We start from the raw sequence: 109,464 nt of genomic DNA on the forward strand, positions 1-109,464 counted from the left end.
TTTGGTTGCCTAGCAGTCAGGAGCTGCTCAGAGCTCTGTTCCTGGAGACTGGATTCACTCCCTGTCCTTTCCAGACTCCCACCAGCCACTCTGGGTCTCCGTTTATTCACCTGTAAAAAAATCTAGCTAGAGCAGGAGCAGACAAACAGACCCATGGGCAGAAACAACGCTGCAGAGATGGGCCCCAGCACATAGTGGACTTAAGCATGTGACTCGGGTGGTGTTTCAAACCTGCCTTTGTTCAAAGCCACTTACTGGACAGTGTGGGGGCAACTGGCCAGATCTTGGAAAACAAATCCGAACCCGTTTCATGCACCTTCCATTGGTATACTTCTGAAGGAATCAAGACTTTTTTTTTTTTAAGATCAAGACTTTAACAATAAAAAAGAAATCTTCAATGAATACCTTTTCTAAATCATCTCAGAGCAGAACAAGCCTTTCTAAGGGTGGCAAAAACAAAACAAAAGAAGCCAGCCAGAAACAAAAAATAAAAGTCAGGGGCACCTGGCTGGCTCAGTCAGAAGAGACCGTGGCTCTTGACTGGGGAGGGGTTGGGAGTGGGTGCTGAGTTCAGGCCCACTTTGGGTGTTGAGATTACAAAATAAACAAACTAACTAAAAAAAAAAGTCAAAAAGAAAAGGAGTGATAAATATAACGGCATAAAAATTTTAAACTTCTGCAAGAAAAAATATACGACAGAGTGAAAAGACAACAAACTTGGGTCCAGGGCACGGAGGGCAGGACAAATGAGGCTAAGTGCCTTTTGAATAAAAACTCACCCGGCAGTAGGAAAAATGTCATTAACCCAACAGCAAAGCAGACATGAAGAGGCAATTCACAGGAAAGATGAAAGTGACAGGTTTGAGATGATCAGCCTCCCTTGTAATCCCAGCAATGCGGTTTAAAACAAGCGCGTGTTGCTCGCAATTTTCTTTTGCATTAGGCTAGGAAATAAATGCAAGCTACCAACTTTTTTTTCTTTTTAAGTTTACTTGTTTAAATAATCTCTATATCCCACGAGGGGTCTGAATTTACAACTCCAAGATCAAGAGCCACAGGCTCCACCCACTGAGCCCGCCAGGGGCCCCTGCAGGCTACCAGTTTCTTATCCAATTCTTAGACTGTTACCCATAGAAATGAACAAAATTAGTCTGACCACGGCCCAAACTGCACATGCTCAGTGTCTTTACTAACGCTGATGAAAGCCTCGAGATTTTTTTCTTTCAGGTACTACATTTAGATGTTAAAATGTTGACTCCAGACAATAGGAACGTGGTACAAATAACCCAGAAGGCCCAAACTGGCAGAAGCTGTTATCGGTAAAATTTGATTTAGCCAAAAGCTGATCTGTGAATTAAATATTTGTTACAAAAACTTATGAAAAAGGGGAGTGAGTGTTTAGTGGGCACAGGCTAAATTTATATGTGCTCCACAGGGGCCAGTCCCTGAACCCGTTACAGGGACTCCAGCGCCTCCTCAGCCCCTCTTCCCACCAGACTTTGCAATCATTCGAGAAAGCGGTAAATGGGGGAAGGGACCAGCGCCTGCGGGGACGGCGCAGGGCGCGGCGGAAGGACTACAACTCCCAGCAGGCACCGCGCCGCCCAGCCTTGCATTCCCAGAAGGCCGCGGGCGGCGCGCTCAGGGACCGTGCGTTCCCGACATGCCCCGCGACGGCCGCCAACCTCCGGATTTGAATCGAGTCAGCGCTCGGCGGTTGCGGTGTCGGGATGGGCGCTTCGTCGTTGCCCCCGGCCTGGCAGCTCTACCTCAAGGACCACCGCATCTCTACGTTCAAGAACTGGCCGTTCTTGGAGGGCTGCGCCTGCACCCCGGAGCGGGTGAGACCGCACGGGCCCCCGCCGGTTCCAGGCCCGCCCCTCCCCAGGGCCCCGACGCGGTCCCCGGGCGACCCCTGCCTCTGCGGGCTCCCGAATCCCGGGCGACCCCTGCCTCTGCGGGCTTCCGGTCCCAGGCGACCCCTCCCTCTGTGGCCTTCCGGGTCCCGGGCAGACCCTCCCTCTATGGGCTCCCGAATCCCGGGCGACCTCTACCTCCGTGGACTCCCGGGCCCCCGGGGCGACCTCTCCCTCTGTGGCCTTCCGGTCCCAGGCGACCCCTCCCTCTATGGGCTCCTGAATCCCGGGCGACCCCTCCCACTGTGGGCTCCTGGGAGCCTGGAGCGCCCCCGCCAGCGCCTGAGCCTCAGCTCTCCCCTGCAGATGGCCGAGGCCGGCTTCATCCACTGTCCCACTGAGAACGAGCCCGATTTGGCTCAGTGTTTCTTCTGCTTCAAGGAGCTGGAAGGCTGGGAGCCAGACGATGACCCCATGTAAGTCCCCCGGGCCGGCCTCGCTGCCGCTTCCAGGGAGCCCCGGCTCCACCCCCGGCTTTTGTTGTGGGCGGGGCCTGCAAAAACTTAGCGATGGGGCCCTGGCTTTGCAATTTCATTTTGTGCCCTAAACAGTTACCGCTGATGGCTGAGTCTGTGTGTCGGTGCCCCGGTGGTGCTTTCAACCTAATCAAACCTGATGTGGCCAAACGGCCCTCAGAGTGGATGCCGAAGAAAGGCTCGCTCTTAGGGTTCTGTACCTGATGCCTTTCAGGTTTGACAGAATACAGGAGCGGATCCTGTTGTGACCTGCGGGCTTCCCTGGTTACAGAGTTTTTTCAAGGTTTATTGAGGGGCACCTGGGTGGCTCAGGTCATGATCTCGCCGTTCATGGGTTCGAGGACACCCCACCCCCTCCCCATCGGAGCCTGGAGCCTGCTTCGGATTCTGCGTCTCCCTTGCTCTCTGCCCCTCCCCTGCTCACATTCTGTCTCTATCAAATATAAACATTACAATTTTTTAGTTAAATAAAACTTTATTGGACTGTAATTCATGTACCACAGAAACCACCCTTTTAAATGTTTTTATTGTTTTTTTTTTTAGAGAGAGTGACAGAGCATGCGCAAGCAGGGGAGGGTCATAGAGAGAGGGGGACAGAGGGGGCTCTGCTGACAACCGGCAGCCCAACACAGGACTCGAACTCATGACCTGAGCTGAAGTCGGACACTTAACCTACTGAGCCGCCCAGGCGCCCAGAAAGACAGAGCACAAGTGGGGGAGGGGCAGAGAGAGAGAGGGAGACACAGAATCTGAAACAGGCTCCAGGCTCTGAGCTGTCAGCACAGAGCCCGACGCGGGGCTCGAACTCATGAACTGTGAGATCATGACCTGAGCTGAGTCGGACCTCCAACCGCCTGAGCCACCCAGGCGCCCCTACGTGGTGTGTGTTCTGTTCTGTGGGTAATGATTTGTTTTGCATCCAGAACTTGCTTTAGAGCCTGTTTCAGATTCTGTGTCTCCCTCTCTCTGCCCCTCCCCTGTTCATGCTCTGTCTCTCCCTGTCTCAAAAATAAATAAAATGTTAAAAGTAAATAAATAAATAAATAAAATTCTGTGTATATGTTCAGATAGACAGTGACAGCTGACTTTCTGTATGTGACGCTGATGCCACGTTCTTTTCTCACCTTTTTTTCCCTGCCGGGACCGATCGCTTCCATAAATTTAATATTTTCCTCTAGAGAATCACCCGAGTTGTCTCTCCTTGGCCAGAAGAGAGTTGCTGTCTTCACGAATGTGTTTGCTCTCATGACCCATTGTTGACTGGGATGGCGTGGTGATCATACCAGGGATCACTGGCAAAGTGCTGGCTGTATTCTTGCCAGTGAAATTTTTTTTTTAAGTTTATTCATTTATTTTGAGACAGCACGTGAGCGAGCGTGCTTGTGCGAGTGGGGGAGGGGCAGAGAGAGAGTCCCAAGCAGGCTCCCAGGCAGAGCCCAACATGGGGCTTGATCCCACGACCGAGAGATCATGACTTGAGCCAAGGTCCAGAGTCGGCCACTTAACGGACTGAGCCACCCAGACACCCCGGGAGTGAATTTCCCAGTGCTAGAATATTTTCAGAGGCTAGTTTCTGCGGGCTGTCCTTTGGGTCTTTGTGTGGCTGTGCGTTCATTCCGGTACTGTTGTGGTCACTGCTGTCCACTGTGTAGGGAAAAGTCCCAGCGCAGAGAGTGAAGCCGGGGAGTCCCCTGGAGAAGCCCGGCCGATGGTGCCCTTATTCGGGACCAGCAGATTATGTAGCAATTCCAGGGAAATGACATTACTTCAAAGGGTTCCTTCCTTGAGGATTTTAGAGGGATTTGGCGTGTGCTACCTCTGCGCTCACACCGTGTCACGCTTCCTATTCGTCGAAATGCCTATTCATTTATACGGGACTCCGTATAAAACCCATCCGCCCCAAGCGTGGTGGCGAGACGTCCACGGGGGTGGGGGGCGGGGGGTGGTGGAGGGCAGAGACGGCCTGTGCGGCAGGGTGCACCGGGACCTCCCGCTGGCCCTGTGCACTTCGCACTGCGCTCGGAAGCCGAGGGAGGCGTGTCCGTGAGGCGGGGTGGTGGGTGTTGGTGACAGACGGTTGCTCTTCTCCCTCTCTCTCCCTGACTCTTCTCTCTTGACGTGCTCCTGTATTGATTTTTCTAGAGAGGAACATAAGAAGCATTCATCTGGTTGTGCCTTTCTTTCTGTCAAGAAGCAGTTTGAAGAATTAACCCTCAGTGAATTTTTGAAACTGGACAAAGAGAGAGCCAAGAACAAAATTGTATGTATTATCGGGAATAAGAACCAAGGGCAAGCTGTTGAGCACCTGTACCACTGAGCTCCCCGGCCCTCATTTTGGAGGGGCTCTTCTCCTCAGTTAACATTTGAAGCCCCTCGGATGCACATGTGAGGATACAAAGGACAGGAAAGCATCTGTCCTGGAATGTGGCCTTGGGGTCGTGCAGTCAGATGGGAGAGAAACGTGCTCCCTCCTGTGTTTAGCGTGAGGTGCCTTTGGTGGTGGGACGGCGGTGGTTAGACTGGCGCTCCTGCCTTCGGCGACGGTCTGTGGGAGGCCGTTCATGTGTGTGAGCGTGGTGGAGACAGAGGGTTTGGGAGCACATAGCTCCATTTCAGGGAAGGAGCATTGTGGGTGTTGGGGGAAAGGACCTTGGGTTTCTGCAAGGGAACTTTCACCTGGGGACAGGCATCCTAGGGTATCCGGAGAGAAGAGGGGTGAACCTGCGGACCCACTAAGGCGTGGGAACCCAGCAGCCCAGACCGTAGAGAAAATCGGGGCTCCCTGTTAAATCTGAATCTCAGGTACACAGGGAATAGTTTCTTAGTAGAGCTCATGTTTTGTATGGATGTATACAAAAAAATTACTTGGGTTTGTTTTTTTTTTTTTTTTTCCCCAGAGTTTTATTTGCTAAGTATGGCCGTGTTACAGAGCACAGACGTTCGGGGGTTGATACCGTAGCGAAGCACTGGGCTGGCGGTCAGTGTCCTGGTTCTGTCCCTGCCACTCGTGGGCTTTGCGGGTTGAGACCAGCCTTGGCCACACTTTCCCTGCTGCAAAATGGAAGGCTGATCTGCCCCGCCCTCCCGGTTTCTGAGGTCCTTTTTTGATTGAAAATGACCTTCCCTTTTAGAGATGGTTACGAAATAGTTCCAGTAGGGTAGGTTTTAAATGCTGAGGGCCAGTTATGTTTTGTTAGGAAGGGGGAAGAAATTGGTGGTCAGTATAGCAAAAGGTGTGGAAGAGGTGTTGACTCGTGGGGGCCTTGGGAGCCGCGGTGTTGGAATCGGGAAGTGGGCTGGGGAGAGCCTTCTAGGCTGGGGGCCCGCACACCTGTGAAGTGCCGAGGTATTTTAGCCTTCGCGGGCCTTCGAGGGCCGCCTGGTTTCTGTTAGGTAGTATTTCTGTTCTGCTTCTCGCAACCGTTTAAAAACGTGAAAACCATCCTTCGCCTAATGACTGTATGAGAAACAAGCCATGGGTCCCGCAGACCACAGCTGGCCGACCCCATTCTAGGTGACAGAGCAGCCTGTATACTTAGGGGACAGTCGTGAGAAAGCCGTCCTCCGGCAAGCAGGAGGGAGACTGATGTGTGGCCCGGGGCGGCTGAAACCGAACTGTGCGGCACTGAAACAGACAAAACGATGTCAAGTGGGGGGCTCTTGGGTGAGGGCAGTCAGTCCGTGGGGAGGGGGGCTCATTGGAGCGGGAAGCCCACCGAGAGACGCTCGGTCACCAGCATCTGCGTGCACAGTGGTGGGGCGGAACCGGACCAGGTGAACATCTAGGGGACCGAAGTGCGGGGGTGGGAAGAAAATGCTTTGCTTTCCCCCAAGGGCTGCTTTTGTTCTCCTCAAGTCAGGATAAGCAAATACTTTAACATGATGTGTTTATTTTTATTACTTTAATTATAAAATAAATAATATAAATTCCTGTAAGGAAGAATCAAAAGCCCTACCTACCTCTATACTTAGGGTGCCCACCATTAACGGATGTGTTTCCTTCCAGATCATTTTTAAATGTATGTATTTTAAAGAAGAATGCAAAGCGTAAGCTTTCAGACTTTCCTTATTTGGTGTATACTACTTCCACAACAGGAAAGTTTCTGTCGGCCCGTGGCACTCAACTATACCACTGTGACGTTCTAGAGCAGTGCTGCCCAGCACTGTGGCCATCGGCCACACTTGGCTTTTATGATGAAGATCCTGTAAAATGCAGAATTTGGTGCTCCGGTCATACAAACAGCATCTCACCTGTCCAACGGCTGCATGCGGCCAGTCGCTGCTGCGCTGCATGGTGTTTTTGTCATTGCGAGAGGTTTTGCTGGACGTGGTGTTGTAGAGTGTCAGCCAGTTGTGATTTGCTGTGAATAATTTCTAAGTTTATTCGCTTATTTTGAGAGAGAGAGAGCACACACGCATGCGCGCATGAGCAGGGGAGGGGGAGAGAGAGAATCCCAAGCAGGGCGCGAACCCACAAACCGCAAGACCGTGACCTGAGCCAAAATCAAGAGTTGGATGCTCAACCAACTGAGCCATCCAGACGCCCCTGCTGCAAATAATTTATCGCTAGTATAAAATACAACTCGGGTCCCCTCGGGTCCCCATGCACGTTTCCATGTGAATGGATGGTCACGTCGAGTCAGAGCCAAGTGCAGGGGACCGGCATCACCAGAGGCCTGTCTGCTTCGCCCTGGAGCACCCAGGTGGGCACTCTAGGGTACCGCCCTCCTGGAGGCGGGCTGGCACGCAAACCTCGTGTTTTGTAGGGGTAAATAAGGTTGGAGGCTGAAACCTTGAATGATTTATTAAATCGGTTATGTGATTGCAGTATGTAGTTTAAGATAATCGTTTGCCAGACGTTCTGGCAAAAGAACACGATGGAATAATCGTTTTGGGTTACACGGATACCGAAGGGACAAATGTTTGCTGTGAGGCTGTGGATTTCTGAGGCCCCAGATTTAAATGTGAGGCGCTAAACAGCGTGACGGGATCACCGACGAGCAGCCCACCCGGGTCCTGACGCACAGAAGGCCTGCTGCATCGGTAGACGGCCGGGGCTGTCGGGGGTCTAACTTGGGAGCACGCCGCACGCCCTGTGACTCGTTTTCTGCTGCCGCATGGCCACCTCTGCATTTAGAGAAAAATGAAATAAAGTGGAACCAATTAGAAAATAAATCCGTTCAGGGGACGAACTTCATACGGGAGCAGCAGAGAAGGGCCAGGCTAGAGTTTGTGGGCACCCACAGTGAGGATGAAGTGAGGCACGAGAGGAAGGAAAAAGGGGTCCTAAGCTCCAGATAGCGCATGTGTGCTCAGTGAGTGTTAATGTGTTTTTTTTTTAACTTACTTATTTTTTTAATAAATTTTTTTTTTTTTAACGTTTATTTTTGAGAGAGACAGAGCACAAGTTGGGGAGGGGCAGAGCGAGAGGGAGACAGAATCCGAAGCAGGCTCCAGGTTCTGAGCTGTCAGCACAGAGTCTGACGAGGGGCTCAAACTCAGGAACTGCGAGATCATGACCTGAGCCGAAGTTGGACGCTTCACCGACTGAGCCAGCCTGGTGCCCCTTACTGTGTTTTTCATAGTGAGTTTCTGAATTTTGCTTTGATCCACCTTTATTAAGAATATAGATAAAATGGAGATGTTGACCTCCGTGTTGTGGTGGTTAAATTACAGACTGTGTACATAGGGGCTTAATTAATTTTAGGCTTTTTTGAAAGAGAAGAAGAAAGTAAATACAAAATATATTTTGCAAGGCCATGGGCCAGGCGCCTGGCTGGCTCAGTGGGGACAGTGTGCAACTCTTGATGTGTATAGGTCATGAGTTTGAGCCTCCTATTGGGTGTAGAGATTACTTTAAAAACAAAAAAAAGCCATTGTCATCTTTCCATTGTCAGTAAAGACGAGGCTCCGTTACTAGGCACACTGTTTCTTGTCATGTGCTGTTTTCCCTTTTTCATGTTAAATTTTATTTTTTATTTTTATTTTTTAATTTTTTTTTTTCAACGTTTATTTATTTTTGGGACAGAGAGAGACAGAGCACGAACGGGGGAGGGGCAGAGAGAGAGGGAGACACAGAATCAGAAACAGGCTCCAGGCTCTGAGCCATCGGCCCAGAGCCTGACGCGGGGCTCGAACTCCCGGACCGCGAGATCGTGACCTGGCTGAAGTCGGACGCTTAACCGACTGCGCCACCCAGGCGCCCCTAAATTTTATTTTTTAAAGGCATTTTTTAATTAGTAATTTTAGCCTTATACATGCAGCAAAAGTAAGATATCCAAAAAAGTACATATTGAAAAGTAATTCTTTTTAATTCTTATTTATATTTGAGAGAGAGACAGAGTGTGAGCAGGGGAGGGGCAGAGAGAGAGGAAGACTCAGAATCAGAGGCAGGCTCCAGACTTGGAGCTGTCAGCACAGAGCCTGACGTGGGGCTTGAACCCATGAACGCAAGATCGTGACCTGAGCCTAAGTCAGAGGCTTAACCGACTGAGCCACCCAGGCGCCCCTTGAAAAGTGATTTTTTTGTTTTAAGTTAGCCTCTAATTAGACAACTATATATTTATATATAATATGTATGAGATCATGCGTGCAAGTGGAGGAGAGGGGCAGAAGGGGAGAGAGGGAGAGAGAATCTTAAGCAGGCTCCACGCTCTACACAGAGTACTCCCATGGTCGTGGGATCATACCTGAGCTGAAATCAAGAGGCAGTTGCCCCTAGAAAACAAATTCAACCCAATAAAGGTCTGTTCGTTTTTAATGTGTCAGAGAAGCCAAGGAGAACACAGATCAGGGTAGGGGAAAAGGTCCCTGGATCTGCTAATGAGGTCGGCATTTGTTCTCCTGGACACAACGCTTAGGGGAATGACAAGGTCGGAAGGCAGGTTCCGGGAGCCCCTGGCGGCAAAAGAAGTTCTTCTGTTTTAGGAGAAAGCTGATGTTCAGCAGTGTCTCTGAGTGGACAAGGAGAGGGCTCTGGACTTCACCTGGGGGAGCTTCGGAAGCCGTGCAGGGTGCTGGTCGAGAGCAGGGCCCTTCCACAGACAGTTGGACACGTCGCTGGCCCTCGGTTTCCTCATCTGTACGATGGAAATAATGATACGCCTGCCTCACAGGGACGCTGAACAATAAAGCAGTTCATGGGTGTGAAGCAGGTGGAATGGCGTTTGCGCAAATGTCGTCTGTTATAATTATTGGGGTGCAGTTTAAACGACAGGCCCTTGAGTTGAATCAGCACGTTCACCCCGTATGGCTGGGTGTCCCCCCCCGGCACAGCACCCGATTTACTTAGGTGCTCAGTAAATGCTTCCTTATTTTCCCCTTTTTTTTTTTTTTTAAAGTGATTTTTTTTTTCAATGTTTATTTATTTTTGGGACAGAGAGAGACAGAGCATGAACGGGGGAGGGGCAGAGAGAGAGGGAGACACAGAATCGGAAACAGGCTCCAGGCTCCGAGCCATCAGCCCAGAGCCCGACGTGGGGCTCGAACTCCCGGACCGCGAGATCGTGACCTGGCTGAAGTCGGACGCTTAACCGACTGCGCCACCCAGGCGCCCCTCCCCTTTTGATCTTGCCTGCAGGGTGTGATCAGGAAGCACAGTTCGGGTTCACGTGGCCTTTTTGTTTTTCTTTCCAGGCAAAGGAAACCAGCCATAAACAGAAAGAATTTGAAGAGACTGCAAAGAGAGTGCGCTGTGCCATTGAGCAGCTGGCGGCCCTGGAGTGACCCCCGGCCACCACGCTGGGCCCGGAGCGGAGCGCGGCTGCCCACGCACGCGCCCCAGAGTGACCGGCTCTTCTGGGGCCCTTTCCCCGCGCCTTAGGAAAGGACGTCCACGTTTTGAAATTAGAATATTTAAGCTATGCTTTTGGTTTTTTCTTGCAAGTGGTGCCGGGGGCTCCCTTCTGCACAGCCGGTGCTGCTGAGCACAGTGACCGAGTCTCTCTCTCTCTCTCTTTTCTTCGGTAGTTTCTGGGCCGTTGGTTCCTGGACTTTCCAGGGTGACCAGGTGACAAGAGTGTTCTCGTGGGCAGAGCCCTTTCACAGGGAAACATCTGGGCTTCAGGCTGACGAGCCGTGGAGCCTGAGATTCGATGCCCGAATGCTTCTGTGGGTCTGCTGTGACTGGACAGACAGAGAGTGAAGGAGACCATTTTAGATGTTATTTGTGTAATAGTCTAAGTTTCTAGCGCGCGTGTCTCGTGTGGTCAGCACCCCGTGTCACCTCACCTGGACGCGACAAGTCGTGCGGCCATCCTTTTCCCCCGTCAGGTCTGTGGTACTGCGCGGGCCTCCCTCACTCCAGAGCGGATTATACAAAATCCCTCCCCTGCCGAAGCTCTGGAGGTGCCGTGTGTGGGAAGGGGCTTCCTCGCCTGTCTCGTCACTTTGTGATCTTCAAGTTCGTACCGGGGGAGCTGGCGGAAGTCAGCCCCAGACTGCCTCGGGCCTCGAGGCGTGACAGAAGCCCAGCCGGCGGGAGTGCGGCGGGGGAGGGCAGAGGTCTTGACAGTGAAGCCAAGGTGTCTCTTCACCTCCAGCGGGCACCACAGGCACACCACGAGGCTGTGACATTTCTCTAAAACGGGTGGGGAAGAGGTCCTTGACGCGAGACAGTGCGTTTTCTAGAGGCCTGGCTCCCTGCCCTGGAGGAGCCGTCACACGGCTGGGGACAGGCAGGCTGGGACGAGAAACCCGCGGAAGGAGTTTCCTGGTCTTTCTGTTCCCGGGCCTCTGCAAACAGCTGCTTCCTGTTCGTGACGTGGCTCAGGTGGCTGGCAGGGCACCTGTGTCTTTCTAATGTGGACCCTCCTCAAGGAAGGCAGTGGAGTCGATGGATCTAAAAGGTGGATCGGGACTCTCTTTGGGGGGAAACTGGGTTTTATGGGGAACTTGTTTATATTGTTTGCCATCTTTTACAAGATCATCGATTGCGTGACGTCCAAGTTGGAGCAGTGGTGACGGGCATGGCAGCTGGGCTGCTCCCTCGGGCCCGGCCACGGTGCCCTCGCACAGGCTGCCCTCCGGGGGGTCCGGCCCCTGCACTTGTTGAACCTGAGCTGTGGCTTCCTCGTCTAACGTGGCGTCGTGAAACCTGCGCTGCCTCGGCTGGCTTTCTCGTGTCACGGTGTCTGTGTGAGACGCATCCTCAGCTTCTGAGGTTCTGCAATGTCCTTTTCTTACTTTGTTTGCATTATTACTTCGCAGAACATCACAAACTGCAGTTAAGTGAGCACAAAGCCATCCCAAGTCATTGGGCAAACAGGGTGACCCTTAGGTGGATTTGGAGACAGAGCAAGGTAGCGGGAAGTGGGTAGCAGAAATTGTCGTTGATGAAATTGCTTCGCCACTAGACAGCCCGACTGAGTCGTCAGCCGCACGCCGGCTCTCCCTCCCCGAGCACAGTGCAGTGGCTCAGGAACTCGCCTCAGACGTGTGGGGACTCGGAGGCCACTGCGGGTGATCCGCCGGCCCTGGTTGGCCGAGTCTCCGTTGCCGCTGCTCGCTCCCGCACACCCGTGCCCCGTCCACGTCGTCGTCTCCACACCGGTCCTCCCTGCTGTCCTCCCAGAGGCTCACACAGCAGTTACGGTGACAGATTTTGTTTCTCCCTCCGTGAAATCGAGCTGCAGGGTGGATTGTTTCGGCCCGGTTGGAGGTCATCCCGCCATTTCTGAAAAATAAAAACGACTTCATTTCAAACACTTCATTTCAGGGTCTCCTCCTGGGTTTTTAAAGTCTTGTTGGGTTTTTGTCGTGGTTCCCTAGCCTGCCAACTGCTGCTTCCCGCCCACACGGGTGTGGGGAAGGGCTGAGCCTTGGCAGACACAAAGCCGGCCCTGGGCCACGAGGCCCACTTGTGCGTGTCGTCTGGGCCCGTTCCAGGTGTGAACCAGCTATGCAAGATGCATCTCCGGCTTCTTTTTCTTCTTAAAATTTTGTTTAGTGTTTACTTTTTATTCTTGAGAGAGAGAGAGCATGAGCAGGGGAGGGGCAGAGAGAGGGAGACACGGAATCCGAAGCAGCCTCCAGGCTCCAAGCTGTCGGCACAGAGCCCGACGCGGGGCTCGAACTCACAAACCGTGAGGTCATGAGCTGAGCTGAAGTCGGCTGCTTAACCACCCGAGCCCCCCAGGCGCCCCACATCTCAGGCTTCTATTTTTCTGCCACATCTCAGTCGTTGAGTAAAGTGTGCTTTTCCCTTCAATGTTGGAGAATATTTATTGCAGTAGTTTAGTTGGGGGAGAAAGCATTCTAGCCTCTATACTCCTCGAAGTTGCTTATTTTTGGTTATTTGTGCCAGTCGGTACGTGGATACTTCACCTTAATAACTGGTCCTTACAGGTCGGCTTTGTAGAGAAGCTGGCCCTTTGCACAGCGGGCAGTGATGCAGTTCTTGGCTTTGTCGGGCTGTGCTGTGGAACGGGACCGTGCTGGAGCTTGACCCTCAGTCCCTCCCGCGTTTGCACGTCTACAAATGTATTTTCTGTCTTTCGTTTTTGTTTTTAATCTTTCTTTAGAGAGCGCAAGTGGGGAGAGGGACAGAGAGAGAATCTTAGGCAGGCTCCACACTCAGCGCGGATGGTGGGTTGTCAGGTAGATAGGGTGATTGAGAGGTTAGAGCCCTGCGGTCTGCCTCGGGAATCGAATCGTCCACCTGCCCCAGCACTGTGAAGAGGACCGGCCTGACCAAAAGTGACCCGCCAAGTACGGAGCCACTTGCCACTGTCTGCAGGTCGGCACCCCTTTGGGGTGCTGACCATTCTTTGCAGACTGCCCTTGAAAATAACTCAAAATCGTCTCTGAAGCCTCCTGTAATCTTACCTGCGTTTTGTGTGTGTGTGTGTGTGTGTGTGTGTGTGTGTGTGTAGACTTGCAAAGAGGCAAAGCTTGGCCAAGATGGTACAACTAGTAAGTATTAGGGGTAAGGCTTGAACCCAGGCATCCTGGCCTCAGAGGTGGGCCCTCCCTGATTCGTGATGCCGCCCGGCCTTTCAGGGGTGGCCGGGGTCAACTGCCTGACTCTGGGGGCTGAGGCCTGTCTTGAAATCCGTTTTTCAGATTTTGTCGAAAAGGCCTTCGTTCTACGGAACTGAAACCTGCCTCCCCAGGGTTTCCGTTGATCAGCACAACATTTTTAAAAATTTGAACTAAGATTCATGGGAGCTTGAGAAGATAGCACGAAGGGGCCCCATGTACCCTTCACCCACTTTGTCCTGTTGTAACTACAGTAAGATGTCTGTACTTGCTTTCAGCATCTTTACTGTTGGGACGCCTGGGTGGTTCAGTCAAGCTTCCGACTCTTGGTTTCCGGCTCAGTTCGTGATCTCACAGTTCAGGCCCTGCACCCGGCTCCGCACTCACCCACCCACCGTGGGGATCCCGCTTGGGATTCTCTCTCTCTGCCCCTCCCCCGGCTCTCGCGTGTGTTCTCTCTTTGTCTCGATAAAAATTGGAAAGGAAAGAAGGTTCTGTTGTGCAGCTCAGCTTGCTGTGAACCAGTGTTGCCGGCACAAAGCGTTTTCTTGTCTGGGCCCAGCCAGGGTGAGTCTAGCCCTTAGAGCAGAGCAGCTGAGCCAGAGCTTTCCTCACCCCTGGGCTCAGCCTACAGGATTTGAGCCCGTTTTCAGCTGACCAGCCAAACTGGGGCCTTGACTTCTCTGTGGTTATTTTCCACCTGATCTCACGGTGGTCCCATCTACCCACTCATTCACTCAGATGCTTGTGCATCTGCTGTGTGCGCATGCTACGTCCAGGAACTGAACCAAGGCCAGAGAGGACTCGTCTCCTGCAGGGAACTCGGGAAGACCAAGGCCAACAAACGGCCGTATGGTGTGGAGGCTGAGAAGACCATGAACTCTGCATTGGGTGGAACTGAGCTGTCTGTCCAGGAGCAAGGAGGAGGCTGCCAGACGACCAAAGAGGGGAAAGGTGTGCCAGGCAGAGGGAACAGAAGCGTACGTTCCGGAGACTGCAGGTGCATCCCGTGATGGGGCATCAGTGGCACCTTCCTGTTACCCTGTTAGCAAAGCTCCATCAGAGGTGACCAGGCTCACAGATGGACAGATGTTGTCAAGCCCAGCTGGTTGTGAGGAGCCCTTCACAGGTCTGTCGGTCCCCGGGGATGAGACTGACTAGGTATGTGGCCGGCTGCCTCCCAGTTAGGGCCAGGTCCCTCCTGTCCCTGATTTTGGTGGCGATGTCCTGGAGATGGGCGTGGTGCCTGCCAGGTGGCCACCGACAGCTCTAATCATGAGTTAAGAGTTGATGGAAGACGGATGAACGGTGAAAACGGGGGGGGGGGGGGGGGGGGGGTGTGTCACTCTGAAAAGTGGCACTTTTCCAGAGCCAGGCTAGGGTATAATTTGGGTCCATCCCAAGGACAGAGACTGGGGGAATTCATCAAAGTAGCCCCTCGAGGGCCAGTGCTTACTGCCTGGGGGACAATCCAGTCAGCGGCTCCAACTTCACATTGGGTTTAAAAACACTGAACTTTAAAGCAGTGAGGCGTAGACTGCTAGCCTGGCCGTCTGCACTGGGGTGTGGGGGGAACACTTGTCTATTCTGCACAGAGCTGCATGGCCCTGTGGGAACAGTGGCCTCAAGCAGTGCTGGCCCTGGCCCTGACAGCAGAATCCTGTTTAAGTTTTATGGGGGTGCAAAGAAGACCCTTCGAAACCAGCTCTGGCTGAACAGCGGGCGTCACTGGGAGGGAACGTGTACAGCACACAGCCAGAGAGGGGCTCCTCGGTTCTCCCCGGCTCTAGATTCATCCTTCAAGCCCACAGGAAGGCTTTGAGCCAACTAAAGCAATCTTGGTCCTTGTCACCTTATAGGTAAACGTTAGGGTCGCTAGTCACCCTTTTGCCCTGCAAGCCCCACCTCCATGCTCCCTGCCCTTCTCACCTCCTGCTTTGTAGATGCCTGTCTCGCCCAGAACACCTGCTTTGTGTTTGCTGAATTCTTTCACCTGCCAGGCCCAATGCCCCCTGAGAGAGAAGCCCCCCGCCCCAGGCACTCCCCAGCTTCAGAGCAGGGCAGGGGGCACCCACAATGCCACAGCTGGGAAGCCCCTAGGCCTGCTCTGTGCCCCAACCCAGCCTTGGAAAGGTGCACAGCCTGCAGGAACCCCAAATGATTCCATGGGCTCTGAATGCTGCTTGAGGTAGTGTCTCAATGACTGCTTCCTGACTGTATTCCTCAACCCTAGTGGAGGAAAAAGGGCTGGAACATTCAGAAACGAGAGCCTGGGTGACCCTGGGTCATGAAGCTACTTGGTCCGAGAAGGGCCACCTTCAGTGACGATGTGGACATCAGCCTCGGACCCTGTCTCTGCAGGCTCTGCCCGGCGCTGTGGGGCAGCCACCCACCATCCAGGGGCCCAGAGAGAAGGCCCCCCCCCCCATCACCCACAATTGCACCCAAGAGAGCCCCCTCCCTACCATGCAAGTCATTGCCTGCTCCTGGGTGGGGGCCCTTTGAGACTCCCCTGCTTCCCACCCACGGCGTCTGACCGTGTCCTAGAAGGCGCCTCGTCCATGTTTGCTGAGTGAGTGAGGGACAGGCAGAGCCGGGCCCTGCCCCCTGTGACATTTGTAATTAGAAGCTAACTGGAAGCAAGCCTTCACCCTCCTGCGGCCCCCTCGCCAGCCTGCCTAGGCCCTTTGCCCACCCACCCCACTTCACCGGATCCCTCTGGTTAGTCGGAGACCGATTAAGACCAGGACCGCAGGGCCAGCCAGCGGCCAAGTGCCCCAGCCAGGGGCGGCTGCCTCCCACCATTCAGGCTGTCAGCTGCCTGCTGAGCCCCCTCCTGGGACGACACAGGCCCCACCCTTCCTCCTCCTCGGCCCGGCCGTTTGGAGGCTGAAAACTCAAAGGTTTAGAGCGATTAAGACATTTGTCCCGGGATCCAGTCCAGCGGCCGGCCCCTCGGTTCGCTGGGATTTGAACCCAGGTCTACAGCGGCGCTACCTGCCGCTCTGAGACTTCGTTCTGTCCCCTGGGGCCCAGCTCTGCGATCGCCATCGCCGAGAGGTGGGACCGATCTTCCTGCGAACCTGGGGGGGGGGGGGGGGGGCGTATCGCGAGGCCAGCGCGCAAGCAGAAAAGGGGGCGCCGCGTCCCGAAGAGGCTCAGAACGGACGCACCGGCTTGCGCGCCCCGGCTCCCCGCGCCCAACCCTGACCCGGCCCGCTCCCCAAATCTCAGGCGCTCCTCCCCGCCCTGGCTCCCCGCGTCCCCCTAACCCTGCCCCCCTACTCCCCGGCCCGGCTCACCAAATCCCGGGTGCCCCATGCCCGGCCGGGCTCCCCCACTCCCCATCGCCCCCCGCGCTCTCCCACTCCCGCGGCCCTCCCCGCTCCCCGGGACCCTGCACCCCGAGCCCCGCATGGCCCGGCTGGGCGCGCTGCTCAGCTTCGCGCTGCTGGCGGCCGCCGTGGCCAGCGACTACCGGTACGTCCTGGAGGTGGCGGACGCGGGCAACCGCACGGGGCGCGCCGCGCGGCGGTCCTGGCACTCGGGCTCTGGCGCGTCTGCGAAGGTACGGCGGGGCGGCGGGCCCGGGGCGCAGAGGGCGCGGCCAGGGTGGCGCCCCCGCACGCCCCCACCTCCGTCCCCTCCCAGAACCGGCTGGGTGGTGACAGTCGGGCTACCAGTGCAGGCGCGGGAAATGAATGTGTTCGGGGGGTGGGGGTGTTGCGGGACCCCTTAAGGACCCAAGAGCCTGGGGAGCAGGAGCCGTGGCCAGTCCCCTGCCCGCCCTGGTGTGTGTGTCGGGGGTGGGGGCGGGGTGTCTTGTGTTAGTTAGGAGCTGCGGCACGTACTTGACAGATGACCGGTCAGCCCCAGGCTCTCAGTGAGCTCTGCTGCTGGCTGATGCCTGACCTTGTCCTTGCTCAGCCTGCAAGTCGTTGCCGGAGAGGGAGAGAATGATGCTTCTCAGGATGCAAGCTGGGGGGGGGGGGGGGGGGCGGTGGCAGGAAGGAGGGGGCAGAGGCAGGGACAGGGGGCACCCAGGGGCCACTCTGCGGTTCCTCCTCACCAAGGGGTATGGGGCCCTTGGGAAGGCACCCTGGGAAGGTGACCACCAGCTGTGTCTTGATTGCTGGCCCCAGGGTTGAGCCTGGCACAGCCAGGGCTCTGGGCTGAGACCCCCCCCCCCCATCTCTCTACACACACACACCGCTGCCCCCACCTGATCGTCTGACATGCACACGGGCACAAAACAGGAGTGCCACGTGCATTTCAGACCTGTATAGATGCTGCCAGGTCCAGAGAGAGGAAGGCATTCCCCACCCCCCACCCCGGGGGGCTTCCCCTGCACAGAACCAGCCCTGGGGGTCAGCAGGCTCTGTGAGAGGGTGTGAACGTGTGTGCATACGTCAGTGTGAGTGCAGGCGTGTGTGCACGGAAATGTGTGTGGTGAGCTTGTGTCCCTGTGTGTATGAATCAACGTGTGAGCATCTCTGTGTGTGTGACTGTGTGCGCGTGCGTGTGCCCGTGTGTTTCCAAACGTGGGCGCGTGTGCACGTGTGTGCAGGAGTCAGACACCCCATGACCTGCACCTTTTCCTGTCCAGACAAAGCCACATGTGAGCACGCACACGGCCCCGGGCTTAAGGTTGAGGGCGGCGTGAAACTGTAGACAGGCATCCGTGTCGGTATCGTGTGTATGTTGTAGAAACAAAACACGAGGTCTGAAACCCTCCAAACCCATTTGGAGCCGCGGCTCTGGGGTCCAGGAGAGAATCTGACGGGGCTCCGGGGCCACTGGTCAGCCCACTGGGTTCTGGCAGGAACCTCGCCGCGTGCCCACAGGCCCACCCATCTCAGAGGAACACAGGGTGGGTGGTGGCCAGGCAGCTGTCCAGCCCACCAGGTTTCGCGTCCTTTCTGCTTTGCAGGGCAAAACAGCTGCGTCCCCCTGAGCGACCCCTTTGCCGGCGAGAGCCTGGATGCCTCCACCTCGGTGCAGCGCCTCGTCTGTGAGTCCTGGGCCCGAGTCACGCCCGTCCCTTCCCCAGTCTCCAGGTGAGACTGTCCTGTGAAGGCGGACCTCCAGGCAGACAGGACTCTGAAGCGCTCACCTGGATCTGCCTTGGGGGGGTCGGTCCGCGTCCCCGCCCGCACCCTGAGCCCCCGCTCCTGGCAGCCCTCCACCGAGCTGTCATGGTGGTCTTGCCCCTGAGCCTCGTCCTTGTCGTGTGCGGCTGGATCTGCGGCCTCTTCGGTTCCCTGGCACAGAGCGTCCTGCTGCTGCTCTCCGCCGGCTGCTACTTCTTGCTGGGAGGTGAGTCCTGGGGGCCTTGGGTCCTGGGAGGGCGTGCCTCCTCTCCTGCCACCCTTTCCCCGCTCCCATCGGTTGTGCTGAGCCTGGGCCCACCCTGGGGATCCAGCAGCAGCAGCCAAAGGCACCTTGGGTGGCAGCAGCCTTGACAGGGGCAGGGGCAGGGGCAGGGGCAGGGGTAGAGGCCTTTATAGTAGGGACAGGGGCAGGGGTTCTGGCTGTGGGCCTAGATCGAGGGATGGAGGAGCCCTGAGGTTGAGCTTCTAGGCATGGGAGGCATGAGACTCCCCGAGGCGACCCCAGGACCTGCCCTACTAGACCCGCAGGAAGGGCATGGGCTGACCCCTACCTGTTCTCCTTCCCAGGCTGGCCTGGTAGGAGGAGGAAGAGTGGGCAGGGCCAGGCATTAAGACAGGTGAAAAGGGGCCTCACAGTCCTTGGCAGTGACCCCAGCCTAGCCCAGACGATGACTGGTGACAGTTCATCAGCTGACATTCATCTAGACTCTGCCGGGCACCGGGCCAGGCACTCCCGCAGGGGTGCAGCCGAGGCCTCTCTGGGTCCCAGCCTCCAGCTGAGACGGTCAAGGATTCCCCAAGGTCAGCAGGAAGCTTCACTGCTTTTTGGTGCCGTCTGCCCCTGGCAGCCAGCCGGTGCCCCCAGAAGCCCAAGGCTGGAGGTCACTGATGGTGGGCTGGGGCTCCTCGGGGTCAGTCCTCAGTGGCCTGTGCTGTCGGGGGTGAGGTCTGAGCCGAGTCTGGCATCCGGGCCAGCTCTACTCTCAGGGCCATGGCACTTGAGACCCAGACCATGTGGGCCTGGGGCTCCCTCTCGGGCAGGCCCGCCTCCTCCCCAGGGGATGCTGTGCCCTGTGGGAGGCCTTGGTCAAGACGGACTCGGCGGGCTTGCCTGGAGCCAAGAGACTGGGGGACCAGGAACCTGGGCATGCATGTGCTTTAGAGAATGAAAGCGGGAGAAATCAGCTGTGGCCTGACCCCAGAGACAGGCTGTGTGGGCCCAGATCCAATCAAGAGGACCTTGGGAAGCCAGTAAGAGAGTGGAACTGTATCCGGGAAACCTTGGCGTCAGGCTCTCAGAACCAGGGCGCTGGCCAGTGGGTGGAGGGAGAACCTGGTTCAAAGAACAACGCCTCACGTGCTCCCCTCGCCCAGGGTCCAGTCTGGCTGCACCACTGCTCTCCTTGCAGGGGGGAGGGGGGGGGACTCCTTGGAAACAGGTCAGCTGACATCATTGACAGGAGCCCGTCCACGTGGCAGACACACTAGCTGTAGGGGCTCAGGGACAGGAATGTCACCCCAAGGGGACCTGTCTGAGGCCAGTTTGCCCCACGCCTACCCCCACCATCAGCGCCGTAAGAGGAGGAGGGACAGAGGGGTCGGGGGCGAACACCCAGCCGGACGGGGTGCCCCCCCACCCCTGAGACAGGAGCATGAGTTCCCCTGCCCCTGCCCAGCTTGAGGCTCCGTTGCCAGCCAGGGGTGGAGGTCAGCGGCTCAGAGAGTGGTCTGGCAGGAGCTGGAGCTGCTGTCCCCGTCCCCGGGCCGGGGGACGGGGTGGGGGGGTTGTTCCAGGCGGGGAGTCAGGCTCCAGAGCTTACACCGCGTCCCCTCCTCTGCCGGGCTGGACGGAGGCAGCCAGTGGGCAGCCTGGGTGGCCTGGTCGGGAGCTCTGAGCGCCACAGGCTGAGACAGACACCTCTGTTTTGGGGACTCCCGCTGCGTGAGAGCTCCCGCGGGAGCCTGAGAGCGGCCGTTCGTCAGCCCTGCTGCGGGGTGGTGACCCCAGTTCCAGGGCCCCCTCCAGGGGGCTTCACGTCCTTCCCCAAATTGAATCCAAAACTTGTGCTGCGGCTCTGCCCAGCCCTAGTCTGGTGGCCGTGAGTCCTGCCTTTCTCCTTCCCATCTTTGGTCAAGTGAGGGATCACAGAGGGCTGGGACAGAGTCAGGCAATATGGGGACCCCAGGACTACGCCCCTTCTCTGAGCCCCAGTGACATCCAGATCAGCTCTGGTCAGCCTCCTGCCCTTGGCTGGGCAGAGTCCAGAGGGAACCCTGTGCCAGGAAGTGCCTGTGGAGGGCATCAGCACCGACCCCCCCCCCCCCACCCCACCAGCTTTCCCTACAGTTGGCACAAAGGGTAGGCTCAGCCTGCAGCTGTGGGACACGGAGTGCTTCTCTGGGGTGGTCCTTCTGACTCGGGGTGAACAGGAAAATGTCCCAGTGCCCAACTCTTAGCTTGCCCCAGAACCTCTGGGCACAGGGTCACTGCACCCAGCACCCTGTGCAAAGTCGGAGTGTCAGAGGGAGGAGGGTGTTCGCTTCAGGGGAAGACGGGGTGATGGGATCAGGCAGGCAGGGCCTGGATCGGAGACCTTGGGGGCGGGGAGAGGGACTGCAGAGGCCGGACACTTAGGCTAGGGCCAGAAGGAGAGGAGGGGGTAACCCAATGAAGCGGGGGGGATGTGCAAAGAAGAGGGAGCCTGGTCAGAGCTCTGGAGCCCCCGACTCCCAGTAGAGGTCACTAGCTGTGTGTGTGTGTGTGTGTGTGTGTGTGTGTGTGTGTGTGTGTGTTGGGGACTCCGGGGAATACAGGAGGGTGCTGGGATACAGAGATGGTTTATGTGAGTCGGGACCGTTGCTGGGGTGTAGGTGGTGCTGTTTGTAAGGGGTTTTGTGGGGTGAGTTTGGGGACTGGATAGGAGTCTCCGCTTCCCCCAAAGGCCAGTGGACAGGGGCTCCGAGGCCGTGTCTGCAGGACCGCCTTGGCCAGGACCTGGTTAGGCAGCTGCCCCCAGCGGGCAGCCCCACGGAGTGGTCCCCCTGCCCCCTCCCCCAGGTGCCCTGACCCTGGTGGGTCACCAGCTACTCGCACCTGGCCTTCCCTGAGACTGCCCACCAATACGGCCCCCCGGACGTCCGCATCAGCTTCGGCTGGTCCGCAGCCCCGGCCTGGGGCTGTTGCGCCTCGGAGGCACTCAGCGGCCTCCCCCTGCTCACAGCGGCCCGAGCCCTCAGCCTGAGCCGGCAGCCGGGTGTCCCCCGCCCCGTGGTCATCTGAGTCTCAGAGGGGCGAGCGGCGGCGGGGAGAGGGGCTCAGTTTGCCCTCGCATGCCTAGGCCTGGCTGGAGCTCTGGCTGGGAGGGCACCCCTGGGGGTGGGGCAGGGGGCTGGGGGCAGAGCCAAGGATCCGGTCTCCTCTTGCTTGGCAAAGCCAGATGTTTGGGGGGCCTCCCGTGCCCGGTTTGTGCCCTTTAAGGACTAACTGGTTTGGCCTCCTCTTAGGCATGAGATGAAGGGCTCCCAGCAAGAGACAGCAAGTGGCCCGAGATCGTCAGTGGGGCCGGGGCGGGGGTGCTCAGCGGGCCCCCTGGCGTCTCGCGGGCAGGGCCTGCGGTGGCCCTCCTCCACCAGTCCTGGTGAGCCATCTGTCCTCGTTCCCAGGGCCCTGGCTCAGGCGCAGAAACTACCCTTTGACCTGCCCTTACAGGCAGGTGGACCCCTAGGCTCAGTTCTGTCCGCTGGTCTTCGAGGGCAGGCGTTGGCGGGGAGGATGCTGAAGAGGGGTGCCTGGGAGCCCCCCGGGATTTGCAGAGGGCTCTGAGTGGGCTGGCTGGATGCATCTGTGCCCCCTTGTTCTCGGGCCTGGTGGGGCTGCCGCTTCCGACGGGCTGGTACTCCGGGACCCCACTCCTCCCATCTGCAGCTCCCTGCGGGATGTCTGGGGGTCCCAAACAAGCAGGTGCCGAAGTCCCGGTGGGGGCGGGGGAGCCATGGCAGGTGGCGAGGTGACCCAGAGCGGCAGAAACCAGGGCCCAGAGTTTTCCGCGTCTCCCGTTTCCTGAAAGGAGGTGGGTGGGGCTCAGCACGCAGACCCTGGGTCATCGGGAGACACGAGACACGCTCACTCTCCTGTAGGTAGAGAAGCCGGGAGACCCCAAGGAGAAGGGTCCCTGAAGCCCCAGACAGCCCCATTTGGGATTCAGGACCTTCCAGAGTCTGGGATGTGTGTGGGGGTGGGGGAGGGGGATGGTGGCCTCTCTGGTCTCGGTCTTCCCCTCCCCCAGCCTCCCTTTATCGCTCCAAAGGTTACAGGAAGCTCCTTGGGGCCTTCGGGGGCTGCACCGCTGGGGGCCCCCACTGAGGGCTTCCCTTCCTATGTGTGCGTTAGCATTTACCGTTCCAGGTAGCAACGGTGTGCCCCCTTGCCCTTAAATAAATCAGTTCATGCTACGTGCGGATGAGCCTTGTTTTCCTCTCTGAAAATTTTTTGCAGAATAAATAACACACGCGTGTGGCTTATGAAGAGTGTGAGGGCAATAACCTTGTTACCAGCTGTGTGTTTGTGTGTGTCTGTCCATCCAGAGATGCCTTCTGCAAACCCAGCAAAGCTCCTTCCCTTCAGGTCAGCACAGGCGGGAGAGGACCCCCGCCTCACGCCAGATCCTGGATGGGGGCGGGGCGGGGGGGGTGGGGCTTTGCCGGCAGGTCTTCTCGGCTTGTGAGGCTCTAACGTGACCTCTCCTGCGGTTCCCTGGGGAGCGGGGGGGTGCAAGGGTTTGCCTCCCTGTCTGTAGCTGGGCCTAAATTACCCCCGGAGGGGCGCCTGGGTGGCGCAGTCGGTTAAGCGTCCGACTTCAGCCAGGTCACGATCTCGCGGTCCGTGAGTTCGAGCCCCGCGTCAGGCTCTGGGCTGATGGCTCGGAGCCTGGAGCCTGTTTCCGATTCTGTGTCTCCCTCTCTCTCTGCCCCTCCCCCGTTCATGCTTTGTCTCTCTCTGTCCCAAAAATAAAAATAAACGTTGAAAAAAATTTTTAAATTACCCCCGGAGTTGCTAAAAAACAAGACCCAATCCCAAATTCTTTACAGTAAAGACATATTCTTTTGTAAGCAGGAGATTTGATTTATCTTATTTTTTTAATGTTTATTTTTGAGAGAGAGAGAGAGAGAGAGAGAGAGGCAGAGCATGAGCAGGGGACGGGCACAGAGAGAGACAGAATCGGAAGCAGGCTCCAGGCTCCGAGCCGTCAACACAGAGCACGACGTGGGGCTCGAACTCACAAACCGTGAGATCGTGACCCGAGCAGAAGTCTGATGCTCAACCGACTGAGGCACCCAGGCGCCCCAGAAGTTTTATTTTTAAAAAAGGAAAATGCATAGAGATGAATACAGGCTGAAGCCCAGCCCCCCGACACGGGAGTTACTGCTCTTTGCCATCCAGCGCCCCGCTGTCCCTTTCTGATTTTCCTATCCCCTTTCCCCGCTGTGTCCCCGAATAGGAGCACAGGACACGCTCATTTGCTGCGTGACTCTGAGCAGATGGCTCAGGGCCGCTTCCCCTTCCGTGCACTGGGAGCAGAGGCCCTGCCCTGGCTGCTTCCTGGGCTCTGGTGAGGGGCATTTGTGGCACCCCGTCCCTGTCCCCGTTCCCGACACAGGAGGCGCTCCGGGCTTGCTGAATGAGTTCCAGAGGAGGGTTTCGCCCCGGGCGTGGGAAGTCCAGGGGTCCAAGGAGACAAGGGGGACACGGGGTGTCCTTTTACTGCCTCTCCTGCCTCCCGCTCCCTCGGGACACCTCCACTCCCCGCCTGGAGCCCGGCTGGGGCCCAGGGGCCGGTCACCCCGTCCTCAGGGCCCCCAGCTGCTTCAGCACGAACCCCCACTTCCTCAGCGCCAGCTCGGTGTCCCGTGCGGAGACGTCGCGGTGCCACACGGCGCGCACTGACCGCCCGGTCCAGGGGAACAGCAGCACGCGCACCGCGCGGCCGGTCTGCGCCACCTCGTCAGCGCTCACGGCCTGCAGACGCCGGCAGAGCTCCTGGGGCGGCAGCCCGTCCACTGTCACCATCACCATGTTCGTCTCCACGGCGGCGAGATCCACGGAGCAGATAGGGGACGCCAGCTCCTGGAGCCCTGGGCCCAGGTCCCGTGGTGAGTGGAGCCCGACCCCAGGACCCCACCACCGCCTCCACCGTCCGGCCCTGTCGCCCCCGGGAAAGGCAGAGGCCAGCCCGACGGGAGTGCGGCAAAGAGAGACCCTGAACCCTGACACGGACTTCAGAGTCCCACAGACTTGGCTGCACTAGCTGCGTGACCTTGGACGGATCAGTTAATCTTTCTGGGCCTCAGTTTACTCCTCTTTCAAGTGGGGACACGAAGGGGCTGTTTCGAGGACTCAATTAGGAAACGTAAGGCCCAAGTTAGAGGCTCCACTCTGCCGGACCCCGCAGGAAATGAGAATTCCTGACCCCCGTGGAGGGTTTAGTGGTACGGGCCCCGCATCACCGTGGTCTGGGAGACCACCCTCGCCCCCCGGGGCCCGACCCGTCATGGCTCGGTGGCTTAACCCTCGTGTTCCAGAATCAGAAGGATGTGGCCCTGCTGGGGATTTGGGTCCCGCTGCAGGGGACCCCCAAGGCACTCTTCCGGGAGCGAAAGGAGGTGAGGGAGGGGGCATGAGGTCCGGGCACCTTGGGCAAATCTCCGAGCGTTCTGGTGGTCCCTCAGCAGCACCTCCTCCACGTCTGCCAGCCCTACCAGGGCAGCTGCGGCCAGCACCCCCGCCTGGCGCATCCCCCCGCCCAGGGCTTTCCGGAGGCGCCAGGCTCCTTCGATGAAGTCCTTGGGCCCCCCAACCAGGGCTCCCACCGGTGCGCCCAGGCCCTGGGAGGAAGAGAGGAGAGAGTCCCGCGTGCCTGCGCCCCCAGGTGTGCATCTCTGTCCTCTCACCCCGGGGGGAGGGGGATGTGAAGGGGACAGGGAAGGGCAGACACCGTGGCCGGCCCCATCTGGGGTTGGGGCTCGAGGGGCCCGGGGCCAGCAGCGGCCCTCATAGGAGCTCAGGCACCCGGCTCCGACGCCTCTTGTGGGCACCCCCATCACCCTGTGTCTGGGAGGCAGCCGGTGGCTTCCCCACCTTGGAGAAACAGAGGGACACAGAGTCACAGTGCTCCACGATGCGGGCGGGGGGCACGTGCAGAGCCACCGCAGCGTTCATCAGCCGGGCCCCGTCCAGGTGGACCCGGACCCCGCAGCTCTGGGCCAGGAGGCGCACCTGGGGGCCAAGTGCAGGCCACAGTCAGAGGGGCTGGGCTTGGGGCAGGAGCCGAGGGAGGATGGGTCTCCAGAAGGTCATGGGGTTTGGTTCCTGGAGGAGCCACGGCGGGGGTGGGGGGTGGGGGGGTACGGAGTGAAGAGAGCTGGGTTGGTGACCAGCTTGGCCGCCTGGGACCTGAGCAGGCACATCTTCTGCCTGGACCTGGGTGCCGTCCTCTAGGAAAGGGGGTTGACGGTGAGCGTTTCATCTCACGCCTACGGTGGCTGTGGCCAGAGCGGTAGATGCCCCTCCTACCCAGGCCGCACCCCTGCTCCGTGAAGGAGATGCTCTCAGCCCTTCTCACAGCCCTTCTCAGCCCTTCTCACGGGCAAAGGGCAGGTCTGGAGACTTAGCACTCAGGTTCTCACACCGGGGAGTGGGACGGTTCCTGCACAAGCTGGTGCTACTCTGGGCTCCCTGGGAGGGAGGGGTGGGGGACGGGTCTCTGTTCTGGGGCCTAAAGTGGGGCAGTAGTGCACATCTGCAGCCTGGGACCACATGTCTTCCCACAACACTTCTGGCTGCGATGGGCACCCACGGCCCGTGTCAGAGACCTAATCCCCGGAGAGGGGCCCCATGGGACAGGAAGCCAGGAGCTGGCTGGTGGGCTGGGGGGCACAGACGTGGGGTAGGGCCTACCTGGCGTAGGTAGTCGATGGGGAGAACCCGGCCCCCTGAGCTGCTGTGGGTGTTTTCCAGGCAGATGAGCTCACAGACCGGGTGGTAGGGGCTCCCGAGGCCCCGTGTGACCATCCTCTCCAGCTCAGCCAGGTCCAGGGTCCCACGGGGCAGGTCTGGGAGGGGGTGGGAGTGCACCCCAGCAATCTGCAGGTATTGGGGTGGGGATTCAGGATCAGGTCCAGGGGCTCAGGGTCACCTCCTACCTCTGTCCCGTCTGCTTGTCCCCAGCTCTGGACCATGGAGCCTTGCCCCTGTGCTGCAGCCCGAGGGTTAGGGTGCTCCCCCCACCCCCCCGCCCCAGCAATCAAGGGCCGCGTGCTCTGGGTACCCACTAGGGGGCAGCAGGACACCAAGCACAGCCGGTGTCCCCGTGGCGGCCTGAGCCGCGGCTGCCCCCACGTGGTCAGTCTGGGGATGGCTCTCCTTCCCGCCTCCTTAGAGACGCCACCACCCGGCCATTTCTTCCCTCTGCAGGTCCCATCGCGGTGCCTGGAAAGCAGGTTCCCACCAGAAATGCTGAGCAGCTCGTGCTGGCCCCAGATGAGGGGTGACGGGTCCTTACCTGAGCCACCCCGCCCTGCTCATAGACGTGGAGGTGGCTCTCCTGCCCGAGGAGGAGCTGGGAGCCCCTGCGCTGGCAGTGACACATCACTGAGATAGATGGGGGAGGGCAGTGTCGGCTCCGAGTGCCACGGGGCCCACAGGCACAGCGTCTCCTGCACTGGAAGCCCACCACGGTGCTGCCCCTTGGGGCCAAGCGGCTCCGGGCACGAGCCTCAGTCGGGCCCAGCAGGAAACCGAGGGCGCACGCGCACTGGGGAGCCAGAGAGTTTAACAAAGGGACAACTTCTAAAGGTGTGGCAGCATGTAGGGAAGTCAGAAGGGACAGTGCAAGACCCCCCAGGCCTTAAGGGGCAAGAGAAGGCTGTGGTTACCAGAACCTGGAGACAGGGCAGTGTGGAGAGGGCTGGCCCAGGGAGAGCCTCTGGGGAGGGAGCTGGGGGAGGAGCGCAGACACGCTGGCCTCACTCTCCTCCCCCCCCATCCCCTCCTGCTAGGGGCCCTCCCGACTGAGCCCAGCAGAAATCCAGATGGCTCAGGACCCCACTGATGTTGTCCCAGCCCCGCCTCCAGCACCAAGGAGAGAGACACGGAGGGAGGGGCTGGAGGGCAGAGTCACCCCACGCCGCTCACCAGAGATAAGGTTGGCCATGGTGTTGGTGGGCACGAACAAGGTCCGGTCCACCCCCAGCAGCGTGGCTGCCTTTTCCTGCAGCTCTGAGGAGGAGAGGGATGGGGTGCAAGGAGAACTCATCAACAGTGGCAGTCTCCTTGCATCACTCATAACCGTGAGCCCATGTCGTGATGAGGTGAGTGGCCAAGCCAGACAAGAGCCCTGGTCTGCCAGCTGCACAGTCTGTGGTCTTGGTGACCGCATATCTGGGTCCAGAGGCCCCTCACTGAACCCTCTACACCCAGCCTCCTCCTGGGCCACGGTCTCTCCCCCCCACCCCAATTGAAACTGTGGTTTGAACCCCCCTGTCCCATCCAGACCTCACACCTGTCTCACTTCCTTTCCCATCAGCCCCTTGCAGGTGGGGCCCTGCGGTTTCTCTGCTGACTTCCTCTCCCAGAACAGGACAGGAGCTCTCAGAGGGGGGACTCGGGGAGGGGGTGAGCGGGGCTTCTGGCTCCTGCTTTGGAGCCTGCTGTGGCTCCCCTCTGCCTGTGGCATCAAGTCCAAAGTCTTCAGCATGACATTCAAGGGCAGTGGGATTTGCCTTCTGCCTCCACTTCCGGGGACAGGGGTGGCCCCGGCACCCCACGCTCCAGCCACATTCCCTTATCCATATCCTAAACACTTTTCTCACCTCCCAGTGAGCTGGCTCCCTTCCTTGCCTGGGGGCTCCCCTCACCCTTCAGGAGGCTACTCTGCAAAGTCCCCCTTCCCTGTGAGTTCCACGCCTCCGCTCACCCCCAGTTCTCAAGGCCCTCTCTGTGGACACATGTCAACCCCAGCACTTCCCCCACCCCATGGTGGTATGCCTACTAAGCAGTGGGCTCAGCATTTTTGAAGTTCCAGGCAACAGTAGGTGTCTGCAAAATTCATGATCACCAGACGCCATCTGGCCCCACAGACAGGCCCTGGGGGCTCAAGTGGCAACCTGTAGCTTGTCCCCGGCACCGGAGAGGGTTGTACGCACCCCAGCAATAGCAGTGGTCCGCAACTGTCAACCCAGGGTGGGAGTGCTGTCACTGTGTCACTTGAAAACGCTCCCTAGCTTATTGGAGCCCGCCCTTTGAGAGGTGCAGGCTGCGAAAAACCCCTTATCTAGAGTGGCTTTCTGTTTATCTTCACGTGGAAAGACAGTGGATCCAGGACAAGAGCTACAGGTTTTAGAGAAAAGACCTGGGCTCACATACTGCCTTGCCGTTTACTGGGTATGAGACCTTGTGTGCCACACTCACTGCGATGCTGATCTCAGAGCCCTCCTGTGCAAGGTGAGACCACACCCATCTCTTCCAGCAGTGGCACGACACTTCAGTGTGCACACGCATCACCTGGGCACCCTGTTAGCGTGCCGATTCTGGCTCAGCAGGTGGAAGGGTGGGACCTGGGGCTCTGCATCCCTAACAGACTGAGCAGCTAGGCCCGCAGAGCTTCACGCCCGGCCTGCAGCTGAGCCGCCACCCGCGCGCCCGGGGCCGCCTCTCCCGCCAGCACCACGGACAGCGCCCCGGGGTCTCGGCGACGACCCCAGGCCCCGGCCTGCACACCCGGCTCACCGAGGACGGTGGGGTCCTCGCCGTAGTCGTCGTCCCCCACGACCGCCTCGGCCATGGCGCGCCTCATGGCCGGCCCGGGCTTGGTCACCGTGTCGCTGCGCAGGTCCACCACGTGCACCGGGACCCCCGCCCCGCCCCCAGACCCCCGCGTCCGGAGGGCCCCCTGCCGCTGGACCGCGGCCCGAGCCAGTCCACGAAGCATGGCGGGGGCAGCTCCCGACCCCACCCCGACCCTCCCGGGCGAGCGCTACCCGGAGCGGCGAGGGTCGGCACGGCTTCCCCGACCTCGACCTCGGCCGCTGACCAGGGCCTGCGGGAGCGCCCGCGGCATGCTGGAAGTTGTAGTTCGGACTTCGTCCCGGCGGGCAATGCGCAGGCTCGGGCAGGAGGGTGCCGAGGCACGCTGGGAGTTGTAGTTCGGGCTTCGCGGGGTGGACACGGCGCGAGATGGGCCTGGTGGGGAGGGAGTCACAGACGGGGAAACTGAGCCGTGCACCAGCTAATGCCTACAGTCACGTGTGGCGGAGGTGGCCCGGCCGGCTGTCCCCGGAGTCCCCAGGGTCCCGTTCTGAACCACTACTTTCCGTCGTCCCTAAAAAACAGCATCCCGCCATGTGCTTTTTTCGATATGGATTTTTTTGAGGACCTCCTGCGTGTCAGGCATGGCCTAAATGCCAGGCAGAGGGATAGAGGATGGCACAAGCGGTCTGAGCGTCCCACTTCATGGGGTATAATGGGAGGCAGAATTAGAGGGGTGCGCAGGGAGCCCCCTCCTCCATACCCCCTGCCCTGGAGGGGTGGGCTACCTCCAACTGAGGTACAGCGCAGGGTAATAGTGAAGGGGACCGACTGACTCAGTCCTCACTTACGAGCTGTGCGGCTTTGGACAAGCCTTTCAGCCTCCCCGTGCCTCAGTCTCCTCCACTGCAGAATGGGCTGCTTTGAGGAGTCCCTGACCTGATGTGTTCAGTGCTGACCCTGGTGCCTGGCTGTGGGTAAGTGCTACGTGTGAGTGCTTACTTCTTGCTGCTGCTATTATCATTGTTACTGGCCACAGCCCAGGGCCCTGGGGCTTGGTGGTGCTGCTGTGGGGCGCACGGTGACTCAGCCCAGACTGGACCTTCTGCAGCGTGACCCTTCCTCACACGGATGGACGGGCCTCCCTCTGAGTGCCCAGCCCCACTCGGCTGCTCCCCTTCCTGGAGTACGGCCACAGATGTGTGTCCCCCATGGGAGGAAGTTGGTCCCGAAGGGCCCAAGTTCACCAGAAGAGGCACCCACGGCTCTGGTCAGGGCACCCCTGATCAAAGAGGACACCGACGCCTTCATCGGAGGTCTGCCATGTGCCTGCTCCAAATTGGGTCTGGGGGTGAGGGAGAGTAAGGCCAGGCTGCCTTCGGAGCTCGGGTCCTCAGGGTGGGGACAGGATGCTGCCCAAGAGAGGAGCACTGGGAAGAGGGGGGATGTCAGCACCACCGGGGGGGGGGGGGGTGCTGCAGCAGGCTTGGCTGAGGCATCAGGGTGGGCTTCCCGGAGGAAGCAGTGACTGGGCTGGCTTTTGAAGACAGAGCAGGTCGCTAACCAGACAAAGGGAGAACTCGAGGCAGAGGCTTGGGGTAGGTCTCAAAGGAAGGCCAGCCTGGCGGGAGAATCGAGCAGGGGTGGAGAGGCAGCTATATCGAAGGTCGGGGCAACTTCCCCGGGGCTCTCCCCCTCCCCCCCAAGCCTAGCGCAGGCATCCTGAAGGGGCAGAAATCTCAAGTCCCCGTGGGATCAGTGGCCGCAAGGACCCCCGTCTAAAGGAAAGGCTCATCGTGCCCTCCCCCACCCCACTGCCCCTCTGGCCTTGACCCACAATCTGCACTGAGTTCCGGGCCCTTGGAAAACAAGCCCCTTATCTCGGAGTCTGGCTCCAGCCCTTCTGCTGGGAAGTGGGGTGGGGAGCAGAGGCCTCTGTGGGCAGGAAGGGAGGGGTTGGGGCCTCAATGGTGGCTCTCAGGAGAGCAGGGAGTAAGGGGCAAAGAGCTGGGTCCCCAGACAGGCGGCCTCTTCCTGGGGGAAGCTGGGGCCTAACAGGGCTCATCACCCAGTCCAAGCCTCCCCTCCGCCCCCCTCCCGGGGCCAGTCCCGCCAGTCCTGCCACACCTTGGTGGTGGAGGGGGCCGGCGGGGTGGGGGCCTGGAGCAAAGAGGCCCTGGTTTCTGGGACCCTGTCGTGGGGGGGAGGCCCTCTGACCAAGGCTGGGTCTTAGGGGGCCTGTCTACGCTCGTGTGTGTCTGTGTGTATGTGTGTGCACACACGTGTACAGGTATCGGCGTGTCCGTGCGCGCGCGTGTGAGCATGTGTTTGCAGGTGCACACGTGTGTGTACACGCACGTGTGAATGTGTCTGTGTAGGTGTGTGTATGTGCGTGTACAAATGTGCGGGGTGCCTGTGCACGTGTGTGTATACACGCGTGTCCGTGCGCGTGTGCCTGCGTGTGTCTGTCCCTGGCTGCGGCTGATATCGGAGTCATCCTGTTGGTAAGCTGGGAACACTTCACAGCCCCCAGGCTGGAAGGAGAAAGCAGAAGGCCCGTGAGCACCCCCTCCCTCTACCCCAGGTCACTGAGCAGACCCCTTAAGTCTTTCCCCTCAGAGGAGAGCCCAGCCCCCTAACCAGCTGCCATCCCTGGAGGTCAAAGGCCTAAGGTCGTGGGATAGTCTCCTGCACACACAGACCCGCCTCACCCCACACATCAGCTGCCTCCTCCCCCAAGGCCACAGCCCTAGGCTAGGCCACCTCCGGGTCTGCCCCGCCCCCGCAGCCCTGGCTCTGGGCCTAGCCCCTCCCTCTCACCGCAGGGCAGCCAGATGGCAACACCTCTGTTCCCCGAATGCGCTGTGCACCGGCCTCGCTCTCACCCCCAGGTTTTGCACCTGTGTCCTTTCTACCCGGAAACCATCGGCACGTGTCCTTGGTTATCGCCTTCTGAGTCTTCGGGTCTCAGCTGAGAGGTCCCTTCTTCCAGGAAGCCCCTCTGACCCCAGCGCCAGCAGGGCAGGGAGATGGCCTGCCTTCCGGGGTGTCAGTATCGTCCCTTCCCATCGCCCGCAAGTTATGGGAAAGGGCCGAGATGCCCTTGGCCTTTGGAGTGTCCTGTATGCCCAGGCTGGCCCTGGCCCACAGTAATCCCAGCTGAATGAGAGACAAAAGGGGACACACAGATTGACTCCCCCCAACACCCCTTCCCTGGGGAAGCGTGGAGTCCAGGAGCCGTGTCAGGAGCTCTGGCCATGGAGGGCCCTGGGTCCCCGTGCAAGAGGAGGCCAGGAATGGCTGAGGAACACACACTCGTCCTGCCTTGGTCTGTCCACGGAGGACTCTCCAGGGAGGCCCCCAAGACAGCCCCTTCCCTGGCCTTCTGGAGATGTCTACTTGCCACTCCCCTGTGCATTGGGAGGACACTGGGCAGGCTTGCGGGGGGGAGGGGCAAGACATGAGTTCAGAGTGGCTGCTTTCGTGGCACCCCGGGCTCGCTGGCACCCCTCCAGGTGCAGGCTCTGGGGTGTGGGCGCAGGGCGCACACACACACACACACACACACACACGCACTAGCCGAGTTCAGCGTGCGTATTCCTGTAACGCTGGGCCGCTGGCAGGAAGTGAGTGGCGGGAGGCCGCTGCTGGGAACCAGGGGCTGGCCCCACGGAGATAAAGGGAGGCAGCAGATTGGAACTGGAGATAGCGGCCTTGGGTCCCGGTAAACAGGTTGGGGGAAACGTCCTTCCCATCCCAGCCTCTTGGCCCTGAGCCCGCAGGATCCATAGGGCGCTGGCCTGCGTCCAGGCCCGGCAGCCTGGGAGTCAAGGGAGAGCTGTTTGCACCATAATCTTCCCAGACTGGGTGGGGGTGGGGGCAAAGGAGAGAGGGCTGGGCACCCCCCCACCCCCCCCCCCGTCAAGGCCACACGTGCTGGTGTGAGAGGGAAGGGGACAGGAGGACCCCTCCGAGCCGCTGCACCTCCTCCACTGCAGAGGGAGATGTCAGAGTACAACAGAGGAGTCACCTTCAGAGCCCTCTCGGCACATGCTTGGGAGACCAAGAGAGAATGGAGGCAGTGAGGGGGGCAGGGGCTGCACCCCCACTGCCCAGCGGGCAGGCTCTGCGGCAACAACCCACAGTGGGCTTGACATGCTGGCAGCCAGGAGGCCCCTCGCTGTCCAGGCAGAGGGGAAGCTCACACCTTCACTGGAACTCAATCAGGGGCCGGCTGGGTGGGGTCTGCACGGCCGATGCCCAGGACCTGGCACAGTGGGGGCTCACGTACACGTGTACTTCTAAAAGAGTTACAATGGGGCACCTGGGTGACTCAGTCACTTAAGCGCTTGACTTCCGTTCGGGTCATGATCTCACGGTTCGTGAGTTCGAGCCCTGCGTTGGGCTCTCTGCTGACCGCTCAGAGCCCGGAGCCTGCTTCGGATTCTGTGTCTCTCTCTCTCTCTCTCTCTCTGCCCCACCCCTGCTAGCTCTCTCTCTCTCTCTCTCTCTCTCTCAAAAATAAAATAAACTTTAAAAATATGAATTAAAAAAAAAAAAAGAAATAGAACATGACCAGGATTCCAGAAGGTTCCTTGTCACTCACAAACCCTCCCTCTGCCAGCAGTTCCTGCTGCTGTCTGACTTTTATGATCGTTACCTGCCACTCTTCATGGTTTTGCCACCATGGATGGGTCCCTTAGTAACAGCTGACTGCCGCTAGTTTCTGAACTCGCCATAATAAGTCGAGTCACTGTGCACGCTGGTAGCCTGGCTGCTTTTGGTCAACATCATGCCCGCAACGTTCATCCGTGTTGGAGCCGCGGTTCATTCTTTGCCATGGCTGTAGTTTTTCCACCGTGTGCCTGGGCCACGGTTTGTCTCTCGGTTCTGCCTGTTTCGAGACCGCCTTACGGTCAGGGTTGGGTGCCGCTGTGCGCGTGCGCATTCGCATTCATGTTTCCTGGGGCGAGCCCCCCACCCCCACCCCGCCAGACCTGCTGGGGCAGCCGACGCTTCTCTGCGGCTCCAGGGGGCGATGCGGAACCCCCCTCCCAGAGTGGCTGAAATGCAGGATCACGCTTCCTGACTTGTGCCATTCCGGCGCGTGCGCGGGCAGTGGCGTGTTTTGATTCTTATCTACTCTTTCGCCTGCATAATGGAGTTGAACGCCTCTTCTCCACGTGGTAGCCGGTTTGGATTCCTCCTCGGTGCAGAGCCTCAGTCTTTTCTCACCGGTTTGGGTTTGGCACTCCCTCACATATGCCGTGTACCAACTCTTCTTGGTTGCACGTCGTGCCAAAAAATAGTTCCCTTTTCTGTGCCCTGTCTCTGCACTTCTATGGAATACTTGATGGATTCCAAGTTCCTCCTTTTATGTCCTTGAATTCATTGCGCACCCCGCACCCCCCCCCCCCTTAATAATTAGTGTCTTGCTTAAGAGCTCCCTATGCCCACTGAGGTGGAAAGTGCAAATCCAAGGGAGGACCCCAGACACAGAGGTCATGTTCCCTCCACCAGATCCTCCCTTTGCTGTGCTCCCGGATGGCCGCCATGCCCTGGGCCAGGCCGGCGGGGCTGGTTGCCTCTGTCAGGGTGGCAATCAGGAGGGAGAAGTGGTGGTGGAACCGGGGAGGGTCCTGGTCAGAAGTGCCAGGGAGGCCTCGAGTCAAGTGCCACCATAGTTTGGTCCCGCGAACCTCAGAGTACCTGGTGCATAATAGGCACTGCCCCATCCCGCCTCCGCCCAGCACAGCCCTCCATCCCTGAGGCCCGGAGTGGGCAGACAGGAAGCCTTTAATGCCTTTCAGGGCCCCTCCCCAGCCTGTGCAAGGCTGGGGGCTCGGCCTGACAAGATGGGAAGTGTTGGGTCAGGATCCAACCCCTCCCACGGAGGCACCCTCACCTTGGGCCGCAGCGGGCAGGCCCTTGACGAGCTCCAGGTCCTAAGAGCGTCTCTGGGGGCCCGGAGGGGACAGAGTGAAGACCTGGAAGCTGGGTGGGTGGGGCGGCTGGAATCCTGGGAAATCCTCTGGGACGGTAGCCCCAGGGCTCCCTCTGCTCTGCTGGGAAGCAGCCAGGCTTCCAGGAATCAGCTGGGGGGGAGGGGGGGGGCGGGGGCAGGGAGGCCTGTGGGGGGAGCCAAGCAAGCCCAGGGCTGGGTCCCCACTTCAACGACCTCCCTGGGGGGGTGGGGGCTGGGGGACGCACGGCAGTGGAGCAGGAGGCGTGGGGACGGCGCCCAAGGGACCTTCTGCAGAGCTCTGAAGATCCCTTGCGTTTCAGGCCCTGCCCGGGGACACTGGACACCGAACACTCCATCCCTGCCTTCCAGGGCCCCCAGCTCAGGCTGCAAGCAAAGCATACCTTGCACCTCCTGCCCTCCCCCCTCCCCCCTTCCTGGGGCCCCTGCGCTGCACTCAGGCTGGGCTCCCGTCAGCTAGAGGCAAGTGTTTGGGGTCTGGCCTTATTTATTGCTGCAGCTTCCTCCTCCTTCCAGTAATCTGTCCTCCGACTCCAGGCTGCTTCTGATCAGGCAGCAGACCTCTGATCCCTGAATCTCCGTTGCTTACCGGCATCGGCCTCTGGCTTCCTGTTACCCGGCCCGGGCTGAGGCTCGAGGTCAGCTTCGTGCAGGCTGGGCCCTCGTCTGTTCCCGGGGGCCTCTGCCCTGGCGGCCGGGGCCCAGCAGGCAGGGAGGACAGAGGGCTCAGGCTCCAGGCCTGGGCGCGGCGGCCCGTGTGGAGGTGGGTCCAGTTCCACAGATGCTGACCCCCTGTCAGGTGCGGAGGACTCAAGAATGAGGGCCCCCCAGGCTCCGGGTCCTGCCTGGTGGGAAGCCACGGCTCCCACCATTGCCCCCCAGTTTGTTAGGGTGCCCTTCCCCGAGACCCTCCCCTGCCTCCCATCGCCTGCTTCTGCAGCCGGTGGGGGATAGACGCTGTGTGGGAAGGAAGAGCAAAGAAGGTTCTGGAGGGTGGCCATGGACAGAAGGGGTCCGGGCTTTGGGGTCCACTGCCCTAGAGACTCCCTTTGGCCCTTATCCCTAGGAGGCGAGGATGGGGAAGGGCTTCTGTTGTAGAACTCCAGGCTAGCCCACGTCGTCCGCCCTGCCCAGGTGAGCCCCAAATAGCCCAGAGGAGCCGCAGGTCATAAGGGACACGGACGAGAACGGCTGCCCAGCATCTGCCAGGGTCTGGATCCAGGGACAGACGTCCAGGGCCCTGAGGGCAGGTCCCGCCTCGTTTATGGACAACATTGTGCTCCATACAGCGTCTTGGGTTTGCAGCCAGTTATCAGTCACCGAAGAGTGCCCTCTTGTTCCCCAACTGCAGGAAGTTTCTCTGCTTAGGATCCCCAGGCTCTCTGTTATTGCGTTCCTGGTGGGCCTGTTTCTGTCCTCTGTGTCATATACGAGTCGAATTTCCTTCCCCGCTGGCAGCGCTGAGCACCCCAAGCTTGGCTCCCCAGCTGCTGACCGAATGGCTGGGACCAGGAACAGCGTGGTCTTCGTAGTGGCAGAGTGGTTTTGGGGGGGAGGTGGTCTTTGGGAAGAAGAAAGGTTGGAACTTGAAGTTGGAGAATGAATCAAAGTAAGGGAGGCACCAGGGAGACCCCATCACAGCTGGGGATCCAAAGAGCCCCCCCCCCCCCCACCTTGGTCTCCAAAGTGAGCTACACAGGATGATCCCCTGGGCTGGGGAGGAGAATTTTATGCTTAAGTGTTTAAATTTGATCCTTTTAAGATAGCTACCTTCGGTGGATATTGGATAATGCAAATAATACAGTCATACAGTCATGGGCACTGGTAATCTATAAATAACTATACATATACAGCTATGAGCTCCAACATTTTGTATTAGAGGGGGCACGATCCAAACAGAACGAAGGCTTGAAAATCACTCTCGGATCTTGGAATTTCTCATCCTGCACACCTGCCTAGTGAGTTCAAAGTCCAAGATGGGAGAATGACAAAAGAGCCCGTACTCAGGGGTCTGGAGTGCCGGCTTCAGTGAATAGTCCTGAGCTGCTTGACGGGAGTCACAGTGGGATCTGACGACCAGGAGATGTCGGGGCGCCTGGCTGGCTCAGTGGGTAGAACACGCGACTCTTGATCTCAAGCCCCACGTTGGACATAGAGATTCCTTAAAAAAAAAAAAAAAAAAAAAAAAAGCTAAGACCAAGAGTGTCATGGGCACAGATGGGGCTCAGGCCTCTCTCTGGTTCCCATTGGGTGCAAAGACAAGACTGAGCTCACCCTAGCCCCTGGGTGTGAGAGAGGGGCAGAGGTAGCTGGGTCTTTGATCAGGAACCCCAGAATCCCTTCCTGGGAATAGACGACAACACACAGACTGGCACCTGCAGAGGCACAACCCCTGCCCACTTGTCTCTCCAGCCCCGGATCTCTGGGAGGAGCTTCCTTCCACAAACAAATATTTGCCATGCCCCTGCAGGGCCCGGGTCAAGGGCAGGACATAGCTTGCACCCTCACGCGTCGCTGGTCAGGCGGGCGGTTGACCGGACGAGATGCCGGAGATCCTGAGTGTAAGGTGCGTTCCCAGAGTCCTGGGTGAGTAGAGGTCAGCGCTGTCTGCTGGGATTTGTTGCCACTGAAGAAGGAAGATCAGGGGAGAGCTCCAAGGTCCTCAATCCATCCACCAGTCAGTAGCTGTGGGCACCTATTAGATTTGCCAACGTGTGCTGGGGGCCGGGGTAGGGGGCTTTGCCTCCTGAGACCAGAGGACGAAGGATGGATGGTCGGGAGCTCTGCGTGTAGAGCCAGCAGGGGGCAGCGCTGGGAGAACTGGGGTGGGGGGGGTGGGGGGGGGGCATGGTCAACCCTTCCTTCTTCCCTTCTGTACCTGGAAGAATCCCACTTGGCTCCCAGACTCCGGTCGGCTGGTCTCCTCCTCCAGGATGTCTTCCATAACAGCCCCTCGGCCCTCTCCCACAACACACGCCCTTTTCTCTCTGTTTCCTCTGCACCTGGCTTACCTTAGAGCAGAACCTTGTCATCGGTCACTTGCTGTGGAGGGCAAGACCTGTGTCTTTTATTCTCGGGACCCCCAGCACGGGGCTTGGAACACAGAGGAAATAAATACCTGAAATGATGTGGATGAGAAAACAGAGTAGGGGGGGAGAGGGGCTTCCTTTGGAAGAGGGGAGATGAACCCAGAGTGAACAACACGATTTACAGGAGTCAGGGGGAGAGGGGCAGGCCACCAGGGGACAGGCCCCGGCAAAGGCCTGCAGCAAGGTGTCTGCAGTTGTCCTGCCTGAGCGGGCACATGGCCTGGTGGGACAGGGGACCTTGAGAGCCAGCCGGAAGGACCAGAGCAGACACTGCTGTGAAGAGGGAACCCTACAGGTCCTGGAGCAGAGGCAGGGCAGGGCCAGCCCAGGGCAATCCATGGTGACCCCTCTGGCAGAGGAGGCAGGGGAGAGGGGCGGCTCCACCCGGCCAGGCCTGGGGCCTGACTCCCTCTGGAAGTTCTTCTAGCCTCTTACCTGAGGCCCTCAAGCCGCACCTGGAACTGGAAAAGGTGTCTGCAGGCACCTGGAGTGGGGGTGGGGGGCGGGGAGAGGGGGGAGTGCTGTCTGTCCTCCGCCAGAGCTCAGGACAGACCCTCCCCTGGAACCCAGGAGCCCTCAGTCATTGGCTCATTCATTCATTTATCCAGTAAATGTTTATTGGGTACCAAGTGGGTCCCTAGACCCCACCTGGCCTTGGGGTTGGGGGACCCTGCCTGGAGGCTTGGCCTCTGGGGATGCATGAGGCCACCCCCACGGTGGCGCTAGTCTCCCCCTACCCCACCCCTGGGCCCCGCGGGGAGACAGCCCCCGCGTCGCGCTGGGGCTGGGGGCGGGGCTTGCCGGAGGAGGAGTCCCGGCTGACCCTCCCCAGAGGAGCGGGTGGGGTGGAGGTGGGCCTCAGCAGCCCCGCCCCGGGCCCCACACAGCAGCTGTTCCCGGAATGGGGGTTTTAAACTTTTTTTTTTCTGTTGGCGAATATGCATGTGGTCTTAATTATTTATACGCAGCACTTATCTCCCCCAAATGTTTTATCGGGATTCGGCAGACCCGAGAGCTCGAGGTGGAAGCCCTGGGCGGCATGGGGGAGGGGAGGGGGGCTGCAGGGGGAGCAGCGGAAGAGGGGGGTGGGGTGGGGTGGGGTGGGGGTGGGGGTGGGGGCGGCGGAGCCGACCTGGGTGGCCCCGAAGTCGGCCCCGGCGGACGGCCGCGACTCGCGACTCGGGGGTGAGGGAGGATACGACCCCATCCGCGGTCCATTTAACTCTTTCGGGTCACCGCGGGGCGTTGGGAAACCGTAGGTGCGTGGCGGGCCTGCGGGAGACGACACCTGGGGCGGGTTGACCCGGGCTCCGGCCTGCGCGGACCCGGCCGGCAGGGGGCGCTCACAGAGGCCAGTTCGCCGGGGTGCTTCCCCGGTGGTCGCAAACGACGGTGGGGAGCCACAGCCCTCGGCAAAACCCAGGATGCCTCAGGGAGGGGCCCAGCTCTTTTCTGGTGGGGGGTGGGAAGAGGAGAGAACCGGGCGGGATCTAGGAATCCCGCACCTATTAACACTCTGGGGCATTAGTGGTCTCATTCGGCGCTCACCACCCCGTGGAGACCTGAGTGGTCTTATCCTGCCCATTTTGCAGATGAGGAAACTGAGGTTCAGAGGAACCACACGTCTAAGGACCTCCAGCAGATCGGTGCCCACGTGGACTCAGGCGGGTGGTCCTCCCTTTAGCTGGGGGAGGGTAGTGGGTGGAGCACCCCCCCCCCCCCCCCCCCCCCCCCGTCTCATTTGGTCCCCTAGGGCCCCGCCAGCTGCAGATGCCCTCTTCCTGGCCGTTTGGGCAGCGCCACTGGAGATTCCTGGAAGCGCCTCCCGGGCACACCCCTCCCCCTCGCACCCGCCCACCCAGTGACTGAAGGATTTGCTGGGGGGGGGGGCAGGGGGCGAGGAGGGGGGAACTTAGAGGCTAACCCTCCCCCCCCCCCCCCCCCCGCAGCCCCTGGTGGGGGGTGGCTAGGAACCCGAGCCCGGAGGGCCTGGGAGCTCCCGACCCTCCCTCCAGCAGTGCCCAGCACTCCCTGGCCTGAAGTCCTGCGGGGCACTGGGGTCTTGCCGACACCCAGGAGGCCCTCGGGGGCCGGGGGCTCGATCTTTTGCAGGACAGGGCGAAGCAGACGGCTGGACGGGAGGGCAGGCCTGGGGCTCCCGGAATCCCACTGGGACGGGAGCGGCAGGGGTCTTCAGGATTTAGGGGTGCACCTTCTGTGCCTCGGGACTTCCGCCCCCAACCCGGGTCTCAGGCTTGCGGAGTCCCCGTGTCCCTCGCCCGGGGTGGGGGTGGGGGAGGGAGGATTTCCTCGAACTTCCCAGTCGGGACCAGTGGGAGTGGGGGCTCGGTCCCCTGCAATCCTAGGCTCCCTCCGTGGGGCAGGGCCGGTGGGGCAGGGCCTGGGAGAGGAAGCCTCGAGATTCATGGCATTCCCTGAATTTCAGTCCCGGCCACGGAGTCGGCCTCTCCCAACGCAAAGCTTTAAGAGGGAGGTTCCCGCGAGCTCCCCGGCGGCCGCTTGGTAATTGGTTCATCGATTAACAGTTGGGTGTGGGGGGCGCTTCAACAAGGGTGGGGGGTGGGCGGCTGATGAGGGACCAGGCCCTGGGGAGAGGTTGGAGGGAGGCGGGGAAGTCGGTAATTCCAGGTTGGGGAGGGTCTTTGTGCCTCCCCAAGGAGGCGAGGACCCCCGCGAGGCAGCCCTGCCCCCCCCCCCCACCCTACCCCCGGGTGCCAAGCGCCAGACGGGCCCCCTGGGCCCCTGGAAGAATTGGTTCCCAACAGCCAACCTGTTCCCATAGCCAGAAGTTGCCATGGTGACCCCCTCCCACCTTCAGCTACAGCTTTTCCAGTAAAACCACTGCAGAAATCCATACTTCCCGACAGGCACGCCCCCCGGCCCCCCACCCCCCACTCCGCGCGGTCTGGGAGCTCCCGGGAGTTAACCCTCAGCTTGCCGGCGATGCTGTTTGGGGGAGTCCGGGGACTGAGGGCCGACCACGAGGGGCCTGGAGAAGGTAGACAGGGGGGATAGGCCCGCTGCCCTCTCCCTCAAGGCCGCCTCCAGCCACTGGAGCAAGTCCGGGCCGCTGGAAAGGAGAAGGGAACCGGGCTCTCAGCTGAAGGCCCCGCCTTGGAGCAGCATGGCTGGGGCACCCAGGCGGCTTTAGCGCCACCAGAGTGCAAGCCGAGCGCCTCGGGGACTCCAGCCCAACAAGGGTGACTGGGTATCAGATCTACCCGGCCTGGCCTGCAGTTTCTGGCGGCCTCAGCTCGCCCCTCCCTGGCGTCTGCCCCTCCTCCCCCCACAATGCTTTCCTAGAGGCAGAGAGGCTCCGCTCAGGTCCAGCAGGGTCACCTGCTGCCCCTCCGGCGAGGCCGCACGCCCACAGCCTGGCTTGGTGTCCACAAGTCCGCTCTGATGGGCTGTTGGTGTTGGACGAAAGTCACTGACAGCTTAGGGTCTCCGCTTCCTCCCCTGAGGAATGAGGCTAAAGATCCCAGCTCCTTGCCAGTTTGGGGGAGAAGAGGGGTTCCTTTCCCCGCTGGGCCCCCGGGACAAGGCCTGCCTGCCTCTGTTGGGGGAGGGGGCCCCTGGGGACGGCCAGGCTGTGCAGCCCAGGGGTTGAGCTCTGTGGCTCAGCCTAGCCTCTGCTTCCAGAGCCTTGAGCGTGGAGGTGCTCTAATTGTTCTCTCTGCAGCCCTAGATGAATAATTGAGAGGTCTTTGAAGAGAATTAATTAGCCCGTTTATTGACTGTAAATGCTTTGCTGCAGATGATAAAGGGAAGGCTCACCGCCTGTGCGGGCTGCCTGCCGACTAGGGCCCACAACTAGACATTTAATTTGCACCCAGGGTTCCCTCAGCATGACCAGGGCTCAGCCTTTGCCTGGGAGAGCTGGCCCCTTTCCCCCCCCCCCCCAGAAAGGAGCTGGTGGCTGAACCCCGGCTTCCGGGCACCCCTGGCATCCTGCTGCAAGGTTCTGTGCCCCAGCCCTAGCTCTGCTCCGTTTATCTCCCAAGAGGCAAGGGAGGGCTGCCCTCCCTGCAAGGAGCACGGATGGGGTCTGTCCACTGTTGGGAGTGCTTTCCCTAGCACGTTGGACTCCTGTCCTGGGGCCAGGCTCTGGGCAGGGCCCAGGACCCCCAAGGGGAGAGGCACCCCACCACGGGGGACCTGTCCCGGGGCTGGTTCTGGACTCTGTGGACCTCTCTCCATGCAGCGATCCTGTGGTGCCCGGGCCCCAGGCCGGGGTCAGGTCAGACGGTGGGACCCAGGCAGGCAGAGGTCCGCTAGCCTGGACAGGGTTGGCTTGCTAGGTGGGTGCTAGTGATTCATAAGGACAGCAAACATTTCTATACCTTTCATTCCGGGCCAGGCCCTGGCACATATATGGATTCACTTGGTCCTCCTGACAAGCCTGTGTAGACCGTGCGAGGGTGGGGGGTGTACTTGTTCTCTGGTGGGTCCACAGGGCCTCAGTGCAGAACCTGATATAGCCAAGGGCTTATGGAAGGAAGGAAGGAAAGGAGGGAGGAGGGAGGGAAGGGGGGAGGCCTGCCCAAGGGTCAGCCCCTGCCTGCGTGGCCGCTGGGCACCAGTGGACGCAAAGAGACACCAGGAGAGCTGCCTTAGGAGCCCCAGCCCCGCAGCTGTGGGCATGGCCTGGGGATCAGAGACGTCCTGCTGTGTGAGTAGGAGCCATGGCTCTTGGTTCAGCTGAGCCATGGCGGAGCCTGGGCTGAACCACAGCAATGGCGGGCGGGGAGACTGTGGCAGCTGCCACAGGTGGAGAGGAGGGAGGGGCGATGGAGCGGAGTGACTCATGGACCTGGGGACAGGGGGCAGAGGAGTGGACAGGACCCCAGACCTGGGTGAGTTTGTTTGGGAAGCGCAGTGAGCTGGCTCTCGCCCAGGCAGCCCCCCGGGGGCACTTGGATGGCCCCCTTCCAGATGTCTCATTGTCCTTCTGTGCCGGGACAGGCTGCCCTGTGGGGGCCACGTCAACGGACTCCCTCTTCCTGTGCCTCCGGTTGGGTTTCACAAGCAGGAGGCGCGGGCGGAGGTTGTGGGGGCGGGCGATACAGAGCCCAGTGCCGCTGGCTCTGTGTGCGTCCCTGTGCTCACACCCGCGGCTCCTACTGGGCAGCCCTCGCCGTCCCTTCAGCTTTCTTTCGAGGGCCGCTGTCCGCATCGCTGTTTGTTTTTCTTGAACATTTACTACGGTGCCGTGGACTCTGATACATCCGGGCAGTCCCAGAAGACGGAACATTTGCACAGCTGACTTACTTAGGCAACTATCCCAAGTCACCAAGTTGGTGAATGTTGGTGCTGAGGCTTGAACCCACACCTACCAGACTCCGCTTTGCGGTGTTGTCTGTAGTGCTGTCTCCTGCCTCCTGCTCCTCCTGGCCTCTGGGGGCTGCCCCTCCCTGCCCTCCACCTGGCGGTTACGGTGGAAGCCTGTGGCCACCTCATCAAGGGCTTCGGCAGCTGGGGAAGAGAAGCTGGCCTTCCTCGAGGTGCTGAAGCTAGGCGCGTAGGGCCCCGGGGACAGGCGGCACGTGGCCCGGGAGGAGAGGAGGAACCCTGTCCGGAATGCTCTGGGTCTAAGGGATCTTGGGAGTTTGGAGGCAAGATGCCAAGGGGAAGAGTGGTTTAGGATCGTTCTCCATCCGACAGCGTGTGGGTCAGATAGAAGGCAGTGCTAGACTCTTCAGGCCGTTCTGTGCTCACCAACACCCCGTCAACTCCTTTTCTGCTTAGCTTCACCAGGGAGCACCTCTGTCGGTCCCAATACTGACTAGTGGCTTCGCTTGGGTTCCGGGAGAAACTCCCTGTATCAACCAGCCATTGTCATCATTGGGCCACATAACGGTCTCTAAATCTGAATGGCCTTTAGCGGTAAGAATTGAGTTTGGCTCTCATCTCCGTGGGTTTGCTGGGGTTCAGCAGATCCAGCCTGGGCTGTGGGCTGGGTCCGGGTTTGCTTCATATGTTTTATTAGCCTCCTTGGACCAGCGGGCTACCCATCGTGTCCCCGGTGTGTGCTTCTTCCGGACCATCTCAGCAGTACGTGGGAGCTCATTGGGTTGTACTAGCATGTTTCAGCCTCTACTCAGTGCACATCCCCGGTCAAAGCAAGTCACATGGTGCCGTGACCCCAGTGTCTGTGTCTCCCCCAAACCCGATCTTGATGGCACCTCAGTCTTGGACTTCCAGCCTCCAAAACCGAGAAACGCCGTCCCGCTGTTTATAAGCCACCCAGTCTCTGGTGGGTGTTCTGTGACAGCCGCCTGGACAGACAGCCCAAAATCAAGGCTATGGATGCATAAATCTGTTAGAAGGGAGTGAGGGGGCTGGATGGAGAACTCAATCCCTCTTTCAAATTTTTATTTATTGTTTAATTTTTAAAGTGTGTTTATTTGGGGCACCTGGATGGCTCAGTCGGTTGAGTGTCTGACTTTGGCCATGGCGCAGGTCATGGCGCAGGTCATGATCCTGCGCTTTGTGGGTTCGAGCCCCGCGTCGGGCTCTGTGCCGACAGCTCGGAGCCTGGAGCCTGCTTGGGATTCTGTGTCTCCCTCTCTCTCTCTGCCCCTCCCCCATTCTGTCTCTCTATCTCCAAAGATAAGTAAACGTTTAAAAAAATTATAAAAATAAATAAAGTGCATTTATAAATAAAGTGTGTTTATTTATTTTGAGAGAGAGAAAGGCTCAGAGAGAGAGAGAGAATCCCAAGCAGGCTCCATGCTGTCAGTGCAGACGGACGTGGGGCTCGATCCCATGAACCCTGAGACCTGAGTCGAAATCAAGAGTCAGAAACTTAACTGACTGAGCCACCCAGGCACCCCTAATTTTTAAAATAATCGTCATCATGGGGGGGGGCGCCTGGGGGGCTCACTGGGTGACGCGTCCGACTTCGGCTCAGGTCACGGTCTCACGGTCCGTGAGTTCGAGCCCTGCGTCGGGCTCTGTGCTGATGGCTCAGAGCCTGGAGCCTGCTTCCCATTCTGCGTCTCCCTCTCTCTCTGCCCCTCCCCTGCTCGCGCTCTCCCTCCCTCTCCTCTCTCAAAAATAAACATTAAAAAAATTACAAAAATAATAGTCGTCAAGATGAGTGTGATGTGGTTTGTTGTCTCACAGTGGCTTTGATGTGCCTTTCAATCTCCTTTTGACCTAAGCCGGTTTGAGATGGGTTTCTGTTTCTTGTCACCAGTCCTAGGCAGGGCGGGTTCAGTGGCTGTAATGAGGAATCAGCCAGCAGTGCTGTGGCTTGTGGAGAAGTTCACTTCTCTTCTCTCACGTGACGGCCCAGGTGGGTGCTCCCAGTGGCGGGAAGCGCTCCTCCCTTCGGGGACCCAGGCAGGTGGTGGCGGCCCTGTCAGCTCAAGGTGGAGCTTGTGAGGTGGCTCTGCTTGGAATTTCGTCCCAGAGCCACACCTGCTGCTGGAAGGGCTGGGCCCAGAGGAGAGAGCGGACTTCGGAACAGTGCCAGCTGCTGAACGCTCTGTACCCAGCCCCGCTCCGTCCTGCTGGACGAACCAGCCGGACCCCAGGCCGAGACCCCAGGCGCTTGGCAGAAGGACCCTGCGGGCACGTGCGTGGAGGGAATCCCAAAAGGCCACCATGGGAACCCCCGAGTGAATGGTGGCCTCCAAAAGATAGGACCACCTCTTTTAAAAAAAAGTTTTGGGGCGCCTGGGTGGCACAGTCGGTTAAGCGTCCGACTTCAGCCAGGTCACGATCTCGCGGTCCGCGTCAGGCTCTGGGCTGATGGCTCAGAGCCTGGAGCCTGTTTCCGATTCTGTGTCTCCCTCTCTCTCTGCCCCTCCCCTGTTCATACTCTGTCTCTCTCTGTCTCAAAAATAAATAAAACGTTGAAAAAAAAATTAAAAAAAAAAGTTTTTTTTTTAAATTGTTTTTTGATGTTTTTATTTATTTTTGAGACAGAGAGAGAGTATGAGCAGGGGAGGGGCAGAGAGAGAGGGAGACACAGAATCGGAAGCAGGCTCCAGGCTCTGAGTTGTTGGCACAGAGCCCGATGCGGGGCTCGAACTCACGAGCTGTGAGATCATGACCTGAGCTGAAGTCGGATGCCCAACCGCCTGAGCCACCCAGGCGCCCCTAAAAAAAAGTTTTTTAATGTTTATTTTTGAGATAGAGACAGAGCACGAGCAGGGGAGGGGCAGAGAGAGGGAGACACAGAATCCGAAGTGGGCTCCAGGCTCTGAGCCGTCAGTACAGAGCCCGACGCGGGGCTCGAACTCACGAACTGCGAGATCATGACCTGAGCCGAAGCTGGACGCTTAACCCACTGAGCCCCCCCAGGCGCCCCAGGACCGTCTCTTAAACCCCAGAACCTGTGACTGAGGCCTTGTTTGGAAACAGAGTCTTTGCCGGTGTAATTAAGCTAAGGATCTCACGGGAGTCATCCGGGACTCTCCAGTGGTGTCCCCTGTAAGAGAAAGGAGGGGGAGATCTGAGGCACAGACCCAGAGGAGGAGCCACGTGAGGGTGGAGACTTTCAGGGACAAGGCCACAAGCCCAGGGACAGACTGATGCTCCAGGACCTGGAAGGAGCTGGAAGGGGCAAGGAGGGAGCCCGGCCCCGCCCACACCTTCACTTCGGATCCCTGGCCTCCAGAACCGGGACAGAATAAATTTCTCTTGTTGTCAGCCCCCCGGCTCGCGGCAGTCTGTTATAGCGACCTCAGCACACCCTTCCGCTGGGACGCCCGGACTCGCTCCTACAGCTGGACAGCCGAGCCCAGAACTGGCCGCTGGGTCCCCGGGTCCCTGCCGGGGTCGGCCTGCCCTCTCCATTAGCCCGACATCGGGAGCTGGTGTGGGGAGGGGACCCCAAGACCTGGCTGGGGGAGGAGGGGCCTGAGGCCCGCTTCTGTCCCAGGATGAGGTGTTTGGAGGCTGATGGCAACTTGGAAAGGAGAGCTCGTTGCCAAGGGGGGGGCTGTGGCATCTAACATACGCGCTTCCTTCCCCCCGGGGAAGGAGGGTTGAGAAGGAAGCCTCTGTACCCCTGCTCTCTGCTGAGCTGATTTCCGTGAAAACTCTGCTTCTCGGCCTGGCCCAAGCGCCCGGGACACGGTATTGAACCTTTCTTGAGGTGCTCAGAGACTTCAGATCTGTGGTCAGATGGAAACAGATTTCCTGCCTGCTCAGTGCCCCGCGCCCCAGCCCCCCTCCCCCAACAGGGGTCTGTGTTTCTCCCCCCGTGGCCCTTAGCACCGGGGCACGGAGGAGGCCCCCAGAAGAGGGCAGAGCCAGTGGGGCGTGGATGCCCACCCCACCCACCCCTGTGGCACAGAGGCCACCTGTACCAGGAGCTGGGGATGGGGCCCCGGTGGTGGGCAGGGCACAGCGGGCCTGTGGGAGGTGGAGGGGCCACTGGGGAAGGGACTTACCAGCAGGCAGCGCCGCTGAGACCCCAGGAGGCCCTCGTCCCTTCCCGTAATGACAGAGGTAATGACGGAATGGGGTGGGGTGCCAGCTTCTGCCTCCAGGGCCCAGCCCCTCCCCTCAGCTGTCTCCCACCTGCTCCCCACCCCCACTCCTCTCTGCTGGCCCTCTGCCAACTGAAGAGCTGGGCCAGCGCACCTGTCCAGGTACAGCAGGGCCGCTCGCAGGCGGGGGCTCCTGCCCCGGTTGGTTCACCCTGCCGAGGATTTGGGGGACACCCAATGCCCCCCTTCCCTAGCCCGGCCCCCACCCAGACACCTTCCCAGCCAGGCTTGGAGCGAACAGGTGCCTGCCCGCAGCCCCACACTTGCCGGGTGGCTCTGGGGAAAAGTGTTCCCCACCCGCTTTGGGTGGGGCGGGGGGCCCCCAAGGAGGCCTCCCTCCAAGGGCCTGCCAGGCATGAAGGGAGACAGAATTTCCCCGGGGCAGGTGGACAGGATCTCCTCCAAAGCTTCCTGGGACACTGCTCACCTCCACTCTGTAGCCGGCACTGGGCGGTGGGGGGGGGGGGGGGGGGGGCAGGGCTGAGGTTGCCGGCTGAGGCTGAACGGACACTTCCTCCCTGCATCCCTTCCCCTCCCCCAGCTTTCCTGGGATCTGGGGCTCCTTGCCCTTGCCCAGTCACTCAGGTGCAGGGAGGGGGGTGTGGAGGACTTTGGGCAGGTTCCCAGGGCCTACAGGGCGGCCCGCTCTGCTCTTTTCCCAGAAAGAGGAAGGAAGGCCCGGTATCTGGGGCCTCCATCACCACCCTCTCTGTGGCCAGAAGCTCCACCCTGCGACCTGGCCTCCTGGAGACCGGCCTTGGGGGGCGGGGGGGGGTGGAGATGATCCCCCCAGGAGCACCCCCCACCCCAGGGCGGACGTCTGCCCTCTGTGCTTCAGGGCCAGCCCTGCGGGGTCTCAGGGGCCAGTCCCCTCTGTGCCCACTCTCCCAGGCCCAGTGTGGCCAGGGACAGGGGCCAGGCTCTTCCGCTTCTCCAGGGGCCCCAGAGTGGCCCCTTTGCCCTCTGGCTGGCCTTGCAAGCCCTGCCCAGCCCCAGGAGCTGCTGTGAGCACCCTCGTCTTGGCTGTGGACCCACCCTGCCCCTGCCCAGGTGCGGGGGGCGGGGGGTGATGTAAGAAAGGCCTTCTCTGATTCCCCTGCGCGCCAAGCTCCAGGAGCCAGAAGGGAGGGCAGGGCTGCAAACTGTGGTCTCTGAACTCCCGCTGGGAAAGGCGGTTACACAGAGCATCGCGCAGACACATGTAGATGAGCGCCCCCCCCCCCCCCCCCGCAGGCGGTCACCCCCTCTCCAGGTGAGAAGCCCTGTCCCTGTTGGAGAACCTGTTGTCCTTCAGCAGCGGGAGGGACCCCGGGGCACCCACTGCACGCAGGGTCTCCGGCCCACCGGCTCTGCGAGGGGGATGCTGCTTTCAGAGGATTTAATCCCGATGGGAAGACAGGAACAGGCAAAGGGGTGCACGGGTCAATGATGACGGCCCCGCGCTGCAGAATAAAGGGTGACGTCCAGGCGCCACGTCCAGAGGTCGCTACTGTAAAGCAAACTGGGTCCTTCCCTCCTTCATTCACTGTTTGTTTGTTTGTTTTGCAGCAACGCTTTGCTCCGTGCCCATCAAGAGTGGGCGCTGTTCTGCCCCCCCCTCAATCCAGCAGGGAAACAGCCGCACGACAGGGGGTGTCAGGTTGACGGTGTTTTGAAGGAATGTGGCGAGCCGGGTTAGGCGAGGGGCGGGTGGATTACAGAATTCAAAAGATGGTCCTCGTGAAGGCAGTGAAGCCAGGCAGCGAGGCGGGAGCCACGAAGAAAACCTGGGGGACAACGGTCCTGGGTGATGCTCTGGGAACTGCGAGGGGGCCTGAGGCTCCAGCGAGGTGAGAGGCAGGCAGGGAGGGCCTGGGGGGCACCCCACGGTCGGCTGGGCTCACAGGTCACCCCGGAGCCCATGAGGCGGAGCTGGGGACCACGTGGCCGGGAGATGCAGGGACCCCCCCCCCCCCCCCCCCCCCCCGTCCTCGGAAGCCTGCCGTGAAGCGGCTGCTTCTTCGTGTATTTGGGGAACACAATTACATTTTCACCCTATTTGCATTAAGAAAAAACAAAAAGCAGAAACGAAGACCCGCGTGTCCTGTGGGCACCACCTGACATGGGAAGTGGGAAGGGTGGGAGGTCCCAGGGGACACCGGGCTCTTGGCCCCGCTCAGCAGACCCCAGGGGTCTCCAGGGCACCTGTGCGCACCCACGGCCGCTGCCCAAACTCTGCCAAAACCCCAGGTCGGGCAGTAGCAGGGAAGAAGGCTATTTAAACTGTTGCCTGGGGGCTCATCCCGAGAGCCCCCTTGGGGTGGAGGCTACTCCAGGGGTCCCTGGGGCTCCCCTCGGCCAACTTCCTCCTGTTGGAAGGCAGAGGAACAGAGCTGCCTCGGAAGGTGGATTTCTTCGCAGCCAAAAAAAAGTCCCTTTGCTACAGGCTCGGGAAGCAAGGCCGATCCGAGAGAACGGTGCAACTTTTTTTTTGTTGCTAAGATTTTATTTTTAAGTCATCTCTACACCCAAGGTGGGGCTCCGAGTCACAACCCCGAGATCAGGAGTCGCGTGCTCCGCTGACCCAGCCGGCCAGGCACCCCCCACCCGCCCCCACGATGGTGCAGCTTTAGAACCAAAGCAAGCCCTAGCTCTCAGAGTTGGGGGGCTGATTTCCCCCCAGGGGTGCGGGTGGGGGGCTCAGAGGCTGGTTCTAAGCCGGGCTTTCTGCAAAGCTTTTAAGGACTGGAGGTGTAGCCTCCTGAGTTAGCAAACTCTGCAGAGCGGAGAGAAGCGCCCTTGCAAGCACTCTGTGACCTTGCCCGCTCCGTGACCTTGCCCCGCAGAGGAAGGGGAAGGACCGGGTTCTGCCCATGGCCCGGATTCCTATTTAGCTGTGTGACTATGTCCCAGCTACTTCAGCTCCCCGTTCGTTCGTAAAACAGCAATTAGCATACCCCCCACTTCCCTCCAGAGTCCCCGAGGCCTCACCGAAATGCGCACGTAAAACCCCTATCGCCCCCAAAAAACCAAAACCCAAAAAAACACCAAACAAAACAAAGAAGTCACGCCTATTCTCTTCTCCTTCACCTTTGTACCTGAACAGTCAACGTCAAGGCTACGTGAACACTCTCTAAGCACCCCTCACCTCTCCTCACTCCAAGCAGGGGGCGGGGGGGGGGGAGGCATGGTTTAGTATAGTATATAGTATAGTATAGTATACTATAAGTATAGTATAAGTTTATCCATGCTATCCGTTTAGTATAAGTATATCCATGCTACAGGTGGGGTATACTTATCCTGAAAATTATTCCTTATTCATCAGACATTCAAAATAACGGAGCCTCTCGCATCGCATCTGACACCCCTAGTCCCATCCATCCCAGAGACTTCCTGCAATTCAAGCTGTATGTTTTTATCATTCCATCTTTCCCGGAGCTGAGACGGTTTCTTCTTGTTGCATCTTATAGGTTTACGGTCGCAATAAAAAATTCTGGTCAGCCCGCTGATTGAAAACGTAACTACAAAGGGAATCATCTGTTTTATTTGTGTGTTATCAGAAGGGGTAGACTGGATTCCCAACAACCCCACACAGCTTGTGAATAGTACCCGAGTGTCATGCTTGAGGATTGCCTAACTCACGAGTGTGAGACCCCTTTGCAGCCAGCGTGGAATTTGTTGTCTGTGTTTGGGGCCCCACAGTGACATTTATTCCCAATAATGTTGCTGCACGGGTTCTTGGTATTTGACAGTTATGATGGCAGCAAAATTTATATCCCACAGAATTATGGCAATATTCAGCTACTAATGGGCTGATTATTTTTGTTTGTTTGTGTTTGAGAGCCATGAAAATAAAATTTACTCCCAACAATTCAGCTGCAAGTTTATGTCCCTAAAGCTGACCGTAAATAATAAGCATAATAACAGAATGCCTGTAAAACACATCAAACACTCTTCTCGGAAAAAGTGGGCTCTCTGCGCCGCTCCCCTGCTGGGGGGGGGGGGGTTGGTGAGGAGCCCGGCCCAGAAGTCAAGGTCACTGGGACTCAGCTGCCTGGGGAGCTAGTTGGTTCCCAGGTCAGAGCCTACTAGTCTGGGAAATGGGAAGAGAAAATGGCTGAGAAGGGTTGGCCATGAGTGCGTGCAGTGACCTCTCTCTGGATGGTCCTCGTGTTGTTTTCCTGGGGCCGCGGGGACAAACCACCAACAGAAGTTGATTCTCTCACGGTTTTGGAGGCCAGAAGTCAGAAACCATGGTGTGGGCAGGACCGTGCTCCCTCCCAAGTCTCTAGGGGAGAATCCTTCCTGCCTCTTCCAGCATCTGGTGGCCCACGCACTCCTTGGCGTGGAGCTCCACGGCTCCAAGCCCTGACTCTGTGGTTTCAGGTCTCTCTCTGTGTCTCCGCGGTGGTCACTTCCCCATCCCTCATAAGGACACCGGTCATTGGATTTAGGGCGCATCCCAATCCAGGATAATCTCCTTAAAGATCCTTAACTGAATTGCATCCCCCGCAGACCCTGTTCTCAAACGCGATCACTTTCGTAGGTTGTGGGTGGGCCTATTTGGGGGGAGGGTCAATTCAACCCACTATAGTAGCATATCCTCGTCATTCTTATTATGGTCTGTTGCTGTTGCCAGTTGGGAGTGAAGACGGGAAAGCCCGAGAGGAACCAGCCCTGAGGATAGAATCAGGTAGGAGGTGCCCCTGGGGCATCATGAGGTCCGTGCACACAACGGAATAGCACCGGGTCTTAAGGAGAATGGAAATCCTGACACCTGTGGATGAATCCCGAGGACCAGGCGCTCAGTGACAGAAGCCAGTCGCGAAAGGGCAAATACCAAATACCGCAGGGTTCCACTTACTGAGGTGTCTGGAGGGGTGCCGTTCGGAGGGACGGGGCGCCAGGGGCTGGGGGAAGGGCGAGGGGGCGTGGGTGTTTAGTGGCGACAGAGACTGAGTTCGGGAAGATGCCGAAGTTCTGGGAACGGGTGACGGTCACGGTTGCACAACAGCATGAGTGTGCTTAATGCTACCGAATCGAGACACTCAAAAATGGCTCAAATGGCAAGCGGTGCAGTATGTGTGTTCTACCACAATTAAAAAAAAAAAAAAAAAAAAAAAAAAAAGAAGAAGAGGGAGAAGAGAAGAGAAAGCCACAAGGAACCCGTGGGCTTTCTCGGTCCCATTTGGCTGTGGGGAAACCTGGCCTCAGAGAGGCGAAGGGAAGCACGCGGGACCCGTGGCCGTGAAGTGGGTTCCCAGCCCTGGGGGAGGCCTCACTTCCGCGCTTTCCCAGCAGGCTGGGAACAGACTGCCTCGTCTCCTAGGTGGGACCAGGAGCCCGGACAGCGTGGGACTCACGGAGGTCGGATAGTTCCCTCCCAACTCCGCTAGCCTCGGGTGCCCCCCGAGGCCCCTGCCCCGCAGTCTGCTGTATCTCGCAATGCACCAGCACCTCCCGACCCGGAATCCGGGGTGCCCGGCTCACTCCAGACACCCCCACCCACCCAGCTCAGAGTCTCCAGCCTGCAACCTGCCCTGGCAATTAGATGATGCCACAGGGAGCCCCGGAAGTGGCCGGTCGTGATCTCAGCATTAACTGGACTGCTTGGGTTTTTTTTCTTTTTTCTTTAAAAAAACATTTTTTTTAATGTTTACTTATTTTGGGGAGACAGAGAGACAGAGTGCCAGCGGGGGAGGGACAGCGAGAGAGGGAGACACGGAATCCGAAGCGGGCTCTGAGCTGTCCGCCCAGAGCCCTTCGCGGGGCTCGAACCTACAAAGCGCAGGATCGTGACCTGGGCTGGAGTCAGGTGCTTAGCCGGCTGAGCCACCCAGGCGCCCCTGGACTGCATGTGATCATCCGGGTTCTCTGGCCTCTTTCCCGCCGAGTCCAGAGCCGCAGGCGGGGGAACCGTTCCTTGGAATCGGTCATTGCGGAGGGCCACGGGCACTCTCGCGAGACAACAGGGGCAAAGCCGTCGCCCGCTCATCGCACGCCCACTCCACGTGGTGGTAGCTCACCCCTCCAGCGTGCTCTCTTTCTGCCCTGCCCCCACTCCCCTACCTTTCAGCAAAGCCCCACTGCCCAGGGTTCCAAACCCTGCTCACAGCTTCCTGCTTCTGGGCCTTTCCTGCACCTTCCCTTCCTCCTGGGCTGCCTTTCTCCTCTCCTGCCTGGACATCGAGAGCTGCGGGACCCCTTGCCCGCCGTGCCCACCGCCCCCTCTGCCAGCTCTGTGAGTGGTCCGAGCCCTGGGGCGGCACTCAGCACCTGCGGGGGGGGCTGGTTTTACTCCTCCCAGCCTGGGACCCCGCTGCCTTGAGATCCTCAACCTTGTCATCCCGCCCTGAGATTCGAGCCTCTGGCTTGGGCGGCCGCAGGCAAGAGCTCGGTTCCCGCCGCTCACATGTGAATGAACAGAAGGCAGGTGTCCGGGCCTGGCTGGGAGTGGGGGGCCCCTTAGGATTCTGCTGTCGCTCAGCACAGGAGCAAGGTCAGAAACCATGGCAGCAGCCATTGTTTCTGGGGCCACTAGAGGGAGACCTTCGCAGCCCGGCTTCCCACTTGGCCAAAGCCGCCCCAATGCACAGTGAGAGTGAGCAGAGAAAATGTGTGTGTGTATGTGTGTGTGTGTGTGTGTGTGTGTGTGTGTGTGTGACCTGGGCCGCAGCGACCGTGGGCCGTGGAGTCCTGCACGCGCTGCCTGGTGGCCTGGCTTCCTGCAGGTGGACAAGGTCTGCTTCCGGGGTGGTGGGCAAGACTTAGAACCGGAGGGGCGGGGGCGGGGTGGGGAGGTGGGTGGCACTGGGGCAGGGAGGGCAGCAAGTAAGAGCCAAGATGCGTTGATGGAGGACACGTATCTGGGGCTTTTCCGGGTCCCGTGCCGTTCTCGGCATTCTGTGTATATTGTGAGAAATAATCCTGTAGAGGGTGAAGGCCTATTAACACAATATCCATTTTGCGGAGGAAGAAGCCGAAGGCCGGAGAGTAACTGGCCGGAGCTTTAAGTAGGGCCAGAGCTGGGATTTGAACCCATGGAGGGGGAGCCAGGATTTGGGCCCCATGGCACTGAGAGGGGAGCCACGTCAGGGCACGGCCAGGGTGGTCTGAGATAGCCCTTGGGCTTGGCTTTGGATTCCAATGTCTGCCAGCCGAGTGTCCTTGGGCAGGACCCCCCACTTCTCTGAACCCCACTTCTTTAAGCTGGGGCTATTGGCATCTATCTCATGGGGTTATTTAGAGGTTTAACTGAGACCCAGGATGTAAAGGGAGGTAGACTCCAGGGCTCTCGCTATAGCCCTTGGCGTGTGGCCACAGGGCCTTTGCATGTACCATGTGTGCACCTAAGATGCCCATTATAACATCCTTGCTCCCCTCACCGCGGACTTTTCTTCGCTTCCTCCCTCTGCTGCAGGGCTGGCTTCAGAGGATATGACCCACGTAGGTGCCCCACGCTCAGAAGCACCCTGCGCTGGGCTTAATGCTCGGCAGTCCTCATCTGAGAAGTCTCAGTACTTTCTGAAGCAGGGACCCAGCATTTTCATTCGGCACCGAGCCCCGCCCTAGTTACGGCCCAGTCAGCTCTCCTGGTCCTCTGCTGTATCCCTGCATCCGCCCTGGGTAGGTGGGAGCCTCCAAGGCCAACATGTGGGACCCTCCGCCTGAGTGTGCACGAGCTGGGAAGAGAAGCTCTCACGCTTCGGGGCGAAGCCCCTGTCCCAGCCCCGTGCACTCACCCACCTTCAGGCCCACGTCTCAGAGCACCCACGGCCTCGGGCCTCAGGCAGCCCGAGCGAGCGGAGGCACGAACAGGGCCTTCCCGCTGGCATCTCTCACCCCTCGCCGCTGGCTCCTGGGCTGGGGACCTGCCCCCTGGCCCGGCCTGACCGTCCGGGGTGAACGGCCTTTGGGGCAGGCAGTGTTCTGGGAACAAGTAGTCCCCTGGCCAGCCTAGCCGGAGGCCTCTCCAAGGTCCGCCTGGGCCCGAGGGCTTTCCCCAGGTGCCGTGGGCCCTCCGGGTACAGACCATCCGAAGGTGACCTGAGGTGACTCGGGGACTGGTCTTTCCCACCCGGTCTCCCCCTCACCAAAGCCTGGTCCGGTTTGTCCCTCACACTGGCTTGCTGTCCCTGATTTGGGAATTCACCTCCTGGTCTGCCAAATTTGGCAAGGTGAAGCTTAGAGGAGGCCCATTCCCCCGTGGGATCCGCACCCAGAGACATGCGGCCCAGCAACCGCTCCGGGGCCCCTGTGCCGAGAGCCTGCTGGGGGCGCCTCCCGTTGGCTGCTCCTCTGGAAGGATGAGACTTTCCGGAACCCTGGCTAGTCAGTTACCTGAGCTGATCAACGCCCCTCCCCTCTGCGCTTCAGCACCCCTGCAGAAGTTGTCTGCATTCCTGAGAGGAGCCCCCAGCCACAGGGGCCCAGTACTGGGTGAGGAAGCCCACTCGATTTCTGGAACATTCTGCCACAGGAGAGTACTGATATTGGGCCCACATCCTCCATCTTACTTTCCTGACCTTTCTGCCCTCGGTCTTGGGTCTGTTATTCCCACACCCAGCGTGCACGAAGTGCCGACCCTCGGAATCCTCTGCTGTCCCTGCCCAGGGACACCAGCTCGGAACCCTGGCTGTGGGCCACCCACCCGGTCCTGCATCTCTCCAGAACCCTCTTCCAGAGGGTCTCCAAATCCACACAGGCGTGTCCCGCGTGACCCTAAGCAGGCCCTCAGGGCCACCTCGTCGGGGCAAGACAACCACAGGTAATGATGTTTCCAGGGAGGACATCAGCGGTCCCCAGGGCGCCCCAAGGGACGAAGGCCTTCCAGGGCTCAGTGAGTGACCACTGGTGGTCCAGGAGGCAGGCAGGGGCATGAGGTGCAAAGAGTGAAGCAGAGTCCCCCAGACTCTCCAAAGGGAGAGTGTATTTCCCTTTGCCACTCGCTGCTGAGACACAGCTGGGAATGTGGGACACTGGAGCCTCGGAAGCATAAAGGTCCCCTGGGGCACAGGGTCTCCAGGGAGTGAAGTGTGTGTTAATCTAGGCTGCAAGCCTTGGCCCCTGCTGACGTGCCGCACGGTCGCCCACAGGAAGGGGTCCGCTCATTAAATGGGGAGAACGTCCCAGAAACAAGGCCACTTGTGGATCCTGGCCAGGCTCCCAGCCCAACACCGCCAACACATAATCTTAGGTGTTAGCTCTCCCGGGCGGTGATGCTCACCCTGGGCTGAGTAAATAGCTTGTAAGAAACCCAAGAAAGCCCGGCAGTGTGGACCCGTGCCCACACGCCGTACTTTGCCACCATTTACAGAGAGAATGCTGCTTCCTGACTCTACCCCTGCTGTCATGGTGTTTGAAACGGAGAGGAGAGGGGTGCCTGGGGGACTCAGTCGGTTAAGCGTCCGATTCGGCTCAGGTCGCGATCTCGCGGTTCGTGGGTTCAAGCCCCACGTCGGGCTCTGTGCTGACAGCTTGGAGTCTGGAGCCTGCTTCCGATTCTGTGTCTCCCTCTGTCTCTGCCCCTGCCCCGTTCATGCTCTGTCTCTCTCTGTCTCAAAAATAAATAAAACGTTAAAAAAAATTTTTTTAATAAAAAAAAATAAAAATGTTTATATAAAAATAAAAAATAAAATTTTTTTTCAACATTTATTTATTTTTGGGACAGAGAGAGACAGAGCATGAACGGGGGAGGGGCAGAGAGAGAGGGAGACACAGAATCGGAAACAGGCTCCAGGCTCTGAGCCATCAGCCCAGAGTCCGACGCGGGGCTCGAACTCACGGACCGCGAGATCGGGACCTGGCTGAAGTCGGACGCTTAACCGACTGCGCCACCCAGGCGCCCCTAAAAATGTTTTTTTAATGAAATGGAGAGGAGAGGCCCATGTAAAGAAATAGAAAAATATGTGTTGGTCTGGGCCCCCGTTCCTGCCTCAGAGCCCCCCAAACCCTTGTAATTTCCTAAGCGATCAGAGTTCTAGGAACATATTTTGTTCTAGGGTTTGGTCTCTGCTCCCTTGGAATCTCCCGAGTGATAGGAATGTCTTTTGTTCCAGGGGGGTGACTCTGGGTAGGGGGTGGGCTCCAGGATGGGGACCGGCCGCCTGAAAGACCCGAGCCGTGATAGGGGCTTGGAAACTTCGGTCCCAGCCCCCTTCCTCCCAGGAGAGAGGAGGGGCTGGAAACGGACCGATGACTGATGGTGCCTACGGGAGGAAGCCTCCGTGAAAATCCCCCGAAGTACAGGGTTTGGGTGAACACATCTACATGCCAGGAGAGTGAAACGGCCCAGCTCCACGGGGACTGAAGCTCTTGAGCTTGGGAGCCTCCCGGACCTCGCCCTATGTGTCTCCTCCCCCGGCCGGCCGTCTGTGTCCTTGAGCGTTTCCTCTATGGTACAATAAACTGCTTCTCCAACAGGTACTCGAATCCGAGGAGGAGGGCATCACGGGAGTCTCTGATGTGTAGCCAAGTCAGACAGAAGCGGTGGGTTCCCTGGGGACCCCCTCCTTGCCTCTGAAGGGAGGGGCAGTCTCGCGGGACCGAGCCCTTCCCCTGTGGGATCTGTCTCCAGGTGGACGGTTGTCAGAGTTAAACTGCAGGGCACCCCGTTCGTGTCACTGAGGACCGTGCCGTGGGGGACGGGGGCTTGCCCTACAGACCCTCAGATCTCTGGCCGTACATCCAGTGGGGTATTTGAGGCAGCCAGGTCGAGCCGCTCAGGTGCAGGGGGAGCGGGAGAGGGGCTGGCCGCTCCCCTCGGTCCAAGAGCAGGTGGGTGCCCTACGGCGCCCCTGAGCCTTGCCATGGCTGCTGGGGCTGGTGGGGCAGACCGTGCCACTGGTTGTCCAGGAGTGGGGACCATAGGCCGTCCCCGGAGTCACCCCCACATCTCTTCACAAGAGCAAAGCGCACTGGGGACGGGCAGCCGGTCACCTCGGGGCCGTCAGCACCCGCCTGCTGGCCAGCGGCGTCCCGTGCCCGGTCCAGGCCCCAGCTCCTGGAGGCTGCCGGTCTTTGGCCCCGCTGTGCCTGGCTCCCGCTGCGTCCCGCTGCTTCCGGAAGCGGGGCTTCTTCCAGGTTCTGGCTAGGTTCGAGGTTCTATCGCTAGTCAGAGCTACTGACGGTGATAGTTCCAGAATTTCTATAAAGTTTCTACAAAGGGACGTATACAGCGGCGCCCCAGGGAGGGCCGGGGCTCTGGGACCTGACTTTACCTTGCTGGCCTGGTAATGCCCTGGGTTACTCGGATGGAATATTCTTTGGGGAGGCCTGGTGGCCATTTGGGAGCGGTGCTAAGGTCCCCTGTGCCTGAGCTGGAGGACGGAGACCTGAGAGGCCTGCAAATGCAACCAGGAGTCTGGCAAATTAAATCCTCAGCGTAAAGGTCCGGGCAGTCTCGCGCATCGCTGGTGGGGGCACGCGGGGATGTGGCCACTTTGTACCCGCGTCAGTGTGTCTGCCCGAGCTGAACGGACTCCCGGCCCAGGACCCAGCAATGCCACGGGACCCCTTCGTGTGCTCATCGGAGGACGTGGGCTAGGATGTTCGCTGCTACGCCGTCCGTAACCTCCGAAAGCGGAAAAGGCCCCAACGTCCCGCAGAACTTCGGAAGGGTTGCTTGAGGCCTTGCGGAGGCTGGGAACGTTCTGTGTCCTGACCCCGGACCCCCAGGATTTCTGCATCTGCCTGGATGGATGTTACATCTCAGCCTAAAATGTTCGCAAACCCCTCCCCCCCCTCCCCCCCGCCCCTGCAATCTGCTTCTCTCGCTGGGTGTGAGCCCAGGGGGCTGACCCAGATGTGAGGGCGAAAGCAGCCACACACAGCCCTTTGGTCGGTCCGTCCGTCCGTCCGCATCCAGCCTGATGCCCGGATCTATCCCACGCCCTCACCCTCCTCCCATAGTCTTCTGGGCTCAGGAACTGGCAAACCAGGCCACCAGCTACCTAGGCCCCCAACGGGGCCTTTGTCCTGCCCCCCTCCTTCCTCCTGCACCCCGAGATCGGTCCAGACACAAAGCTCTGCCTTCAGAGCAGATCCAGAAGCGGCCCCTCCTCACGCCTCTGCCTCTCCCCTGCAGGAGGCACCTCCACCTGGGGCTCCTCCCTTCACTCCCCGGGGTCTTGGCCCCACAGAGGCAGGAGCTGGGAAATAACCCAAACTCCTTCCCACGGCTTCCCAGGCCCTGGAGGGACTGAGCCTCTGCCCCTCTTCCCAGCCCCCTCCCTGGGCTCCAGCCTCCCAGGCCTCCCGGGCACACGCTCAGCTCGGAATGGCCCCTGTTTCTTCTGCTGGCATCCTCCTCCCTTTCCAGGCCCCCCACGGCCCTCACTTCCTGCCATCGAGGCCTCACTGAAGCCCCACGCTGGCCCTCAGCTCTAAGGGAACACCTGTGCCCCTGCTTTGCCCGGGGACCCCAGGGTCCCCAGGGGATGAATGGTGGTGGGTCTAAACCAGTCATCCCAACCCCTTACGCTTTTGCCAGTGATTGGTCTGGGGTGACCATGCGACCCAGGCCTATCAGTGAAACAGGAGGGGAGGGTCTCTGAGGGCTTCTGGGAGGCTCAGAGAGAAATCTGTTTTGTTTGCACCCCGTTTCCTCTTGCTTAGTGCCCTGTCTCGTAAGGGTGTGATGCTTGGAGCTGCGGCAGCCGTTTTGTGCCCACGAGGAGCACCATCTCCAATCCCGGGGTGACCACAAGTCTGGATGTGACTCCCGGGATGCAGGATTTCCAGCACTAAAATTGGAAAAGTCCTGGGCAACAGGATAATTAGTCGCCCTAACCTGGTGACATGAAAGGGCAGAAGGAACTGGCCCTTTGCCAACATCCTTGAAGGGCCAACCAGCTCTGGAAACCCCTAACCCCTGGATTTTTCTGTTATATATAAACAATGAACATCTTCATGGTTTAAGTCTCTGTGTCGTTACTTGTTTGTTGTCTTGCCTGCCCTGTCCGCCTTCTCCCCTGACCCAAACCCTGAGCCCCTGGGGGCAGACAGACAGCAGACTTTTCCAGTCTTCCCCTCCCCCCCACCCAGTCTCGGTTGAACAGTCCATGCTGAGTGTCTTCGTATCCAGGAAATGAGATCAGGCCCGACCTGACCGCTTTCATTCCTGGGTCAGGGGCTCACTGCCCTCTCACCCAGTTCCCAAGGCCCCGGGGCTACCCTGCAGCTTGAGATCCTGCCAGCCCTCTCCTGGCCCGTTGCTGACTCAGTGTCTTATCACCTGTCCTGTCCCCGGCCCTCCTCCTGGGAGAGGCCCCACAGGTGGGTGCTGTTTCTCATCTGGCCTTTTTCTCCCCTCTGGGCGCTCAAGCCCCCTCTCCTCCAGCTGCTCCCAGCGGCCCTACTGCCTTTCAGTTTCCTGGACTCCAGCTCTTCCCAAAACCGTTGCGACGGCTTTGCCCGTCCCTGCGCCCAGGAAGTCGTGCGATCGAGGAGTCCCCCACCCGGGTCATTTCATGATTCGCAGCCTGGTGCCGGGAAAACACGCTGGTGTGTCAGGAACAGCCGCGGGTCTTGTCCTGCCCTGGTTGCCACTCTCTCTGGGACCCCATGCCACTGCCCTCTTCTCTCTGGACCTCGGTCTCCTCCTCTGGCAAGGGACTCGCCTTGACGTTATCGAAGGTCCTCTGGTTCGAGCGTGGGTGAGGTGTATCTGGGCCAACACCCCCGAGCGAGCAGGGTTCAGGAGGGGACCCAGGAGGCCTGGCTGGGCCGTTCAAGCTGGGCATGGGGTCCTAACCCCGGGGACGGACTGGCCAGGCAGGCCTTTCTCCAGCGGCTGCTCCTCTCCTTGGGAGCTATTGCTGGAGGGGGAGGTGGCCTGGGCTTGGAGGCGAGGCTGCTGGGCCACGTGGGACTGGAGCCAGTGGGCTTCCAGGAAGGGAAACTAAAGATACCCCCTTCCCGGCACGGCTGGAACCCTGAGAGGCCAGGGATCCCGTTCCAGTCGTGCTGTCGCCGGGGGCAAGGGGTGGTGACCAGGAGGGCCCTCCAGCAGCTGTGTTGGGCCTGGCGCTGCTGGGGGCTGGAGCCCAGGACCGGGCATCTATTGGCCGATCCCTGAGCCGGTGGGCGAGGTCAGGGCAGGGCCAGCGTGTTACTGGAAGCCCGGTGGCTCCGTCTGTCCCTCTGCCAAGCTGCCCACTGCATTCTTCGGCCTCCTATTTCCAGGCAGGCTCTGCAGAGGTCCCAGCCGTGGCCTGCCTTGAGCCTGGGTGCCGTCATGCCCATGTTTGGGGCCCTTGTTGGGGACAGCAGTTGAGATGGGCGGCAGGGGGGTGGGGTGGGCAGGATGCCGTGAAGGTAGCTGGGCTCTCGGGGAGCAAGGATCACCTTTCCCTGTGCGGTTCTGAGAGGTCAGGTGACCTGGGTGAGGGAACCCGTGTGTGTGTGTGTGTGTGTGTGTGTGCGCGCGCACACAGACTGCAGAGACCAGGGGTCATAGACTTGAGCTTGCCCAAGTATCCCAGGATATGCAGGCCAGTGTGAAGGGCCTGGGGGCGCACAGAGGGGTGCACCGTGCCGCTGTCCCCCCGGATGTCAACGTAGAGATGGAATTTTGGATCTGCAACCCCTGGGTCCAGGGAGTGAAGTGGAAAAGCGGTCCCACCTGTCACTGCTGGTAAGCGAAGAGTGGGGATAAGGCCCCTCACCGGGCCATGGCGAGGACACATAGGTGGCACCCGGGGGGGGGGGGGCAGCGAGCTTGGCGTAATGGCAGGAGCAGCCCCCCCGGGCTTTGCAGGGTAACCCTCAGCTTTTTCTGACCTCTGCACCTCCCCCCATCTGCCCTTCCAGAATCCTCTCGTGGGGCACATTCAGTCCACCTGATCTGCCTGACCCAGGGCTTATCTTGTGCTTTCTGTCGGAGTTCTAGGTCCACAGGCTTTCTTGCCTGCTCAAAGCTGGCCCTGCCATTCCCACCAGACCACAAGGACCTTCTCCAGGACTCAGAGCCCAGGGCCTTTCATCGGACAGAGGAGATCTGAGCACCTGGCTGGCTTTAGGGGTGCCTCCTTCTCCCATCGTGGGGGCCTCCCGACCGCAGCCAGGTTGGGCTAGCCCCAAAGGAGACAGCAGGATGGTTCCAGGAAGCCTGTGCAGCCAGCGATGTGAGCCTGAACTCTCCAGATCAATGGGGGGAGGGCTGGCAGCCAGCGAGCCGGCCGGTGGTGTCAGAGCTGGGGTCTCAGACGGCTTGAGCAGGGTTTCCAGCCCTCTTCCAGGCTCAGCACCCCCAGCCACAGCCCTACACTCCCTGCCAGGCATTGACCTCCCAGATCATTTCCTTCCCTCTTTCTTCCCCTGGCTCCCTGCTCAGTCAGGGAAGGAGGCCCTGGGTGCAGGAGCCTTGACACGACCCCCTGAGGCATCAGAAGGCTTCTTCCCCACTTGCCATGGGACTTCCGAGCCTCAGTTTCCTCATCTGGATGACGTGGGTGGACGGCACCCCGTGCGAGAGTCATTCAAGGTTTCGGTGGGAGAATGCTGTAAAGGGCCTGGTCAACAGCCACATGCAGTCTCTCTCTGGCCTCCCCAGGCCTCTAAAAATATTTTAATGTTTATTTTTGAGAGAGAGAGAGAGAGAGAGAGAGACCCAGAGGGTGAGTGGGGGAGGGGTAGAGAGAGGGGGAGACACAGAATCCCAAGCAGGCTCCAGGCTCCGAGCTGTCAGCCACAGAGCCCGACGCGGGGCTCGAACTCACGAACTTCGAGATCGTGACCTGAGCTGAAGTAGGCGCTTAACCGACTGAGCCACCCTGGCGCCCCAAAGGTCCCCCCCATCTCTAACTTAAAGGAGCAGATAAGCCTCACCTGCATCAAGGCAGAAGCTCAGAGAGGGGAGCAAGCAGCTGGGGCCTGGCCCTTCCTGCAGGGCCCCGGTTCCCCTGGGGTCCGGGGCCCGGTTTGGAGAAGCAAGACTCATTTTCTTGTCCCAGCTCATTCCCTGAGCCACGTAAGGACGGGGGCTGGGGGTAGCCCCACACCCGAGGGCCTTGGGAGTATGCTCAGGGATTCCAACTGTCCCACTCTCCCTTCCGTAGTCCTCTCCAAGCCCCCACCAGCCTCTGTCCTCACTGCCATCCGTGTGTGGCGGCTGGTCTCCAAGATGGCCCCAGCGATCCTGCATTGAACCAAGTCAGGGGCGAGTCGTCACTCAGCTGAAGTTACCAACGGGCCCCGGAAAGTGCACCCCCAACTCAGTGAGAAGAGGGTCTTGGCCTTTTGTCCCTGCTGGTGCCTCTTCCTTCTGACGCCTCAGACCCCAGCAGGACGCAGCACCTGTTTTCCACGCCGTGTGACCGATTCCCGCACGTACAGTGGCTTAAACCACGCGCGCGTCTGTCACCGTGCAGGTGCGTGAGGTCAGAGGTCTGGGGACCGCGCAGCCGGGTCCTCTGCTTACTCACAGGGCTGCAGTTAGGCGGCGGCTGGGCCGTGTCCTCCTCTGAAGCCTCAGCCGAGGAAGGCCTGCTTCCTCGCTGGCTGGAGGCTGGAGGCCACCTTCAAGTTTAGAGGCCCCAGTCCCTGACCCCCACCCTGGCGCTCCCTTCATCAAGCCAGCAGGGGGACATTTTCCTTCCAGTCTGTCAAGAGGGAGCCTTACATGACGTACTATAACCGTGGAGTAACATCCTGTCCCCTTCGCCATGGTCTGTGCCTGAGACCCCAGTCCCAGCTCCGGACTGCACTCACCAAGAGGGAATCACAGAGGGTGGGACACCCTGGGGTCACCTTAGGATGTGTCCACAGATGCTGATGAGCTGTGCTGGCCCTGGAGAGGGGGAGGGTCTCTGCCCCCCGTGACATGGGCGTTCTGGTCTCAGTCCAGCTAAGGCTGGTTGTTCAGTCCTTAGGGTTTTCCTGGTGAGTCGGAGCAGTCTCGTGCCTATTCGTGGGGTTAAGGCGACTCCGAGCCACCTGCTACCAAGGTGTTACTTTGTAGCTTCCTGAGCACTTAACTAGGTACTTCTGTTCAATATCTTTTATAGACAGCCCTAACCGTAAGCAGGTGGTGTTGCTGCCATTGACTCTATTTTCTTTTTTTTTTTAAGGTTATTTATTTATTTTGAGAGAGAGAGAGAGGAAGCAAGCAGGCCCTGCACCATCAGCACTGAGCCCAATGTGGGGTTCGAACCCACGAACTGGGAGATCATGACCTGAGCCCAAACCGAGCCGGCCGCTTAACCACCTGAGCTCCGTGCGCCCCGTTAACTGAACCCCCAAGGAAAATGGCCCCGTGCCCTCAGCTAATAACTGCTAGTCAGGACCGTGGAAAGCCAAGGTAAGCGGCCCAAGGCCACGGGACAGAGGTTGGCTCATGCGATGAGAACACGCAGGAGGAGAGCGAGAGGCCTCAGGCACAGTTGGATCCAGATTCACAGGCAGCGTCACCTGGAAACGTCTCTGCTTTCTGCTTCCCCTGCTGGCTTCACCCTCCGGCAGGCTCTCCCTAGCCTGCTTGGGTCTTGTCCCCGTGCCTGGAGCATGTCCTGATCGGAACGTCCTGGGTCACGTCCCCCACCCCTCACCCCCAGCAGGGTGGGGGAGATCAGTCCCATCGATGAGCCACAAAGACCAAGAACGGAGAAGGGATGAAAACCGGGGTGCTTTTACTGGAGGGAGGGACAGTGGGTGCTGGCTGGCAGGGCAAGGCATGGCCAGCGTGGGGACAGAACGCCAGGATCAGGCTGCCCGTCCTGGGGACCCTCTCGTGCCGCCCCCACGACAGGAAGCAGAGGTGAGATTCCAGGTGTGGCCGGGATGCGGCCCCGGGGCGCTGCCTCCCAGGCTGGCAGGAGGCTTCTGTTTCCTGGGTTACCGTTTGGGGAGCATTTGGGTGTGTTCAGTGCTTGAATCTCGAAACGATGCCAGGAGGAAAGGCTGTATCTCACCGTCCCCGTCAGACAGGGCGCAGGCTGGGGCTCTGGGCGTTCACCTGGGTGGTTCGCAGTCCTGCAGGCCTGGATCCGATCTGTGCTGCCTGACTCCCTCAGTCAGAGGAGACACCGAGGCCCAGGGAGGGGTCAGCCCCAGCTTCCTCGGCCCTGCCCCCCTGTCCTGGGCACCCCTGGACTCCTCTCAGCTCGCCTCTGTTTAGGTAACACTGTATCTTTGAACAGGTAATATGGCCACAGGTTTCAAAATTCAGATGTGAGAAGTAGCCGCTGAGAAATGTTACCCTTCTTAAAAGAATTTTTTAACATTTTTATTTATTTTTGAGAGACAGAGAGCACGAGCAGGGGAGGGGCAGGGAGAGGGAGACACAGAATCCGAAGCAGTCTCCAGGCTCCGAGAGCTGTCGGCACGGAGCCCGACGCGGGGCTCGAACTCACCAACCGTGAGATCACGACCTGAGCCGAGGTCAGACACTCAATGGACTGAGCCACCCGGGCGCCCCGGTGATAGAATTATAGAAACCAAATATACAAGCAAGACTCAGAATAAGGCTGTACGAAGGCCAGTGCGTGGGCTGCGACAGTGCCCTACAGTTCTGAAAAATGTCACCCTCCCGGGAAGCTGTGGCAAAGCCTACAGGAGATCTTTCTGTATTATTTCCTACAACTCGCGTGAATCTAAAATTAATTCAAATTTCAACCAAAAGAATTGATTTCTGGTGCCAAAGTCCAACTCGAGGGCTTCTCCCCTGTGCTCATGGGTGCCCGGGGCGGGGGGGGGGCTCCCCTCCGCCACCCCACAGCCCCTTCAAGGTGTCTCCAGGTTTAGCAGGAGACTGTCCCTGCTGGGGACTCAGCAAAGCCGGTCAGGAGGCTGCCTGAGCGCAGGAATGGACACACGGCAGGTGGGGCGCGGAGGGCAGGGGAGGCTCCTGCCGGAGAATCACCCTCCTCGGACCTTGGAGCAGGACAGCCCTTCAGAAAGCTAGACCACGGGGCGCCTGGGTGGCGCAGTCGGTTAAGCGTCAGACTTCAGCCAGGTCACGATCTCGCCGTCCGTGAGTTCGAACCCCGCGTCAGGCTCTGGGCTGATGGCTCAGAGCCTGGAGCCTGTTTCCGATTCTGTGTCTCCCTCTCTCTCTGCCCCTCCCCCGTTCATGCTCTGTCTCTCTCTGTCCCAAAAATAAATAAAACGTTGAACAAAAAATAAAAAAAAAAAGAAAGCTAGACCACGCGCCGGGCCTGAGACCCGGGCCTCCCTCAATCCAACGCTGTCCAGCCACCAACAAGGTCAAGGGGCTCCAACGCCCTCTCTGCCCTTTCCAGACTCCCTGAGGTGAATTCGTGGTCCGCACCAACATTCACCATCCCATCCCAGACACCCCCAAACTCCCCAGCCCCAGCCTCCCCCCCCCATTCCTCCCTGCCATCCTGGGGTAAGCTGGACACTGAGCCAGGGAGTCTGAGGCGGCTCTGGGGGAGGGAGCTGGTGGCGGAAGCTCAGACCCGGTTTCCGCCAGAGCTGTCTGTCTCTTCCGCATCCTGGGAACAGCACCCCCCCCCCCCCCCCCGCCCCCGGGGAAGGAGAGGGGAGGAGCAGAGGGAAGGAAACCCTGCTTCTGCAAGCAGCCCCCTTAGGGCTCCTATTCTGACGCTGGCGCCGCGCCCCCCCCCATTAGAACCCCTCTTTGCAGCTTCCCTGGAAGAGGCAGAAACTGGGGGCCGACACAGGCCACCTAGTGAGACCCAGAGGTCTTTCTGGCGTTAGGTTCCCAGGAAGGGGCTGCTCCCTCCATCAGACCCCTCCCCACGTGGTGGGTGCTATGCCTGCACCTGCCCAAAGGCTCAGTCGCCCTGTCCCCCAGCCTCTCAAATCAGGAGCAGGTGGCTGGTGAGCCGAGAGGTCCGGGGCCTCCTCTCCCCCAGCCCCCTCACTCCCAGCCTGTTCAGGGGGGAGGCACATGGTGGGGCGGCAGCCCTGGGTTTGGGAAAGCCCCTGCCGCGGCTTCTTTCGGGAGTTCCTTCCCAGGAATATCCACTGAACCCCCTTTTTAAAAAGCAGAGGCGGGGCGGGCCCCGCAGAGCGCTGGAGGAGCTGGCTGGTCCAACCTCGGGTCTGCGGGCCTGCCGGCTGGGCCTGGGACCCGCTGGCTGCCGAGGGGTCCGCGGGCGGGGTCCGGGGCGCCTGGCACCGGCCAGGGCGCCTCACAGCCCTGGTGGGGGTGGGGGCGGCGACTGTCGCTCCCAGTCGCAGACAGGCAGGCCGGCCAAGTGACCTGTCCACCAAGGGAGGGAGGAACGGAGCCCAGGACCCTGTGCGGCCGAGGGCCGGGCACGGTGCCCTGCGCGCCCTGGCGCTGCGCTGGGCGGAGGGGAGCCCGCGCGCATTGATCGCTGGTGTAGACGCAGCCTTGGCGGCGGCCGGGCAGCGGCTCTCCGCGCCCGGCCGGCTGTCGGGAAGTCGGGCCGGCTCGACTCCCCGCTTCCTGGAAACGCGCTGGGGCAGGAGAGGCTGGGGACCCAGCCGGCGGCCTCGCCGCGGGCGGCAGCGCGGAGCTGGCCACCCGCCCCGGGCGCGGCGCGGAGCGCACGGGGCCTCCCGGGGGGACCCGCGGGGAAGTCGTGGGGCGGGATGTCGGCGGCTGCCACGCGAACCCGCCGCCCCTTCCCCGTCCCTCGCGGCCTCCTGCCCCGACACCCCCAGGCCCGGGGCGCCTTCGCTTCGGACACCTGAAGGTTTCCTCGGCACCTGCCCTGCGGGAGTCCCTGCATGCAGCCGACCGGGGTGGGGGGCGGTGTTCTCGCGTGTTCCAGAGCCTGGCGGTTTAGTTGTTTATAAACCACAGTTGCTTTGTTAATAGGTGTGTATTTTATGTAACCACAAAAGTTGACATTTTAAAAGCATGAGACGGGGCGCCTGGGGGGGTGGGGGGTGGGGCTCGGTCGGTTAAGCGTCCGACTTCGGCTCAGTCATAATCTCACGGTCGGTGAGTTCGAGCCCCGCGTCGGGCTCTGGGGTGACCGCTCAGAGCCTGGAGTCTGCTTGGGATTCTGTGTCTCCCTCTCTCTCTGCCCCTCCCCCACTCGGTGTCCCTCCCTCTCTCTCTCTCTCTCTGTCTCTCTCTCTGTATCTCAAAAATAAAGGAGGAGAATTGCAAAAAGTTTCTTCAATGTGCCACTGGCCCCTCTTTGGAGACCTGGGTTCAGTGGGGGCAACCGGTCTGGGCCTGGAGCTGGGTGAAACACCTCCCCCTTCCCCCTCCCCCTTCCCTTCTGGTCCGTCTTCCCTCCCCACCCCCACCAGGCCCACAGCTGCCCTCCCGGCCCCCCCGGGTTCCCACTCCTCTCTGAGCCTCGGTTCTGGTCTGGAAAATCGAGGGGCTGACATCTCCCCCCTGCCTGGTCGACCGGGTCGAGTGCCTGGTTTGCAGCCCGCTTCCCGACCTGGCTGTGCTCCCGGATGGGCACACGACCCGAGCCACCCTGATGGCAGCGCGGTGAGTATCACCCCCTCCCCCCAGGCAGGGTCCGTGATGGTCATGCAGATTCAGAGAGGTCCATTCATCAGTGGGTCTGGCTTCGGATGTGGTCCTGGTGAAGGTAATTGCTAGGAAAGCATGTGTCACAGAACTGCAGGGCTGTGGGATGGGAAGGGTTCCAGCAGGGGTGAGTGGGAGAGAAGAGGGAGGGACAGCCATCAGTCAGTCAGTCAACGAACGTTCATTGAGCACTGGCTGGCTGCCAGGCACTGTTCGAGGCAGCGGAGGCTCAGGGAGCTCACTCGGCAGCCAGGGGTCCCTCAGCTCAGGGACCCCAGCCTCCCTGAGGAGCATGGGAGCCACCTTGGGGCCAGGGCAGAGGGTGGGGCCCCCAGGAGCTGGAGGGGAGGCCCGGGCCCACAGCTGAGGTGTGGTCCCCCTGGGCGGGGAGAGTGACTCAGGCCCCGCCTAGCCTCCCCACCGCCTGGGTTTGGTTTGTTTAAGAACAAATTAGTCACGGAGCAGGCAGCCTTCCCGAAAATAAAATGAGAATCCCCAGGAAACAGGGAAAATTGAAGGCAGGAGGGTGAGTCAGCACGTGCTGCCCCCAGGGCTCCACTTTCCAAAAGTCTAGGTCCTCCTCCTCCCCCCTTCCCCCTGCTGGGCCTCCCTCCTCCTCCTCCTCCTCCTGGGACTCCCTCTTCCTCCTCCTCCTGGGCCTCCCTCCTCCTCCTCCTCCTGGGCCTCCCTCCTCCTCCTCCTGAGCCTCCCTCCTCCTCCTCCTCCTCCTCCTGGGCCTCCCTCCTCCTCCTCCTCCTGGGCCTCCCTCCTCCTCCTCCTGGGCCTCCCTCCTCCTCCTCCTCCTCCTGGGCCTCCCTCCTCCTCCTCCTCCTCCTGGGCCTCCCTCCTCCTCCTCCTGGGCCTCCCTCCTCCTCCTCCTCCTCCTCCTGGGCCTCCCTCCTCCTCCTCCTCCTCCTCCTGGGCCTCCCTCCTCCTCCTCCTCCTCCTGGGCCTCCCTCCTCCTGGGCCTCCCTCCTCCTCCTCCTCCTCCTCCTCTTCCTGGGCCTTCCTCCTCCTCCTCCTCCTCCTCCTCCTGGGCCTCCCTCCTCCTCCTCCTGGGCCTCCCTCCTCCTCCTCCTCCTCCTCCTCCTCCTGGGCCTCCCTCCTCCTCCTCCTGGGCCTTCCTCCTCCTCCTCCTGGGCCTCCCTCCTCCTCCTCCTCCTCCTCCTCCTGGGCCTCCCTCCTCCTCCTCCTGGGCCTCCCTCCTCCTCCTGGGCCTTCCTCCTCCTCCTCCTGGGCCTCCCTCCTCCTCCTCCTCCTCCTCCTGGGCCTCCCTCCTCCTCCTCCTGGGCCTCCCTCCTCCTCCTCCTGGGCCTCCCTCCTCCTCCTCCTCCTCCTCCTGGGCCTCCCTCCTCCTCCTCCTCCTCCTCCTGGGCCTCCCTCCTCCTCCTCCTCCTCCTGGGCCTCCCTCTTCCTCCTCCTGGGCCTTCCTCCTCCTCCTCCTGAGCCTCCCTCTTCCTCCTCCTGAGCCTTCCTCCTCCTCCTCCTGAGCCTCCCTCCTCCTCCTCCTGGGCCTCCCTCCTCCTCCTCCTCCTCCTCCTCCTGGGCCTCCCTCCTCCTCCTGGGCCTTCCTCCTCCTCCTCCTGGGCCTCCCTCCTCCTCCTCCTCCTCCTCCTGGGCCTCCCTCTTCCTCCTCCTGGGCCTCCCTCCTCCTCCTCCTGGGCCTCCCTCCTCCTCCTCCTCCTCCTCCTGGGCCTCCCTCCTCCTCCTGGGCCTCCCTCTTCCTCCTCCTGGGCCTTCCTCCTCCTCCTCCTGAGCCTCCCTCTTCCTCCTCCTGAGCCTTCCTCCTCCTCCTCCTGAGCCTCCCTCCTCCTCCTCCTGGGCCTCCCTCCTCCTCCTCCTCCTCCTCCTCCTCCTGGGCCTCCCTCCTCCTCCTCCTCCTCCTGGGCCTCCCTCCTCCTCCTCCTCCTTCTGGGCCTCCTCCTCCTCCTCCCCCCCAAACCTACTTCTCACCCCCATCTCAGCAAGTTCTCTGCCACTAGACGCCCCCCTCGGTTTTACTTCTTCTCTTACTTTTCCTCTGGCCCCTCCTGACTTCTCCCTCCCTCCCTCCTCACTTGTCCTGTCTCAGTCCTCACCCACACTCCAGGTCCCTCCCTTGTTCCATCCCCCGCTTCATTCCCTCCCCCCCCCCCCCCCCCGCCATGTCCACCATCCATCCATCCATCCATCCATCATTTGCCTTCCTTCGTATCCAAGGAGCACCTACCGGGTGCAGGTGCCGTGGGCGGGAGGAAGAGAAGACCTTCCCTCTCCCCCCAGAAGGCTTCCTTGTAGGGCAAGTAGACTCCTGCGTGAGAGATGTTGCCCAACAGCCACAACCGGGCACTGGGCTCATCCCCACCTCTCCCTGCTCCTCTGGCCACTCTCTCCCCCAGACCCGCAGAGCTGGAAGGAAGAAAGGACAATGCCTGACGACTTCATTCTGAGCTCTCTGTCTGGGGCGCCCTCTGGGCCAGAGCACAGGGCCTGGGCTGAGGGGGCTGACCGGGCAGGGCAGGAGAGCCGGGACGAGATTTCTCACCACACGTCCCTTCCTGTGCCCAGAGTGGAGGTGAAGGGACACGGAGCTGGACTGTGATTTGCATTTGAGGAGTGAGCTCGCATGTCACATGTGCACCTGTTCCCTGCCTCCCCACCCTGAGCCTCCTGGAGGAGCAGGGAGGCCAGGTCTGAAGTGCGGATGGGACTCTGGCCAGGCCCCTTCCCACCCCAACCGCCTGAGGTCAGCAGGGAAGGTTCTAGGCTGCAGGAGGGAGACCGCATAGGGGAGCCAGGCACCTTGAACCCTGGTCTTTCAGGACAGTGCCAGCCTGCTGTGGCCTGGGGTCCACCTGGCTGGAGCAGGTGAGTCCCTGAGGACTCAAGACAAGTCCCTGAGGGCCAGGGACCCCCCCCCCCCCCGACCTTACTACAGTTCCCTACATGGCCAGAACGCCCTGATGCAGTGCCCCCCCCCCAGCCCCCAGCCGGAATGAGGCTCTTCCAGCTCTGCGGGGACCCCCAGGGCAACCCTCTCCCCAGGCCCCTCTGACCCAGCCTGGCCCCTCAGGAGCAGGGGGAGCCGGTCCCCCACGCCTGGGTCACGGACTGGGCTGGGGCCTCCTGTCTCTCGGTCACTGTCCAATCTCTGCCTGCTGTTCCTGATGAATAATTTAGCTGCTCGAATTACAGTAAAGAGCTCTTCAGTTTCCCTTCCCAAATCGTTAAGAGCTGATACAAGACGCCTCGGTTCCTTCTAAGGAAAGTCCCTTTCCCAGCGAAGCTGAGCCCCCACGGGTGGGGATCTCCCCCTCCCCGCCGATCACTCACCAATTTCGGACAGTAGTGGGGGGCTGCTTTTGTTTTGTTTTACTCTTGACTGTAAAAAAAAAAAAACAAAAAACAAAACAAAAAAAAGGGACTGAAGCATCAGATGCCAGTTCTGGGCAGCAGGAAGGTATCACCACCGTCCTAAGAGGTGGGGTAGGTTGCTACTCTGGGAAGAAGCCTCGGGAGCTAACAAGTCCCAAGTCGCAGGGACGGGCCCCTGTGGGTATTGGAGAGGCAGGAAGGAGCCTGTGAGGAAGGAGCAGGGGGCGTGACGCCAGCTCAAGGGTGCAAGACGGCATGTGCGTGTGGGTGTGCAGGCGCACGCGTGATTGCACACACGTGTGCACACGTACACGTACACGCGAGTGCCTGCTGCACATGAGTGTGCCGTGCGCATGTTTCTATGAGCTGGGTGCCTGAGGGGCGGCCCGCGTGTGTGGCTGGGACTGGGTGGGGATTTGCGGCGCAGGGGCAGCTCTGAGCTGTCAAAGACCTCGGTCTCCTCCAGCATTTTCAGAGCTGGGGGGGGGGGGGGCGGTGAGGAATCCGGGTGGGGCTGGGCTCCGGCGCCCAGTCAGGTGACTAGACCCGGCAGGGGAGGGGCTCTAGGAAGTAGGGTGGGAGGGGAGGGGAGGAGTGGGAAGGGGCTGGGGTGGGGACCTTGGCTGCAAGAGCCGCTGAGGAGTAAAGGCAACATCCAGAGGCTTGAGCATCCGGGTTCCAGAGCCAAGGACGGCGGGGGGTGGGGCTCTGGGTGATGGAGCCTGAGGCTGTGGGCCCAGAGGAGCCGGGCCGAGACCAGAGACCCCAGGCCTGGAGCCTCGGGCCGCGGCTGGAGGGCTCCCGGGGCCTGGGGGGGGGGGGGGGGGGGGCGCGGCGGGGCTCCGGTGCCTGCGAGGGTGGGGGCAGGGGAGGAGGCCTGAGGGCGCAGGTCCTGCGTCCCTGCAGCTGTGCAGAGGAGGAGGAAGGGGGCGGGAGGGAGCCTGTGAAGTCACGCTTGGCGGCAGGCTGGGTCCGTGGCAGGAACCTCCGCCTCCAGCCCCCCCACCGCCCCCCACCCTCGGCCGCCCGCCCGGAGGCGTCAGTTCTCCGCAGCCCGGGTGCAGGGACAGATCTGAATTTCCCTCCACGCGCCCATACCCACGCTCACTTCGCCTGCAGCCTACACCCGATACGCTTCGTACCTGGACAAGCCACCAGAAAGTTCCATTCTCTCCACGTCTGTCTGTCTGTCCTGGGACGCCCAACACAAAAAGCGGGCTGCTCGCATTGGGGAGGGGGGTGGAGACCCCCCACACTCTCACCATACTCCTCAACTTTGGGGGGATCCAGACATGACCAGGATGGGAGGTTCTAGGGTCCCTCTAACTTGGTCCCACACATGCCAAGGCCGGGACCGAAGTGGGCTGGTCCTTAGGGAAGGAACCTCGCAAAGACGAAAGTGCAGAGGTGGCTTCTTGGGAGGAGACAGGGACGGGGTTTGCAGACCTGGGAGGGTCCTGCAGGGGTCCACCACTCCTCAGTGCACCAGCGGAGGCCGGGTCCCAGCCCCCTCCTGGTGGGGCAGCCCTGAAACGCACTGGGACCTCAGCGGGCACCTCCTTCCTCCAACTAGATGGCATGGTTTGCCCGGTGAATTGCACAGGGGTCCCCCCCCACCCCGGAAAGGTGGTCCCAGCCTCTTGGTAGTTGTGACCACGCTTTCCTGCCTCGTCGGACTCAGCCTCCCCTCTCCCTCCCAGAAGGCCTTGGGGCCCAGCTGTGACCTCAGCACCCGCCCCCCCCACCAGATGTGTGCCTGCCCCAGGCCCCCTGGGATGGCCTCAATCTGCTGTATTGCTCACGCTTTGGCTGAGCAGGAGCTGGAGAGGGGAGGGAGCACCCCACAGGCCTTACCGGGTGCCTCTAGCATGAGGACAACAGCCCCTGGTAACCTCCCGGGCTTGGTTCCTTGGGGGAAAGGGAGGCATGGTCGAGCCCCGCAGAAGGGAGGGGAGAGTTCTGTCAGTTTCCTTGGAAAGGATCAAGAACGTTCTGATTTCCAGGCCCTCCTGGAGCTGCATGGGCTGCTCCTTACTTCTCGGTGGTGATAGGGACTAGGGAGCTGGTGGCTCCCTCCTTCCTTTCCTCTCCCCTCCCTGGGAGGCCTTGCAAGGTGGCATCTGGCCGGTGGCAGCTGATCAGAGCCCCCTCACCCCCAGCTCCTGTCCTCTCCCGGATGGGGACCACAGGGCTTGTGAATGGGTCACCTCTGCCGCTTCCCTCCCACCCCCGCCTAGCCTGTTAGCTATCCGTGTCTCTGCTCCCGCCACAGTGGGCTTCTTCCACGGCCCAGAAAGTTCCATTCTCTCTCTCTCTCATCCCCTTGGCCTTTGAACCTGCTTCCCCTCAGCTAGGAATGAGCAAACTTTTTTTTCTGAAAAGGGCCAGATAGGAAGTGTTTGCGTCTCTGCCTTTGTAGCCTGAAAGCAGCCACGGACGGGCGTGCAGTTTGCAAACCAACGCGTGCAGCTATGTTCTCATAGAACTTTATTTTTTTTTTACATTTTATTTATTTTTTGATAGAGAGAGAGACAGAGCACAAGCGGGGGAGGGGCAGAGAGAGAGGGAGACCCAGAATCCGAAGCAGGCTCCAGGCTCTGAGCTGTCAGCACAGAGCCGGATGCGGGGCTCGAACCCACGGACCGCGAGCGGGGCAGCACAGCAATCACCCAGTTCCAGGTCTCTCTCGGGGGGGCGAGGCTTCCAGGAGACGTGGCTAGGCCGCGCTGGGGGTCAGGGAGCCCACCTGGCCTTCATCCCTGGTATCCTGGGAGCTGACGGAGGCTCTCATCACCCTCTGTCCTCCCAAAGGTTCCCACTCTAACAAGGGGTGGCGTTCTTCGTCCTTCAGTTGCGGGCTCCAATTCTGCCTCCTCAGGGCTGGACCCAGTGACTCTGGACCCCTGGTTCTGTAGTCACCGCCTGCCCCTCCCCAGCCTTCCAGCTGACGAGTCTCTGCTTCACATAACACGGGGCCAGTAACAGCTGTACTCCTGGCCCCCAGCTGTGGACACCCCCCTCCCTGGCCCCAGCCTCCAAACCAGTCCTTCCTGCCAAGTGTTAATCTCCCCATATGTCAGAGGAGGACAGTTACCCTGACACCTTTGTGCTCCCAGCATCAGCCTGGGAATTGGGGTGCGCTCCTGGGCGGGCCAGGCTGGAAAAACATGTGGTCCAGCTGTGGCCTCCCTTCCCATCATGGGGCATCCCGGGGTGGGGGTGGGGGGTTCTGAGGTCGGAGGTGGGAAGGTGCCGGCCCCCTCCGCTGGACTTGCAGGCATGACCCCAGAGCCGCTGCAACTCTTTCCCACAGAACATCCTGGCTGCAGGAATTTTCATCGTCTGGGCCAGAGTTCATCGGAAGTTCTCCCATCCACCCCCTCTCCCATCCCCTGGAGGGAAGCAAGGAGAGAGAGAGGGCCATGCAGCTGAGCTGGAAGTGAAGAAAGTTCGTTTCCACCGATGGGAGAGGTGGCGGGGCTTGGGGCAGGTCAGCGCAGGTGGCCGCAGGGTCGACCCCACACTGGATGTCACGGCTACAGGGGAAGGGCAGAGACAACATCACCACCAGAGCCCAGAAGCTCGAAGAAGCAGGGCCCAGCCCGGGACACAGGCTGGCCCTTCCGGGGAGGGAGCGCGCACCAAGGGACTGGGAGCCAGGCAGAGAGATTCCAAGGAAGCAGATGTGGTCCCTGAAAAGAGGCCCCAAAGCTCTCTCCTCTTCTCCTCCCTTCTTCCCTGTAACCACTGCCAGAAACGCCCAGGGTCTCCAGCCCGAGAGAGTGACAGTATGGCCATGCTGGGCCCCTTGGGGGCCTCACTCCATGCAAAAGCAGCCCTCTGGTATCAGTCGTGCCAAGAGCTCTCTGCCACCTGCCACCAAGAAGATGGGGACACGGTTCCGGGCCGGGGGCGTGGGCAAGATCGGACACCTAGGAAATAAGGAAGGGTGGGAGGGGGAAGATGGAGAGAAGGAAGAAAATAGGAGTGGAAGAAGAAGAGAAGGGGAGGGGAGGGGAGGGGCGGGAGGAGCGGGCCGCGAACAACCTCCCCCCCCCTTTGCGGGGATCCCTGGGAGGTCCCCGGGCTGAGAGGCCCTTAGGTACGTCTGCGCTCGCTGATTGGCTCCGCCAGCGCACTCGCCGCCCTGCCGCCCGCGCGCACGGATTTATCCGCTGGCTCCAGCCCCTGGTCGCGCCGGGATCCGCAGCCCTGTGCCCGCAGGCCCGGTTGCCTCGGCAACATCCCTTTGTTAGGCACCAGCATCTGAAAATGTCAAACCGTTTTCAGCGGGTCAGATCTGGTTCCCTCCCTTCTTCCCCCTTCTCCTTTTTCAATTCCAGTGGCCTCTGCCCAAGTTGCAAACTTCCTCAGTCTCCATGGGGGTGGAGGAGGGCTGTCTCTCTTTTTCCGTCCCAAACATCTGTCTCTATAAACAGTTGTGCGCGCACTACCTCCTCCTTCTGGGCCCGGGCTTCGGGGAGGAAGTGCTTTGTTTATCCGGAGGGGGTCGGTTTCCTTGCTCCTCCGGGGCTGGTTGGTCCGCGGGGAATGGCCGCAGCCCTGGGCTCCGGGAGCCCGGGCTGGGGGGCTGGGGGCTAGGCCGCGCTGGGGGTCACGGAGGCCACCTGACCTTCATCCCTGGTGGGGAGGGTGGCCGCTCTGCCCGGTCGCCCTGGCAGACTAGACGTCAGCTATGCTTGGCTCGCTGGGGTTGCCCTAGACAGGTGATTTGACCTCTCTGAGCCTGTTTCCTCCTCTGGAAAGTGGGGGGTGCTAATAATACCGAACTGACTTGCTGAGGGGGAGGAGGTGATCTGCCCTGCGCGTGCGTGGGGTGCATTGGGTGGAGGTCCCTCCGGAAGCCTCTTCTGCTGAGTTACTATCATCACCAGCCCCATTCAGGAGAAGGCTGAGCCTCAGAGAGGACACAAACCCATGCCTCCCGCCCCATCAGGACCCCCACCGAAACCCCACGTCCTCCGTTGGCAGATCGAAGGGCTGGAGTCGAGTGGCCTCCTCCCCAGCTCGAACCTTTGATTTATTTCAGGGAAGAGGGTGGGGCGAGCTAAGAAGTCAGCGGGGCTTTGCCAAGAGCCAGGGACTGGAATGCCTGGTGTATGGGCGAAGAGTCAGGGACAGGGACTCCGGTGACTCAGGCCTGCTTTCCCTGGCTGGTGGAAACGAGAATTGGACCACAGGCAAGAAGGCAGGCCTGGCCCAGGCCCAGGCCCAGGCCCAGCCCTGGCTCGGCCACCTTGGAGAGCCTGTCCTGGGCCCACATGGCCTGAGCATCAACATCGCTCCCATAAGGTCACCGACCTAAATCCCAGCTCCAGGCACGGCAGCTTTTTCTGTGTGCACAGTTCCGCTGGGGTGCACAGAATGAGATCAATTACCCGGGGGTCAATTACCCTGTGTCCGGATGATCAAAAGACAGACCCCATAAACAACCACATCAGCGGCCAAGAGTGACGGCTTGGGTTTCAGTGCGGGAAGAAGGGGCTCTGAGTCCAGCTCAGTTAAGTACCGGCCGATCTCGGGGTGAGCTAACCTCTCTGAGACTTGGTTTTCTCATCTGTAGAATGGGGAGTGTAGCCTATCCACCGGAGGGAATGCTGACTAAAGGCTCAGGGCTTGGCACGGGGAGTGGGTCCGGAAACAAAGAGGACATCACAACTGTGCTCATTCGGTTGGCTCATGAGGGCAGGGGGCTGTGCTCCCCAGGGCCGTGGTGGCCTGTGCCCTATAGACTGGTAAGGCCTGGGGGTGGGGTAGGGGTGTGGGGGGCAGAGTCGTGACCAAGGACCTACCCTTGGAAGGACGGACCGGACCGCACGGGAGCTAGGCGCCACTGTCCCCTTGGACTTGACTTAGAAAACACAAATGAAGAAACACAACCGTTAAGAATGTCAAGGTGACTGCAGGGCTAGGACCCCAAGCACGGGGTGCAGAACCCTGGGTGACAGCCTGTCCCCGAGTCTGTGATGTGCCTGATTGCTGTCTCCCGGGCTGTCTTCCAAGAGCCCGACTACACTGGATATGAGGACAGATGCAGGGAGGTAGGGAGAACTTATACAGGGGTAGCTCCCTGTGCCTCATAGCTTCACCCCTGCGGTGAATTTCAGTCTTCAGCTCTCACAGATGCACAGTGCTCCTTCGGCGCCCCGGTCCCGGCACGAGGGAAGAAATTGGGGTGCTGACCCTTGGCCCTTGGCCAGGTTTGGCCAGGTGAATGTCCCCCGGTTGCCCCAGGCCGGCCCTACCCCCAGGAGATGGGGAGGCCTCCGTGCAGTGATTCTGTAAGAAAGCCCTTTTTTGGGGGGGACGCACACCCAGGAGTGTTTCAGGGGGGAAAGAGGCATGGTGTCTGCAACTTAGCCTCGGATGGCCTAGGAAAAAAGTGGGGAGCGAAGCAGGAACAGAAATGGCAACACAGACCGTTTCCTTTGGGGGGTGTCCGGGTGAAGGGTCTACGGGAATTGTCTGGAGCACTTTTGCAACTTGTCTACCACCCTGAAATTATTTCAAAACAAAAAGTTGGGGTTTCTTGTTTTGTTTTTGTTTGGAAGGGTACGGGGGAGGGGGGGGGGAATACCAGACAGTCAGTCCTGCTGGCGGTGGCTTGGTGCTTGGTGCTGCTTAGAGGAGACTCCGGGCTGTGGCCATGGGAGACAGCGGCGGTGGCCCCGCGGGCCCGGCACCCTCTACCCCTGCCACCATCGGGCTCCAGCTTTCCGGCCTTGTGGCCAGTCTTTCCCTTTGGGGGGCCGGTGACTCAGCCAAGGGTTCTATGTGGCAGGAAGTGGGCACAGTGAGTCACGGGGTGGCTCTGTACCCTCCCTCCCGGAGGCTGGGATAGCAGCTGGGGCCCCAGGCCGGAGACGGCCCCCAAAGAGGGGGCTCTGCCCCCCACGGTAATAATTCCGGGGAGGGCTGCTGCGGAGGACTCCGGCCGGAACGCTGGGCTGGAGAGGGCCCTGCCTCGCCCTCTGGAGACTGGCTGGATGTACCCTGTGCCAGCTCTGCCCACAGCCTCCGGAGTTTTCCAGCCACTTGTGGACATATGCACAATGCCGGATGCTCCTTCAGAATTCCCCACCGTCTGCAAAGGCAGGAGCCGTGCCAAGGCCCCTGACCCTGCCGGCTGCCCCCAGCTGTGCGCACTCACAGGGGGCCTTGTCAGTGCTCAGCACTCACGCAGACGGCCCCTGGTGCCCGGGTCCCTGGGGCCCTGGCCGCTTCCAGCCTACACACAGGGGTCAAGCTCCACGGCTCCCCCAAGGTCGACCAAGGCCCAGGCTGAGTCGTCCCTCCAGGGCTCGCTGACCTCTCCACCTTTTCTCCTCCACCCTGGGCAGAGTTGCTTCCTTCAACGTCAAGGTGTGCTCACGTTATGGCAGGGAGGGGACCCATATGCATCCATGGTCTCATTTATCCTCAGAGCAGAGAAAGGAACCGAGGCTCAGAGAGGTTAAGGACCTTGCCTGAGGCCACACAGCACCAAGTCTGGATTCGAACTCGAGTCTTCGTGACTCCCAAGTCCACCCTGCCTTATCCTGCCCTGTGACGGGCCGCGCTTTCTCCTTTACTGTTCATGTACTTGTGCTTTGTCGCCCCAGCTCCGGGGTGAATCTGGGAGGGTTGGCAGGGGTCACGGCTTCTTCGTTCTCTGAAGGCCACTAGCACCGACACTGAGGCACTCAGGCATGACACACGGGTGGACCGGTGTCTGTGGGACAGCGGGTGATTCCGGGCACAGCGCCAGCCCTGTGCAGCAAACCCCGTCCCCCTACCCCCACCCCCACTGGGTCTCTGCCCACCCTGCCCTCCCTTCCCACCTCCAGGGCTGACCAGCCTCTCCACATCTCTTCCCCACTTTCCCTCTCCCACACTTCTCTTCGTTCCTCTCTCTTTTGAGTTTGTTTTCTGTTCCCTCTTTTCCTCCTTCCCTTGACCCCTCCTCTCCTCTGCGTTGTCATCCGGCTGTTGTCAACCCTCCAACGGGCAGTCAGCCAGTGCTGGCTTCCCCAGGGCCACAGGGCCACCCCCACCCAAGGGCCCTGTGTGTCGGGGTCACTTTGCACCCCCTGGGTGCAAACACAGTGCTGGGGGAGACGCCGCCAGTGAGTTGGAAGGGGACCCTGAGGTCCTCTGGTCCAGCCTCCCCGGTGGTCAGCCCCCCCTGTGCTGGAGCAGACTCACAGCCTCCCTCCCTGCCCTGCGTGGCCAATGGCTTGGGCTCTTGGGAGGCTTGGAGAGCTGGCGGGGTCTGAGGATCTGGCATTTTCCCCTTTCATTGTATTGAGTTGAAATCAGCCTCCTGGAAACTTGCCTTGTTCTTTGATCTGGGGGCGGCATCATCTCCCTGGGATCGTGCACACGCTTTCTTCTCTCTCGGGCCACAGAGGACTGAAGACCACTTCGTCCTGACAAGGACCAGGGGTGTGGCAGCTTTCCGGTGTCTCAGGGCACCCGAGCTGGAACTCGTGTGCGGTCAACCTGCGCCTCTGTGTCTCTCCTCCTAGGCTCTCCAGTTCTGGGGCCCCCGGGGCATCTCATTGAGGACTCTATGCCTAGTCCTGATCTTTCCACCTACGGTCCTAGCCTGTCATCATTTTGCATCCAGATGAGTTGGATGACCCCCCAGTTTTGTTTCATACGCCTTCAGGCTCCCTACTCGAGTCATTGATGGAAATGTTGAACAGGACTTGGCCGGGGCCAGAGACTTACCTCCCAGTGGGCGTTGCATATTCATCAGTTGCTTTCTACCCTTGAAAAAGGGTAGTATTCATTTTATGAAATTTCCAAAATAGAGATCAATGAAAAAGAATTTTAGAGCATTCTGGATCCCACTCTGCAAGGACAAGTGAGCACTTCAAACACTTCGGTATGTATTTCTACAAGTTTCTTTTCTTTTCTTTTTTTTTAATCTTTTTTTTTTTAATGTTTTATTTATTCTAGAGAGAGAGACAGAGAGACAGAGCATGAGTGGGAGAAGGCCAGAGCGAGAGAGGGACACAGAATCAGAAGTAGGCTCCAGGCTCTGAGCTGTCAGCACAGAGCCCGACGTGGGGCTCGAACTCACAATCCGTGAGATCATGACCTGAGCCGAAGTCGGACGCTCAACCGACTGAGCCACCCAGGCGCCCCTCTACAAGTTTCTAAAAACATCTAGAAGTACATAGGCCAAAAAAAGCTCAAAAATGCAGTCAGACCTACATAGTCTTTTGTGGTCTGTTTTCACTCGTATTTTGTGTACATCTGTACAGCTACATAAACAATTTTTATTGGCTGTGTAGTGTTGTGCTGTGAGGACATATTCCGTTCAACAGACCCCATGTGAATAGATTCCAATTTTTCTTTCCTTTTTGAACACTGGCATATGTAGGCCTATTATGAACATGTCTGGCTCCTTCCCTGCATTGAATTCAGCTACCATGATCTGCCTTTTCGAAGTGCGATTTGGGTCCCCATCGTGTTTTATCCGTATGTCTCCGCTGAAAGTATTTCCCGTTACGATAATTGTATGTTGTCATCTCCTTGCTTGTAGCTGCGAAGTCCTTTCGGGAACAGTCCACACCAATTTAAGAGTTCACCCCCAGTGTCTAACACAGTAGCTTGCACTTAGAGACACTCCATAAATATTTGTCGACTAAGGGCATGAATAAATGAATTTGTTTAATGATTCATTCCAGAGTTTAGCTGGTGATTACCATCATCCTCGCTGGTTTCCAGTTTCTGGAATCTGCTTCCTGTTCCACAGGGGCCTGGTTTGCCCATCTTCCTGTCCCCCTCCCAATCTCGGGGATGACAGAAAAGGCACCACTCCGCAGCCAGGGGCGCAAGCTCCCTCCTGTCCCACAATGGCAGCCCCCGGGGGGCTGACACTTGAGTTGATTCAGAGCCTCCCTCCCCCTCTTGCTGTCCCCTCCCCTATGGGATTTCAGTTCCCCTCAATCCCGCCCTGCCCTTTCTTTCTGAGTGTGACGGAGTAGCTGAGAGTAGTCTTTGTGGCCTGGGGAGCCTTTTGGAGGAGGCAAGTGCGTCGCCATCTTGAGTCTTGAGTGGCTCAGATACTCAATAAAGGCAGTTTGTTGTCCTTCCTCTTGGACACCATTTAGTCTCCTTACCTAAGTAAGAGCTGTCCTTTTGCACTCCGTCCCGGTTGAGAGCACCCCCTCCCTCCCTCCCTCCCGTTTCTCTGCTCCTTCTGAAATCAGACTTCCGCTCCCTAGAAGGTTCCCCAGGGCTTTATCTCCTGCACCACCCACTGCTCTTGTCACTGAGACCTTCTGTGCCTGGATTGTCCCAGCCCTGACTTTCTCCCCTAGTCGATCATTTTTCCTCGACCCATTTTCTCTCTTAGAACCGATAGCTCTTTGGGGCCAGGATTCCCTGAACTTTTTGAAAAAAATATCCCCTAAAATCTAGAGTACCTGACATTCCCCACTGTCTCTTTCCTCAGCCGTGCTAAGCCCACAGGGAGTCGCCCTGGGTGGACAGTGAGCCCACAGTGACATTCCTTTCCTGGAGATCAAACGTCCCCCTCTTCACCTCCTCGAGGGGCTGGGAAAGGCCGTGGAATCCCCAATCACAAAATCCATGGAGCTTCAACCCAGGGACTGGGGGAAAGAGAGGGGAGTGAGACTCGGCTTCCCCCACAAAGTGCTTAACGGAAAGGGAGGAGACGATAAAAATGAAGGGGGTAACACTCAGGATGGATTTTTTTTTTTTAAAGAATTTTATTTTATTTATTTATTTATTTATTTATTTAATTTTATTTTTGGGACAGAGAGAGACAGAGCATGAACGGGCGAGGGGCAGAGAGAGAGGGAGACACAGAATCGGAAGCAGGCTCCGGGCTCTGAGCCATCAGCCCAGAGCCCGACGCGGGGCTCGAACTCACGGACCGCGAGATCGTGACCTGGCTGAAGTCGGACGCTCAACCGACTGCGCCACCCAGGCGCCCCTTTAAAGAATTTTAAAACTGTCTTGCCTTCCAGTTTCTTCATCAGGGGTAAGTGATCTCCAGTCATCCCATCCATGAAACAAATATGCATGAAGGAAGAAAAACCCGCCCCAGAGCCTGCTGTGTGCCCAGCTGGACGTACCAGGCATCCATCCCCGGAGACTTGAGCGCGGGGCCCCTTGAGAACTCGAGAAATGGGGGCATCAAGGTCAGAGGGCAGATGCCCAGCCCTTGTGGTGGGAGAGCGGGAGTCATCGTGGGTTCCACTCGAGGGGCTCAGGGCTGGGTCATCGGGAGAGTGGAAATCTCTGGAAAAACCCTCATACCCCTGTTGCAACATTCTAGGAAAACGGCCCATCTCTTGGAAGAAGAGTGAATCACCCAGGGGAAGGTTCGGGGCAGTCGCTGCCGTCCCACGGCCACTTGTCCCCACCCTTTGGTTCCCCAGTGGTGCTCCAGCCACCCCCTGGAGGGCCGAGCTGGGGGAGGAGAGGGTGGCGCTCCTATCCAGAATTTCAAGGAGACCTATGCAAATGGCCAGTGGGCACTTCAGGGGAAGTTATGAGGTGAGAGAGGTTCTGCAAAGCAGAAGTGGGCACGGTGAGATTTCCCAGTCCCCTCCCCCTGTCCCTCTGCCCCTACCCCACGCCCCGCGTGGGCCCTGTTCCTTCCCTCTCGGAGACCTGTGGTTTTTCCCCAGTTTCCCCAGTCTGAGAAAATGTCCATCTTGAAAGGCAGCTAACTTGTTGGCCTCATTTCAGCCCCAGAACTCAGGAATAGAGGAGGGGCACCCGGTGGGGCCGCGGGGAGCGGGAGCGAGAAGGAGGAAAGGAACACAGCCCCGCTCGGGCACCGCATACCACTTAACGCCTCACTTAACGGCTCCATCAGTGGGGTGGTGGGGCCAGGACCCCACCCAGTGGCCCGGGTTCCCAGGCGTTCTGGCCCCAGCGCCTCCCCCCACCCATCCCCGCCGCCCCCGCCTGCAAGCCCCCCAGGATTGGTCAGATGCCATTCGGGAATCCAGGACAGCGTTTCATTTCGCGCCCCGGCCTGCCCGTAGAGGCACCTCTGAAAAACACCGCCTTCCCCGCTGAGTTCTGATGGAGCGAATCTGCATTCCTTCCGCTTTTAATTAATTGCCAATTGATTACCCTTCCGTCAACACAGGATGGTGGAGGCTCAGGCCTCCCCGACAGGAAGTAAACTACCTATAGACGAGTGAATCAGGGCACCGGGTGGCTGTTAGTTATTCAGGAGCCAGGGTGTTGGCGGACCTGGGTTTCCCTCACCTGTTCCAGCTTGCCCCGATAGATGCAAGGAGAGGGCTCTGGGTAGAAAGTGGTTTCCTGCCTCTTCCTGGGTCCATATTTGAACCACACTTTCTTCTCTCTCTCTCTCTCTTTCACCAGATTGCCATCCCTGGTTTGGTGGCTTCTTGCTTGACCTTTTACCCATATCCTACAGCGTTAACCAGAGCTGACCCAACTATATGGCCTCAATTAAAGAACCGGTAGCAAATTGGAGATTGTATTTCCCTTTTTTTTTTTTTTTTAAGGTTTATTTATTTTTGAGAGACACAGAGAGGGTGGGGTAGGGGCAGAAAGAGAGAGGGAGATGCAGAATCTGAAGCAGGCTCCAGGCTCTAGGTTGTCAGGGCAGAGCCCGACGGGGGGCTCGAACCCGCCAACTGTGAGATCATGACCTGAAGTCAGACGCCCAACCGGCTGAGCCACCCAGGCGCCCCCGGAGATCCTATTTCTTTCTCTGGGGGTGGGGGGCGGTGAGCTGAGGGGAGTTGGGTAGGGGGGGCAAGTTTCATTTTTTATCCATATAGAACTTACTGTTTTCATTGGGGATAAGAGTACGTATAGCACATTTCACCACTCACAGGTATTAGTGTGACCCTTTAATTTTTTTTTATTTTAAACATTTTTAAAAATACTTATTTTTGGGGCGCCTGGGTGGCTCAGTCGGTTAAGCGTCCGACTTCAGCTCAGGTCACGATCTCGCGGTCCGTGAGTTCGAGCCCCGCATCGGGCTCTGGGCTGATGGCTCGGAGCCTGGAGCCTGCAGCCTGCTTCCGATTCTGTGTCTCCCTCTCTCTCTGCCCCTCCCCCGTTCATGCTCTGTCTCTCTCTGTCTCAGGAATAAATAAACGTTAAAAAAAATAAAAATAAATACTTATTTTTGAGAGGGAGAGAGCCAGAGTGTGAGCGGGGGAGGGGCAGAGAGAGAGGGCGACACAGAATCCAGAGCAGGTTCCAGGCTGTCCGCACAGAGTCCGACGCGGGGCTCGAACTCAAGAACGGTGAGATCATGACCTGAGCCGAAGGCAGTCGCTTAACTGCCTAACGGACGGAGCCACCCAGGCGCCCCTGGCGCGATCCTTTAAAAGAAAAAGAAAGCAAGCTGAGGGGTGAGAGTTGTAGCGGGGGAGGGAGTTGGGGGGCCAAGGGCGGAGGATCTGGAGGACCCCGGCAGTGGAGGCCCAAGGGGAAGGGGAGATTCTGTGGCCGGCTGGGCCCAAGTGCTGGCCTGGCTGCATTAAGCGAGCAATTTAATCTCCTCAAACCTCAGCTTTGTCATCGGAACACTAGGGGGGGCTAGTCCGGGAGGTCCCCCCTCCCTCCTGGGTGCCGTGGGGGCTGGCGGGAGGGACACCACCTGGGGCTGGCTGGAAATGCAACATCTCAGTCCCCGCCAGAGGCCTGAAGCATTGGAGTCTGCTTTTTCACAAGATCCGAGTGGCTCATGCTGACATTAAAGTTTGGAGGCTCTGGGCCGCATGAGGTGGAGCGTGTAAACATCTAGTGAGCAGAGGGACAAATGTCAGCTTCCCCCTTCTCTCCTCCCCCAAACCGGCTCACGCGCTCGCTTTGGGAAACCTTATGGTCAGGAGAGAGGGATTTGGGGTGGATGACGCAGTGGCTTGCGTTCTGATGGTTACATATACTTTGTCTCCTTGTGACCATGACGTGGGATAGACCACAGAGATTTTTATCCTGGTTTTTATCCCAGAGGGAAGAGCGTGGCCCTGAGGAATCTAGCAATTGGTCCTAAGGTCAGAGGGAGCCCAAAGGGACCCGGGTCACATGTGCAGATGCCTGAGGCTTCGACCACCAAGCCAAGGCCACCGGTGGAAATGGCCACTCCCTCTGGTGGGGGAAGGGGCCCAGGGGGCAGCTAGGTGGTCATCAGAAGGTTTTGCTGGGCAAAATGTGAGAAGACCCCCAAGGGACTGGAGGCCGGCGTCCTGACCGTGACACCAAACGCGACCCTGTAAGAACTTTCATTTAATGACCATTTGGGGGGGATCCATCCCGTATTGGGCACTGGGGGTTTGACGCTGAACCACATGGACTCGTGGGTGAGGGGCTACGGCCAAGAAGGGCAGGCAAATGGGACACATGGGGACACAGGCCATGCCGTACAAGCACAGGGTGCTAGGAAGATCACCCCGACCGAGAGGTGGGCGCAGAGACCGGAGAGGCCTAGGTGGTGGCGGCAGCAGCATGGGGCGCTGGAAGAGGGTGCCCGTGGCCACAGGCCCTGGACACTCTGTCGGTGACCTGGCACCAGAGAATGTTCCTGGCCTAGGAGAGGACCCGGGTCTGGCCAAAAAGGGGAGGGAGCTGGGCGCGGCCTGGGAGGAAGGTGGGGAGGGAGGAGAGCCCTGCCCTAGCGTGCCCTCTGTCCCGGGCGCGCACCCTGCCGGGAAGCCCTGGGGCCACAGCTGCTCGGCTGGCCCGGCCCAGAATAGCCTTCCTTCCGGGCAGGGCTGCCTGGGCCCGCAGCGCCAGCGCCCGAAATAGGGCTCGGCCCGGAGGCCCGCGGGCAGCGGGCAGCGGCCGGAGGGCGCGAGGGGCCGCCCAGCTCCGGGACGCGCCGGGACGCGGGGACCTGGGGGACGGCGGGGACCCGGGGAGGGGCGCAGGCCGGGATCCCGGGCGCGGACATCCGGGTGGGGCAGGGGCGCGTGGCGGGGCGCAGGCGCCGGGACCGGGGGAGGTGGGGCAGGGCCAGGATCCCAGACGCGGGGCCCGGGGAGGTGGGGCAGGGGCGTGGGCGGAGGGCGCAGACCGGGGAGGGGGCCGGGATCCCCGCGCGGGGACCTGCGTCCGGGGAGGGAGGGAGGGGGCCGGCCCCGCGGCGGCGGGGTGGGGCGCTGACCTCACAGCCTGCGGGGAAGCCCGTCGGGGGCCGGCCGCGCTGATGGAAGGGCGGAGGAATGCGCGGCGGGCGGCAGCGCGGGCTGAGCGCCCGTGCGGTCCCTCCCCCTGCACACTGCGCCTGGAGGAGGGGTTGCCGTGGGCGCGGACCTGGGGGCCGGCGGGGGGCGGGGAGCAGGGCAGGGGGAGCGCGGGAGGGGGGGTTAGGGAAGGGGAGGGGCGGCAGGGCCGGTCTCCGGGGACACCCCCCACCCGGGTCTGCGCCCTCCTCCCGCCAGGCCTGCGAAAGGCGCGCCTCGCCGTCAGATGCAGCCCTGGGGTCAGGTAGCCCTGGCGGAGCTCTGTGCGCGCGTCCCTTCCTGTTCTAGCAGGCGCCACCCCTCACCCAGCCTCCTCTCGCGGGCTCCCAGCCTCAGTTTCCTCATCTGTTAAGCAGCGATTACTCCTATCTACATTACAGGGTTGTTACGATTAAAATAGAATAATCATGTAATGTGCCCTTGCTCTATAAATGGGGTCCTCTGTCCTCCCCGCCCCCTGCCTCCTCAGTCAGGCCTGGGATCAGCGAGGCCTTCCCGTGTCCCTGTCCTGTCCCCCTCGGCCTGGAACTGGAGCTGCGGGTGCATCAGCACCCTTGCCAGGGCCCTTTCCTCTCCTCCCTCCCCCTCAGGGTTACCTTGGAACGTGCCTCCTACAAGAGGATGGTCCAACTGGTTGTCCGAACCTGCGGGAATCCCAGGCTGAGGTCCAACAGTATTCACGGAGGGCGCAGCCTGGCTGGAGTGAGTCAGCCTCTTTCTGAACATCATTTGCTGTTTCAGCTGCCCTTTGCAGCTTGGGCCTGGTGGTTGCCAGGACAAGGCAGCCCCTGGAAATCACTGGGAAAGACCAGCAGCATGTTCTGGGGGTGGGGGTTAACAGTGCACCTGGCAAGGAAGGGCCTCTCCATCCCCCACCCCCTTCCCCTCCTCTATGGGAAGCCAGAGGCTCTGGCCCCAGGCTTGGTGGGTACCCCATGTGAGGAAGGGCGGGCCTGACTTACTGTAACTGCCTGGCCGAAAGCCTGATTGTCCTGTGGTTGGGCAGACCAGCCAGAGAGGGGCCCTGGCGGAGGGAGAGCTCACCCAGCGTAACAAGTGGAGGCAGGGTGTCACTGGGGTCCCAGGGAGACTCAGCAGACCAGGTGGGGCTGCCTGCAAGGTCACCGTCTCTCCCCTAAGCAGGTCTGGATTATTTGTAAGAAATCAAGTCTGTCCAGGGGCTCGGCCCCTGGTCCGGAGCATCAGAGCACCCGGTGTTGAGAGAGCACTCCCTGTGTACTAAGCAATGTGGGTGTTCACTTACTGAGCTATCACAACGACCGAAGGAAGCGGGGAACGTTAATATCCCCATTGTACAGACGGGAAGCAGGTTTATTGACGCGCCCGGGTCTCCTAGCTGGGAGGAGGCAAAGTGAATTGGGATGAAAATTTAGGCTTCTTGTTTTTGTTTTTATTTAAATTTTTAAAAAATGTTTATTTACTTATTTATTTGAGAAAGAGACAGAGCGAGAGTGGGGGAGGGGCAGAGAGAGAGAGGGAGACCCAGAATCCCAAGCAGGCTCCAGGCTCTGAGCCATCAGCACAGAGCCCGACGCGGGGCTCAAACTCACAAACCGTGAGCTCACGTCCTGAGCCGAAGTCGGACGCTCAACAGACTGAGCCACCCAGGCGCCCTGAAAATTTAGGCTCCTAATCCCTACTCTGTCTGGCCTCTGGGGTGTGGGAACCAGCGCAGCCCAGGAGGGCAGATGGCCCAGCTGACCGCCCAGGTGCCTGAGCCCCTCCCCCCCTTCCCCCCCCCCCCCCCCCAGCAGCTTGCTCGGCACTCGGCTGACTTCCTGTCCCTGGGAGAGCAGCTGTGGGTGCGCTGAGGCAGGGCGGTCCCCTTCCTGTGGTTCAGGTAGGAGCACAGCCTCGTGCCTTCTTGGCATCCTCCCTCTTTCCTTCCCCAGGTTCTAGAAGTCAGCCCTGGGTACTCCAGAGAGCCTGGCAGAGCCAGAGGTCGGCCCGGAGTCCTTAGCTGCGGGTGAAGGGCGCGTGGGCGGAGAGAACAGGCTGGGGCCCTGGTGGAGGACCTGGCCTTCAGCTCTCAGGGAGCACCTGGAGGCTTCCCCCGTCCCGCCTCCTCTCTGACGGTGGCAAAAATGCAGAGGAAAGCCCACGTCCCGTCCCCAGCTGCCCCAGCCTGGTGGTTGGGATTCAACAGGGACATCCGAGGGACGGAGGCTGCTGTGTGCCCGTGTCCCCCTCGCTGTCAGGAACCCCGGGCTTTGCAAAGAGCTGGCTGCCGGGCATCCCCTGACTTTTCCCTGGGTAACATTGCCAAGGAACTGTGGTGCTGGCCAGACTTCCCACGCCCGGCCCTGTGGCTCTACCCCCCTCCGTCTCTTGCCCATGGAGGCTCGGAATAAGCTTTCTAGAGGATGCTCTTTCTTGTGTGAGGGGTCATCTGAGGTCGCCGAGACGGAGCTCTTCACCAGAGAAATGCAGGAACATCTCTGCAGCTAAATGAGGCAATGTCTGTGGGGGACTCGGCCTTGCCAGGCAGGCTCCAGATGCATGCTCCCTCCCTGAGAGACGTTGCCCTTGGCCGTGCAGCCCTTGGCCAGGCCAACCACTGGGCTCTATCCCTGGGTGCCTTTCCAGGCTGTCCTTTGCTCAAGGTGTCCTTAACAGAGCCTAAAGGGACATTCCGCTTCTCCCTATGCCCAAGAGCAGAGAAGGACACATTTCTCAGGCTCTTCCTGAAAGATTCAAGGAAAGAAAAAAACGTTCTTGATCTGAGATCCTGCAGAACCAACCCCCCAGAACTGGCTTGAGTGGCGTCTCCAAAATTCATGTCCACGTGGACCTCGTGCATGTGACCTAATTCGGAAATCGGGTCTTTGCAGATGTAATTAGTTATGATGAGGTCATACTGGATGAGTTTGGGCCCCAATCCAATGGCTGGTGTCCTTATAAGAAGAGAGTTGGACACAGACACACAGAGAAGAAGGCCGCGTGAAGACAGAGGCAGGGACTGGAGTGACGCATCCGCCGGCCAAGGATTGGCAAGGACCTGCTGGCGGCCACCGAAGCTGAGAAGCGCAAGGAAGAATCCCCCCCCCCCCCGCCACCCCCGGAGACTTCAGAGGGAGTGCAGTCCCATGGACACCTTGATTTTGGACTTGTGACCTCCAGAACCGCAAGGAAGTCCGTAAGTGTTGTTTTAAACCTCCCAGTGCGTGGTCCTTTGATATGGCGACCAGGAAAGTTGGACAACCACCGAATGTCAAACAGAGGGCAGCTGAGGAAAACAAGAAGGAAACAGAGCAGGGGCACAAAGCAAAAGCTGGAAGAGACCAAGGAGGAGACGGGAAGAAGTGCTCCCTCCATGTCTTCCTCTCTGCGGGGACAGGAAACCACCACGGAACCGGTGGCCCTGCGAGCAGGAGTGTGTGGGGCTGGATGTTGGGCGAACGGGAGGCGTTCGAGATCTTGCTGGTCCCAGGGAGCCCCTGCTAGTAATAATAAAGCTTTGACTTGGTCCTATATCAACCTTAGGACTCCCAGAGCAGGCTTTGTTGAGATCCCCCACAGAGAGATGAGGAACCCAGGCAAGGCCATTAGGTGCTGGCCCAAGGTCGTTTTCCAGGAAGCAGTGAAGGGGGCACACACCCAGCTTCCCTGCCCGACAGCCAGCGCTCTGCCCTCTACCAGTCCGGGAGTGGGGGGTGGGGCAGCTCCCATGCCAGTATCCAGTGCCTCAGTGGCGTCGGCAGGTGCTGGCCCTGGTCAGGGACCCCAGCTCTGTTCCTGGCGAGCTGCGTGATTTGGGACAAGTCACGGCACCCCCTATTTGGCCGTTCCCTCCACGGGAAAACGGGGGACAATAATAGGGCCTAAGCCATGAGAGTTCCTGGAGAATTAAATGTTCATATAGTTCAAGTGCTTAGACCAGAGCTCGGCGCACTGGAAACTTGAAGGTGTTTGTGAAATGAATAAAAGACGCTGATGGGAGTACTCTTTGTCCAAGGAGAGCGCCGTGGGACCGCGAACCTGTCTTATTCTCACTCCACAGGCCACGGGGAGGCCAAGGCCAACAACATTCTCATGCGGTCCTGGTCTGTTCCCCACAAAACCCTCCAGAGACTAGCCAGAAGGGCCCTTGAGACCGAGGAGCAGAGCTCCGCCCACGTCCTGGGCAGGCTGATTCAGTTGCTTGAATCCTGCCTTCTCGAAGGCTGAGGACACCTTTGGATCCTGGGCCAGGCCAGCGGCTCTCTCCTCCCAGAGGAGAGCTCAGACCCCCGCCAGCAATTCCGCCCGGAGTCCTGGTCAGTCGCCTCCCGGTTAGCTGTCTCGGGGGGACCAGGACTGGGGTGACGACTTGCTGTCAGGCATCAGCCCATGGAAAGAGAATTGCACAGTGCACAACAGAGGGGTGGTACCATGTGCTGCATTTGCAGACGGAGGGAGCCGCGTGTGTGTGCCACCTTCCCCACCTGTCCCCTGGGGGGTCTGCAGCCTCTACTGGCCCTTTCCGTTGGCTCCTGTCCAGATGTCTCTCCTCCCGCCCACAGAGCCCAGCCGGGTGACCCCAGGGCTTGTGGACTCTGCCTGGGTTGAAGCCCCTCCCCTTCGGCGCTCGAGACTGACCCACTCAGTCCTCGGCCTGCTGTGGGCACAAGGTCTCTCGCTGCAGCTGGGCCCCTTGGCTGACCTTCTCAGCTCCTTCTCTTAGACGGGAGAGGTCTGGCAGCACGCCTGCGGGCGGGCCGGGCTTTTCTCCTGGGCTCCTCCCTCCACTCCAGGGCTCTGGCCATAGCCTGGTCAGGGTCCTCGCTGAGTTCCTGGCCAAACCCCGGAGTGATGGCCTGAGGAGTCCAGCGGGGAAGCCCCAGGGTGTAGGGAAACATGCCACAGCCACTGACTGCCCCGCCCCCCACCGGGCAAGGCCCGTGGGTCTCCAAGTGTCTTCTGGGTAGCCTTCCGGCCAGACCCCCTCGCCCACTTTCTCCGGGAGCCAAGGAGCACTGAAGAGCACAGGGAAGAATTGCCCCTTCCCAGCGCTGGTTTCCTCTCCCTCCAGCCTCCTTTTCACGGGATTCCGGAACAGAAAAAGTTACATAGAGGCCATCTCATCTCTTTCCCCAGCTTCCGGAAACCAGAGTTCAGGGCAATATTGGGGTTCTCTGAGGCTTCGAGCAAAATCCCGCACGTTGGGTGGGCCGGACGTCTTGCTGGAATTTCCTTGGGAGTTCTGTGTGCATTGGGCACCCCCATCGAGGCTCCCTCCTGCTGGGAGATGGGGGATGTGTCTCATGCTCCTAGCAACCACCCAAGGTCTCAGGACCTTGTCCCAGGGCTGAGCTGGCCAGTGTGGACTCAGCTGCCATTTGAGTCCCCTGGGGAGCCTTCGCAGCCGCTGCTAGATGGAGGTCCTGGACGGTGGGGGTTCTCGCACGCAGATGCTAGCAGTCGTGGCAAGGGCACTGGACCTGAAGCCCAGTGATCGATGTCCTAAGGGAGGCTGCTTCTATCACCAGTTATCTGTGTCATCTGAGGCAGGTCTGAATCCCCTCCACACCTCAATTTGCTCATCTGGAAAATGCAACAGATGTCACTTTACCTGCCTCACTTGCATCCGAGGCGCGGAGGGAACGTGGAAGGATATCACGTTATTAGGGCGCATCGAGAAGAGCAGAAATGCCACTTATGCAAACATCAGGTGCTGAAAATAAAAGATGCCTGTTTGCGTCCCAAAGTAAAAGTTGTGGGTGACTTACTATCGTAACGACTTCTGAAACCTCGTTATTTAAAGACATTTCTTCTTTTGGGGCACCTGGGTGGCTCCGTGGGTTGAGCATCCGACTCTTGATTTCGGCTCAGGTCACGATCTCACGGTTTGTGAGTCTGAACCCCTCGCCCGGCTCTGTGCTGACAGCTCGGGGCAGACCGGGCATAGGGCCGGATAACCCCAACACGACACGACACGGGCTCACAGGTGGGGGGGGGGGAGTGTGGGGTAGGCAGATGAGGAGACCACCAAAAGGGAAGGAAGTGTGTGCCAGTGTGGGGTGCAGGGTGTGGGGGGCTTACCAGGCTAGGCCTTCCATTCCATTTAGAAGAAAATGACCAATGAACCAATGTGGATCCTACTGGGATGAACCATGGACCGTGTGTGCGTGCGTGCGTGCGTGCATGTGTGTGTGTGTGTGTGTGTGTGTGCGTGCGTAATAAAAGCAGTATTTTTAGAAGATGAATCTGGTGTGGATGTGCCCGATGGGGACATGCCAAACCTCTTGAAGTTCCCAAAAGTTTTTTTCCCTTTTCCGGGCCATTTCCCTGTTTCAGGTCATTAGAATGCCCCTCTGTCCCACGCCTGCCTGCCCGGGGAACACCTGCTGTTTTGCCTTAGCTCACGAGTGTCACCTCTTCTGGGAAACCACTGTAGGTCATTTCCTCCTAGGGCTGCCAGCTGTCTGCTGTATAACACTTTATTTTTACACCCATTCCTTTTTAGGATACTTCTTGGTTTTCACCTCTGGTTCCCCTTTCAGACTGTAAGCCTCTTGATGTCTGAATGCTTCTTAGCACTGATCTCCAGCATCGGTCATGGTGCCCCGAAGGGGGTTCCTACCTGCACCGGGATCACCTGGAGTGTTGTTAAGGCAAGGGTACCCTAACCTTCAGAAACACCGCAGCCCCCCCATCACACAACTTCAGGGGACACCATCCACAAAGATCATATTGTGAACAGCGCCCCTGCGGTTGTGAGGCACAGTGACCTCCTGGAGGACCAGCTTTTACATTTCATGCCTTTACCTTGCAACATCCGCACATTGCAAATACCAGATAAGGTTTTCTATAGGAAAGGAAGATTGGAGATTTGGGGGGGAGGGAGGCGAAACAGAGGAAATACATTTTCTTGTGTAATGTGCCAAAAAGCTAGTCTCCTGGTTGTTATCTTTTTCTCTAAGTCTAGCTTTTCAAGCCTTCTCCTAAGGCTGGGCCTGATGATTGCAATGAATGGCAGCAGTGACGGTTTCACGAGGATTACGTGAAGTTTTAGCATCCAGAACCCTAGCTTCAGAAGACGGCCTGTAGCCGCTGCTGATTGACTGCCATGCAGCCTTCCAGGCCGCTGCTGTTGCTTAAGGCTGTGCTGTAATGCAGAACACTCAGGAGTGGGAAGTCCAGAGTTCTCCCCGCTTCTGGGAACAGCCCCCCATCCCCCTCCCTGCACCAGCTTCCACAGGCCGTCCTCATGACAGTGGGTCAGGCTCACCCAAGGATTTCACAAATGCCTGGCCTGTTCCCAGCACAGTACAGCTGGGAGGGCTCAGCCCTGGGTGGGGTGGGGGGGTGGGGGGGAGGAACACCGTACTCTTTCCCTGTGGGGCCGGCCCCCTGTTCTCAGGCCCAGGGCTGGGAGCTGGAGCCCAGGAGAGGGAAGGGCTGCACTTGCCTGCGCTTGCCGGGGCGCGGGCCGTGAACCCAGGCTTTCCCTCCCTGCTGATTTCCCAGATCGGCTTAGTCAAGGTTCAAGAAGGAAATTCCCTGTCCCCGGAAGAGAGGAGGATCGGGGCTTGTCTTCCCGGAAGGCAGCAACGAAAGTGGTCAGAGAGTCACCTGGGGAGATGTTGAGGATTCAGATTCCGGGACTCCCCTGAGGCCTTCTGATTGAGAAGAGCTGGGGTTGGAATCTGGGAGCTAGCAATTTCGTCTGCTCCCTGGGGGGCTGGCCGCGGGCGCTTCCGCACTTTTGGGGGAGGTGTGTGTGAAGAGTGTTTGGCTGCAAGAGCCCCGGGATTCTCGGGATTCTCAGCCGGAGGGCCTCTGGCTCTTGCGCTCTCTACCTGACCCCGTGACCCTGGAAGAGCTGCCCTTGTGTTTCAGGCCTCAGTTTCCCCATCTCTGAAATGGGCGTGTTCCGACCCGAGGGTAGGGTGATCAATTGGCCTGGTTTGCTGGACTTTTTCAGAGCTGAACTGGAACCGTGCTGGGCAAACCAGGACTAGCTGGTCACCCTACCAGAGGGAGAAACAGGACGGGGGATGTGCCACCTACTGGAAATGTGACTGGAAGATGCATCTTTGCACTACTAGTAGCTGGCTACATTTATGTACATATTTACTAGCTCGTTGTCTGTCACTCCCACTAAGTCTCTGGAGAGCAGGACAATCAGGGCCTTGTCCTGTTCTACGCTCAGTCCCCGGACACACAGGATGTGTTCAACAGATACTTGGGGACTGAAAGAATGAATGAGTGAGTGAGGGACCGGGGCAGAGGCTGGGGGGCTCCAAGGACGGGATCCCTGGACAGAAAGAGTGTGCGTTGGGGGGCGGAGGGAGGGCACTCGCCAGCCAGAAGGGGAGATTCGGCTCCCCTGGTCGGAGAGAACTTGGCCGAGGTGGGGGGGGGGAAGCCAGTGCCTTCTGAGCAGCTCCCCTCGGAGGGGTCAGTGATCCCCCCCCTCCCCCCAGTGACGAAGGACTCCTTGCCTCCCGCAGGAGCCCCGGGCGCGCCGGTCCACCCTCTCTCCTCCCCCTCCCGCCCCCCACCCCAGGGAGGTGCGCCTGGCAGCCTCCCCGTCGAATTTCCTGGCACTCGGCTGAGAATAAACAGCGCTGCGCGCCCGTAATCCCGTTGTCACGGCGACCGCGCTCCGCGGGGCGGGGGCGTGGCGGGGGCGTGGCCTGCCCACCGCGCGCGAGCTCGGCTGGGCGCGGCGGCGGCGGCGGCGGCGGCGCGGGCCCGGGAGGTGCCACCCGCCGGGCTGAGCGCGGACATTCTTCGCATAGCTCCGCCAGGGCTCCCGCGGCGTCCGGGAAGTGACTCTTCCTGGCAGAGGCCGGCCTGGGAGCGACGCGCGCGCCCGCCCGCACGGGAGGGGGCGGGACGCGGCGCTGGAAGGTGCGCCCGGGGCCCGGCTCTTCCCAGCCTCGGCCTGGGTCTTCCCGATCCGCCCCTGGGCACGTCGACCCCCACCCCGCAGACTTCTGTCTCTGCTCAGACTCCCTCGGTGACTCCCACCACCCCCCCCCCCCCCCGCCCCGTCTCTCTGCCTGGTACCCCGGCGGTGCCCCCTCCCAAGCCTCCTTCCTCGTTCCTTAGACTAGGACCCAACGTGCAGGCTTATGCTCCAGCTCCCCTGTCTGTGGCCTCCCTCGCTCCCTCCCCCCAGAGCAGGCCTTAGATTTCCCATTCCTGGCTCTGGCTCATCCGGAGGACTGCCCAAAAAAAAAAAAAAAACAGCACCACCGGAGAGAGGATAGGGCCTCTTGGGGGGTGGATTCTTACAACGCCCGAAGCAGCCGTAATAGGGCACAGGGCCTGGAGGCAGCAACCTTTCCCCTTTCTGTTGGCCAGGGACCCCCAGCTCTGCACGTCTTAACCTCACTGAGGCATGGGTGTCTGCTCAAGCTTCTTAGCAAATCTGGGAACCAGGCGGAGTCCTCCTCTGGCAGTCAGGACAGAGCCCCCCACCCCCACTCCTTAAGTCCTGGGTGTGTGGGGTGGGGGGTCTGTCCCCAAAAGGACTGTGAAGTACAGAAAGATTTATGCAACAGAGGGGAGGAGGAGGAGGGAAAACAGGAAGGGGCGCTGGGGAGCTGAATGATGGGAGAGATTCTGTTGCCACTCATTTGCTGTGTGAATTTAAGTAAATTGCTTTCCAGGGGCGCCTGGGTGGCTCAGTGGGTTAAGCGGCCTACTTGGGCTCAGGTCATGATCTCACGGTTCATGGGTTCCAGCCCCGAGTTGGGCTCTGTGCTGACAGCTCAGAGCCTGGAGCCTGCTCTGGATTCTGTGTCTTCCTCTCTCTGTTCTTCCCCTGCTCACGCTCTGTCTCTGTCTCTGTCTCTCAAAAATAAATACAGATTAAAACAAATGTTTAAGTAAATTGCTTTCTTTCTCTGGGACTCAGTTCGCTTGTCTGCAAAAGCAGAAGGTTGGTCCAGTCTGTGGTCTGATAATGGGGAGACAGAAAAAAGTGTGGGAGGAACGATGTGGGGGGAGGGGGCATCAAAGGAAAAGGGTGGGGGGGGGGCTTCCTGCCTCTGAGTTCAACCTCCCAAGGAGGGCGGAGAGAGGAGCTTCCCCTTGGGCCAGAGAAGATCAAGCCCTTGGGTTAGTGCCCCCGTCAACACTGGACACCCTGGCAAAACAGCGCCTGAACAGGGAAGAGCCTGCCAGGAGTTTCCCAGGCTCCCCTCCTCCTGGGATGAGCCAGGCCTCACTGGGTCCCCTCGCCTGACCTCGTGCTCTGGGAAGGTGACCTTACCTGGGTCTGCATTCTCTGTTCTGGGAAACAGTGGTCTCTCTGGACAGGTTCCTACATGCTCTGTCCACTCAGGAGTCTCAAGCCTGGCCCTTTCTTGTCACTTTATTACATTATTTTCCCCCAAAAGTCTAGGAGATGGGAAAGAAAAATGACTTTGTTTATTTACTCTCAGTTGCCTTTTGAACGCTGATTCCCGGAGCAGCTTATAGAGGGCCCGGGGAGGGGGCCAACCCTAATGCTGACACCCCAGAGCCAGGATCCTCACGGCTTGGCTTTGCAGGGAGATGCACTGAGGGGCAGCCCTGGGCACACTCTTAGTGCTTCGGGAGGCGGAGAGAGTTCACGCTTCCAAGCCTGTGTCTTTCCCACATTCCCAAGTGGTGTGTCCTTGGGCACGTTGCTTAACCTCCGTGAACCCGAGTGACTGCCCCACTCAGTCAACAAATATTGACTGAGCCCTGTTCTGGGCCTCAGAAGTGACCAGCGCAAGCCCCCAGCTCCCATGGAACCCGCGGTTGTGTCTGAGAATACAGGGGTGATAACACCTGCGCTGTGGGACTGGGAGGGTTAACCCAGATAGCCTCTAAGTACCCAGAGGGTGGGAGTGACTAAAAATAGGCAAATAGACGGGTACTGTCATTGGGAGGCACGTGTGGGTGCGCCCTCGCAGGCCCCGGATCTCCCAGGAGTGGAGGGCCCACCCCTCCCCCCACCTCCCATGAACCTGGCTGTGCTGAGGTCGCGGGTCACCGCCAGGACCCCCGGTGACCCCGGGAGTCTGGGCTTTCTCGGAACACCTCCCAGCCAAGGAGGAGAGCGCTTCTAATAGCCTGGAGCCTCTAAAAGCTTTGACCACAGCTCAGTTTACTCCCTGCAAACCCTTTGAAGTTCTTCCTTCGAACTTGCTTTGCATATTCTGGTCAGATCTGAATCAGACTAGCAGGAATTACCACTCTCGGTACAGTCTAGGTGGCTGCCTTAGCTTGTCAGTGACGTGAAGATGATTCCAGAGCGAGCGAGGAGCGCCCGGGGAAGCAAGGGGGCAGAGCGCGCACCCCAGCGGCTCTCTCTCCCCTCCCCTCCCCTCCCCTCCCCTCGGACGCCGCGTGGGTGTGGGTGAGAGAGAGAGCAAGCCAGAGCAGGGGCGGGGAAAAGGCTCCAGTCGGTTTTCATTAAAAAATAGTGCTCTTTATTATAAATTACTGAAATGTTTCTTTTTTGAATATAAATATAAATATGTGCAAAGTTTGAGTTGGGTTGGTATTTTGTTGAGTTCTTCAAGCATCTCCTAACAGCCTCGAAGGCCTGGGTGGGGGAAGGGAGAGGACTGGAGGTGGAATCTTTATAAAAGACAGAGTGATTGAGGCAGATTGTAAACATTATTAAAAAACAAAAACAAAATAACAGGAAAAAAAAAAAAAAACAAAACACCCCAACACACAGCTGCCCCATCCAGCCCCATACCTGACACAGAAAACTTTTGTGTTTTAGTTTTCCCCAAAAAGAACAGTTCCAGATAATTCCATCGCTGCTACATTCCTGTTAAGTTTTCACTGATCAGTGCTATTGCAGAGAGGGAGCAGCTGGCAGCTGGGGTGGCAGGGGCCCCAGTCTCTCAATGACTTCCTGCCTGTGCCCTCCCCCCACCCCACCCCCAGGTGAGGGCTGTGCAGGGCCTGGTGGGGGGTGGGGGGTCTGTGGGACCTGGTGGCTCAGCTCTGCCGAAGCCCAGGCACCCTGAGGCACCTGGGACTGGCCAATACCAACTGGGCTCGCCTTCTTCCAGGACTCGGCTGGAAGGCGGGAGATCCCGCCCCCCTCCGTCTCCGCCTGCCGCTCCCCGCCCCCCCCCCCCCCCCACGCTGAGTGGCCAGCAGCTTGCCCTCCGAGGATCCCTTGGCCTCTGCCTGGATAGGCTGAGTGTGTGGCTTCTTGTGTGCCAGTCCCTATCCATGGGACAGGGAGCATTTAAGGCAAATCTCCCAGCCAGACAGGAGGCCCAAAGTAGAACCCCTCGTCTTGGTGTCGGAGATCTGGGATCAAAGATGGCTATCTTTTCCACCCTCCTCCCAACCCCCGGGTACAGAACAACTGACCAGCCCATGCCTCCCCCCCCCCCCCCGCAGGCCACTCCCCCCTTAAAACGAGGGAAGGGCCCAGGGCTCTCGGGCACCCGATGGACTCTGGGACCTGTGTTCCTGGTGGCTGTCCCAGAGAGGGAGACAGAACAGCCCCCTTCAGGTCACCCCTTGACCTTAACCCCCAGAGCCGGGGCGGGGGGAGGAGCATGCAGCCGCCCTCCTCACCTGGGGCGGGCGGTGGGAGGAGCCATTTCCGAGGCCAGCCTGCAGCCCTGAGGCCCCTGGGGGCGCCCTCTCCTCCACCCTCTTCCAGGCCGGAGACCTGTTCAGGTTTAAAGCTACATTTTAAACCAAATCAAAGAGCAAACAAGTTCCGTTGGAAAGTTTGAAGACTCCCCGGCAGTTCTCACTAGTTCAACGCTCCTGCAGTGTCCCCTGTTTGGAAATGCAGGGGGAGTTGAGGAAGCGGAGAGGAGGAGGAGAAGAGACCACTGCTGTCCTCGTCGCTGTCCCTACGGGGCCAGCGGGCTCCTCCGGAGACGCTGGCGTGGGGGCGGGGCGCTCAGGTGGCCGCCCCCCCTTCCCTCAGACACATTCCAGGTCCCGCCGGCCCCATTCTGCAGGGGGGGGGGGAGGCGGAAGGGAGGGGCCTGTCCACCCCCCCCTGGCTCCCCCCAGAGCTGCAGGACTCTCACGGCTGGATTCTTGTGCTTGTGTCCTGTGCCACGGGGGAGAGGGGACCCAGGCTCCTCGCCCCGACCCCTGCCCTTTGCGCTTTAAAGAGGGGCATCGTACTGGTCCAGGAATTCCCGAATGGGCCCAGGCAGCTGGGTGACTTTCTCATAGGAGTCCAGGTGGCCGTTGACGGTCTTCCGACAGAGATGTTGGAGAGTGGCCACGTTCGAGGAGAGGGGCCGGCTCAACACCAGAGGGATCTTCTCGCCCCCGGAGTAGATGTAATAGGCTCTCCTGGGGGGACTCCCCGCCAGCGGCTGGGCCGGCGGCTGCTCCGGCACCTCGGAGGAGGGTTCGGCGGGTGGAGGGGGCAAGGCGGGGGCGCCGGGGGGCGGCATGTAGTGGTGCACCAGCTTGAGCACGCAGTCGAAGCGGGGCACCGGCTGCGTGCTCCGGGGGTCGCTCTGCAGCGAAAAGCTGCCCCCCTCGCACTGGATGCGCAGGTTCTTGGTCCCCGACTGGGTCTTGACGCTGAGCGTGAAGAAGTGGCGCTGGTCCGAGCTGTCGCGGATGAGGAAGGTGCCGGCGGGCTCGGCGCTCAGCAGCAGGTTCGCCTCGCCGCCCGTCACGGCGCTCCAGTAGAAGCCGCTCTCCTGCAGCTTGCGCACTGCGTTCACCACCAGCTGGTACTCGCTCTTGGAGCTGAAGGTCTTGAGGCGCAGGCTGGTGTCCAGGGGGCGGCTCATCCCGGCGGCGGGAAACTTGCTGTGGGTGACCATGGCGCACGGAGCCAGCGTGGATCTGCGCGGCGGCGGCGGCGGCTGCAGCTGCTCGGCGGCCTCCGCACAGCGGCCGCTACCGCATCCCGGGGGGCTGCGGGGAGGAAGGGGCGCGCCGCGTGAGTGCCCGGAACCGTCCGGCGCGCCCGGCCCGCCCCGGCCCCCCAGCCTCCTCCCGGCGGCCCCGGGCACCCCTGCCCCCGAGGCCCCCGCCTGAGCCCTTCTCCCACCCACCCCACCCTCCCCCCCCCCGCGCCCAGGCACCCCGCGGAGCCCGCCCAGCCCCCGCCCCCGCCCGCGGGGTGGCCCCAGGCAGCCCCCTTCCCCGGCACGCGCCGGAGAACGCCGAGTGGGGAAACTCGGGCGCGGAAGTTGGGTCTCCGGGAGCATGGCCGGGGTGGGGAGCGGGAGAAGGGCCCCCGGGACGCTCTGGGCGCCGCTCAGTCCGGTGGCCCCGAGCGGCGGGGACGGAGAGAGAAATCCGAGGCACGGGGGGGGAGGGAGGGGGCTTGAGAAGCCCGAGGGCCCAGCCTGGGTCTTCCGGGAACCTGGGATCTCCGGCTTCCATCCGCTCTGCCCCCTACCTCGTCCCCTCCCTGCCGGGAATGACCCGGGAAGGGGAGGGGAAACCGGGAAAAAGCTCCCGGGACTAGCGAGTCGCCACCACCACCACCACCCACCCCCCCACCACCCCGCCCCGCCAACCTCCCGCCCCGCTCCACGCAGCGCCCCTCCTTCCTACCTGGTCCCGAAACGAAGTCTCCGGCCTCGGGGCTGCGCCTCCTACGGTCCCCAAGGCGAGGCGGCCGCGCGGCGACCAGCGGTGGCCCGCGCTGCGCCCAGATGTTGGCGGCCGTGGAGTCCACCGAGGGCCCCGCGCGCGCGTCTCCCGGGCTTCGCTGGGGCGCCCGCCCTGCCCCCTGCGCGTCCCCGGGCCGGCCGGCAGGGACGAGGCGAGGGGCCGCGGCGGGAGCTGGGCCGGAGTGGCGGCGCTGGCGGCGGCGGCGGCGCGGGAGTGCGAGTCGGAGCCGCCGCCGAGGCCGCGCTCGCGGGTATATACGCGGCCGCCGCGCCCCGCCCCCCGATTCCTGGAACTGCGCGGCCGGCCTTCTTGTAATGTTTAGTCACTACTCGCAGCAATGAAAGGCTGCGCGGAGGGCGAAGGAGGGGCCGCGGGCGGCCGAGGGCGGGCCGCGAGCGGGGCCGGGACCGGCCGAGACGCGCGCACAGACAAAGCGCGGCGCGAGGCGGCCCGGGCGGCCGGCGGGCGCGGCGCCAGCCCCGGCGGCGCGTTCCTGGCAGCGGCCCCTCCCCCCACCCTCCGCGCGCGCTCCGCCCCCAACTTCTCATTCACACTTTCCCCCTCCCTTCTAAGAAGGCAGGTTTCTGGCAGAGGCGGGGGCCCCCGCTCCGGGAGCGCGGGCAGTTCCAGGAGGCCGAGCGGGAGAGGCTCCCGGCTCCCCTTCCCCTTTTCTCAGACCTCGCGGGGACACCCCCCTCGCCCCCACCCGGGCCCGCCCGAGGTCCCGATCGCGGCCCCAGGAGGCCCGGGCCGGCCGCGAGGGGACTGGGGACACCCCAAAGGCGGGCGGCGAAACTGGGGCCGCACCTGGGAGCTGAAGTGGGGAGGTGTGGGGGCGGGGGGACGTGCGGGCACGTCCCGGAGGAGAAGCCCGGAGCCCCGGGGATGGAGGGGACGCAGCCTGCGTGGCAGCTGTCGGGCCTCAGTCCCTGGGCCCACTGCCAGGTTCCCTGCCGACGCTGACATGAGCGCCGCCTCCCGCCACCAGAAAACCAGACACAAACAAACAAGAACCGCTTTCACACATCTGGGTCTCCCAACTTTCGGGGTGCGGTGTGGGCCCTGCCAGGTGCTCTCCCTCGGCGGGACGGGCCCCGGGGCGAGCAATGGCCCCACCCCGCGCCGGTGTCCGCTAGAGGGCGCGCTGGGGTCTCGTAGCGGGAGTGGAGTTTGGAGCTGCAAGGAAACCGGAGGGGGCGGGCTGTGTGTGTGTGTGTGTGTGTGTGTGTGTGTGTGTGTGTGTGTGTGTATGGAGGGGGTGCTGGCTCAGGAGCCAGGGCGAGGCACCTTCCGGGGTACCGAGGAGAAGTCTCATCGCAGTCTGGAATTAGAGCTGGGAATAAAAGTCCAGTAGGGGAGGGTTTCCAGAAAACAGTTTTCAGGAGTTCAGCCCACGTCCAGATGGCCCAGCGCCGCCAAGAATGTGTCCCCCTCCCCCCAACCCCCACCCCCCCACCCCCGCCTGTACCTCTGGGTGCGAGGGTCTGATGTCTCTTCAGGGGTGCAGAGGTGATTGGGGTGAACCGTGGATTTGCTCTTGGTCACGCTGGCATGAATGTGGGTGGTTTGGGCTAACCAGGGCCAGCTCTATGAAGGTTGGAAAAGTTTGCAATCTGTCCCCCAAAGGGCAGTGGGATGCTGGAGACACCTGAGAGTGCACGAGCAGAGGAGGGGCAGAGACAGAGGGAGACACAGAATCTGAACTAGGCTCCAGGCTCCAAGCTGTCAGCACAGAGCCCGAGGCCGGGCTCGAACTCCCAAACGGTGAGATCATGACTTGAGCCCAAGTCGTTTGCTTAACCGACTGAGCCACCCAGGCGCCCCTTGAGAACCTCACCTCGCAGGACATGCGGGCTTTGGGCCATGCCCTCTTCCCAGATGCCACCCTACCGAAGATGATGAGTCAGAAAGGGAAGGACAGATGCTAATGGCAGGCATCTTGGGAGTCTAGGACACAAAGGCCTGGTTCCTTTGCTTCTCCAGGAGCGGACAGGCACCTCACTGCCTTTGCCATTCTGTCTTCAGTCTGTGCCATCACCCCTTCCCCTCACAGATGTGGGGGGAATAAGTGAGATTTGGGCAGGACACCCAGCCTCCCTGAGATTCAGTTTCCACGCACAAAGTAAGAACAGTAACCTTTTCCCCATCAGAGAGCTGAGATTCACAAGAGATTCTGCACATCAAAGTGTGCTAGAAATGGATGTATCTCAGTCTCGTTCTTCCTCAGCTTCTAGGAGCAGACCGTAGTAAGGAGGAAGTCTTTTATTTATTTTTTTCAAGTTCCATTTTTACTTAAGTAATCTCTAACACCCAAGGCGGGACTCGAACTCACAACCCCGAGATCAAGAGTCACATGCGCCTTTGACTGAGCCAGCCAGGCGCCCCAAGGAGGAAGTCTTGTTGTTTCTGGTCGCTTCTGCAGAGGGGGGAGATTGATTTATCCAACACGTTTCACAAATATTGGGCTCTGTGTACCAGGCATTGTGCTAAGTTATTGAAATATAGTGATGAATAAAACTGGGTCTTTGCCCTCGAGATGCTTGTGGGCTAATGAAATGGATTCTCGTCCTCTCTATAATCAGTTCATTCTTTTTCTCGTCCAGGAAAAGGACAAGAGGAGGCTGCACCATGACCATACACTTCTGTGCTGAGCCCGTGAAGGGCGAGGAAGACTCACAAGGAATAACCCTGGAGTTAATGGATGAGAAAGTGCTTTGTAAATTACAACGGTCTGACACAAGTCAGGTCCATTCATCCAGTCCACAAACCTTCATTGAGTGCCTGCTTTTGCCAGGCACGGAGCAGAGTGCTGGGAAGAGAGAGTGCTGGGTAAATCCTGCAGGGAGACAGGCGAGGCAGAGACATGCTCCCCTCCCCCCCCCAAGTGAGGGGTGCCAGGAGAAAGGGGTGATTACGACCCGAGGATACTGTGATAGTTCATTTTTTAGGTGAGGGGAGATGTGGAAGGGGGAAGATATGGAGGACGAAACAGCCCTGGAATTCTGGGAATTCAAGTCTGGTTGGAAAACTCCTATCTCTGAAACAACAGCGTGGTCCCCAAATGAGCCTGGGCTCTGCAGAGACTGCATATCTGCTGGGAATGTGCCCTGGAGCACAGGGCGGATTGGAAGAGAAGAGAGGGGGGGCGGCGTGCTCAGGGGGGGTCCTGAAAGGGGCTCTCAGGGCTGGAGAAGGTCAGGGCTTGCAGTGGGAAGGTGGGCTGCGTTCCTTACGTACTGACTCTGGAGATTGAACTGCTGTCTAGGCTCCCCCATCGAGTACCTGTATGACTTCTGGCAACTTACTTCACCAGCCGTGCCTCAGTGTCCTTATTGGGTTTTGTTTTGATGTTTATTTATTTTTGAGAGACAGACAGAGTGTGAGTGGGGGAGGGCAGAGAGAGAGAGAGGGTCACACAGATTTCAAAGCAGGCTCCAGGCTCTGAGCTGTCAGCACAGAGCCCAACGCGACGCGGGGCTCAAACTCACAAACTGAGATCATGACCTGAGCCGAAGTCGGACGCTTAACCGACTGAGCCACCCAGGCGCCCCTCAGTTTCCTTATTTGTAAAGTGGGCTCATAACAGTACCTACTCTGTCCAGTTGATGGGAGAACTTATATATGACCCAATGCTTACAATGGTGCCTTGCACATAGTTAATGCTCAGTGCATGTTGGCTATAATTCTTTTTTTTTTTTTTTAATGTTGATTTATTTTTGAGACAGAATGCGAGTGGGTTAGGGGCAGAGAGAGAGGGAGACACAGAATCCAAAGCAGGCTCCGGGCTCCGAGCCGTCAGCACAGAGCCCGACGCGGGGCTCGAAGTCAGGAGCTGTGAGAACATGACCTGAGCCCAGGTCAGACGCTCAACCGACTGAGCCACCCAGGCGCCCCGGCTATAATTCTTTTGAAAGCACTGGGGTGTCTGGGGAAGGGAGGCACTGCCGAAGCTTGGGTGGCAGGGGGTGGACGTGACCGCGAGGCTTTATGCTTTGGAGAGCTATGTATCTCCCATGCAAGATGCAATCAGCAAAGTTGCCTGTCTTCAAAGAGTTGAGCCAACTACCAAGGTGCCCCTTAGCTTTCTGGCATCTCCAGGGTCTGCAATGCCTTGGGAGGCGCCAAAACTTCTCAGTGGGTGTGTGTCGAAGGCTCTGTGCTCCAGAACGTTCCTCAGGCCTGGGTCTTTGCATGTTCACTTCCTTCCGGGTGGAACTGCCTTCCACACCTTGGCTGGTTTCTACTTTTCCTTTAAGACTTGGCAGAAACTCGGGTGAAACTTCCAGGATAGCTGTTTCCACATTGACCAATGTGCCCCGACTGCTCATCCGGTGAGAACCTGGAGGAAACAGGCTGGTTTTTTCAAACCTGGTACATAGAAAGTGCTCAATGAATCCTTTTTTTTTTTTTAAGTTTATTTATTTATTTTGAGAGAGAGAGAGAGCGCAAGCAGGGGAGGAACAGAGAGAGGAGAGAGCAAGAACCCCAAGCAGGCTCTGCACGTCAGCGCACAGCCCAATGCGGGGCTCAAACTCCCGAACCGTGAGATCATGACCTGAGCTGAAATCAAGAGTCAGACGCTTAACCGACTGAGCTGCCCAGGCGCCCCTGAATCTTTTTTTTTTTTTTTTAAGTTTATTTATTTTGAGAGGGGGAGGGGAGGGGCAGAGAGAGAGAGGATCTCAAGTAGACTGTGCACTGTCAGCACAGAGCCCAACGCAGGGCTCAACCTCGTGAAGAGGGAGATCATGACCCGAGCGGAAAAAAGAGTCTGATGCTTAACCCACTGAGCCACCCCAGGCGCCCCTCGGTGAATTTTTAATGAGAGATTGTGTTGACTCCTGCTTTCCATCATTTTTAGGAAACACCTACTCTGCTTACTTCTAGAGTAGCTAGTGGTTTCTTCCTGCAGGGCTCAGGGGCATCTATGGGATGGACGGTGTGGAAACCCCATGTGCATGGAGATTATCAGGCCTGCTAATCTAAAGGTAGATGGAGTGATTACCCAAACTCTGCTGGGAAAGCGGGGAAGGAGGCACTGGGCCGATACAGGGCACACCCCCAGGGACCCTCTTCCAGGCAAGAGAGCCACCCAAACTAGAGCCCATCCAGGGCGACCCAGGGGACCCAGGGCAGTGCTGCTCTCACTTTCCCTGCCTGCGGAGGGTGGGGGGAGCGGTGGGGGGGGGGGGGAGGGGGGTTGGGCTCTCGGAGGAAAGCTCATCTAAGTCCCGCCCCCCTGCCCCACCCACTATCTTCCTGGCCGGAGGGATTTAGGAGACTCCTGCCTGCTAATCTCTCCCTTTGCAGAATTTCTACGAAGTCAGAATCCCATTTCCAGGCAAAGGTGCTTGGTCATAAAGATAATACAGATTTATTCATGATGGAGGGGAAGTACACAGCGGTTTCAGCTGCCTGTGGGGCTCCACTTACTCATGGGAGTGACAGAGGATGAGCTTGGGCCCAAGCCTCGCAGATAGGAACCCTGGCGCCTGTGGGGTGGTCGTGGGAAGCTATGGCCTGGTCTGGGGAACACGAGGTCCCATACTTGCATGGATGATCTTCCTGTCTTCGGGCCAGCCTGGGGGCAGGCTCTGAGGTTGCCATTGTTTGGAGGCAACATTGGCCACCAGATGGGTTAGGAGACTGGCCTCAGACCACAGAGTTGCTCAACACCAGGCCTCCCTCTGTCTCTAAGACTGGTGGGCTTTCTGTGGCACAAGAAAGCAGCTGGGGTTGACGGCCCAGTGGCTTTATATTACTTATTCTGCATTGATTGTGCCTTTATTGCATGCCCGTTCGTTGACCAGGCCTGGGGTTACAGTGGTGGGGAAAAGGATCTGGGTCCCTGCCTCTGGAGCTTCTAGTCTCGTGCTGGCAGTTCAGAGAGCGGGGCAGGAAGCAATGAGGCCTCTCCTCTCTCACCCCCCTCCCCCATTTTCTCCAGCCAATTTGGAGATGATGCGGGGGGACCTGTGTCTCCCCGGACCTCTTGGAAGCTGTGCCCCCTGCTGCCCCAGTGTGGTTCTTCCAGGGCCCGGCTCCGCTGGGCAGTCCAGCCCTGATGCCTCTTGTGTCTTGTGCCCTCTTGGAGGCAGCCCCTGCCTGTGCGGGCAGACGGCCTTGCTTGGTGGCAGGGCTATGATGCCCGTGACCTTCCAGTGCAGTGAGAGGGGGGAGGCGGCGGAGTGGGGGGTTGGGGGGGGGGGAAGGTGCAGGGACCTCACCACAGGTGGACCCTGATCTCTGTCTTTGCTGCTTTCGACCATCCTGCAGAGGCGGGGCCGGCTGGGACAATGGGACAATGGTTTGTGGCTTTTGTTCCTGCAGGGAGGGGCAAGGGAGCTGATGAAAAGGTTTGTGGCTCTGATGTCTGGAGGAGTTCTTTCAAGCCTGACATTCCAGACCCAGCTGGCCTCTGGCATTTCCCAGAAAAACTGTGGAGGGAGGGGAAGGAAAACACTTCACCAACCCACCCACCCTGCTTTCTCACATTCCTTGTTCCCTCTGGGGCTTGGGCTGGGCCAGAGTCCTGGGGCAGAGGCCCATCCTTCCACCCACCGAAGGGTGGTGGGAGGGTAGGGGGTGGGGTGGGAGGGTAGGGGGTGGAGTGGGAGGGACTTTAGGAGGGCACAGAGGGTATGAAGCGTGTGGGGCGCCTGTTGGGGAAAAGGGAAGTTTCTTCCCACCGCTTCATGAGGAATCTACATCTGTTCCAAGTTCTGAATTGGGGCTAGAGAATGGGACAGTTAGCTTCCAGCCAGCTGTCTCTCCTGACCCCAAATCAACAAACCCTGCTCTGTCCGGGGCTGGGATGGGAAGAGTCTCCATTCGCCCTGGAGCAGCCGCTGTGCCCGCGCCCGCGCTCAGGAACAGACACCAGGGCAGCGGGCAGTTCTGGGAAGAGGCCGTGGTGAACCATCTGGGCTGTAACACAAGTGAGGCCTGGCCCGGTGCCCAGAGCTAAAGTGGCAGTGCCCAGGAGGAGAGCCTGGCGACAGGGGGTGGGGA

General features: G+C 59.8%; 4 protein-coding genes and 6 long non-coding RNA genes across 11 annotated transcripts; 5 read left to right on the top strand and 5 right to left on the bottom strand.

Moving 5' to 3' along the window:
• The first annotated feature begins 1,648 nt into the window (after positions 1-1,648).
• BIRC5 (baculoviral IAP repeat containing 5) lies at positions 1,649-10,256 on the top strand. The gene is made up of 4 exons (XM_047833712.1): positions 1,649-1,841; positions 2,223-2,332; positions 4,535-4,652; positions 10,028-10,256. The coding sequence occupies exons 1-4, from the start codon at positions 1,731-1,733 to the stop codon at positions 10,115-10,117; spliced, it is 429 nt and encodes a 142-aa protein (XP_047689668.1). The 5' UTR covers positions 1,649-1,730; the 3' UTR covers positions 10,118-10,256.
• A 6,528-nt stretch (positions 10,257-16,784) lies between these two features.
• TMEM235 (transmembrane protein 235) lies at positions 16,785-21,760 on the top strand. The gene is given in 6 exon segments (XM_047831850.1): positions 16,785-16,911; positions 16,914-16,937; positions 18,300-18,380; positions 18,548-18,685; positions 21,539-21,557; positions 21,559-21,760. Coding segments are annotated over 6 exon segments (591 nt in total).
• Positions 21,761-23,734: 1,974 nt separating this feature from the next.
• Positions 23,735-32,160, bottom strand: LOC125152018 (probable low-specificity L-threonine aldolase 2). The gene is made up of 8 exons (XM_047833694.1): positions 32,102-32,160; positions 29,264-29,716; positions 27,671-27,754; positions 27,039-27,127; positions 26,435-26,620; positions 25,616-25,753; positions 25,170-25,362; positions 23,735-24,612 (listed from the first exon to the last, which is right to left on the bottom strand). Exons 2-8 carry the CDS (start codon positions 29,463-29,465, stop codon positions 24,317-24,319), a joined length of 1,188 nt encoding a protein of 395 aa, XP_047689650.1. The 5' UTR covers positions 29,466-29,716; positions 32,102-32,160; the 3' UTR covers positions 23,735-24,316.
• A 3,234-nt stretch (positions 32,161-35,394) lies between these two features.
• Positions 35,395-39,085, bottom strand: LOC125152037 (uncharacterized). Its single transcript, XR_007147030.1, has 3 exons — positions 38,143-39,085; positions 37,268-37,959; positions 35,395-36,825 (listed from the first exon to the last, which is right to left on the bottom strand). It is a non-coding gene; the product is annotated as an uncharacterized LOC125152037 (long non-coding RNA).
• Positions 39,086-46,656: 7,571 nt separating this feature from the next.
• Positions 46,657-47,828, bottom strand: LOC125152039 (uncharacterized). Its single transcript, XR_007147032.1, has 3 exons — positions 47,782-47,828; positions 47,395-47,502; positions 46,657-46,814 (listed from the first exon to the last, which is right to left on the bottom strand). It is a non-coding gene; the product is annotated as an uncharacterized LOC125152039 (long non-coding RNA).
• Positions 47,829-49,432: 1,604 nt separating this feature from the next.
• LOC125152041 (uncharacterized) lies at positions 49,433-51,380 on the top strand. Its single transcript, XR_007147034.1, has 2 exons — positions 49,433-49,709; positions 51,185-51,380. It is a non-coding gene; the product is annotated as an uncharacterized LOC125152041 (long non-coding RNA).
• Positions 51,381-61,071: 9,691 nt separating this feature from the next.
• LOC125152035 (uncharacterized) lies at positions 61,072-66,152 on the top strand. 2 transcript variants are annotated; one of them, XR_007147026.1, is made up of 4 exons: positions 61,072-62,494; positions 62,750-62,984; positions 63,918-64,229; positions 64,929-66,152. It is a non-coding gene; the product is annotated as an uncharacterized LOC125152035 (long non-coding RNA). The 2 variants fall into 2 exon arrangements; XR_007147027.1 differs by having other exon boundaries at positions 61,072-62,984.
• A 2,956-nt stretch (positions 66,153-69,108) lies between these two features.
• Positions 69,109-74,010, bottom strand: LOC125152038 (uncharacterized). Its single transcript, XR_007147031.1, has 4 exons — positions 73,807-74,010; positions 72,623-72,671; positions 71,520-71,698; positions 69,109-69,409 (listed from the first exon to the last, which is right to left on the bottom strand). It is a non-coding gene; the product is annotated as an uncharacterized LOC125152038 (long non-coding RNA).
• Positions 74,011-88,036: 14,026 nt separating this feature from the next.
• On the top strand, positions 88,037-93,595 carry LOC125152040 (uncharacterized). The gene is made up of 2 exons (XR_007147033.1): positions 88,037-88,590; positions 89,802-93,595. It is a non-coding gene; the product is annotated as an uncharacterized LOC125152040 (long non-coding RNA).
• A 5,687-nt stretch (positions 93,596-99,282) lies between these two features.
• SOCS3 (suppressor of cytokine signaling 3) lies at positions 99,283-102,675 on the bottom strand. The gene is made up of 2 exons (XM_047833708.1): positions 102,394-102,675; positions 99,283-101,745 (listed from the first exon to the last, which is right to left on the bottom strand). The coding sequence occupies exon 2, from the start codon at positions 101,649-101,651 to the stop codon at positions 100,974-100,976; it is 678 nt and encodes a 225-aa protein (XP_047689664.1). The 5' UTR covers positions 101,652-101,745; positions 102,394-102,675; the 3' UTR covers positions 99,283-100,973.
• Between the last annotated feature and the right edge of the window lie 6,789 nt (positions 102,676-109,464).

Source organism: Prionailurus viverrinus, chromosome E1, assembly GCF_022837055.1.
Source record: "Prionailurus viverrinus isolate Anna chromosome E1, UM_Priviv_1.0, whole genome shotgun sequence".
NCBI classification, from domain to species: domain Eukaryota; kingdom Metazoa; phylum Chordata; class Mammalia; order Carnivora; family Felidae; genus Prionailurus; species Prionailurus viverrinus.

Coding starts and splice junctions, on each gene's coding strand:
- BIRC5 (XM_047833712.1), top strand. CDS start 1,731: ATGGGCGCTTCGTCGTTGCCCCCGGCCTGGCAGCTCTACCTCAAGGAC. Junction 1,842..2,222: donor GCGCCTGCACCCCGGAGCGG/GTGAGACCGCAC, acceptor TCTCCCCTGCAG/ATGGCCGAGGCCGGCTTCAT. Junction 2,333..4,534: donor GAGCCAGACGATGACCCCAT/GTAAGTCCCCCG, acceptor TGATTTTTCTAG/AGAGGAACATAAGAAGCATT.
- SOCS3 (XM_047833708.1), bottom strand. CDS start 101,651: ATGGTCACCCACAGCAAGTTTCCCGCCGCCGGGATGAGCCGCCCCCTG.
- LOC125152018 (XM_047833694.1), bottom strand. CDS start 29,465: ATGCTTCGTGGACTGGCTCGGGCCGCGGTCCAGCGGCAGGGGGCCCTC. Junction 25,363..25,615: donor TGTCCCTCTGTTTCTCCAAG/GTGGGGAAGCCA, acceptor TCTTCCTCCCAG/GGCCTGGGCGCACCGGTGGG. Junction 24,613..25,169: donor CGCTCGGAGATTTGCCCAAG/GTGCCCGGACCT, acceptor ACCTGGGCCCAG/GGCTCCAGGAGCTGGCGTCC.